This window comes from Littorina saxatilis, linkage group LG1 (assembly GCF_037325665.1).
Source record: "Littorina saxatilis isolate snail1 linkage group LG1, US_GU_Lsax_2.0, whole genome shotgun sequence".
NCBI lineage: Eukaryota > Metazoa > Mollusca > Gastropoda > Littorinimorpha > Littorinidae > Littorina > Littorina saxatilis.
Window position 1 is genome coordinate 91526200 of NC_090245.1, and position 118619 is coordinate 91644818.

General features: G+C 41.5%; 1 protein-coding gene and 1 long non-coding RNA gene across 10 annotated transcripts; both read left to right on the forward strand.

The window, feature by feature from the left end:
* Positions 1 to 1644: 1644 nt before the first annotated feature.
* Positions 1645 to 106737, forward strand: LOC138945299 (sodium/calcium exchanger 2-like). 9 transcript variants are annotated; one of them, XM_070316719.1, is made up of 23 exons: positions 1645 to 1915; positions 22049 to 23070; positions 27537 to 27626; positions 40141 to 40241; positions 50230 to 50373; positions 51442 to 51549; positions 65194 to 65333; positions 66607 to 66690; positions 68395 to 68494; positions 73383 to 73407; positions 73796 to 73954; positions 74094 to 74256; positions 74686 to 74809; positions 75251 to 75383; positions 77555 to 77645; positions 79509 to 79526; positions 83197 to 83275; positions 83529 to 83651; positions 84947 to 85022; positions 85358 to 85511; positions 90017 to 90192; positions 90945 to 91125; positions 102492 to 102571. In XM_070316719.1, exons 2-22 carry the CDS (start codon positions 22348 to 22350, stop codon positions 91077 to 91079), a joined length of 2946 nt encoding a protein of 981 aa, XP_070172820.1. In that variant the 5' UTR covers positions 1645 to 1915; positions 22049 to 22347; the 3' UTR covers positions 91080 to 91125; positions 102492 to 102571. The 9 variants fall into 9 exon arrangements, with proteins under 9 accessions (XP_070172820.1, XP_070172865.1, XP_070172843.1 ...); XM_070316764.1 differs by lacking the exon at positions 50230 to 50373 and adding an exon at positions 43428 to 43451 and having other exon boundaries at positions 1646 to 1915; XM_070316742.1 differs by having other exon boundaries at positions 1646 to 1915; positions 27537 to 27599.
* LOC138945479 (uncharacterized) lies at positions 52443 to 56492 on the forward strand. Its single transcript, XR_011449010.1, has 3 exons — positions 52443 to 54535; positions 55322 to 55412; positions 56392 to 56492. It is a non-coding gene; the product is annotated as an uncharacterized lncRNA (long non-coding RNA).
* Positions 106738 to 118619: the final 11882 nt, after the last annotated feature.

Consider the following 118619-nt stretch of genomic DNA (forward strand, 5'->3'; position numbering starts at 1 on the left):
ACTTGGTCTTGTGCTTGCGTGTACACACGGGGGGTGTTCGGACACCGAGGAGAGTCTGCACACAAAGTTGACTCTGAGAAATAAATCTCTCGCCGAACGTGGGGACGAACTCACGCTGACAGCGGCCAACTGGATACAAATCCAGCGCGCTACTGACTGAGGGGTCAGTGACACAGAAGATCTTATTTCCATTTTTGACTTCATTTGCGAACAAAACCGGTTATGTTGCGCTAAGGCGCGACCTTTGAAAGTTAATGCATACGACAACTTGGACCCCCCCCCCCCCCCTTACTTCCCTCACGCCTCACCACCCCCCCCCCCCTCCCAAAAAGAAAAAGAATAAAAAGACAGAGAGCTTTGCGAGGTTTGTGTGTGTGTGTGTGTGTGTGTGTGTGTGTGTTTATTCGTAAAGAATACAAAGCTAACTCCTGCAAAAACCATTACAAGTGCGACACATTGTATTTCTGTTCTGCTCTTCAACACGCGCGTACAAACACGCGCACAGAGATACTGACAACACGAAACCGCCTCTGAACACACGCGTTCAAACAACTGGCATTGTCCCTCTCCAACACGACGGACACTGAAGGAGCTGCTAGCAATGCGCTTGACATTTGAAGAAATTAAATGCACATGTGCTGTTCCGCAGAATCATTCGGTTTGTCAATTGACATCTAGATAGTAACAAATCCCATTAAAAAAAAGCATCAAAACAAATAAAAATACAGAAGAAAGGTACAGAAATAATAATAGTTCACTAATATTATCCGACTTTTTTTTTTTTTTACTGAAACATATCGTACGCTCCAAGTTAAACTGAAAGAACTATTTCACCCTACTCATGTTCATATCGCCACACTGTGAGTCATAGTTTGTGTATCACACCTACAGTTACATATTAACAGCGTTGGTATAGAACACCAGACGTTCTCAATCACATAAGTCAGCTAGTTCTTGCTACAAAAGCAAACTAATAATCAACCGTTGAAAAAGCTGTGAAACGCGTGTGTGCTAACCCGCCACAGAAAAGAACAGATGGAGATATTTTCATACTGTGAGGCCTTTGAATAACGGTATTCAATTAACAGGCAACCCGCTGAGGTTGTATTTTGGAGCGATTCCAAGTTCGGAGTGTAACACCTTTTTTTTTTTTTTAACTGAACATGCTTTTGACTCATTGACGTCACAATAACCGGTGTGTGTGTGCTAAGACCGTCAGAGACTCGCAGAGAAAAGAAGAAAGAAAAGAAAGAGAGAAAGAGAAGCCATGGACTAAGCTTAGTTGCCGCTTGCAGTTTTGACCTCACGGCAACAAAAGACTGACGGGTTTACTCTGGCACGGGGTGTATGCAAGGTCTAGAACCATAGTTGCTATAGGCCTATAGCCTACACACACAAGTTGTGCTGCCTGCAGGATAATAGCGGCGCGCAGGCTTTAATCTTTAGTTCCAAATCGCTGGAACCACACAGTGGGTTTTTTTCTACCTGACAAACAGACTTGGTGTCACCTGTCAGGATCTTTGATTCTCCGTCGCCTGAGTCGGAGACACCGCTTTAAAACGTCTTGTCAACTCTTCACTTCAAACCACAAGAACTTATTCTGGATCTCTATTGAAAGGTAGGCGTAATGCTTTTAAAAGCAATGGCAATTCTTTAAAACAAAAATGCAGCACTGCCTTGGAAGCGGCAACAGGTAAGCCAACCTGAGCTGCAGTGCACATCGCCGCAAGGAGAATCATTCTTTCTCGTCTCGACGCACGCGCGCGCGCCGCTCTTCGACTTGTGAAGCAGACGACACACAGCCACTTCCTGTCTGTTGCGCTGGTGAACGCCGAACAGCTAACGCGATCAAGAAATATGTACTTATCGTTGACTTGGATTTATTTCTGAAAGTATGAGTGATGTACCAAATAAGGTAGGTAAGATTCCATTTGGAACGTTTTACCATATTTCCTTGATTTTGCATGAAGATGATTGCCAGGAACTTGAGAAAACAGATTACAGATCAAGTCGTGCTTCTAAAACGTTTTCAAACCAAGATCAAGTGACTGAATGATAACTTGATAAGATCGGTTTTTTTCTGACTGTGCTGTTCAAGTTTTGTTTGAAAGATTTGTCCCGACTGTTTTATGTTTTATCATTCATATAAATATATATATATATTCTAATGAAAAGATTAGGCAATTGTGTCCGTTTCAGTCGTCGGAGCGACGATGTTGCCGAACCGTGATAGCGTCGGTGTTCGTGGCCATGCATAATTTTCGAGATTTGTAAGAACAATGTCAATGAAGTTGCCTTGCCGCTTACATTCCAGTCTTCTCTAATTTCTTGTAATATTTTATGACTCAGAAGTGTGCTCAACGATTAAAGGATATTTTAGTTCTGTTCTAGATAATGGAATAGGAATATATTGCACACCAGATCTTGTTTATTTTCTCAATCTGGCTCATTCCACCGTTCTGCAAGTCAGACTCAGAGAGTGTGTGTATGTATGTGTATATGTGCGATTGTGCGTGTGTGGGTGTGGGAGGGAGGGGAATGGTAAGAGTGTGTGTGTGTGTGTGTGTGTGTGTGTGTGTGTGTGTGTGTGTGTGTGTGTGTGTGTGTGTGTGTGTGTGTGTGTGTGTGTGTGTGTGTGTGAAATTTGACACTGTAAACGTGCTTGTGTCACACAAAGTGAGTATAGACATAGTACCATTAAAAACAGTGTGTTGTTCTCTATGATCATTACACTTCTGCGTTTGTTTTGTTGAAGATTCAGCTTTAATGACTGAAGAAAATAAATAATGAACAGAACTTATGTGTGGATTTTATAAGCAGTAGCCATTTAGACAAATTGAATCAATTACAGTATATTTCATCATTCTTGATATACCTGTGCCTTTTGTTTTAAAGGAAAGTCCCATTTATTGATCTAAACGTTGAAATGACGATGCAACGACCGTCCAAGTTGTAAAAAGGCTATGTTTATTCGCTGCATTAAAGGCACAGTAAGCCTCCCGTAAACCATCACAGATACTGTCAGGCTTTTACACACAGTACAAACACCCTTCCATTTGAACGCTCACCGAACTGGAACATCCTAGGTGCCCTACGTAAAGAGCGAGCAATTTTCAAAGAATTAATTCTGCGGAGAGAGTGTCAGAGACAATCGGACCGTGGTGTGTTTTGGCACTAGACCTAACTTTTAAAATCTAAATAATAAATTGACAGCTTGTTACACAAACATTCTTAAATCATAAGAATTCTTTTTTCATCAAGACAAGATCAGTACAATTCGAAGTTTTGAAAGTTTGAAAAAAGAAAAGCCCGGAAGCAGGGTCACGCAAGGTCGTGGTTCTCGTAGCAGACGACGGTTTATATCTATCGCCAGTTCCTCTGAACAGTCAAAAGCCATCTCTCTCTCTCTTGTGAACCACAGCCGTTTGTTTCGTGCATAGTCAGAGGTACTTAATAACGTGCTATTGCAGATAAGCTCACAGCGAGTCGCATTCAAATTACTAACTGACGACTACATTGTGAAAAAGGAAAACTTAATCACACGGGTTCACGATGGCTCAGGGGTATGCCGATAAACCACGCAAAAATAAATTCTTTGAAAATTGCTCTTTCTTTACGGAGGGCACCTAGGATGTTCCCGTTTGGTGAGCGTTCAAATGGAAGGGTGTTTGTACTGTGTGTAAAAGCCTGACAGTATCTGTGATAGTTTACGGGAGGCTTACTGTGCCTTTAAGATCTCTCGGCCAAAACGGAATCGTCATTGCTGGCTGTGGCATGTTAAACTTCTTTGGAGTAACAAGATAAATCAATCGATGAATCTTTCAGCCGCTCGCCAATTGAGCACTCAATCATTAGTTCCAGTGTGAACTTTTGTATAGGCACGTGTTGTAGATGTGTTGAAGAGAGAGAGAGAGAGAGAGAGAGAGAGAGACAGAGACAGAGACAGAGACAGAGACAGAGACAGACAGACAGACAGAGCGAGAGAGACAGAGACAGAGACAGACAGGCAGGCAGGCAGGCAGGCAGGCAGACAGACAGACAGACAGACACGAGAGAGAGAGACGTTAACAACTAACATCCAACTAACCACTGGCACCGGGGAAGAAGGTAGGGGACAACAAAGCGTAGGGTCATCGAATCGTTCACAGGGCCAAAACTGATCCCTCCGCTTCTCTGGGCCGCATACCATCAAAGAGGTGACAGACATTATCAGCACCGATAAATCGCGTTGACATACACCTCTGGTACCAGAAAAAAAGAAAGACATTATATATATCTATGTGGTTATTTAAGAGCTCTTCGAGGAACACACGGGGCCAGATAATTTGGCCTGTGATCTAGAATCTGTATTAGCTGCAGATCTATTTAGTTTGGCCCGCTTTAGCGCGTTAGTGCTAATCGTAGCCGTATTGGCGTCAGCGGGGAATGTGAGCGTGCAAGGACCTTGTAATTAGGTGGTTTATATATAGACCGAAGTGTTTCATGCTTTCAGTTACAACTGGAATAAGTGTCTTGACTCGAGAGCGAGAACCCTACGCCGGGAGCCTGAAACTGGCGCCAGCACAATTTCTTCATGCTCTTTGATTATATCGCCGTCCCTCTTTTTCACCAGAGAAGCTATATAAGCTGCCTGGGTTACTGACTGACACACCTGAGCACGTGTGTACTGTACTCAAGGAGTCCATACAGTTACGAAATGGAAGCTACCCTCGGCGTTTTAGTGCAAAATTCCAAGTAATGAAAATGATTGGGGAAAAAAAACGTGAATCAAAGAGATTAGGGCCCAGGTCCGGGCACAAGGAGGTCAGATAGTTTTAGGAGACGGGCGCAGTGGCGTCAGTGGTGGTAAGACGTCGGCCTCCTAACCGGGAGGTCGTGAGTTCGAATCCCGGTCGCTGCCGCCTGGTGGGTTAATGGTGGAGATTTTTCCGATCTCCCAGGTCAACTTATGTGCATACCTGCTAGTGACTTAACCCCCTTCGTGTGTACACGCAAGCAAAAGACCTAGACCAAGTGCGCACGGAAAAGATCCTGTAATCCATGTCAGAGTTCGATGGGTTATAGAAACACGAAAATACCCAGCATGCCTCCCCCGAAATCGGCGTATGCTGCCTGAATGGCGGGATAAAAACGGTCATACACGTAAAAATCCCCTCGTGCTAAAAACACGAGTGAACGTGGGAGTCTAAGCCCATGAACGAAGAAGAAGAAGAAGAAGAAGAAGAAGAAGAAGAAGAAGAAGAAGAAGATAGTTTTAGGGAAAGGCCAATGGGCCCAATGGGTGGGGTGTTACAGCAGACCGAACAATGGGGACACACATGCTCTCGTAGTCAGTTGTTATAAATTTGAGTATCACTTGAATTTATTGTACTTTTCTGTGACTTGTTATGTATATATATATAATATATATTAAGGAACTGGCATATTGAGAAGAGTGTGCTACATGAGAATAATTGTAACCTTTTTTTATCACTGACTGTAATTGATATTTCTGTCAAGTTTACGGCGAGCATTGCTCCAAAACAAAGAGTGTGTCAAACGCTTTTCTTATTAATCCGGATTCTGATGTCACTACATAAAACGAGAAATTCGATAAGTCAGTTATTGTCAGCTTCTCACTGAAACAAACTTATGAAAGATTCTAGGGAATTCGAATGTTACAACTGGAAATCTTTTTCATCTACATAAGTGCTCATGTCCTGTTGAGTTAATGCCGTGATGACTTAGTCTCCTCTAACCCCGACATCCGCCTATAAGGCTGTGACGATAAATAAAGGGGAATACAAAGCCAGCTTGAGACGAGCACAGACGTCATTGTTCTGGTCTCAAGTGTACAGAAGCACAATGCAGTTATCATTGTGCACACCAGATGGCAGACGTCTGCAGTAAAGCAGCGAGTGCAGAATTCAGTTGACCAGCGACGGAAGCGCTCAGACGAGATAAGCTGATCTTTGTGGTACCCCTTAGAAGATGTGTCGTGTCACCGACGAATGCAAAACTGTCCAAGAGTGTCCCTATTGATTTCCCTTCTCGTGCGTGGCCAAGAACGGTTATTCTCTGTACATGTTTTTTCCATACTGCACAATCTCATAAGTTTATTAATACCGACTGAAGGGCAGATGTTGAGGAGCTGATGAGTAGCACGGTTTGTGTGCAAGACGAAGCTTCAGAGTCTGACGCTTTCACATCACTTGTAAACTGCGGCGAACTGTTCCGATAATTATTTCGTTCAGCTGGCAGCGCATTTTTTGGATGGAAGTTGTGTGTGTGTGTATGTGTGTGTGTGTGTGTGTGTGTGTGTGTGTGTGTGTGTGTGTGTGTGTGTGTGTGTGTGTGTGCCGTTGTGTGTGTGTTTATGGGGGTATCATGAACGTGTGTTAGATACAGGACAAAGAGGATAAAGGGTGGATGAGTAAAACCTGGATTTTTTTACGTCGCTTTTCAGTTACGTTTTCTTGGTCTGTGTCAATAAGCACACAATCGGCCAGAGAAGAGCAGACTTACTACATTGCAAACAGCACAACAATCGTCCTCTTGTCCACTCGCTGCACCGGGTAATAATTGCACAGACGCGTGACATCGGATAATACAGCCCTTATTTTCTCTTCTCCTCACACACACGCACTTCATGCGGTACTAAACACCGACACACGTCTGGGGCACAACTCACTTTCTTTAACAAGGTAGTCTGAGGTCTGTAATCAGCTGACCGTCTTTCTCTCTGAGGTTTTTTGACACGGCGGAAGACTTCACAATCAGCAGAGATAGTGGTCATCGCGGGCTAGGTCAGTAGGTGCTTGCTGACCGCTGACTTCTGTCAATGTCTCTGCGTACTTCAGAACTTTTTTGTCTGATTTCTGCCCAATCAATTTGTGTCTATTGCTCTGCTGATTTCTGTTTATTGTTTTGCTGATTGTTCGTTCCATTTGATTTTTTTTCATTTCTGTGCTGATTTGTTCTCTGCTGATTTTCGTCTTTTGCCCTGCTTGTTTCTGTCCATTTCTCTGCAGTTTTCTGTCCAATTCTCGGCAGATTTCAGTTCATTGCTCTGCTGTCAGGTGAAGGCGACTTTCTTTGTCTAATGGATGTGTTTGGAAGCAGTATCAAAATTCGTTCTGTTGCTCATCTTTAAAAAAAAAAGCAGTAATTTTGCTTAGCTTTTGGAACGTTAGTCTAATAGATTAGTCCGAATCTGAAAACAGTACTTGCACCTATTTGTCATAAACTGATAAGCCCTTTAAATAAGCTGATGACTAGTATATTTTTTCAATCTTAAAAAAACCCAGTAACAAACAAACAAGCAAACAAACAAAACAAAACGAAAAAAAACGTGAGTGGGGTGGAAAACGTTATTGGTCCATGGAAAAATCCACAGTCCACTCTTACCAAGTCGGCCTCAGTATTTCCTCGGCATCTTACCTTTGGCCAAGTGGCAGACCCTAGCTTTTGTCTCTGTCTACTCAGGCTAAGTTCGCTGTGTGTTTCCATCTTTCGGCGTGTAACAGTGCGACCCGGTAAACTCATTATCAACGAGGTATTTACCCTTTTGTAGATAAGCATTGATTCTTACTGTTGGTAGGTATACTTTGTTTCTTTCTCCGGCCATTTTAGTTAGCACTGCCTCAGCCTCTTCAGTGAGAAATCACGTTCCTCGTATGGAGCTTATAAATGTAGCAGACTCAGCTTCCAAGTCGGGTGATTAAATCAGATGTCTATGTACTGCTAAGAGATCCACGCGCAGTGGTTTGAACACCTTGTTCAGAGAGATGTCGTCATTTAACACTGCCGCACGTGCAGGCGTAACAGATGCAGTGGATAAAATGTCACATTCTGTATTTCAAGTGGCACACCGCTCTCTGTGTTGATGGGGATGGAAAGAAAACAACCGCTGAGGGTGGAACTTGTGCAACATTGATTGTATCAGCATGACATCCTTCATTTGTGGAACGGCATGCCACGTTTCGAACTGTCTTGCACTCCATGGAATGCCTGGTTGTGACGTCCGCGTCAGACTTCGTGTGGAGGTACCGCTGAGAGGGGGTCTGGCTGGATTGCATGTCATGGTTATAATAACCGGTCTTTTTACCGAGCAACATGCACTTCCTATTCAGTCTCTGTCTGTCTGTCTGTCTGTCCGTTTGTCTGTCGGTAGGTCGGTCGGTCGGTCGGTCGGTCGGAGGGTCTCTCTCTCTCTCTCTCTCTCTCTCTCTCTCTCTCTCTCTCTCTCTCTCTCTCTCTCTCTCTCTCTCTCTCTCTCTCTCTCTCTCTCTCTCTCTCTCTCTCTCTCTCTCTCTCTGAGAGGTGGTCTCTCTCAATTTTATCAGTGTGTGTCTGTGCGTCCCAAGGACAGATTGTAAGAAAAGGCGTAGCCTTAAATCTTAATCCTTGTTAAATAAAATTCAATTCAATTCAATTCTCTCTCTCTCTCTCTCTCTCTCTCTCTCTCTCTCTCTCTCTCTCTCTCTCTCTCTCTCTCTCTCTCTCTCTCTCTCTCTCTCTCTCTTTGAATCACCATGCATTTTTGTATCGGAGAGGTGTTTTCTTTATCTAGGAAGATATCCATCTGTGGGAATCAGTCCCCAGCGCATTAATGTGTACACATTAATAGACAAACGAGGACGTTGAAGGAGTTTGACAGAGGGGGGGGGGGGGGGGGGGGATGGGGGGAGTAGGGGGAGAGAAACTTAAGGCAACGCCGGGCTGGGTTTTCTCAATTGGGCCATGCAGTTGAAATCCAGCACATCATAAACGGGTGAAAGTAGTTGCGGCGGCGGGCGATTAGCTTCCAGGCAGGTAAAAATGCTAATTATTTTACGATTATTGTTTGTTTGCCTGTGTAGTTTGCTCAGACTTTCCTACTTTCTAGTCCCGATTCTTGCAGAATATTTTATCAAAAAATATTCATTGAGGATTGCCAATGAGAAATGGAAGCATTATATCCTGGTCGTGTCTTCTCGATAAATTGTAGTGGGGCTAAGAGCAGAGTTTGTTTGTTGGAACTGACTGGAAATGCCAGTGTCTGCGATACTGTGGTATTTGAACAGTGCTTGGCAACGTAGGGCGGTCGGGGAGTAATAATCTCTCTCTCTCTCTCTCTCTCTCTCTCTCTCTCTCTCTCTCTCTCTCTCTCTCTCTCTCTCTCTCTCTCTCTCTCTCTCTCTGCGCGTTCATGTGTGTGTGTGTGTGTGTGTGTGGCCGGAGAGAGAGAGAGAGAGAGAGAGAGAGAGAGAGAGAGAGTGATTACTACTCTCTCTCTCACACACACATACATACCACACTGACACACACACACGGGTATGTGTATATATATGTATAAACAGTTGTGACACATTAGCTACCATACGTCTATACCTGAGGTCGTGAGGCGCGTTTTCATTGCCGCCTTAGCACCGTAACAATTTTTGGCAAGACGTTACTCGTGTGTCCTGGTTTGGTCGGTCAGTGTTGGGTGGGGGTAGGGGGTCGGAGTTCCAGCACCAGAAATAGAAAGCAGAATAATATTGTTGAAGCTTAATGTATTGTTTGGCTGCCAAAGAAACTTCCAAAGACGCTCTCTCTGCCGTGACGCCATTTGGTTATTATCAGACTGAAGCGCCATTGTGCACCCCTTCGCTCTCAAAACAGAGCGTTTTTCGGCGCCCAGAAATCATACAGGAGGTGGTTAATACACATGTACAGGAGTATAGGTTCAATGTACATTCATCATGTACAGCGGCGGCTTGCTGTTGAATCATACATGTATGTGATTTTCGCGGCCTGGCAACCGCCTCAGGCACGTAAAAGGTCAACCGTGACCATCGCCTTGCTGGTCTCAGGAAATTAATCTAATCACCTCTAATTCTCCATTTTCCCTTTTTAAAACAACTATACCAGAGCAGCAGGGGATCAGTCGGAAAATTAGACAGCTAAAGATTTTAAAGGGACAGTGCAGGGGTCACAGGAGTCACAGCATTGCTGAAGCAACGATTTTTCTTTTTGTCTCAAATTATGAAATAAACAGTCAAAAGCTTTACACGACTTTCTCACTGATGCCTTCGCATACCTTTGGTGTTACCAGCCAAACGAAACTGTATGCGGTTTGCCAGTTCGCATCTCCCGCCAAAATGTAATTAATATTTCCCGTGAACACGTTCTGGGGCTCAAGGCTGTGTTTGGTGTGCCAAATTGAACCCACATACCATCTTTTACAATATTCTTACGTCATCACACGCATTAATGTCGTAAAGTACCCAACACAGAAAGAATTCTCCCTGTCGCCGAGACTAATAGACTTCCATAGGCTTTTGACGTAATTAGTTAAAACCCCAGTATATATATGTCTCAAATGGTAGGGAGGCCCACAGAGAAAATCCAAAATGGCGGCCACAGCCGTGATTTTTTTTTACTTTTCTCTGAAGATTTAAAAGGCTAAATAAATATTTTAAAAACGTCAAACAACTTGCAAGGGTTTCTCCAGTTGTTGTTCTTTTGAATGATTGTTGGTATGTGAACGTGCTGCTTTTGGTTCATGAGTAAAACAAGTCCCGAACTTGCCCCAAAACGCTATCTCTCGCTTCGGACTTAGCCGCAGACGCGGTGTACAGGGAAAAAGCTATTTGACGTCGCGGCAAGCGGAACACTCGAAATCGTCACCCAAGTTCCAAGAGCGCGCGAAGAAAAACTGTTTAAAGTACAATACTGAAATTTAGTGTGGCATAAGATCAACCCTTTGTTATGATGTATGTGAAAGAGCGACTTATCAAAATGTTATTAACGTCTTGAAAAAGGGTGGGTTCTGAACACAGTGTTTTACTTTTTACACAGATGTTTCTGGAAATCGCTCTTTTCTGTCAATAATTTTAAAACGCCAATCTACCAGGACAATGTCTTATCTAATCAATGTGTGCATTACTTTAACCGGGCCAACCGATTGAAGTGAAGCAATATTTCAACTTTTGCGCCGTCCAAGGCCGAATCGCGTATGTTCTGAGATCTCGCAAGAAAAAAGTATTAGACGCAGTTTAATGACATTTTGCATACCATCAGATCAATCCTTTGTAATTATATATTCCGCAGAGCGACTCATAATTATTATTAATATGTTGTGAATATAGTTGATTCTGAACACAGTGTTTTTGTTTTGACACAGGCGTTTTTGGAAATCGCTCTTTTCTCTCATTAATCTTAAAAGGCTAATCTACAAGAAGAACATCATTTCTCATCAATACGGGCTATACTTTGACCGGGCCAATCGATTGAAGTGAAGCGATTATCCAACGGCTGCGCCGCCGAAGGCTGAATCTAGTCATTTACAGAGTGATACAACTATTTGCATGACGTCGCGGCAAGCTGAAACACTCCAAATTATCGCCCCAGTTCCAAAGACTCGCAAAGGAAAGATATATGCAAACCAGATTCATGAAATTTTGCGTGCGATACAATCAACTTTCTGTTATTATATGTTCAAAGGAGCAACTTACAAAATATATCATTACGTCGTTGAAAGGGTTTATTCTGAACACAGTGTTTTCTTTTAAACACATGCGTTTTAGGAAGTCGCTCAATCTTTCTTCTCAGTGATCTCAAGAGATAGATCTACCAGTAAGTTTAGTACATTTGTTCTCATCAGTATGTGCTTTGGCTTGACCTTGACAAGCGATTGAAGTGAAAAAAACCAAAGCTGATCAACTCTCGCAGTCATACAACAGGGACGTAGCACACCTAATAAAAGTGGTAGGGCGGAAAAAAATGGAAGACAAAATGCTGAGACAGCTAAGGAAATATGGGGCTTACACTACCGCCCCCCCCCCCCCCCCATCCCGTCCCCTTGTAATGGTCTAAAAAAGAAAGAAAACATGATGCGATTTCGTGCCTTCTGAGCTCAGTTCCATCTAATCATCTTTCCATCCTCCACCAAACAACGGGCTGGTGAATGTATCAGTGATTATCAATCGACTTGCATTTATATCTAAATTCCGATACGTTGAATGTGATGAGCACTTACTTCAAATGACTTTCGTCTTCATTATTGTCTAGTGTGTTAAAAAGCAAGGATTGACAAACTGGTTTACTTCTAAACAAGCAATTTATTGATCCGTCCAGCCATCAACATTGGCAGCCTGAGTGATGACTGAAAAATAGAGGGATTTGTCAGAATATTTTTAGCGCGTTTTCGATCCATCACAACCAGGATGCACACTTGTGTCCATTGTTCAATTCTCTCTCTACATGTTGTTTCATGTGACACTGTTAACCCCACAAGTTACTGTGTTACTCAATTGTTATGGCGTACTTACGGTTGACACACAATCACTCACCCCTCAGTCTGACCCCAGCTTCACACACAGAATATACAAAACATTTCTTACCTCCATTGTTTCTCATGGGAGCAGACGGACGAAGAAGCAATTTTCACTAAATTGGCGCCAATACTTTTATGGCCTGACGGAACTCGTCACGTGTGACGTTCTCGTCAAAATAAGACGTCATCCTATTCCAGCAGTTGACCAAGACTAACACACACAAAAAAAAACCCAAAAAAACCGACCTTATGCCATCGCGTGAATACTACGTGGGGTGTTCTGTTGGTAGATCTCTCTCTCTCTCTCTCTCTCTCTCTCTCTCTCTCTCTCTCTCTCTCTCTCTCTCTCTCTCTCTCACTCTCTCTCTCTCTCTCTCTCTCTCTCTCTCTCTCTCTCTCTCTCTCTCTCTTTTTTTTTTTTTTTACGGAAAAAGTGGTCGGGCGGTCGCCCTACATGCCCTACCGGGTGCTACGTCCCTGTACAAAAGCTGAATCAGTTACGCAGTGTTCAGTAGCGGGACGCACCGGTATCAGAGTATGCACAGTGAAAAACTTGACGTCGCGACAAGCCGAAATTCGAAATTATCGCCTATTTTCCACGAGCTCGCAAAGAAAACGTATTTTAAACAGAAAATATATTGTGCAGTGAAAGATCTCTGCAAAAGATCTATCCAGAAGTCTGTTCTCATCCTGATGTAGATTTGTTGGACTTCGCCTAGCGATTAAAATTAAAACGCTTTTCAACTGTTTCACCGCCGAAGGCTGAATCAAGGCATGCCGTGAAATGTCACAGGAAAATATGTTATAATTTTAGGTTTGTCAACTCCCCACCAAAGTTAGATCAACGAATTAGCAACATCTTTAAAAAGAATAACAGAGCCTTCCAGCTGTGGTAATGATTTTTTTTTCTCCGCGACGCGGCCTTGAATAGATCCATCAGTTATAGTGAACAGATCTAACAAGAACAGCAATGTTTCTTACATATGACTCGCCTTCGCCACAAGTATTATTATCAGAAACAGGCTATTCACGACACGCAGGACCCCGTGACCCAGCAAGATTAACAGACCCAAGGAGAAGGTTTGTTGGGGGACAATGAAATTCCGGTTTAAAACACGTTGACAAAACACGTAGCTACCTCACTGCAACATGGATTGCTTCACAGGACCGATCAGCACACAGAAGCCCTTTTCGCAGTAACCTAGCTGTAGATACTCGCTTTGCAAAGTAAATTCTCGGTAGAACGTTCTCTCACAAAACACACACACACACAAACACACACACACACAAACTCAAACACATACATTTTGATCCAGAATCACAAAGACAGACAGACACATACACACATGCATACATACTCACGCACACACGAACACAAACATACACACACACATGAATACAGACAGACACACGTGCACATGGACACATATATGTCTTCGCTCTCATTCCGTTAGTGCGAATTTGTTAATCGCTGTTGCTTCTGTGGCTGCAATATGTGGCTTCTTCCAAGTCAAGCGTGCATCTTGGGTTACTCCAACAAAAGGTAGCGTTTCAACCTTAATCGGAAGGTCGAGGGTTCGAATCCCGGTCGCGGCCGCCTGGTGGGTTAAGTGTGGAGATGTTTTCCATCTCCCAGGTCAACTTATGTGCAGACCTGCTAATGGCTTATTGTTTAAGACTTCAAAATATTATCAAAGATCACTTTGACAGTGTTACAAAGGGTTGTTTGGCAAAAGCTCATTCACACGGAATCGACGTGATGATTTCTTTGAAAAACAGGTGCTATTTGTGGCCAAATGTCTAAGTGATCTTTTCTAAAAAAATTTTAGTCTTTAACGCTTTGGCGAATAATTCTAATTAAATTTTGTTGTTGAGAAATGAATTTCCTCCAAAAATGTCTTTACCTTGTTAAAAAAAAAAAAATTATTTTTACGATTTGTGTAGCATGTTGAAGAGACACGTTTGCCTGCAATCACGACTCGCTTGACCCCTACCCTGTATAACACAATTTATGAACAAGTAAAAGATAAAAACGATTAAATACTATGCATTTGTCGTAGACCCAGTAAAATATCCTCTACGAATCTGTTTTTCGTTTTGATTTATCTTATCTGGTTCACATTTTACGACAATTTGAAAATGACGAAAAATCACTCGGAACAATGGGCGCGAATGCGTTGCGTTTCTTTTGCCGGGGATTGTACACGCAAGCACAAGACTAAGTGCGCACGGAAAAGATCCTGTAATCCATGTCAGAAGTTCGGTGGGTTATAGGAACACGAACATATCCAGCATGCTTCCTCCGAAAGTGGCGTATGGCTGCCTAAATGGCGGGGTAAAAACGGCCATACACGTAAAAACCCACTAGTGCAAAAACATGAGTGAACGTGGGAGTTTTAGCCCATGAACGCAGAAGAAGAAGAAGAGAAGTATGGCGCTGAAGTACTGTATAATTTAGTAATATCTCGATGTCTTTTAGACTATGATCCGCACTGGGTTTTGTAGCACGAATTACCTGATCTGTAGGTACATCTCATTGAATGTGTAATGTCTGTTTAACGATAGCTTTAATACACTTAGTCACCTGGTGTTCTTCTTTGATCGCGATATGTTTGCAGAATTCAATTCTGTGCTACAATTTCGGTCTGTTCTGTTTCATCTTCATGCTTGTGTGTTTATTGATGGTATTGTTATAATGCTGAATTCATTTCCCGACGATTTTTGAAATTCAGTAAAGTGTGACTGATGACTTCAAATGACTTTTATGGCGCTGAATTGTTTATTGTTCTTAATTGCTTCTCATAACTAATGATCTGACTTTTTGGCGCTAAATACCTGATGTTATATTTTAAATGTTTCTTTGTTCTGTTCTGCAATTGTATTTGTTACATTTCATTGATTAGACAATTTCTGTTTTGCTGTGAAAGTTTTTTTGTTGAAAATCTGTTGTTTGTGTCATTATTGCATTGCTGGGGATTTTGTCATGCTGGATACCTAACCTTAATTGCACCGCAACAAGGATAACAGATATTGTGTGTGTGGGGGTGTATGAGAGAGAGAGAGAGAGAGAGAGAGATAGATAGAAAGAGAGAGAGAGAGAGAGAGAGAGAGATAGAAAGAGAGAGATATTCACATACACACATAAGCATACATACATACATACATACACACATACATACCTGCATACATGGATATATACACACTTAAATACACATAATTTGCTATATAATCGCGGATATACAGGTTAAGGAAGAAATGCACACATTTTCAGTCAGGCAGATTAAAATATAACGCATAACTGCAAACTTTTGCTGTAGTTAGTGTTTTCTTGTTTGGAAGTAAAATTATTATCATTCAATGTGTGGAAATATGCTAAAATGTGAGGTTACAAATGTTTTTAAAGATTGACATTGCGGAACATTAATACATTTTATAGTTTTTATTTTAGATTTATTATTTTTGAAAATATTGATTTTCAAGCTTAAGTTGTAAAGTTTTGATTATACAGCATCAAACGTATGACAGCTAGATTGTACACAAAGAGATCTTCAATTTGATATATCGCATGACATATTTACCTGTAAAACCACTGAAGATTTGCTTGTTCGCGTTTTTTAAATTTCGTGTGATGACGTCAATATAGCCTAAAATTGCAATCGGCTATAAAACCCTTTTTATTGCATTTATTGGTTCAACTGTGATACATTTGTGGTTGCTGCAATCTGTTTTATAAAATAAAACCGAAAAGGTCATTTCTTTTTGCTTTTTTTAATTTGTCGCCCTGTACAGAACTTCCCAGTTGTGAAAAAATCGCATATTTGCCTGACTTTACAGTCCAATACCTCCAAATGTATAATTCTAACAGGCTTCAAAATTTGCACAGCAATTCTATAAGTACTTTTACATTTCAAACCCGAACTATAAGAACACTGCTTAATTTTGAAGCTGTTTACAGCACTCTAAAAAATGCCTTCTGTGCACTATTCACGCTTAGGACAGTGGGCCTCCCTACAAATGGTTTACAGAACGATTTAAATCTTCTCTTGTGAAAAAAAGCAGTTCTAACCTTATCGAACACACTTGCATTGGCATCTGATAGCATTACATGACACAGTTCGTTTGAATGGCTATTTAGCTCGCGCAAACCACACACCAGTTTTCGTGGTTTATCTAACCCCTGAGCCATCGTGAACCCGTGTGACCCACTTTTCTTTTTTCACAATTTAGTCGTCAGTTTGTGATTTCAATGCGACTCGCTGTATCTGCACTAGCACGTTATTGTGTACCTCTGAATCTAAAACGCAACAAACGGCTGCGAGTCACACGAACTTATCGGCGGCGGTTGGCTTCCGACAAGCAAGCGCTATGCAGAACATACGTCTGCTACAAGAAACACGACCTTGCGTGACACGCTTCCGGGCTGCCTTTTTCAAAACTGTCAAAACTTCGAATTGTACTGATCTTGTCTTGATGAAAAAAGAATTCTTTTATGATTTAAGAATGTTTGTGTTACAAGCTGTCAGGTTATTACTAAGATTTTAAATGTTAGTTCTAGCGCCAAATCGAGGCGGCCGATTGTGTTACTCAGACAATCCGGCTGGCCACGCAAAAATAAATTCTTTGAAAAATGCTCGCTCTTTGAGGAGGGCACCTAGGATGTTCTCAAGCGGTGAGTGTTTAAACGAAAGGGTGTTTGTCCTGAGGAGGGGGGGGGGGGGGGGGGAGTTACAAAAACGCCTGCACCCCATCACAGTCAACTTGTATTCATGGGTGCAACTCTTCCGGCTACACGCCGGCAGCCGGTTTTTGGTTTCATCGGCTGCCGATGTTTTTGTTCCAGGAGAGTTTTTTTGGGGGGCATTCTAAATACTAAACAAGTCGCGTAAGGCGAAATTACTACATTTAGTCAAGCTGTGGAACTCACAGAATGAAACTGAACGTAGTCCGCCGCTAGTGCAAAAGGCAGTGAAAGTGACGAGCCTGTTTGGCGCGGTAGCGATTGCGCTGTGCTTCATAGCACGCTTTACTGTACCTCTCTTCGTTTTAACTTTCTGAGCGTGTTTTTAATCCAAACATATCATATCTATATGTTTTTTGGAATCAGGAACCGACAAGGAATAAGATGAAATAGTTTTAAAAAAGATTTCGGAAATGTAATTTTGATCATGATTTTTATATTTTTAATTTTCAGAGCTTGTTTTTAATCCAAATATAACATATGTATATGTTTTTGGAATCAGAAAATGACGAAGAATAAGATGAAATTGTTTTTTGGATCGTTTAATAAAAAAATAATTTTAATTACAAGTTTCCGATTTTTAATGACCAAACTCACTCATTAGTTTTTAAGCCACCAAGCTGAATTGCAATACCAAACCCCGGGCTTCGTCGAAGATTGCTTTGCCAAACTTTCAATCAATTTGATTGAAAAATGAGGGTGTGACAGTGCCGCCTCAACTTTTACAAAAAGCCGGATATGACGTCATTAAAGGTATTTATCGAAAAAATGAAAAAAACTTCCGGGGATATCATATTCAGGAACTCTCATGTCAAATTTCATAAAGATCGGCCCAGTAGTTTAGTCTGAATCGCTCTACACAGACAGACAGACAGACACACAGACACACACACATACACCACGACCCTCGTCTCGATTCCCCCCTCTATGTTAAAACATTTAGTCAAAACTTGACTAAATGTAAAAAGCTTGGACCCCAACTTTTGCCGGTTTTTGGAATTTTCCAGGTTGCACCCATGTGACAGTATTCAATTGTGAACTTTACTTGAACAAGTTGAAGCCAGGGCTGAGGTGCACGAAGCGAAAGTGGGTGCAACCCAATTGGGAGGGAGCAAGCCGCGGAGTCTGATTGTTTGATTGATTGATATTTGTGGTGATTTCAACCAAGCAGTGTGTGTGGATGTGGGTGTGTGTTTGGGTGTGTCAGTGCGTGTGTGTGTGTGTGTGTGTGTGTGTGTGTGTGTGTGTGTGTGTGTGTGTGTGTGTGAGAGAGAGAGAGAGAGAGAGAGAGAGAGAGAGAGAGAGAGAGAGAGAGAGAGAGAGAGAGAGAGAGAGAGAGAGAGAGAGAGAGAGAGAGAGAGAGACAATGGCAATTCTTTATTCTTCGAGAGTAACAAGAATAAGCATAGATATCTGTTTTTTCATCTGGCCCTCGCCCTTAAGAGGGACTAATCTACTACTACAACTGCTACTAAAAACTCATTACATAAATACATTATTATTGTGAAAACAAAAACCAAATCTATCGCAGGTCAGTCAATTTGCTAAGAGATTCCGACTTGAAAGTAGGAGAAAAGCAGATCTATGAGGCTATGTCATCGAAAAGAAGTCATGTAACCCTATGCACGTTCCTAACAAATAAAAAAATTGTTCGTGATCCTACCTTTTTCAAAAAATCGCCTAAAATCCAGGGCCTCACATCCATGAGAGGTAGCATAGGACAAATGTCCTGGCCAATGTAAAAGTGATAGGACATTTGTCCTGAACAAAAGCAAATCAATAGGACATTTTTTTTCCCGTAACAAAACGTAAATATAATTAAACTTGACTAGTTTCTTGGCACGAGGGTAAAAGAACAAAAATACTTTTTTTGGCAAAAAGTTAGCAGCTTTGACTGCCACAGCTGCCCCCTTTTCTTGTTTTGTCAGCTGTCGGGTTTCAACTATCTCCTTGTCTCTCTGGAGAGATGGCACTTGCACACTAACAGCATGGTCTTTGGTTTCTTGATGATCGGTAAGGGCCGATTTGCGAAAGTTCGAACAGCCAACGGTAAAAGTGTTGGACTTCCCTGTGTGCTGACATGAGGTGCAAAACATAAGTTTCCTCTCTGGGTCATGAGACACCCACGGGAATGATGTCGCCCAGCTTGAGACGAAGTTACGCGTGGGAGTGAGGGAGGGGGTAGTGTCTTTCTTCGGTTCCGATGTTTGACCTCTAACTGCTCTGGGGCTGGAGGAATCTCAGTTTCCGTGCTACTGACAGATATGAGGGAAGGGACTTGAAGTGTAATTTCTTCTGTCCCTTTTCTGGGATCAGATTTCGTTTAGGCGGCATGTTTGTTATTTTCGGGGAAAGCGCGAAGGGAGGCAACTCTCAACTGGCTTCGAGCATTCCGAGTTGGGAGCCTTGGAAACTCTTTGGTACTAGAGGCACAAAGTGTCTAATTTCGTCTGCTACACATCGCTTCGCAATACATCGATAAAATAGCATTCAAACTACTGTAAATTGAGAAGTACTGACGATGTCCGGATCAAATTATAGAATAATCGGACATTGACCACTTTGTGACAAAAACAATAGGACATTTGTCCTCCTGCATGAAAAATGTATAGGACATTTGAAAAAAATATCCTCATATGTCCGATGTCCGACGTGGATGTGAGGCCCTGAAAATCCATTATAATTTATAGCTCAGATCCTTCCCAAGAAAATAGTTTCTTTCTTCTAAAAGACCTAGAACATAATTATCTGTGTTTGTACCATAAACATTTACTTAAAAAATAAAAATTGCATGGTCGGATGCTATCAGTGATTCATCATTGAATCATTCATTGACAGTGACGTAGAGGTTACATGCCGAGTCTCAGTGATTATTAAAAATAATGGTCGAAGTTAGCGGATCATGAAAAATGCGAGCTTCAGCGAGCTTTTTCATGACCGCGAACTGAAACCATTATTTTTAATAATCACTGAGACGAGGTATGTAACCTCTTTATTCCTCCTTTCTTCAGTTATTCAAAGAAAAGAGGAGTAAACGTGTAGGGCTAGTTATTTTTTCGGTAACTTACCCAACAACCAAAATAACTTACCCAACAACGGGCCTGAATCCTCGATAGCTCACAGGTTGATGAGCTAGACTTTGAGGGAACTACTTTAGCGATTGAAAAGTTCCGAACGCTCTAATGTACAAAATATACATCTCTAGACCAAATAATACAAACATACTGCATTTAAACTAGCAACTACAGGCTTGAACACATTCATCTCCATATAAAATCCATGAGTTTGGTTGTTTTCTAATTCCAAATCTAACGATCAGTGCAGAGAAACTCGCTTTAGATCTCTTATCTAAAGCAAACTTCCAAGGCAAGTAACTCTCGTACTCTGTCTAGCGATAAGAGTAGTTCCCCTTCCAAATGTTCTGAACCGAGTTGCTTGGACAAAAGAATGCAATCCGACGGTAGTTTTCGACAATATTTCATTTTATAAACAGCTAGATCACACGCAACCAAGTGCACACATCTCATCAATTTAAAGAACATACAGCGGTTTCATACATTATTTTGCCCCAGAAAACTGAACTTCATACAGTTTTTGAGTCACTTGAGAAAAAGTGACTCTATGTAATCGGTCAGTGTTAGTCTGTCCGTCCGGCCGGCCGGCCGTCCGTAGACACCTCCTTAACGTTGGACTTTTCTCGGAAACTATCAAAGCGATCCGGCTCATATTTTGTTTAGTCGTGACCTCCAATGACCTCTACACTTTAACGATGGTTTCGTTGACCTTTGACCTTTTTCAAGGTCACAGGTCAGCGTCAAAGGAAAAATTAGACATTTTATATCTTTGACAAAGTTCATCGGATGTGATTGAAACTTTGTAGGATTATTCTTTACATCAAAGTATTTACATCTGTAGCCTTTTACGAACGTTATCAGAAAAACAAGGGAGATAACTAGCCTTTTCTGTTCGGCAACACACAACTTAACGTTGGGCTTTTCTCGGAAACTATAAAAGTGACCGGGCTCAAATTTTATGTGAACGTGACTCCCAGTGACCTCTACACTTTGACGTCTGCTTTGGTGACCTTTGACCTTTTTCAAGGTCACAGGTATGTCTTGAAGGAAAAAATTTGAAATATCATATCTCTGAAACTATTCATCGGATTTGATTCAAACTTTATAGGATTATTCTTTACATCAAATTATTTACATCTGTATTGTGTTGTGAATAGCAATTTCTTCCTGTCCATCTGATGCCTCATATAATATTCAGAACTGCGAAAGTGACTCGATCGAGCGTTTGCTCTTCTTGTTAACGTTGGAACACGGGTGCAAAAGTTCGCCTGCTAGTCCCATTCGAAGAAAGAACATTTCCTAAGCGATACCAAAACATGGCCAGAACACACACTATCCGCCTTTACCGCCACAGCAGAATAACAACATAACTGTGTACTTGATTTTAGTCCAAAACAGGGAAACTGACAAGAAGTGTTGACAGAATTGAATTATTTTCCCTGAACTATACAACCGCGCATTATTCAATCGCCTGGGCAGGTAGACTGGTTGAGTGAATATGATTCGATCAAACTTTCGCACAAAAACTCCTCTTCTCTTTGAATAACTGAAGAAAGGAGGAATAAAGAGGTTACATACCTCGCTGAAGCTCCCATTTTTCATGATCCGCTAACTTCGACCATTATTTTTAATAATCACTGAGACTCGGCATGTAACCTCTACATCAGTGCTCGGGGTGTGTGTGTGTGTACGTATGTCATGTGTGTGTGTGAGTGACAGTGTGCGTAACAATTTTGCAACATTTGTGAAGGTGCGTCATATTTTCGAGGAAGAAAAATAATGACGTAGGGCGCGACATGACGTGCGCATGACAGTCGAACGCAGGGGATACAAATCTGCAAAAATGCCAGCAGCGACTTAGACATAACTACCAATGTTGCTCTCATGGTTATGACAACCACTTTTGCTGTTCAATGTATGCATAGCATAAAAATATGTTCACACGTTTGGTTTCAGGTGAGGGTTGGACAGGTGACAACAGAGAAACGGCAGCGAAACCGAGACGGCGGATTTACATGTCGAGAAGCTGTTTCTTTCTTTTCAATATGAAAACAACCCTCGACGGCAGCAACGGATTCTGATTTTAATGGATTCCTCATCAAAATGACATTGGCATACTCGCCTACGCGATATATCATCGGCGCAAAGAGGCCCTAAGTTGTTTTTACGACTACGACGAAATGAGCATTGATTTGTCAAGCCGACACAGTTTCACGGAACGAAAATATTAGCGGTCTCCAAAACCTTGTGGCAAGATGACGACGTCATATCGGACAAACTACAGCAATGGCTATGTGGTGGAGTACAAGGTCGATGGACCGCCCTGCTCTTCGTGGTTGCTGTTGCCGGCGGAGAACCTGTGGAGCGAGGGTATGCGCGGCTTTCTATATACCGTGGCGCTGGCCTACCTCTTCATGGGAATCGCCATCGCCTCCGACATGTTCATGTGCAGCATCGAGGTGATCACCAGCAAGAAGCGCAAGGTGGTGCTCTGGGACGAGGAGCGGCAGGAGAAGGTGGAGCGGGAGGTACTGTTATGGAACGAAACGGTAGCCAACCTGACCCTGATGGCGCTGGGCAGCTCCGCTCCGGAGATCCTGCTGGCCACGGGCGAGATGGTGGGCGATCTCGACGACCGTGAACCCAGGGACGCCCTGGGTACCTTCACCATCATCGGCTCGGCCGCCTTCAACCTGCTGATCATCACGGCGGTGTGCGTGATGAGCGTACCCACGGGGGAAGTGAAGACTATTAAGGAGTTGGGCGTGTTCATCGTCACCAGCATCTGGTCTATCTGGGCGTACGTTTGGATGCTAATAGTGGTCCAGTACATTTCGCCGGGGCAGATTGATCCATGGGAGGCCTGGGTCACGCTGGGCTACTTGCCGCTCTTCGTCTTCATGTCCTACCTCACAGACCGCGGCTGTTGCTGCGCCAAGAGGAAAGTTGAGGGCGTCGATTCTGAAGAAGATCAAGAGGTGAGTACTTCTGCTAACTACCCCTCACCAGCAATGATACGGGCTTTCTGTTTCTGCTACACTGAACCGAGTTTCATTTCTCGCCAAAGTAAATTAATCGTGTACTTTCCTGACAGCAGTCCTGCCACTGCCAGTCATAAACTACCTTAAAGTGCAGTTTGCTCGGATTTCTGCACATGCGATTGCCCGATTGTTTTTATCTGTCGTGGAAATAAATGTGCGCATATCAGAAGAAACTACAGCCGTAGTAGTTATTTCATCAGGGGTTTCAGTTTTGGTGGGGTTGAAGTGGGATGGGTTCGGTCGGAAGGGGGTTCAGTTTGAGGGTTGGTTGGTTTAGGATTAAGAGGTTGGGAATGTTTGGGGCTGTATTTGGGGCATGTGTGGTGGTTTAATAGAGGAGGGTTGAGTCGAAATGTGGGTGGGGAATGGTGGTGATGTAACGTTTGACTATTATATTAATATTTCAAACAGAATGAGGCAGAGCGATGTTAAGTTATCAAATAACCAAAGGGAGGTAATCGCTTTTAATGCATACGACATGTGTAATAGAGTAAGCGAGAGTTGTACGGAACCTTTTCTCCTGGCACCTGAGAGAATAACAAGCACTGAAATGAACAAGCGACTTTCATCCTCAAAAAAAGGATGATCACCGCAAGCTCATATGCTCATACGCTCTGCCTCATTCTGTTTGAAATTCTAACTGATACTTTCGAGGCGACCCTGTAACAATGTGTGTGTTTGTGTGTTAGTTCTGTTTAAAACCAGTCTTGATCTAAGGACTAAGTCCGGTCGAGAATAAAAGCTGGTTCTTGTATATATGACTGTGTACGTAGGTGTTAGTTGGAGTGCCTTGGAGAATGATGAGCATATGACTATGAGCTTGCGGTGATCATCCTTTTTGACTCACATGCGAAGCAAAAGTGAGTCTATGTACTCACCCGAGTCGTCCGTCCGTCCGTCCGTCCGGAAAACTTTAACGTTGGATATTTCTTGGACACTATTCAGTCTATCAGTACCAAATTTGGCAAGATGGTGTATGATGACAAGGCCCCAAAAAACATACATAGCATCTTGACCTTGCTTCAAGGTCAAGGTCGCAGGGGCCATAAATGTTGCCTAAAAAACAGCTATTTTTCACATTTTTCCCATTTTCTCTGAAGTTTTTGAGATTGAATACCTCACCTACATATGATATATAGGGCAAAGTAAGCCCCATCTTTTGATACCAGTTTGGTTTACCTTGCTTCAAGGTCAAGGTCACAGGAGCTCTCCAAAGTTGGATTGTATACGAGGTCAGACACAATACTGAGCAAAAAGTACAAAATGAATGGTAGCCACTTTCTGGATTTTTTTTGCAAAGAACTGTTTTCTTCTGGTTGTTAATGTTGTTGTATTGTGATTAAAGAGAGAATAAAGAATTAATATCATTTTACAGATTATTTTTTCTGTTGATGGTTATTTTGTTTTTGATTATTTTCCATTGAAAATACAACTTAAAATGGCCACTGAAACCTGACAAAAATGAGTGGTCTTGTTTGAGAAAGCACAATGGGAAGTGAAGCAGTTTGTAGTGTCATGTTTGTATTTATTTTGGTCAAACTAAGTGTATTTAACAATTAGATATGCTCATTTTCTTTCTTTACCGTAAAATGTGTCGTTAGCGTGGACGAAAAAATTGCATTCTGTAAGTAATGCTTCGTGTCTCACTTCACACGCTGATCTAAGTCCATACCATCATCATATCTTTCACATGCAACTCGATATTTCCACTGATAATTGAAAGTTACTGAATAAAATGACACAATCTAGCACACATAAAAGCAATAAAAAGACCTAGCGTTGTGAAAGAATGTGTGAAAGGCAATATCCGACGTTTTGCGTCACTGCGTTACTTACGTTTTTGCACTTCCAAATCTAACGCGAAGTCGACACAGGGCACACGAACGAATGTCAATCGACTCAATGCACTGCGGAAATTTCCACAGATTACGAATAAATGGCCTTCACCTTTCCCACAATGCATTGAGAGGAGGTATTTTGACCTGGAAGTTGTTCGTGTCTTTGGCGTTTCGCGCAAACTTACAACATGTCCACAGTTATTTAGACAGACGAACTTCGATAATCATCGATCCCTGATTGATGTTGCTGTATTCAGGTGAGTTACCCAACAGGCAACTACTTTTGTTCATGTTTTATGCAAAATCACCAGCATTTGTTTACATTGATGCTGAACTTAGTAGATTTCGTTCGTCATTCTCGCCACTCTGCCGACATTTCTTGGTGTCTTTCAATACGAACGTCAGGAAAATTTGACCTTTTCTTGAACCAAAGTTTATATTTTTGTGATTGACTTAAAGTTTCTTCGAGTTTGTATAAAGAAAGCTGTGAAGGGGAAATATTAGTTACATTTTCCTGCATTTTAATAGTGTGGCTTGTTTTAGATTACGTTCGTATTTCTGACACCATTTTCGTTTCGAATTCGTGTCACTCGAACCAACGCAATCAGCAATTCAGTTCATTGTGGTAGATGGCAGATACAATGTAAATCAAAACATGTTTACGTATGTTATCTGCTACAGAAAACAGAAAAAGAAAACAAGCGAATAAGAAAAATAATCAGTTGTGAAACGATGATAATTGATGATGTTGGTAATGTTGGACACAACAATTCAGGTGTCAAAAATAACTTACGTAATAATTTTCAGACTTTGCCTGTAACTGTGAATATTTGCCATTGTTGCAATGAATCGAATGAGTGAGATCATTTCAAACTGTATCAGGAACCTCTTACACACCAGACTAGATTTCAAGAGTACTAGAATTCAAGCATAACAGACTTCACAATTTTGGTGTCTTCATAACTTACGCTTGGTGTCTTCATAACTTACGCTACATCTGATTCACTTGCCATATTATTTTCAGGCCTTCACTTTTGTTTTCAGTTGTGTTGCATGGTCTACCAGAAAGGTGATCAATTAAATCAGCAGCATTACAATGCTGCCTAATCTTGTTCTTGTAAAAAAGTGATGGACTTGCCAAATGATGTAAGTAATGGTGTCTTCACAACAACTATTTCTTGCTCAATTGATTTACACAAAATGTAGGTGCTGTCTGGCTGGATTTTATGGATAAAATGTAACTCAAACACTTGACAAAATCAAAGATTCCAAAAGTTTTAACTTGATAGAAATATCTTGCAGTTGGTGTCCACCAAGTACTTACATCATTGTCCATGCATACCTATGATTGACGATCAATAAAGGAAAGAGACATGAAGGCAATTATGTTTTGACTTTTATTTCCGGTAAAGCTGTGTTTTAGCTCCCATTACAATCATAGACTTTTCCATCTGAGCATTTTTTATTTTTGATGCTCATGTCAGGATTTCATTGCTCAGTATTGTGTCTGTCCTGTATACATATTTTGAAGTGACCTTGACCCTGAACTATGGAAGATAACTGTTTCAAACTTAAAAATTATGTGGGGCACATGTTATGCTTTCATCATGAGACACATTTGGTCACATATGATCAAGGTCAAGGTCACTTTGACCCTTATGAAATGTGACCAAAATAAGGTAGTGAACCACTAAAAGTGACCATATCTCATGGTAGAAAGAGCCAATAAGCACCATTGTACTTCCTATGTCTTGAATTAACAGCTTTGTGTTGCATGACCTTGGATGACCTTGACCTTGGGTCAAGGTCACATGTATTTTGGTAGGAAAAATGTGTAAAGCAGTTCTTAGTGTATGATGTCATTGCTAGGTTTAGTTACCCTAAAGGTCGAGGTCAAGCATGTGAGTCGTATGGGCTTTGCCCTTCTTGTTTGAGGATGAAAGTCGCTTGTTCATTTCAATGCTTGTTATTCTCTCAGGTGCCAGGAGATAAGGTTCCGTACAACTCTCGCTTACTCTATTACACATGTCGTATGCATTAAGAGCGATTACTTCCCTTTGGTTATTTGATATATATCTTAACATCACTCTGCCTCATTCTGTTTGAAATTCTAACTGATACTTTCGAGGCGACCCTGTAACAATGTGTGTGTTTGTGTGTTTGTTCTGTTTAAAACCAGTCTTGATCTAAGGACTAAGTCCGGTCGAGAATAAAAGCTGGTTCTTGTATATGACTGTGTACGTGGTGTTAGTTGGAGTGCCTTGGAGAATGATGAGCATATGAGCTTGCGGTGATCATCCTTTTTTGAGGATGAAAGTCGCTTGTTCATTTCAATGCTTGTTATTCTCTCAGGTGCCAGGATAAACGGTTCCGTACAACTCTCGCTTACTCTATTACACATGTATGCATTAAGAGCGATTACTTCCCTTTGGTTATTTGATAACTTAACATCGCTCTGCCTCATTCTGTTTGAAATATTAATGTTATGTTTCACGATACACTGTGTATAGTTTCGACGTCAGTAATGACCTAACAGTATCTGTGGCATTGTTTTTCTCTCCATAGGCGTCTCTTGAACATAGTCTTCCTTATCACAGGCAACTTCTCAGATGCTTAGGATGCCTCTCCGTTCGTAGTCTCAACCAACGTTCTGCCGTGACTTTTTTTTCCCAAGATTTGGAATATTTATAGTTTTGTTCAAGTTGTCTTCTGGCGTTTGATTCTTCAGCATTTTGCTTTGGTGGCATTGTTACGAGATAATGAAATTGTGCTGTTAAATATGTACTAAATCCAACAATTTAAATTGTTATTTTATTGATGATTGTTTTTTAAGTGCTCCGTGTTCGTAGAGACACCCTTTCAAGATTGCCTAAATTATATATATGAGGCTTTGCCAAAAGGTGCTGGGGGGGTGCTTGGACATTTGTGACAAACTAAACCTTTTCAGTTGATTTTTTTTGGTGTTTTAAGTGATACATTAGTCTTTGATGAACATATTTGTGTAATAAAAGAATGGTTTGTGCATTTGGGAAATGTGTACGGTTTGATAATATGCCATAAAACGCCAATTTTGAGAAAAGCCACATGTGCAACAAAACTGACCACAGAAGCCATTAATATCATTTCATACAACTGGTAATGATTTATTTCTAGTAAACAGACCCTGCAGAAGCATTATCAGTCTTTAAAAGTACATTTGGAGCCAAATCTTGAATGCAGTGTCACGTAATGTCGCAAAACGCTCAAACATCATAAAAATCAAAACTGATACTTTCTGCTAAGTAACCACAAGAAGTATAAACCCTAAAATAAAATATAACACTTCAACAGAAACACTGACACATGTTAAAAATATCCCTAAAAGTTGTTACAGTTTGCTCAAACTAGTTAAACATGTTGTTGTAGGTGTCACGTGTTACAAAAATATTGATGGACATGAAAATATTCATAATATTTGAAATAACAACCAGAATGTTATACATACACTAACTTTTCATTTACAATCTAAAGATTAGATTATTTATGGAATATGAAAACAGAAACAATAGCAAAACATGTTAAAAGCAAGTCATAACAGCATTCTACGTGTCACATGTTACACTGTGTCAGTGGACATGAAATTATTCAAAATGTTATAAATGACAACTGTGATATTAAATAGACCTTTAGGATACATTCATATTTTGAAGATTAGGTAATTATGGAACATCAAAGCACCACAAAAAAAGTAACATCATGTTCAAAACAGGTCAAATCTGCGTTCTACCTGTCACGTGTTACATGGAGTCAGTGGACATGAAATCAATGAAAATGTCAAAAATAACTACAATATTCAAACAGACATTTAGAATACAGTTTTAACCTAATGTCTAGGTACATCTGGAACAAGGTTCTCAATCAAATCGAATTTTTTTTAATTAGTTGTACGTAAAATCCTAGCAAAATCCAAATTTAAAAAACAAAAAACTTTGATTTTTTTTTATGTTGGAGAGGGGGGGGGGGGGGGGGGGGAGTGGTGGTGTTAAAACAATCTCATGAAAATATTCCTTCCCCCTGCTAACCCAAAAGCATTTTTTCAGCTTTGGCTACAATATTTACAAGGACATAAATGTCTCCTCCTAAATCGTTACACGGACATGAACGTATCCTCCTGAATCGTAACACGGACATTAACAAAAACAGAGGATCGAATTTTTCTTCAATCAAATTTGCCTCCAAAAGTAGCAAGCAGTTGTATATAGGTTACACAATATGCAAGATAATCAGAACTCGGAGTGTGTACGCTATTTATCCCATTACTCCGACGTTTTCATTAAAAACACTTACTTTTTCCACTAAAACCTGCCCGTGCCTGTTTTCAGCTTGCCAAAAGCCTCCGCAGTCGAAATTCATGTCAATGAATTCATGCGCATAGCTAGTTCCCATTTGTCAGCATAATGGACGGCGTCATTCGACTTGTATGTAGACATTCAGTCATTCAAATTGCTTATAAAAAGGTCTGCTATCTGCTTTTACATTTTGAAAGTCATTTTAAAATATCCTTGTGTATATTATTTGACATCGACTTTCGTTATACTCAATTCGGCATACCGGGTTTATATTTTTACCAGAATTGCGCACGATAATGGCAGCGCAACAAATTCAGTTCGGGCCGTGCTGGTTTGATCGTTGACCCAAGTCAGTTTGCATGCAGTGTTACTGTTTGTCAGTCGGAGATAGAAATGTTGGCTGTCATCGCGCTGTTATGTTTTGGTTTTCACACGTGGATCGCTTACATATTCAGTCGTCGGGTTCTCTGTGTGTGTGTGTATGTGTGTGTGTGTGTGTGTGTGTGTGTGTGTGTGTGTGTGTGTGTGTGTGTGTGTGTGTGTGTGTGTGTGTGTGGCCCTTCGTGGTCGGCTGGGCGTTAAGCAAACAAACAAACAAACAAACTCTCTCTCTCTCTCATTCTCTCTCTCTCTAGATAAAAGTGTTTTTAAATTGATTTCGAAAATTTAATTTTGATAATAATTTTTATATTTTTAATTTTCTGAGCTTGTTTTTAATTCAAATATAACATATTTATATGTTTTTGGAATCAGAAAATAATGGAGAATAAGATGAACGTAAATTTGGATCGTTTTATAAATTTTTATTCTTTTTTACAATTTTCAGAGTTTTAATGACCAAAGTCATAAATTAATTTTTAAGCCACCAAGCTGAAATGCAATACCGAAGTCCGGGCTTCGTCGAATATTACTTGACCAAAATTTCAACCAATTTGGTTGAAAAATGAGAGCGTGACAGTGCCGCCTCAACTTTCACGAAAAGCCGGATATGACGTCATCAAAGACATTTATCAAAAAAATGAAGAAAATAAGTCTGGGGATATCATACCCAGGAACTATCAAGTCAAATTTCATAAAGATCGGTCCAGTAGTTTAGTCTGAATCGCTCCACACACACACACACACACACACACACACACACACACACACACACACACACACACCACGACCCTCGTCTCGATTCCCCCCTCTACGTTAAAACATTTAGTCAAAACTTGACTAAATGTAAAAAGTAGTCCATCTGTAAACTCTGAATATGCAGATGACCTCTATAAATTATTCAATTGTACTCTGAAATCAAAGACAATGACCAATGACAGTTGAGATCGAAACTCGGTTGTGATGGGATATATATCCATAGGATATCCATATGGTTGTGATGGAATATTCAGAATAATCACCTCCTCAGCTAACAGAGATAAAGAGGCAGGTCATGGGATAATATAAGCTAATTCAATTCGTTGGGAGAAGAATTATGGGCAAATTATATGTCAGTCAAACATTAGATCTACAAAGTGTCAAACGTTACGTATAGATCTACACCTTACCCTACAATATTTTCTCAACTTTACGGCTCGTCGTCTCCATGATTTCAATCGAATCGGTGACCGGAAACGCCAAAGAAGCAAAGCTAGTGGTTTCCACGCTTTTGTATCAAATACTCGCGAAACTTCTTTGTGAAAATTGCAAAAATAACAAAATGTGTCAAACGTTACTTTCGGACATTAACTCCATCGATTCTTTTTAGCTGCTAGATACAATAACTTCGCAAATTCTGACTCAAATGCAACACACTGCTTTTATTTCCTCGAACACGAAACTATCGTTTTCATCCAAAATGGCGGCCATTCAAAGCACCAAGACCGGCGAAAATCGAATCTGTAAACAAGTTGGTCTGCGGACATGAGCCCTTCGAAAAAAAACGGGTATTTACTGGGCGAGGTTTTCGGTAAATTCTGGTTCTAATTACGATTGTTGCACATTCTACAAAAAGTTGCATGCTTAGACTGTATGAAATACGCTGATCAAAACCGATGCAGTGATGCAGACCATGAAAAATCGAAAATTCCCCAAGGACACCAAAATGTCCAAAATTTTTCGGGGCCGTTTCTGGTGTATGTTTGAAACATTTTATTTTTTATTTAACATTCACAACAACAACAGGTTTCAAAACATTAAAAAAAAGCATTCATCAAACTCACTTTTTCAAAGCACAATACATGTAAACATGTTGGGGTAATCCAGTTAATTACACTTGCTTTCCAAAAATACATGGGTCCGAAATGGCACCTTTTGGCAAAGGCTCATATACTTTTGATATTTTATATAATGTATACATGTATTATATATATATATTAACATATACAATAATTGTATGCCACAGTAAATTCTCAAAACCAAGATTAAGAAATTGACAAAATCCCAGAAAATGTCAGTAAATTTGTGAATTTCCTGTTTCACTCGGCGATTTTGTAAATTTCCTAAAATGGCTAGGAAATTGTAAATTTGCTGGTTTGAAAATTGAAGGGCCAGAAAATTATTGAAATTGAAAACTTATTTCAAGGAAAACGAATGCTTTTTTGATGAATGAAATCCACTTATAAGTTTTTGGGTTTGGCAGCATCAAAGTCAACACACTGTTATACAATGCTAAACTTAGCACATAATAGGATCTCTCTCTCTCTCTTTCTCTCTCTCTCTCTCTCTCTCTCTCTCTCTCTCTCTCTCTCTCTCTCTCAATCTCTCTCTTTCTCTCTCCCTGTTTGTCAATCTCTCACACTGTATCGGTCTGTATCTGTCTGTCTGTCTGTCTCTCTGTCTGTCTGTCTGTCTGTCTGTCTCTCTCTCTCTCTCTCTCTCTCTCTCGCTCTCGCTCTTCTCTCTCTCGCCCTCCCTCTCTCTCTCTCTCTCTCTCTCTCTCTCTCTCTCTCTCTCTCTCTCTCTCTCTTTCTCTCTCTCTTACTTACTTACTGTTTGAGTTGTTTCTGTCAGTCTCTCTGTCTCTGTCTCTTTTTTTCTCTCTGCCTATATATATATATATGTATCTATATATATCTTTTTCTATCTCGCTGTCCCTGTATCGGTCTCTCTTTCTCTCAGTCTTTCTCTTCCTCTAATTCTGTCTCTGTCTCCCTCTGTCTCTGTCTATCTCTTTTGTGTCTCCCCCTACTATTCCTATCTGAGTCTCTGCCTCTCACTCTCCCTTTTTCTCTCTGTCTTCCTATAAATTTCTCTCTGTAACTCTCAGTCGCTGCTAAAGAACGTCGGTCAGGGGCGGATCAATTGCATTGTAAGGGGGGGTGCACTTTGAATCGAAAGTGAATGTGATGGGCGCGAAGCGCCCGAATTTTCTAGGAGGGGTCCGGGGGCATGCCCCCCCCCCCCCCCCCCCGGAAATTGTTTTGGCCCAAAGAAGCAAAATGGTGCCATCTGGTGCCATTTGAACTTAGAAATGGTCATAGAATCAGCTTTCCAAATATATATATTTTTTTTTTGGCTGGAGGGGGGGTGCACCTGCACCCTGTGCCCCCCCCCCTCGTCCGCCCCTGTCGGTACACATGTGGGACTTTTTCAAAAAATGCACAGATTTCAGACGGACAAAACGGAGATATCCAACATCAAAAATTTCAAAATTTTATCAGGCAAAGTTATTAAACATCCTTTCGTCTATACTAGCGGAAAAAAGTTAGGGACGGGCCACTGATTTCCCCGCTGACTTTCATTTGTTTAAAACACCCTGTTCTTTCGTCAGCAAAATCAAATGGCTGTCGCATGTTACACACCAATGGGTAGGTTATGCTGTGTTAGCAGGAAAACTGCACGGGACTCCCGGGCGCAGAGCTGCACCACGTGACTAAAATAGCAAAATCGCCAAAAAGTAGGCTGTTGTTTGGCGTGCGCACGGGTAGAATAAGGCAGGTAACATGGCAAAATTGTTGTGCACATGCAAGGACAATCCTTCGAGTGTGAATTGTGATCACGAACTCGGCTTTATAAGCCGCCGATTTTCTGCGAGCTGCCATCTCCTCACCATGCCTGCCAGACGGAAGCTGACAACATTCAACCGAGGAAGAGCAATTGCCTGGCTCCACGACGGCGTATCCATGTGCGAAGTGGCCAGGCAACTTGGGGTATCGCATTCAGTCATTGTAAGGCTGAATCAACGTTTCCAGACGACAAACAATGTCGAGGAGAGGCCCAGGTCGGGTCGCCCCAAAAAGACTACTCCTAGGGAAGATCGTTTCATCCAACGGCAGGCGCTGCAGCACCGGGCCACCACCTGCAAGGTCATCTGAGGGCAGTTACGGGAGGCCACTAACATCAACGTTAGTGAGAGGACCATCGGCAACCGCCTGCATGACGCCCGGCTGCGGAGTCGTCGTCCTGCTGTGCGTCCCCTGCTGACACAGGCTCATCGCCGGGCTCGTCTGGCCTGGAGTCGCCGCCACTTGAGATGGACGCGCCGGGACTGAGCTCAGGTCCTATTCAGTGACGAGTCCAGGTTCAACCTGTTCTGACGGCCGGCGCAAGGTCTGGAGGCGTGAGGGCGAGCGTTATGAAGACGACACAGTGCATGAGAGGGTGGCCTTCGGCGGGGGCTCTGTCATGGTTTGGGGGGGCTTCAGCCTTCATCAACGCACCCCCCTGTACCATGTGGTCAGGAATCTCACTGGTCAACGCTACAGGGACGAAATTCTCGCCCCTATTGTCTTGCCGACCCTGCAGCAGATTGGCCCAAACGCCGTGTTTCAGGATGACAATGCTACTCCTCACAGGGCCAGGCTTGTCAACGACTACATCCAGCAAACCGGGGTCGTCAGGATGGATTTCCCTGCCTGTTCGCCAGACATGAACCCCATAGAGTATGTATGGGACGAACTGGACAGGCAGGTGAGGGCCAACCACCAGCCTCCCAGAAACCTGCAGCAGCTGCTGCAGATGCTCCAACAGGAGTGGCAGGCCATTCCACAGGCCTTTTTCACGAAGCTTATGAACTCTATGCGGTCAAGGTGTGGTGAACTTGAGCGCAAACGTGGCGGACACACCCATTATTGACCTCATGAAAGACTTGTTATGTTTATTTGTGACCCCTCTGCTGTTTGTGGACATGAATAACCGAATCGGCTCGATGAAATAAACCCAAATTTTGCAGTTGCGTTGAACATTGACTGAAATAAACGTGTTCCAAATTTCCGTACGATATGTTCATTCGTTCTTTTGCTGTGATTGCGTGTGTGAACCGTCCTTAACTTTTTTCCGCTAGTATATCTTGTGCCAAAATTTGCGAGCTTAATAACAACTGCAAATGTATCTAAAAAGTTTTATTTTTCCTTCATCAGGCAAAGTTATTAAACATCCTTTCGTCTATCTTGTGCCAAAATTTGCGAGCTTAATAACAACTGCAAATGTATCTAAAAAGTTTTATTTTTCCTTCATAATTGTTTTCCAATTGGCAAGTTTTCATATAGCAAATGCTATGCAAACCCAGTGCTAAAGAATGGATACCAAAATGTATGATTATGATTATGAATGCAATTATTTAATCCAAATTAAAACAAAATTGTAATAGTGCAAAATTGTCATTATCAAATGCATGTAAATGAAGTAATGTCCAAACTGATCTGTTTGCTGCCAAAATATACATTATGATCATTTGAAAGTTGTTGAAACCTTTCAACTTATACCACAATTGACTGAATTTGATAAATTACTTTAAATATATAGCTTTACTTTTATGCTTGGTAACAACAGGGACATTCGGTAACTACACGGACCCTTTGTTTTCGCATCAACCCCATTCGAGCAAAAAACACAGACATACGTTTAAAACTATCATTTTATATGTCTTAACTATATTTGTTGCTGTTTTCAAAGCATATATTGTTTTGTGGTCTTGACTTAATAGATTGTTTTTTAAATTGCATTTTCTTCAATCATAGGTAACTGCATGGACATCTGGTAACAGCACAGACATTTTCTAGTAAAAGACACTGTGTTACTAGAAAACAAATGGTTATTTTTGTTATGGAAATGAATTTTATATATCAGTAAAATGTTTTCGATAATGGCCTGGTATGTAAAACGATTTTTTATATTGTTGTGCTTGTGTGAAACAGAACCAATAGCATACCATATATTATGCATAATTTCTTCCACATGAAGATAAACATACGAGTCAACAGTTAACGCTCAATCGACAAGATTTTATTGAACCAAATTGGAGTTGAGGAGAATGGTGGTGGCAGGGAGGGGAGGGGAAGGCTGTGGCAGGATAATGGGGAAACAGAACAAAAAAGTATAGGCTCTTTCTTTGGCCCATTATGTCTAGCGTATTTAATTAACTGAGTCAGTTGTAAAAAAAACATGAAATGGAACAACTGATTCTTTAACATTAAATCAAGTGTCTTTTCACTTAGAACATAAAATAATTAACCACTCTATTTAGAAACCTTCATTGGAACATAAACTGAGTCATCCCTGTCTTTGAAAATCTTCATTGCCACTGTCTTTGTAAAACCTTTATTGAAAAATATGATTCACCACTGTGACCGGCACGGTTGGCCTAGTGGTAAGGCGTCCGAACCCCGGCCAGGTCATACCTAAGACTTTAAAATTGGCAATCTAGTGGCTGCTCCGCCTGGCGTCTGGCATTATGGGGTTAGTGCTAGGACTGGTTGGTCCGGTGTCAGAATAATGTGACTGGGTGAGACATGAAGCCTCTGCTGCGACTTCTGTCTTGTGTGTGGCGCACGTTATATGTCAAAGCAGCACCGCCCTGACCCTTCGTGGTCGGCTGGGCGTTAAGCAAACAAACAAACAAACAAAAAATTCACCACTGTCTTTTCACTTGGAACATCACCACTGTCTTTGTAAAACCTGGATTGGAACATAAAAGGATTCACGACTGTCTTTTCATTTGGAACATAAAATGATTCACCACTGTGAAAAATGTGATAAGAACATAAAGTCATTCACTTCTGTCTTTGGAAAGCTTGACTGGAATATGAACAAATTCACCACTGTCTTTGAAAAACTTGATGACTGAAAATTGAGAAAAAAATACTACAGTATAGCCATAACTGTCCTTCTTGTTCTCGAATAGTGCCTTTTTTCTGAAGTAGCAAAATAAATGGTTAATTCAACAAAGCTAAAACAGAAAACATTTGAATCTATTTGAAAATATTTGAAAGCTTTGAAACTGTTTACATCTGCAAATAACACATTATTTGAAGTTTTGTCTTAGACTAACAAGTAGCAAAGTTACTGAATACTCAAACGTAAAGTTACCTTTCCTATTTTCAGCATCATTATGACTTTGGTCATGTCAACGGTATCTAAAACAATTCGACCATTTATTTTTTCTTGAATGACATCCCATGCGTCCCCATTTATTACAAAACGATTTTTTTGTGCCAGGTTTTAAGTGTGGATCCGGGATTATTTACTGCAAGAATGTCATCACACTTAATGACTTATGCCTTTCTCCTTGTCTTTCTTGTATCTCTCTTTTTGCTGCTTTAGGAACTTTGCTCTTGCAGCAGGGTCAGCATCTCTCCTCTCCCTGTAACGTCTTTGCTTTTCTGCTGCCGAAAGCGCCATCTTCAGCTGAACAATAATAAAGGCTTTTGTAATTCCCAATGCACTATACCAGTATATAGTTGCAAAAAATTATAGTCTGCTGCCTTATGAAGTTAAATCAACGAAAATCGTTTTACACTGCTGCATTATATTTTTTGTCAGTACAGTTACCAGTCTGTCTGTGCAGTTACCAGCAGACTACTTAGTGATCTTCTTCTTGTATATATATATATACGGTACAAAATCTCAGAAAATAAGATAATAATGTGGCACCGTATCCTTACAACAACAAGGGTGTATTTTTTTACTTGAAAAATAAATGGTAAAATAAATAAATAATATATTTTGAAAACTTCTCTGCAGTTACTTATATAGATCTGTGCAGTTACCTGACTGGTTTGTGCAGTTACCAGTAAACTACTAACTGCTCTTCTTCTTGTATTATTGTTAGAAGATCTCAGAAAACAAGATAATAATCTGGCACCTCATTCTTACAACAAACAGTGTGTATTTTTTGTCACTTAAAAAAAAAAGTAAAATAAATAAATAACATATTTTGACAAATTCTCTGCAGTTACTAAAATAGATCTGTACAGTTGCCTGACTCGTCAGTGCAGTTTCCAGGAAACTTCTAGCAGTTCCTGAGTAAAGTAAATTACTTTATTTTGAATAAGACTCTATATATAATACCTATATTTATGCTGGTTGGTTTTCCATCCCTTTTGTATAATTGGCTGTCCATAATACAGAATATAGAATAAAAATGGTATGCAATCTACAAGCATTTCAGTGCAGTTACCATGATGTCTCAGTGCAGTTACTAAATAGGTCCATGCAGTTACTTCTCTGGCAGGTAACTGCACAGAAAGTAACTGCACAGACGAATTCGTTATTTTCAAATAATAATCACTCCCTGTCATCAAAAAAACATGGCGTTCTTGACGCCATGTGAAAGGAAATCTATGGGCGATTAAAATGCAAATTATTCAAAATGTTTTTGTTAATTAGTGTAATGGAAAACCCCAGTAACTGCACATAACTAAGCTGTTAAGCTAAACATCCTTCACCTTGACCTGATGAAAATCATATTTCATTGCCTAAAAGTGATCCAATGTACCCACCTGATTGCACACAGCTTTCCGCGTCTTGGAACTCTTTTGTAAAGAAAACCACATTTGAAAATCAGGGAGCATTCCGTTTTTATTGCGTATTTTGGTTCCTGGTAACTGCAAGGACCAAAACCTCTTGGACATGCAATTTTTACTGTTCAAAACTTGGGAGAACAAAACTACTGATTGTGTAGATATTTTGTTTTTGTTATCTTGAGATAATGACAGGATAAACATAAACCAACAAACAAAATGATAAAAAAAATTGTCTGTGCGTTTTAAAGAGGTGTGAAATTTTGCTAATGTCGATGGGACATGCATTTTGACCCCCCCTTACACATGATAACTTACTATAATTAACAGAAAAATACAATAAAACGGGCAAATGAGTATACTTTAAGGTCCGGAGGACATTGAACTTAAGCACTTCCAATTTTCAGATAAGTAGGATGAAAAGTTTTGAATTTATTACATTTTAAAGTCAAAAGACAGGTTTTTATGCATTTTTTGAAAAAGTCTCATGTGACAATGCACTTCAGCCAACCTGCACGCTCACTGTAAGACATGCGGTGTTTGCCAATCGAATAGGTATACCGTATACACCAACGACCCTGCACACATTGCGTCAAAGGATATTTGTAAACATTGTGCGAGCTAATAATAAAACACCCTGACGAAGACCTCGAGGCCGAAATATTGGTGAAAACGAGGAGGCTTGTTTGGTTATTTTTTTCGTTATTTGTTTATATTTATGTGTATGCGTGGATCGCACAACTAAAATACTTCGATGTTTCTTCTAAATATAACAAGGAATAACTCAATAAGTGAAGCAATAAGAAACTCAAGAAAAAGGGCAAGGCCTTAAATTCCGAGCACTCTGACTGCTTTTGTGGCTATTGGTGCACTGTACACATTTTCAAATGTGTAGGATTGGTATTCTCGAAAGCACTGCAGATGTGAAAGTAACTTAAAAAAAAAAAAATACAGAAAAAGATGTCTGAGTGACACCGTTATACTATAGCTAGCAAAGCGCATTGAAGTGTGAGTCTTGAAAACGTACTCCTACAATACCTCCAGGAGAGAGTTCTTCAGTAGTCTGGAACCAGTGTAATAAATTATGGAACTACGTGGCTGAAAGCATTGCCTGTCAATGCAGTGTCAGGTAGGTCAGTGCAGATGCATTGACAGACTGGAAAGATCACCCGGCTCAATTGTTATCCCATAGTGTTGCTCCCGTTGCGTGTTGAATAAGTTCTTTCAGATCGTTCATGCAGGCCGGTCTTTCGGTTGCTCTCGCTTGAATCACCGGCTGTGTGGGCCGAGATTTTCTACCCTTTCTGGTGTGGCTTATTATAAAAACCTACTTGTGACTGGGTCTTTTTATTATGCTCTCTTTTGATATGAATGTCTTATTTCGCATTGCATGACAGTCGTTCGTTCGTCCGTAAGAACCTTCTTTTTATTTGATGGTCTTTTTAACATGGTAAATAAATAAATGCTTTATTTTCCATTGCACGACATGTTCACACTGTTTGCTTGGTGTTTTATTGCGTTAATATAACGTTTTTTTCTGGGTTATCTTTCGCTACAGTTTCCAATCTTATTGCACATAGTTGTTCGCTCTGGTTACGGGGACACTAGACAGCACGCCGTTAAGAATAAGTTAATATCAAAGTTGCTATTGCTTCAGTTGGCATTACATACCTGTATGAGTAACTGTAAGCCCTGCTCCAGTGCACTTTTCCCCATTGATTACACCAGATTTCTATTTAATACCCCTCCTAATTTTTTGCCAAGTCCTTCCTTTTAAGATGTTCTCTTCGTCGTCGTCTCTTTACATCAGTATTCATGTGTCCTCCTCGTCATTTTAGTTCAGTTCTTCTCCGGCTTCTCCCTTTTATCATCTTATTCTATTCTTGTTGCTTCTTTCACCTCGTCCTCCTAGTTTACCTTATCACTGTCCTCGTTTTCCTCCTCTTTTCGTCGTTTTGTTAACGTTCCTTCTGCAGTTCTAGTAGAAGTGTATACTTTATGATTATGAGGCTCCTCATTATATCTTCACTTTCAGTCGCTATCGTTTATAAAGTACATATGCTATGTGTTATAAGGTGCATATTATGAACACATATGACCTTTGGTGTGTGTCACGTGCAGTCTGTGCCGGTTCGTGTGGTGGGGCATCAGCATCAACACTTCACGCGTACTGTCCCCAAGGAACTCCGCGTGCTAGAGGCAGAGAAAGCACACAGAATGAGGTAAGGCACCATCTATGCACATGCAGACACGAATTGGATTTTTCTTGTCCCAATTTCGATTGACAAGAAATGAAAAATTCTCCGTACAACGAACTATGTCCATCTTCTACCGTTAGACTTGGATCTAATAGTGTCATTATATTCTAAGCAGTGAGGCAGTAGCCTTGAATGTTGTTTTTTTCAATTTCAAATTAAACTTAAAGGGGGGGGGGGGAAATTTCTTCTATCTTTCTTTTGTTAACTTGATCTTGAAGCAGTTTTAAATTTTTTGGGGGGAAAACAAAAAAGGTTTGAACTTGGTGATCCAGAGAGGGCATAAATGCCAAAATTGATAATGTGATCACCAACGGAAATACATAGTTTCGTATTACCACACAGAAACGACATCGGAGTGCAAAGGTAGGCTTGGGGTCTTTCTAAACTTTGATTAGGTCAGTGTTTGATTGTTACAAGATTCTGCCCAGAGGACAAGAACGTTTTGGAGCTTTGATTGTTTGAGATGTGCAAATCTGAGAGCATTTCTTTTTAATTCACGGGTGCTGAAAGCATGAAAGTCATTTTGAAGCGACAGAGTTGATACACAGTATGTAATTAGTCAAACAGTGGTTCATACATCTGTTTGATTTACTGTAAAAGCACAAATTAATCGCCTTTTACTAATCGCAAAAATCAGTGTTTCCACTTCTCGTCATGATGTTGAGTGCGCCCCTGCCTCTGTGGTACAGTTCAAAAGAAACCCCTTTGAGTAACGTGCACAGTTTCTCATTCCGACAGTTATGTTTAGTATTAGATTTGTAGGGTTAATGACAGTCAAAGCTTTATAAGAAGTTGTATTCATTACACTTTGATTACAGTACACTGACGAGACACAAACAAAAACGTTCTTGACTTCTGATCAGGGATCTATTCTCACTATTCTCAGTTTCGAACGAAGGTATTTGTGGGAGATTTTATTTCCTGACACAATTTGTGCTTTTACAGTAATGTCGATCAGATCTTGTGAGTACTGTTTGCACCGGTGACGTGTAAACTCGAAACTGACCAGACCACAGTAATCTGCATTTTTGCCGTATTCTCAATTGTTGCCGCCGTGTGCATTTTGTTGTCATAACATTAACAGCACGATTTTCAATCCCTGTAACATTGGCACTAATGAACCCCAAACACACGTCTGTCAAAGGTTTCACTAATCTAACAGAATCAGGTGTTTTAAAAAGCCACTGCTTCGACATTTGGACAATGGGATAACGCCAAACGTGCCCAGCTTGGTCAGCAGGTATTTTTGCAGCCCTGCCAGGTGGATCCACTGACCGCATGGTTTTTATAACTTTCTGATCTCCCTTTGGCTGTAACAGCCGACAGTTATGCCCTTGGTTGCAAAATAAGGGTCTACTGAAACAAACTTGTGATTTTTGACAGCTTCAAATGGAGCAATTATAAATTAAAAGGTTGCAATTGCAGCCGAAGACATCCTTCTCCGCAGGGAAGCAAACTTTTTGAGCTGGTTTTCTTTTTTTACACTAGCGGATGATACAAAACAAGAGCAAGCTGATCCAGATTTTCGACAACAATGATCACGGGTGACTGTACTTTGTGTTGCGTCCAGACAAAACTAGGAAATTGAGTCGATTGCCAGTGGATTGAGTATGTTCAGCAAGTGTAGCAGTATGCACGATCATAAAAGCGTCAACGCGGGGGAAGACCTGGGAACCCATACGATTTCGCTGTATTTTGTACGCATGACTGTCTGGAATACGATCAGTGCAGTCATTGGAAAAAATACGACGAGAAAAATTACTAGACTACTTTTCTTCACAAGCGCATCCCGAAAAAGATCCAGTGTTTTGACATGTGATTACATCAGTTATTGTCAGTAAACATTGAAATAAGCAATTGTTTTTAATGTTATGGTAAACGTAATTAACGGAAGCATGTTTGAATCATGGATGTTCAAACGCTGTGTAGAGTACGCTCATTTTTCTGAAAATACACCAAGTTTGTTTGAGAATACTCCAAGTTCAAGACAGGGGTTCCCAGGTCTGGGGGGGGGGGGGGGGGGGGGGAGGGATAAACTATTTCGTCAAATTCACTTGGTGCGATTACTGGTATACAGAATGCTAATTTGGTCGTCAACTATACTCTCCAGTATGAGTAGTTTATTTGTGCAAAAATATGGTTTCAAAAAAAAAGTTCCCGTTTGGTTTTCCGTGATGTTGTCAGTATTACCACCAACTATACTGTCGGACCTGTCAGTTTTGTGATCAAATTCAAAATAGCGTCCTCCAGTAGGGGTACGGGTGTCACCAATAAGAAGCAAATTACATCATCGTCCCTGGCAAAATGTAAACATACAACTTAATCTTATAAAGTCCTGATACACCGGCCTTTCTCATCGTATAAATCGAGTGTGAAAATTACCCGGATTCCTTGTAGCACAATAAGCCAAAATAGATCTTAACACTAAAATGTCAGCACATTTTTTGGGGGAAAAGCCCATTACAAATTTGTTATACATGTAATAGCACAAACAAAATTACATTCTCTGCAAAGTTGTTCGCTTAAATTGTACTCGACCACTAGAACTAACAGTAACAACACATAATCATCAATTAATAAATATGTGGCGATGCTGTCTTTACGTCAGTTGGTGTGACACTGAATTTCCCACGTATTTTTGAAGCCCCGATATCTCATGAGTACATTATCAAACTGAGAATAGGGAAGACGAGACACAGCTATACAATTATTATTTGATTGTGTAAGTAGAGAAAGTACTCTTCTTTCAAAACATATCAGAAACATCTCTTTGCTGGTAATTTGTCCGTTCTAAATTATTATGACAACCTGTATATATATCTGGTCCCGTCGCTGTCTATATATATATATATATCGTTTAGAGCTCAGTTAAGCGTTGATTTCTTAAGTTCCAAGAGAAATGCTGATAATAAAACTTACGTCTCAGTTAGGAGTTGGACTGATTGTCTTTGACATATATTCTAATTAAAAGGAACGCGAAAGACTAGGAGTAGCGGAAGAGCGGAACCCTTTTCGTCGTATACTCCTACGCACACGCGGCAAAAAATATTAAGTTATTATAAGAAGCACTCGTAGTTACTTAGTTAGACACGTGAGGTTAAATAAAAATGGACTGTTATACTGATGACGTGATGTGATGCCAAATTGCAGCGTTATAAGTTTGGGTACTGGCGGGTAAGTACATTTTGAGGTAGAAGCTTTGGCGCATGGTCTCTGCTGCGTTGTGCACAAAGCTGATTGCAAAATCGTAGCTCGTGTGTTTTGTAGCGCTTTTGGCTGAGAGTTTTCCTTCATCTTTTTGTCAGCATGATAAAGTAATAAGCTTTCGTCCTGCTTACGACATGTATAAATTGTAGACATTCGTAGATCAGCCCAGTGTGATTATCCGTTACTGATTGATAGTGCCTGATGTTCAGGAAAAAAAACCAACACGACGACAAAACCAAGACAAAGCGTTTGCCTTGAGGCACATGGCAGCTGTCTCCGTACTTGCAGGAAAGACACCTGTGGTAGCTGTGTTGTAGGCTGTTGGTGTATTCATCTCCAGACGACATGGGAAGGGGGGGGGTGCATTTTGTCTCTTTTTTCTCCCTACATTTATAGCTTATGTCGATGTTATCCATAAGAGTCACGCACCTATTGCCCTTTTCTTAGCTTTTGTTTAATCTAGCTTTGTAACTGACTTAATGCGAATTTCATCGTCTGCAAGCACTGTATACGTAGTTCTCTTGGCTCAAGAACACATCTGTACACTGTTTTGAACTGATTAAAAGTAAGATGTAATGCTTGCTCCATGTGACTGGGTGGCCGAGTGGTAACGCACTTGCGCTCGGAAGCGAGAGGTTGCGAGTTCGACCCTGGGTCAGGGCGTTAGCAATTTTCTCCCCCCTTTCCTAACCTTGGTGGTGGGTTCAAGTGCTAGTCTTTCGGATGAGTCGAAAAATCGAGGTCCCTTCGTGTACACTACATTGGGGTGTGCACGTTAAAGATCCCACGACGATTGACAAAGGGGTCTTTCCTGGCAAAATTGTATAGGCATAGATAAAAATGTCCACCAAAATACCCGTGTGACTTGGAATAATAGGCCGTGAAAAGTAGGATATGCGCCGAAATGGCTGCGATCTGCTGGCCGATGTGAATGCGTGATGTATTGTGTAAAAAAAAATCCATCTCACACGGCATTGAATATGTTTGTTTTTTTAAATCCCTGCGCTTAGAACTGTACCCACGGAATACGCGCGATATAAGCCTCATATTGATTGATTGATTGATTGATGTCCCTATGAGCTTTAACTGTGAATGGCACGAGAAGGTATAGCTTTGGTGTTGGCCTCTGCATGTGGCTGCATTTGCCTTTTAGACAACTTTCAAATGTTTGTAGTGGTAGCGTCATTTGACATGTCAATAGGGGGAGGTTTCTTGGTTGCTTTGTAGAGCAGTAGAGAGTGGAGGATTTGTACCTTATTTGTGTGGACGGATGAGACATGAAAAGTTACTTCTGGTTTTATTTTTATGGAGGGGGGTGGGGGGGGGAGCGGCTGATTGTAGTACGTACGTGTCTTGCCGTTTAGCTTCCCCTGAGGTAGAACATATTTCTCTGGGACTGACAACATTGCACATACTTCCATCTTTTTTGTTTTACACGCCTCGATAGGAGTGTTGTTGTTGTTGTTGTTGTTGTTGTTGTTGTTGTTGTTGTTGTTGTTGTTGTTGTTGTTGTTGTTGTACCGGTATTAAGTTCCCAAATGGCCATGTCGGGTGGAGTTTGGGCAATTTTTAGAGTGCGGTGTGTCACTGTACGCTTTCCTTAGATGATGAAACTGGGATAAGCATCTGATTTTTGTGTGGAACATCACATGATTATTGTACCAATTTTTATTTTATTTTATTTTATAAAAACAGAAAGAAAGAAATGTGGAAGGGACAGGAAAAAGAGAAGATGAATCCTACGTATCATCGTGAAAACAAAACCAAAAATCTTCTTGAATAATAAAAGAAACGTGCTTTTGATAAAGATGATTGAGTAACATCAAATGAAACAGAAAAGAGAAAAAGAGTGAATAATTGGAAAGAAAGAAAGCCCAGTGCAACAGAGTAACGTCACATCCTGTCAAAAGTCTCAAACACAGGGGCGGATCCGGGGGGGGGGGGGGGTGCCGGGGTTCCGGACCCCCCCCCCCCCTCTCCCCTAGCTTAAAAAAAATAGAAGAAAAAAAATCAAACAGAATAAGTAAATTTGAAAAATAAAGAAAATCTGATTGCACCAGATTGCTCCATTTTCATCGATTTTTATCAAATTTTTCCGGGGGGGGGGGGGGAGGGGGGCATGCCCCCGGACCTTTGTCTTCTAAATGACGGGTTTGGAAGGTAGTTTTGTAATTCGCTGGCTCAGGTTGCACCAGAACGGTAAATTTTCCTTGTTTTGTTCCAAATTAATTCGTTTTCTTAAATTTCATTTTTGAAGGTGTATTACTATTAGGGGAAGTTTCTTGGTTAAGATTGCACCAGATTGCTCCATTTTTGCGCCCTAAAATAAACGCTTCGCGTGTTCGAATTTTTCTCTGAAAGAAATTTGGAAAACCCCCCCTTAAAAATTATGTGATCCGCCCCTGAAACAGCATGGTTAAGAGTTACCGTCGACAATACCGCGGTTATGGATAAGCATGTCGGTCGTTATAGCCAGCCAGCGCGGTTACCAGCACTTTAATGGTGCCCTCATTCTTGAGTGGAGTGTGGAGAACCATCCTGTTAAACCACCTACATCTTCCCAGGCCTCGGCGGAGGGTAAGGGCATGCTCTCATTTCATTGTCGATACTGACGATAAGTCGTCAACCTCGCTTCTTTCCGCACTGACTTTTTTCTTCTTCTCTGAATTAATTTTGCAGATTTGCGTGGGTTTCACCTGTGATATATATATAATGTAATCAGATGGGTTTTTTAATCCCATTCTGTACAAATATTAGGCTGCACATTTTTGGTTATCATGTATCCAAGTAGGGACGCAGTTTGTCCATGTGCAAGCCTGAAAGAATCTATGGTGATGTAATTACCAGCTGGCCTACACGGGAACGAATGTATCTTTTTAACGCACACTCCTCGCTAAAACAGTTCGGCAAACCGTCCAAGATCTGTCCAGGCGTTTACATGGGCTAAATCATTTCGTCACGTGGTCACACACACACACACACACACACACACACACAAAACAGCCTCATTGCTGTCTGTGCACAGAGGGAATTTTTGACTCACATGCGAAGCAAAAGTGAGTCTATGTACTCACCCGAGTCGTCCGTCCGTCCGTCCGTCCGTCCGTCCGGAAAACTTTAACGTTGGATATTTCTTGGACACTATTCAGTCTATCAGTACCAAATTTGGCAAGATGGTGTATGATGACAAGGCCCCAAAAAACATACATAGCATCTTGACCTTGCTTCAAGGTCAAGGTCGCAGGGGCCATAAATGTTGTCTAAAAAACAGCTATTTTTCCCATTTTTCCCATTTTCTCTGAAGTTTTTGAGATTGAATACCTCACCTATATATGATATATAGGGCAAAGTAAGCCCCATCTTTTGATACCAGTTTGGTTTACCTTGCTTCAAGGTCAAGGTCACAGGAGCTCTTCAAAGTTGGATTGTATACATATTTTGAAGTGACCTTGACCCTTAACTATGGAAGATAACTGTTTCAAACTTAAAAATTATGTGGGGCACATGTTATGCTTTCATCATGAGACACATTTGGTCACATATGATCAAGGTCAAGGTCACTTTGACCCTTATGAAATGTGACCAAAATAAGGTAGTGAACCACTAAAAGTGACCATATCTCATGGTAGAAAGAGCCAATAAGCACCATTGTACTTCCTATGTCTTGAATTAACAGCTTTGTGTTGCATGACCTTGGATGACCTTGACCTTGGGTCAAGGTCACATGTATTATTTTGGTAGGAAAAATGTGTAAAGCAGTTCTTAGTGTATGATGTCATTGCTAGGTTTAGTTATTTGACCTTGATCCTGAAGGTCAAGGTCATGTAAAGGTCAAGGTCAAGCATGTGAGTCGTATGGGCTTTGCCCTTCTTGTTAAAGAATTAATTTCATAAAAGCTACGGGGAGCGGTGGTCTTAAGGGGAGGTGGGCCAGTGCACTACCTTTTTTTTTATTTTGAATGTTTTATTGTGTCTAAATGTTATTTTATGAAAGAAATGAACAAATGATGACAAACAATAGTCATGTTTTGTATTTTCGGTTGCTGGTTTTTGTTTTACGCGACAAAAACAGTCAAAATACAGACAAAAGTGGAGTACAGGAGATACACGGATTTTCATCAGATGTGATTGTCACACTTCTAATTATTGTTTTATTTTATCCTTCTGGGTATGCTCTAGGGGATTACGAAGCAGATCTTGTTTATTATATTTATATTTGGAGTTAGGAACACTTCTTTGTTACAACTGTCAAACTTTAGGGTAACGCTTGCGAAATTATTTTTTGAAATCATCTGGATATGACTATAATAAAATTTCAGCAAAATCCCTTCGTAATCCCCTAGAATGTTATATTCTGCACAAACTACAAAAGAAAATATTGCTCTAGCTAAATTACAGCCAGAGAAATCGCGTAACTCAAGACGTAACCGTAGGCAAAATGGCTGAACTGAGAAAAACGACATTGAAGATTGAACACCACAGAAACACTATTGAAACAGACATACAAGGACAAAACTGTGTTATGAATGAACAGCTTAGTTTATTTGAATTGCAAACTACTTAGCCTTTAGCACGCCAGCAGCGAATTTATGCGTCCATCCCTTCTTTCCCTCTGTCAACCAGCATGGGGATACTGCCCCAGCGCTAAACGTGTATCAATGACCCGATTCTCGTTTGTATTTGCATGCGAATAACGGTATTTTTAACGGTAACTTACTTGAGCCAGAACGAGGCTTCTTTCCTTCCGTTATCTCGTCGTGTCTTATGCGCTGAATTTGTTGGTCGAAGTTTTCTGCTTTTGTTTTTACATCGATACAGTACTTTAGTGCTTCGACAAGCAAGATGGAGGATGATGAGTTTGAAACTTTTGTTTGAGTTGTTTTTTGACAACAAATCGTACGTGGAATCTGAACGATTTACTGAGGAAGCTCTTCGCAATGAACTGTGTATCGCGGTGAAGAAAATGACAGTGACAGTGACGGAATTTACGAAAGTGCAGATTGATACAAACAGTTGCTGATCCAGTTTCGTTCGTGAAATGGCAGACCCAGCAAACATTACCGATAATCTGACTGATGTTGGATACTTTCTCCTGTTTTTGTTTTTTTGCGTAGCAAATGCTCGACTTGCTTGTCGAGGAGATACTGCTCAGAAACTGACTCAAATTCAGCGCAAAGCAAGCCAGTTGCAAGACGTAAAAAGTCTGCGCCATGCATGGCGTGTTCGGAAATGGCGACCTGTGGATCTGCGTGGAGATCAAAGCTTTCCTCTGTATCGGAAACACCGGCAGAATCCAAACTTTGGCCTAGTACCAGCGGAAATACTTGTTGTTGCTTACCGAACTAATAAAGACATTGTCCTCTTTCTTATTTCGAACCATTGTTATCGTATCAAAGGTTGTTTCTCAAAGAAAAATTCGCTTTCGGTTGTCACTGATCGTTTGATGTGTAACCAGGATGTTGTAAAACCGAGTGAACTTCGGGTGTTCCCGTCATGGCCGAGAGTCTCTTCGGTAGTTTCCGTATGCAAAATTCGTAAGCTGAGCATGCGCACTCACAAAGTAAACTGGTTCCCGATTTCGGTTTATGAAACGAACCAATGGATGTCGAGTACCTTCCAAATAAGGACATTTCCGTTCGATTCCGTTCGATTACGATTGCTGCTTTTGCAACGGACTAGTGGCTGAGTGAATGGAACATTCATCAAAACACTGATGTCATGTTATAGGTCAAGAGCTGCTGCGCAGTTTCGTATGTCGTGAATGCACTGTTTTGCTGAGGACAAAGCCGTAACTAGCCTTTGAAATGAGACATTTTTTGGCGGGGGAATATCGACTACAGAAGACAATCAATGCCACACATGTTCACATTTTGTCTTTATTGACAGATAAATAGGACACTTTAGACAAAAACACTGACACACATGGATGATAGGTATGTTATGGAAACATAATCTGCTAAAATACCCAAAACAGTGTTTTGAACGATTTGGTCAATTTTGCACTGGCCCACCTGCCCTTAAGGCAGTCCTTAATTGAGCCCAAAGTCGACTTCTGACGGGCGCAGTGGCCTAGTGGATAAAACATCGGTCTCCTAATCGGAAGGTCGTGAGTTCAAATTCCGGCCGCGGCCGCCTGGTGGGTTAACTCCCATCATATAACCCCATTCCTGTCCTTAAGAGGCCAAACATATGCCTGTAGGACATACATATATCCTGTCTTGGTCTGGTGGGTAAAGGGTGGAGATTTTTCCGATTTCCCAGGTCAACCTACTTATGTGCAGACCTGCTAGTGTCTTATCCCCCTCTGTGTGTACACGCAAGCACAAGACCAAGTACGTACGGAAAAAATCATGTAATCCATGTCAGAGTTTGGTGGGTTATAGAAACACGAAAATGCCCAGCATGCTTCCCCCGAAAGTGGCGTATGGCTGTCTGAATGTGTGGTAAAAACGGTCATGCACGTAAAGACCCACTCGTGCGAAAACATGAGTGAATGTGGGAGTTTCAGCCCATGAACGAAGAAGAAGAAGGAAAAGACTTCAGCAGAATTCCCGCACTAGTTTGATCGTGTGTGTGTGTGTGTGTGTGTGTGCGCGCGCGTGTGTGTCTGTGTTTGTGTGCGTGCGTGCGTGTGTGCACATGTGCGTATGTCTATGTCCATCGACGCGAGTGTGGATGTGTGCGCGTATGCGTTCCATTTATGTGTGTGTGTGTGTGTGTGTGGTTGTTATTTGCGACCCTTTCAGCACAGCTGCTAGCGATAGCCAGGAGTTCCTCCCTCCCGGGCAAAGTCGGCCAAGTATCCAGACACCTCATGCAGCGGGGTTGGGAGGTTTTGCTTCGATGCGACGAAGAAGAACTCAGGCTTCATTCTGCAAACACATATCATTGTAAAAACCGCAGATGTTCTCGGATCAACATTCTCTTGATGCTGTTGTTTTTGTTTTTGGTTTTTTGGGGAGTGGGGGGGGGGGGGGGTAGATTGTTTGTTGTTTCACAGCGTGTTTGTTGTTTTAGAACGTTGAATTTTTCGAGACTGTTCTGTTGTCGTTTTGATTACTGATGTTGTGTGCTAATTTTCTTAACTTGCTATAGTTATATCAATTGTTTTGCTTGTTGACATGTGTTTGCTTTGGAAGCGTGTTTTTCCCCAGAGTTGAATGTTCAATGATTTTGTTCTGTTGTTATTTCTCGTTAATGAAATACTTGCTCTAGATTGCTACATTTAACTCCCTATGACTGTGTTCCATGGGTCACGAGATTTCTTCGATCACTACAAGCAAAAAAAGCTGTTGATGTAGTTTGCATTACGTTCCTTTGCTTTAGCATGACACTTTGAAATGTAAATTGTTGCCTTAATCCGCGTGGCATTGGGTTTAGTTCCTCATGTATACTATCTGAATTGTGGCGCGTGTTTCCATCTAATCGCCCACTCTGACGTTCTAACAAACACATTAGTCAGTAAATTAGTGTGATGGAACTAGGGGCTGCGTGTGTGTGTGTGTGTGGGGGGGGGGGGGGGGGGCGGGGGGCTGCGTCTTTAAAATCATCAAACTCTGCGTGTTTTTTTGTTTGTGTGTGTGTGTGTGTCGAGTTTTCCTCACCATTGCTATGCAGTATATTAAAAAAAAAAAAGACATCTCTCTCTCCCCCCCCTCTCTCTCTCTCTCTCTCTCTCTCTCTCTCTCTCTCTCTCTCTCTCTTTGTCTCTCTCTCTCTCTCTTTGTCTCTCTCTCTCTCTCTTTGTCTCTCTCTCGCGCGCTCTCTCTCTCTCGCGCGCTCTCTCTCTCTCTCGCGCTCTCTCTCTCTCGCGCTCTCTCTCTCTCTCTCTCTCTCTCTCTCTCTCTCTCTCTCTCTCTCTCTCTCTCTCTCTCTCTCTCTCTCTCTCTCTCTCTCTCTCTCTTCTACGTTGTTTCACAATATATATATACCGACAAAATGCTGGCATTTTTCCACAGTGACAAAATTCAGGAAGAAGCCCAGCAGGCGGCCACCAACAATGAAATGAGCATCGGTGTGAAAAAGACGTTGAAGGAACCCGAGACAACAGTTGTTGCAAGAGCTAGGTGAGTTGCTTTCTTCACTCACTGAGGGGTTTTTCGTTGTCGTAGTAATGGTTTTTTTCTTTAGTAGGAAGCTATTATTATAACAAAATCCCAGTTTATGTACGCGACGCTTCTTATGTTTTGTTTTATTGCGAACGAACTCACAATCTCAGTAAACACTTCAAACGCCCCAGCACAGTTGCAGCTGCAACCGCAACGAGGTTATAGTTATTTCTTTAAACTGTACAAACTATTAAGGATTGATGACCTCCAGAATGACCCGAGTCTGGTTGACCCGAGTCTGGTTGACCCTCATCGGATTTCGAGGTCACATAGGGCTTGAGTTCTGGTTAAACAAAAAGGGAATTGTCATTTTCTTAAACCTTTTTGGGAGCGAGATCTTTGTAACGTCACACTCTTCCACTGTTTGAGTCCCTTCTCATACACTGGGTCCAGCTCTGCAGTGGGATCGAGTTCGGGTCAATGAGTAGTAACTTATCATTTTCTTGAGTGTTCATAGAGCTATAGCAGCAGCATATTTGTTTCTCATTTATATTTACACAATACGAGGGTGAGTAGCATTTGCTTTTCTTGTTCACTGGATGAATTTAGTCGCGATGACCGCTCACCAGGGCTGCATCATATCAAATCCAGGGTTGACACCTTTCCGGTTGTAGCCGGAAATCCGGTTTTTGAAAACTTTAAAAACCGGAAAATCCGGTTTCTTAACAACAACAACAAAATAATTTATTTTTTATTTTTTATTTTATAGTTTATTAACATACAATTTGGTACCAGGAGAGGCTGTTCTTTGCCTCCACAAGTTACAAAAAAGCGTCAGCCTCAGCCCTACACAGACCCCCAAGCACCCAACCAGGGGCCCGGTGGCCCCTGGACCCTGGCCTTTCAGGTTTTTGACTTTCTCTGTGTGGCACTGGCAGCCCTGCAAATCTGAAAGTTTAAAGACGGCGAATCGGCTGTTCGGCTCACACAGGGTTTATATGGAATTTTTCTGGTTGAATAATGTCTGATGTTTTCACTTGTACACAGGCAATCCAACTCTCTGTCGGCTCTCGACCCACAGATTCTCTCCGTCAGGTTCTGCTGTCTTTCTTCTTTCGTACTGAGTCACTGACCTCTTAGTCTCGTGTTCACTGTTGCTAACTGTTGTCGAAGTCTTGTTCTGATATGCAATGTCTCGTTTGGTTTTGTGATAACTGACGATACCAAGCCTGCAACCTCGCGCAGCCATTGAGCCTTAGAACTAAAACTAAAAGTAACAAAATAAACTCCTCCATCAGTTTTTTGTTTGTTGATATGACCCTGAAGTGAAAAAAGCAAGGCGTTTGAGGACCAAAAAGATGAGACATGGAGACATTTTATTTGCAGGAGGAGGAGGAGGTTTGAATTGAAAAAATGAACCATTTCTTCAGAAGTCTTTTCTTTTAAATGTCCAGCACATAGATACAATCATAGCTCCGTATTTGCTTCATACCAGCAGTTCATTAGTAATTCCATTCCTATTGTACTCTGTTGCCTTGGTGACGAAATGTCTTGCATTATTCAGGTGATAATGATGCAACTGCATGACTAGACTAAGAACAATTAAAGGTGTTTTTTGTCTTCCTGTTTTCCATCTGTCCAAGTTTTGTTTGATATAAGCTGAACGTTAGGTATGAGAGAGAAACACTAGTTTTAGCATTTTAGCTTTCAACATAGTTGTATGTTGTTTTGTTTGTGACACAAGTAGTTGTTTCAAAACGTGAATTAACATGTTATCCTCCGATTTTTGTTTTTCAGAGACATAAATAAGTCATAAAAGCTGTTCCTTACTTTACATGCTTCAGTTTGGGGTTTTCCCCGAATGTTGGTGACATTATAACTAAATTGTTTGCCATTGCCTCGGTCCCATGTGCAAGGTGAAACTATTCAAAAGCAAATGCATGTGCTTATATATATACACAAGTATAAATGTGTGCGTGTGTGTGTGTGTGTGTGTGTGTGTGTGTGTGTGTGCGTGTGTGTGTGTGTGCGTGTGCGTGTGTGGGTGTGAGAAATGTATATATAGGCAAACACTGTACATAAGGAAGACGTGGAACTTGCGAAGAAAATGCGAAAAAGTGTTTGTGGGTTATCGTCCCTAGTTACATGCTGACGGCGAAAACAAAATGGCGGATCGCGTAGGTACCGATCGCGTGCGAGGTGGTGGTAAATTGTGCTCGGCTTTTTGTTGCAAGAACGCCCGTTACAAACAGAGCTGCTTCGGGAAAACTTTCCACAAGTTCCCTAAAGAAGAAAAAAGGTGGGTTGTGCAGTGATTATTTCATCAGGTTTACCTTCTTCAGAATGAGAATGCAATGGCTCGAGTCAACTCACTCAGATAAGCCAACTGTCTCTGGGCATTTTTGTCTGCTATGAATCATGATACTACAGTATTTATAGAACTAATATGCAAATGAAATATTACAAACATAGCATGGATCGGTTCATCCTGAGATTTCTGTACTAGCTGTACTATGTACGCGTGTGTCTGCGTGTGTACCTGTGTGTGCATGTGTACACTGTACTTACGACTGTGAGTGTGAGTCAGCAGTCAGTACAAAACAACAGTTTACACTTGATGACAAACTACCCGTGGGCATATTTGCCGAAACCTTTATCAAACCTTGCTTACGGGAAAACTACAGTACAAAGGTACATCACTCATCCGTTTTGCGTTCAGGCAGAGCGTTAGATTTAGACTGAAGATCTGATTTAGCTTTTTTTGTCTTTCCTTTTTGCTTAGTTTAACAATAACATTGTTGTTTTTATTGTCAAACTAGGTGCAGAATATGGATGCAATTCACAAGGCGAGAGGACTTTGAAAAGCTGCAGCCAGCTGATGTTCAAGGTCTCAAGCTTTGTACTGATCACTTTGAGGCCAACCAGTAAAACAATCCTGCAGAGAGGATCACTTGTGTGGAATGCTGTCCCGACATTGTTTGCAGTGCCCAATCCACCACCGAAGGTTATTTATTTATTGGTTTTAGGTTTTTGCAAACCAATGAAGCACACTATTAAATGCAGGCTGAGTAATGACAAGTTTGAGGCTGATGTAAGAATTGAAAAAAAACAGCATTGTTCCCATCAAATAATGCCTGTTTGCATTTAGCGCAAAAAAATGATAAGGCCAAAAAAAAAAAGTTACTTATTTTGGATCGACGTCTTGATTATGATGATATGATGAACTTATTTTGCCAAAAAACAGCCCCAAATGGCAAAAAAAGTATAGGGTCGGCGTCAACAACAAAAAAGTTGTATGTTTCTGGTCACCTGACCCTACCTATGTTTTCCTGACGACCCTAGACTTTTATTTTGCATTTTCAAAAATAAAAGGGGTATTCGAAAATCAATTGTTTTCCTGCTTTTCAACAAAATAAGTTAAAAAGATGGTTTAAAAAAAAAAGTTTAGAAAAAAATCTCCACCTTTAGTCATGTTAGGCCACAAAAAAAGTCTGTTTAAGGTAACATAGGCCCCCCAAAAATAGCGTCGGTAGGTCGGCTTTTTATTTTTGTATTTTAGCCATCTGAATATTTTAATTTCATTTTTTAATGCCCCAAAAAAGTCTAGGGCCGGTGGGAAAAAAATAGGGTTGGTCCGGATACTGTAAACAGATTATTTTTTGTTTTGCCTTACGAGAAACATACACTTTTTTGTGTGGCCTAAGACCAATGCCATGAAATTGGGAGAATTGTTTCATTGTGACTGGGTGTTGGTTGTGAGTTTGTCAGTTAAAGAGCTGTGCATTTGCAGGTTGCTAGTGGGAGGAAGCCACCATCGCAAAGGGTAGCTACAAATGAAGCCAGCACCGACCTGTCGCCTGATGCACAAATTGTTCAACCAGGTAAGAGATTTTTAACCATGAAGAACACCCTGACATCAAAAAATGTTTAAACCCATCCATTACATAGTTGATAATTGCTGTATAGGGTGACGGGCGGGGTGGTAAGACGTCGGTCTATTAACTCGGAAGGTCGAGGGTTCGAATCCCGGTCGCGGCCGCCTGGTGGGTTAAGTGTGGAGATGTTTCCGATCTCCCAGGTCAACTTATGTGCAGACCTGCTAGTGACTTATCCCCCTTCATGTGTACACGCAAGCACAAGACCAAGTACGCACGAAAAAGATCCTGTAATCCATGTCAGAGTTCGGTGGGTTTTAGAAACACAAAAATACCCCGCACGCTTCCTCCGAAAGCGGCGTATGGCTGCCTAAATACGATCATACACGTAAAATTCCACTTGTGCAAAAAAAATGAGTGCACGTGGGAGTTTCAGCCCACGAGCGCAGAAGAAGAAGAAGAAGCTGTATAGGGCGGATGCATGGATGGATGAAATTGTACCTGTAGTTCCAACACGTAAAGATGGGAAACATATCCTGTTAGAGGCATGGTGTAACAAGAAACAATTAAGTGGCTCTATTCCCATCTCCCCCCCCCCCCTCCCCTTTCCCCGTAGCGATATAAGCTTCGTGGTTGAAAACGACGTTAAACACCAAATAAAGAAAGAAAGAAAGAGGCATGGTGTGTGAGGAGTTTACCTGGTACTGTTGTCCTAATCAATCAATCAATCAATCAATCAATATGAAGCTTATATAGGGCGTATTCCGTGGGTACAGTTCTAATGGCCTCACCCATTCAGTACCAAACAAGGTCAATTCCATCATTGTTCCACATCGTATCCATAGTTGCTAACACACTTCATTTCTGGCCTGCCTTCCTACGCTATTGTTTATTTTCATTTTGTGATTTAATTACACATGTTTTAATTTCTTCCAGGTTGTAACTTGTTATGGTTATGTTATTTTATGTGTGTTTTCTTTTTTAGATGACATTCAGGCGATCCTGGAGGACATAGGATGTAAAGCATCAAAGTCGTCATCCTCCCCATCCCCTCATGAAGCGGAACTTCGGCAGAAGGTCAACAAACTGAGGAGCAAGGTTTTCCGATTAGAAAAGAAAACGATGGAACCCCGTGTAAAACGAGCGAGTAAATTAGCCAAGCCTCCCAAGAAAGACTTTGTAGTAGAACAGTTGTCTCATATATTATCAGGCGAGGCGAGCTATTTTGCCATTTATGCCTGTTACATATTTACCGGTTATCTGCTGCTGTGTCCAATCCTGGCAGAGACGGGAACGCATGTTACCAAGGAGCTGAAGGAGAGTCAATGAGATGAGAGAATGTGATTAACAATTGCCAACTCTCTCCGTACAAAGAGGGTCCAAAATTGTATAAAAAAAAATTGATGGTAGGCAATTCAAAATTAAAAAAAGGACTCTCGGAGCATGGACTTAATGAGTCAAAAATTAAAGAAGGCTCTATGAGCCGAAGTACATGTTTTGTCTATTGTCTTTTTTATTTTGAATTCCCTACCATCTATATTTTGATACAATTTTGGACCCTCCCTGGTGTGTTGTTTCTGATGTACCTTTTAGTCTGTTTACAGTAACATAGGCACACAAAAAGAGGGTCGGTAAATCGGCTTTTCTTAATTTTTTTTTATAACCATCTTTTTAAATTATTTTGCAAAAAAAACAGGAACAAAATTGATTTTTTTTTCTTTTTCTTTTTCTCCAAATGCCCAAAAAAAAAGTCTAGGGTTGGTCTAGAAAAATAGGGTTGGTCGGGATACCGTAAACAGGCTATTTTGCTTTGTTTTGCCTAAGCAATGACTAACAAACTTTCTTTAGGGTCTGACATTGTATATACTATACAATTTTTGGGGTATTAACTAAATACATGTATACAGTTTTCGATTCCTTTTATACTTTTTCACAAATTAGCCCCCCCCCCTTTTTTTTGTGTAGTCTGCCCTGGGGGCGGGAGGTCTCCTAATTTCGGTTTCTAGGGTCACCTTATGCTTCCCCATGAGCTGAGAACTTAATTTAAAATGAGCCTCGATTTTTTTATTTGTATTTTGTAATTGTGCCTTTGTCCAGTCACAGGATTTCACTTTGTACTTAAAAACTTGGCGCTGTCATCATTTATTGCTATTTATTGTTCAGTTGTTCAGTATTTATTGCTATTGGGCATCAGTTGTTCAGTTGCCCTCTTTCGAATGAGCCATGCATGCATTATGGATGTGTTTAGCGAATTGGGATACCTCAAGCAATGTAAAAGAAGAAACAATGTGAAGCAAACATATAGCACCAAATAAAATAACCGAATCAGAATGGAAACTTCTTCAGTGTATGTGTGTGTGTGTGTGTGTGTTTGCTGTTTTAAATACCGAAAATGTGAAAATAAAGCAAGTCACAACATGAGAAAGATCGACTGTACTAGTCATAACAAAGCAGGAGACAGCCTGATCAGCATGCAGCAAAGGGGAATAACTCGTATTTAGCCATTCTCATTTCTAAGCATGCCCAATGAGGAAGTTATCCTTCTTCCCATTGTAGTTTCTTTGATATAGGTTACTCACCTCCGAGTTTTGGATAGCTGGCGTATTTTTCCGAGGGTCGATTTTCAGGTATTCCCGAGCCGCTTACTTATCTTTGAGCCACTTCGCTGTTTATCCCAGCTAAGCTGGAGGTATCCCACGAACGCTATACTAAATCGACTTGAGAAATTTTCATACCGATAATATATGATAAAGAAGGATTCTTTGTGCCCGGCTACGGGCTACAGTTGAAGATGGAAGTTCACCAACAATTGGGACCATACTAACAAAAAAACGGTGGGTGCAATAGGCGCCCCAATTTTTTGAGCAAACGCCACCCAAGGCCGCTTTGGACGGGTAGAAATTCTGTAGTTTCCAAGTCTATTTGTGTGTGGTTATCCAAGACTATGGATAAAGCTCGCGTAAGAAGATTACGTCACGGTCAAAAGTCTTTGACGTCAATAATGCATCATGACGTCATGCCTCCCTGTAGTCTTTTTCTCTCGTGTGGTGTGTGTGTGTGTGTGTGTGTTCATTTTGTGCACATGTGTTAGTGTTTGTGTGTGTGTGTGTGTGTGTGTGTGTGTGTGTGTATGTATGTGTGTGTGTGTGTGCGCGTGCATGAGTCTGTACTCGTGTGTGTGTGTGTGTGTGTGTGTGTGTGTGTGTGTGTGTGTGTGTGTGTGTGTGTGTAAGAAAGACTGAGAGAGAGGGAGAAAGAGTGTGAATGTGTGTGTGCATGAGTTTGTGTGTATGTTTGTGTGTGTATGAGTGTGTATATGTGTTTGTTTGTAAAGGTGTGTGTGTTCGTCTGTCTATGTGCGTATTTGTTTGTTTGCTTAACGCCCAGCCGACCACGAAGGGCCATAATTATCAGGGCGGTGCTGCTTTGAGATATAACGTGCGCCACACACAAGGCAGAATTCGCACCCGGCCTGGGTTTTAACCCACGACCTCCCGATCACGGGGCGGACGCCTTACCACTAGGCCAACCGTGTATGTGCGTATGAGTGTGTGTTTTGTGTGTATGAGATTTGTGTGAGTCAATGTGTGTGTGTGTGTATGTGTGTGTGTGTGTGTCTGTGGGTGTGTGCGTGCGTACATGCGTGCGTATGTATGTGTGTGTGTGTGTGTGTGTGTGTGTGTGTGTGTGTGTGTGTGTGTGTTTGTATAAGAGAGAAAGAGAGAGAGAAAGAGAGAGAGAGAGAGTGGGTGTGTGTGTGTGCGTGTGCGTAAGTGTATGTGTGTGTGTATGTGTGTTTGTTTGTAAAGGTGTGTATGTCCGTCTGTCTATATGTGCGTATGGGGGTGTGTTTTGTGTGTATGAAGTGTGTGTGAGAGAGTGAGTGAGTGCGTGTGAGTGAGTGTGTATGTGTGTACGTGTGTAACTTGGGGTATGTGTGTGTGTGTGTGTGTGTGTGTGTGTGTGTGTCACGTTTCAATATATCACTTAAGGTGATTATGAAACGGTTAGTTACTACTAACTAACTAACCACACCACGATCCACTCTCGCAGTCATACAATTTAATAGAGACAACAAAAGTATAAGTTTCAGACGCCTGTTTATGTAAAAACTCGCCACCTCCCTCGAGACTTCACTCAAAATATGTTCTTTTACGTTCACAAAACGTAAAAACCAATGGTCACTGACAAAATGCCAGTTAGAATATAGAAAATTATAGTAACACGCTGATCCCGTGTAAAGATAAGAAAATACGACTGTTCTGCTCCAAAAGTGCTAGTTCATGCAGGGGTCACACACCCCACGTCGTCACTACTCGAATATAATCACAGATAGCATAAATGACAACGGGGTGCATAAGACATGGTGCACTTAGCTTTCTTTGGCCACTGGGTGGACGACCTGTAATTAGTCTTTTTAGCCTCCACAACTGCTCCGTCGAATGAAGTGCTGGTTAGCGTGGTGACGAAGCAGGGAACTGTGGAGGCATCAGGCGCCGCACCCAGTCGCTGGTTAGCTGGTTAGCCGGTTCGCTGGTTAGCTGGTTAGCCGGTTCGCTGGTTAGCCGGTTTGCTGGTTATGTCCGGTCCCGGTTACCACGTCTGCAGCTAGCAGTGTCCCGCGAAAGGCAGCCGAACAGAAGTTAGGAAAAGGCTGCAAACAGAAAGCATCGGTGCACTAAACATGTCAGCTACCCCTCACCCTCCACCTTTAAACATGTCATCTTTACATATATCTCATCGAGCACGTGGGCCTGCACAAATGGACTTTTCACAACAACAAAACAGCCGTTTTCCGTCCTTCTCTCCCTATCTGCAAAAACCATATACAGATTAGTATTTTAGCGTCACAGAGAGCAAATTATGCGCTAACCTGGAAAGAACAACAGAGAGTATTTCATTCCACAAACACAGACTCGTCAACAGCGTTAAATAATGATTTATTACCTCAAACAGCCTATGAATGTAGCACTCTCATGGAAGCAAAACCCGCTTCCTCCCTGGAATGGCCTCTGTTCGTCAACAGTGACAACAACATCCAAACAACCCTTGCCGAATACTTATGCGAAGACCATCGCACGGCGAAGGAAAATTGACGACTCGTCCTCAGCGAACATGTGGCGGTGAGAAGGTGATATCTCGTTGAAGTTCCTCTAGAGTGCCCGAATATTCTATTCGGTGAAGACCCTCATACTCTAGAAACCGCTGTATCGATCCTTCTTCTTCTGCCGCTGAGTGTCAAGTGCCAAGTTACCGTGTCTCAGACAGACAACCTTGACAAAAACACGTGACTAACCTTGTCACATATCAAGTTCAGCTATCGACAATTCTGCCTCGCAAAGCAGAATCACCCCCGAAAAATCCGTGCGCCACAAAACATCCGTGCTCTGCGCTGTCAGCAAAACTCTGCCGTATAGCCCCGACTCACGCACAGGCGCTTTCTGTCGCAATTGACCAAGAGAAGGCACCCCACTGAGTGACACTTTCTTGGTCTATGTCACTAGATTGTGACAGTGTGTGTGTGTGTGTGTGTGTGTGTGTTTGAGAGAGAGGAAGAGAGAGAGAGAGAGAGAGAGAGAGAGAGAGAGAGAGAGAGAGAGAGAGAGAGAGAGAGAGAGAGAGAGGTTTGTCTTTCGCTGGGGTATGCAGTGCCTTGGCGTTGCACATCAACTTAATTTCTTTGATTGTTTTTGAGTCACTTGAGAAAAAGTGACTCTATGTAATCGGTCAGTGTTAGTCTGTCCGGCCGGCCGGCTGTCCGGCCGGCCGGCCGTCCGGCCGGCCGGCCGTCCGGCCGGCCGTCCGTAGACACCACCTTAACGTTGGACTTTTCTCGGAAACTATCAAAGCGATCCGGCTCATATTTTGTTTAGTCGTGACCTCCAATGACCTCTACACTTTAACGATGGTTTCGTTGACCTTTGACCTTTTTCAAGGTCACAGGTCAGCGTCAAAGGAAAAATTAGACATTTTATATCTTTGACAAAGTTCATCGGATGTGATTGAAACTTTGTAGGATTATTCTTTACATCAAAGTATTTACATCTGTAGCCTTTTACGAACGTTATCAGAAAAACAAGGGAGATAACTAGCCTTTTCTGTTCGGCAACACACAACTTAACGTTGGGCTTTTCTCGGAAACTATAAAAGTGACCGGGCTCAAATTTTATGTGAACGTGACTCCCAGTGACCTCTACACTTTGACGTCTGCTTTGGTGACCTTTGACCTTTTTCAAGGTCACAGGTATGTCTTGAAGGAAAAAAATTGAAATATCATATCTCTGAAACTATTCATCGGATTTGATTCAAACTTTATAGGATTATTCTTTACATCAAATTATTTACATCTGTATTGTGTTGTGAATAGCAATTTCTTCCTGTCCATCTGATGCCTCATATAATATTCAGAACTGCGAAAGTGACTCGATCGAGCGTTTGCTCTTCTTGTTGGTCATACTAATCAGTACATGAAGCAGAATCGTTACATTTCTCATGCTAACACAATACCTTATATATCTCCTTTTTCATACATCGCTATTTATTCTTCAATCCTGCAATCAACGATCAGCTTCAGGTAAAAGTAAAATTATATACCAATGTGTAGACAAAACTCCAAGAAGGTAGATCTGTTTCTGTGCTGTGCAAATGTGATTTCTCTTGTATCCCCTTCAATCGTATATATGTAGGTTGGTGTGTCCATGCGTGCGTGCGTGTGTGTGTGTGTGTGTGTGTGTGTGTGTGTGTGTCTGTTCTCCTCTTGTTCTTTGAGATTTTGTTTGTTTGTTTGCTTAACGCCCAGCCGACCACGAAGGGCCATATCAGGGCGGTGCTGCTTTGACATTTAACGTGCGCCACACACAAGACAGAAGTCGCAGCACAGGCTTCATGTCTCACCCAGTCACATTATTCTGACACCGGACCAACCAGTCCTAGCACTAACCCCATAATGCCAGACGCCAGGCGGGGCAGCCACTAGATTGCCAATTTTAAAGTCTTAGGTATGACCCGGCCTGGATTCGAACCCACGACCTCCCGATCACGAGGCGGACGCCTTACCACTAGGCCAACCGTGCCGGTGTTCTTTGAGAAATCAAGCAGATTATGAAACATTCATCTGACTAATCAACAGATGTTTTGGTGAATACTTCTTGACACCCACTGACCCAGACAGTTTTTGCGGAGAAGTTCACAAAATGTAGAGCACCTGCGCGCGCTCTCTCTCTCTCTCTCTCTCTCTCTCTCTCTCTCTCTCTCTCCCTCTCTCTCTCTCTCTCTCTCTCTCTCTCTCTCTCTCTCTCTCTCTCTCTCTCTCTCTCTCTCTCTCTCTCTCTCTCTCTCTCTCTTCCACATTGACAACGGCTACACCTTATTGAGCTTTGTATGGAGCATTTAACTGAGTATACGGGCCAAGGCTATCACATTCAAAGCTAAACTTATATAGCCTATGATTACAGCCCGTATAGCTCTAAGCAGAGATCTGCTACAGTGACGGAAAGAATGCTATCACACCATTGAAATGACATTCTTTCCGTCCCCTATAGGCGACGAAATAGGTCACACTTTTGAGTGGAAAATGCTTCGACGCCGGAGCGGGTACTGCACCCAGTGCGGTTCTAGTGCAAGTGCACTACAAAGTGCGCTTGCACTACAACGGCACTGGGTCCAGTACCCGCTCCGGCGTCGAAGCATTTTCCACTAAAAAGTGCACAAAATTTGACCTATTTCGTCGCCTATAGGGGACGGAAAGAATGTCATTTCAATGGTGTGATAGCATTCTTTCCGTCACGTGACGTCTGAGCTATACCAGCTGTTTAGCTTTGAATGTGATAGCCTTGGCCCGTATACTCAGTTAAATGCTCCATACTAAAGCTCAATAAGGTGACGGCTATGGGTTTATGGATTGCCACACAAACGCACATCCGCACACACACTTCTCTCTCTCTCTCTCTCTCTCTCTCTCTCTCTCTCTCTCTCTCTCTCTCTCTCTCTCTCTCTCTCTCTCTCTCTCTCTCTCTCTCTCTATGCTGTGCCCAGTCACACTTATTGTAATGTTTTGTATCCATTGGTACCTTTTATGTTCCTCCATGCTTGTTCGTTTCTTTCCAACAACCTATGCCTTAAATGACCCAATATTGCTGTTTGACCTTTGTCGCACAAATATGTGTTAATTGCCTAATGTATACAACGATATACGCAACTTTAGTAGCAAATTACGGAACTAAGACACGAAGGCTCTGTGTTTGAAATTGGTGATGCTTTCATGCTAGAAGCACTTGAATCCGTGAGTGCGAAGGAAAGAGGTTTTTAGTTGCTCGAGTTGTAAGCAAAAATCAATGTTCAGTTCCCATTGAGCAGGTCTGTAAGGGAGGATACTATAAGATGTTTGGTTGCTTGTTGATACACCAGGATTTGTGTTGGTCCGACGGGAGCATATCGTCTTCGGTTTCATTTCCATCAACCAAGGCCAAAGGCCGAGGTTGGTAAAGATAAAAGCCGAAGGCGATATGCTCCCCGAGGACCAACAAAATAAGTTAGTCTGACAACAAGCCACCAAACATAATTTTTGTCATCATTTTGGATGAGCAAAAAGTACGCATAATAATACACGTGATCCCTATTCTAAACGTAATTTTAAGAATGCAATTCAGTGCCCCGAATTAGCGCGTCAGAAGTTCAAGATAACACGTCATATTTGTTTGCGACGTCATTGGCTTTTACTTTGACAATCCATGTTTCACCAGAAAGCTCAGACCCATCCAACACCTCGATTTGTTACGTGGGGAACAGTGTTTTTTGTTACCCAGCTGGTTATGAATGAAAACTCGTGAAAATGATGACAAAGGCCTTTCACAAGGTAAGAAAATATGTCATCGACAGATGTGGATTGCGCGCGCCTGAATATTTGTCTAACGCTACGTTTATAACAATTGCTGCAGTGTTTAGCCTAGAAACACCAACGTGGTTCACCCACATTGCCAAAACTAGCATGAATCCTATGCTTTGTCATGTTGTAATGCGTTGAAAGGATGTCGTTATAACAGTGATGTGGTTGTCATGACAAAGCCTTGAAAATGTAATCACCTTCACACAGATATATGCAAACATGAGTATAATATCAGGAAAGAAGAGATATCAGGTGATTTATTCAATAGACAATTTAGTTATGTAAAGTTTTTTATTTTTTAAATTAAACGAATCTCAAAGGTTTACACAAAACGTAATTAATACATACGTTCCGCATGTGGCTTTTGTGGGAGGAATAAATATCAATGGGCTCTGTTGTGATAAACATTCATCTCAATTAAAAAGTAGGGGGCAAACTTTTGGATTGTATATTTTTAAATGTTGTATTCAGTGATATGATATTGATATGCATATTTTAACAAGGCAGACTATATAGTATCCTATGTAGTGTAACTGGTTTACATTACAAGGAAGACTGAGCACGCCGACAGAGACAAAATCATTGCTCATTGAAAAGATTCAACGTCAGACAGTGTGGCTGCATATAGTTGACGGATATTGACAGGTTATTTAATAGGTACGAGACTCGATGGAAGGATGTGGCAATGTCTGTGATCTTGAATGGCGGCGTGTGTGGATAGATTGGAGACTACATGGACCTTTTCTCGGAGAGCAAGGTTCACATAGTATCATAGTACAATAAGAAACTATACAGGTGAATGACTCGATGGATAGCTACCTGCCCGACCTAGCAGATCCCAGTTTCTCTCACACTCACAGCGGTCATTGTTGTGATTGTTGTTGTCGTTGTTGCTGTGCACAGATTCCGCCACGCCGCGGTCAGCGCTCTGATGGGCAGCGCCGGCCTCAGCCGTAAGCATGAAAGACGCAACAGAATGGCTGACGTCGTCGCCAAGGTCCAGAAAATCAATGACGCCATCAAACAGGGCAAAGCCCCAGAAGGTAAGGTGACCCTCTGCACTCTGAGCGTCTAACGCCGTTGTATGTTCTTGTAGTGGTAGTATTGATCGTGTTTGATGATTGTTGTATAGTTGTTGTTTTTGCTTGGCAGATAATTGTTGTGATGTCATCATTTGTCTTGGAGGAGGATTGCTGCGACACCATTGTTTTATCTTGGAGAATGATTATTGTGGCATCATTATTTCTCTTGGGGGATAAATTATTTGTCCTTGAGGATGATTGTTATGGCATCAGTATTTGTCTTGGGGGATGAATTATTAATTTTGTTCTTGAGGCTGATTATTGTGGCATCATTATTTGTTTTGGGGTATGAATTATGTGTCTTGGAGGCTGATTGTTGTGGCATCATTATTTGTCTTGGGGGATGAATTATTTGTTTTGGAGGCCAAATATTGTGGCATCATTATTTGTTTTGGGGTATGAATTATGTGTCTTGGAGGCTGATTGTTGTGGCATCATTATTTGTCTTGGGGGATGAATTATGTGTCTTGGAGGCTGATTGTTGTGGCATCATTATTTGTCTTGGGGGATGAATTATGTGTCTTGGAGGCTGATTGTTGTGGCATCATTATTTGTCTTGGGGGATGAATTATTTGTTTTGGAGGCCGAATATTGTGGCATCATTATTTGTCTTCGAGGTTGAATATTGTGACGTCATTGTTTGTCTTGGAGGCTGATTGTTGTGGCACCATTGTGTGACTGAAGTGCAGAAAAGTTGTTGTGATGTCATAATTGATATCAGAGAATAGCTGCTGTGACGTCATGCTTTGACTCAGAGGATGATTGTTGTATCATCATTTATTGTGGAATGAAAGTTGTTGCGGCATTATTTATCTAACGAGATGAATGTTGTGATATCCTTATTTGTCTTTCAGAACGATTCCTTTGACATTATTATTTGTCTGGAGAATCATTGTGACATTCTTTTTCTTACAGGATGACTTTTATGACATCGTGATGTTTCAAAGAGGACGAATGTTGTGACGTCTCTTTCAGGATTAGGGTGAACTTGTGATATGTTTCTTAGTTTTGGGATTATTTGTCCGTGGGGCAATCTGGGATTGGGAGTATTTTGGGAATTAGGGACATACATTTTAGCGCATGGATCAATACTAGTTCTTTCCTGAAACAGATCTCTCCATTTGCATTTGTGACGTTTCCCTCGTAATGTAATCAACACGTATGTGCATTTTGCTTATCTGTTCTGCGAGTTACATTATTATCAATCCTTTCTTCCTGTTTGCCTCATTCACAGTTGTGAGAAAAATGTTGAGAAAACCGAGCCTTACACCATCTCATTGCTTTGAAGTATACAGCACCTGGTCTCCCACTTTAACAGGTTGAATGATGTCTGTCAGTTGTTGATGTTATCTTTCCCCATTTGTTGAACATTTGGATTCCTTTGGATGTCGTTTTGCTGTTGATGTTTAATGTTGGTATTGTTTGCATCGTTATTTTTTCTTTGTTGACGACTTGATTGATTTGAGGTGGTTTTTGTTGTTGTTTTTGGGGTGTTTTTTTCTCTCTCATTTGTTCGTATGTTTGAACCTGTACGCATCACCATGGTTTCAAGCCTAAGTTACGTCCATATTTTAACGTCTCTTAATACATTTTGCGTGTTATTGATTTTGGACTTAGGTTTGGCATCTCCGATGAGCGAACCAAGTCAAATCACAAAATGTACCACATTCCCCAAAGATGAAAATTTCAAGAATAGCAGTACGATAAGAGGCGAAGGAATTTTTTTCTTTGCATGAACGCTGCGAACTTTGATTTGACTGAAATGGAATATAACTTAAAGTCCGGACAGAGAGGGCTATTATTTCACGAATCGCTATCTTCAACAATGAACGTCAGTCGGCAATAACAGAGAGACAGGTAGGACATCTTCTGCTTATGATTAACTAGAGGAATACCCGCTTCGCCGGGTAGCCGGCTTCGCCGGGATGAAATACTTAGAGCCGTACGCCGGCTTTGCCGGGTCCGAACAATGGACCCGCCAAGCTTAGGTCCCTCCCAAATTCGTGGAATGGGAACAGCACGAAAATGATTCAGTGGCCATAATGCCATTCCTGACCATATCGAGTCCCATCCTTGTCGACGAATGTAACCGTGTTAATCACCTTTGGAGGCGAACTCCACTCAAACAGGATTGAGCAATTTAGAGCTTATCTCTAAGCCCTTTTGAACTCAAAGGAAGGCCAGTACATACAAATACACAAAAGCCGCCAGACCACATCACAAACAGAACTGAACAATCCACAGGTGTTGCCCACATAGAGAGAGAGACACACACACACACACAAACACAGAGAAGCCGTATATATAGAGAGATAGATGACAGTGTATTTTTCGCGTGGCTATAAATTGATTCGACCTTTGCACTTTTACAGTGAGGATAATTTACGGGTCCAATTTACGTTCTGGACACTGCGGTGACCTTCTAAAAATAGTAACAGAACGCCGGGAATATCCGAAGATGCCCCCCTCATACTATAGTGCACCATACGAAGGAAGGGAGGTAAACGCTGAAAACATGGAGAAGATAAGGAAGAGTTACTGGGAATGGTGAAATGAACAGAAAACCCAAAATCGGTTCAGCGCTGCGCGCTGAGAGCACGTGTTGAAATATCTCATCGATGATATTGTGTCCGGGGTGTAGCTGAATACGGTGTCCAAATTTGAAAAAGATCCACCGAGAACTTTGGCGTTGTGATGTGGTGTAGCGGCTTTGGTGTGTCGGTATGGGGGCCCGGGTAGCTGAGGTGGAACCAAATTCGGTTCAGCGCTGCGCGCTGAGAGCACGTGTTGAAATATCTCATCGATCAGGTTGTGTCCGGGGTCTCTGTGAATAAGCCCACCAAATTTGAAGCAGATCCATCGAGAACTTTGGCCGTGCATCGCGAAGACACAGACACACAGACACAAGTCGTATATATATATATAGATAGACTATACTTCTATGTATACAGCCTTTTTCTGCAAACGATGGCTAAGAGTTCATATTGGGGGCTTCTTGTAATTCATGGGTTTCTTCCGACAGGCGATTTGCTAGGCAAGTTCACGTTCGCCTCAGACCGATACGCTGTGTTGGAGAGTGCGGGGACTCTGGAGATTGATGTGCTCTTCCACAGACAGCTTCAGTGAGTTCACCTTTATTTTGTTTTATGCTTGTCTTGTCCTCTTTAGCATGTGTTCTTTCCATTTGTTATTTTATGCCCGTTTTGCTGCTGTTGTTGTCTATCTTAATCTATTTGACCCCCCCCCCCCCCCCCCCAAAAAAAAAAACCAAAAAAAAACCATTGCCACATTGTGATGAGCTTCGCAGTCGTAAGCATGTACATAACAAAGATGAGTTTTTGCTGCCCAAGTAATGGGGTTAAGGTTCACGTTTATTATCTTGATTTTGTTTCTTAATTCATGCATTTATTTGAAACGTTCAGGGCACTCTAGATCTTATGCTTTTGTGTGGCTATCGTTGATGAAGAGTAGAGTTAGCATGTGTCAAATGTGTTGCACATCTTGCATCACTCGTTGAGCTTCAGAATTCTATGAATTTAACGGGAAATACCCGAATCCCAAAAAACGAATCCCAAAACGGAAACATATATATCCAGAGCTTAAACCTCAATTTCAGGTCTCGAATAAAGAGAACCTTTTCCCCTTTCCCTTTGACTGTTGAATCGTAATACTGAGTCCATTCATTCATTTGTAATTTTGCAACATTCGTATTGAATGTGTTTGATTTCACGGCAACTTCCAAACAAGATGAAGTCTTAATCGTGATGCCTTTTTGTGCAACATGTTGCTTATAACCAGCTTGCAGACATGTATAGTGTGCTTTGCGTTGTGCTTGCTTTACGAGACACAGACTGATACAAACACGCATTCAAACGTGCCTGCCCCTCATACACAAACACGAGCGCGTACTTCTAATGCCATTCACACGATCACAGGCGTGAGCATGCACCTTCGAAACACATTTTGTTCTGAGCCTTATAATCCTTCGTTAGTGCAGATGAATTTCATGTTCAAAATACCCTCCTTCTTGTGTAAGCGACCACCTACAGCAAGACGGATCTGTCCAAGATTTTACATGGGATCAGGGCATCCTTCCACTTGAGCAAATACTAAACAAACAAAACGGCCTAGATTCTTCCTGTGCAGGATGGGCATTTTGTTAATGATTTTGTTCGCGCCACCGATGTCAATGTGCGTACTTAATTCAACTATAAAAATGCCGCTCTACATAGGAAGCAGCCTGGCTGAAAATATTAGTGTATGTTAAAATGGAAGAATGCTCCGATCTCATTTAAAAGCCTGGACTGTGTGTGTACCTGACAGTTTACAAGCGAAGGAACGTTTCTTTAAAGTGATACAGGCCTAGGTTTGCATAGTATTTTGAAGCATGGTATTGTTAACCTGTTGAACTTGGTGGTGACTTTTAGGGACAAGAAGACGAGCAAGGATGGCAGAGGGTAAATGATGGGTTGTACCGCACATGATTCATACTCAGTATATGTGTAGCGCTAGCTTTTTCTGTATACACATAACTGTTCCTTTAATGTAGAAACTCTTCGGTATATAAGGCGATTTATAGCACATGTCATACTCATAGTTTAAGAAAATGTAAATAGGAAAAAAGTTTTTCAAAGCAGCGTTTTTAACACATACAATAGTCCATACTCAGTAAATGTGTAGCGCTAGCTTTTTCTGTATACACATAACTTTTCCTTTAGGCCTAAAAAAAAAATAGGTGTGGTTACGGTAACCCGACCTACCCTATTTTTAGGGGCCGATCCTATAACTTTTTATTACATTTGTCAACAAAACAACAACAACAACAAAAAAACGAGTGCAAAAAACGCAATGAAAGCGAAAGCGCCCGAGTCGCACACTTATTTCCCTGTCAAGTAGGTTTAATTTGTACACAATAGAAAAACAAGTTAAAAAAAAAAAAGTGATTGCCTACCTACCTACCCTATTTTTTTTGGCTATGTTACCGTAACCACACCTTTTTTTTTTTTTGGCCTTACTGTAGAAACTCTTCGGTATATAAGGCGATTTATAGCCCATTTCATACTTATAGTTTAAGAAAATGTAAAGGGGAGAACAGTTTTCCAAAGCAGCGTTTTTAACACATAAAATAGTCCACTGTGAAAGCGATTTTCATGCAGGTCTTGTAGTTTGGAGATTATACTTAGAAAATAAAGCGTATTTGGTAAGGCGGATGATTGTCAGTTCTTTAGGTTTTAGAAGACTCAAGACTCAAAGAATTTACTGTCCTTATAAAAACAAGGAAAATTGCCTCGCAGTGTCAGGCGGTTTAAAACACAAAATACATCTCAGTTACAAATAGAAGGAAGAGGTGGGGGTGTATTACATTATGACATTTTTTGGGTTGCTTTGTGAGTCTGATTTCAATTGTCTGCGGACCTAGATTTCAAAAGAGGCAGTGAACTTTTGTTCTGTTATTAACAGGGATTGTCTCCGCCGCTCTAAAGAAACTCGAGAGCATTTCTCACTGAAATGACGTTATCGAGCGTACTGATACTTCTTAACAAAAAATAAAACCTCCATCTGCACTAATGTTCATGTCTTCTTCTTCTTCTTCTGCGTTCGTGGGCTGAAACTCCCACGTACACTCGTGTTTTTTGCACGAGTGGAATTTTACGTGTATGACCGTTTTTTACCCCGCCATTTAGGCAGCCATACGCCGTTTTCGGAGGAAGCATGCTGGGTATTTTCGTGTTTCTATAACCCACCGAACTCTGACATGGATTACAGGATCTTTTTCGTGCGCACTTGGTCTTGTGCTTGCGTGTACACACGGGGGTGTTCGGACACCGAGGAGAGTCTGCACACAAAGTTGACTCTGAGAAATTATAAATCTCTCGCCGAACGTGGGGGACGAACTCACGCTGACAGCGGCCAACTGGATACAAATTCAGCGCGCTTCCGACTGAGCTACATCCCCGCCCTAATGTTCATGTGATACCATTATCGTAAAATCTCCATAATCCCTAGGATGGAATGGCATGTGGTATAAATTGCCAATGAGTGTCTTGTGCTTGTGGTTTGTCACTCAGTGCTGTTGTTTGAAAGTGCACTCAGCTTATATCTCCGGCTTGTGTGGAGTGTTCACGTGCTTTTTTCATAACCATTCATCGCGCTTCCGATTGGCTGTGCTTACAGTTGCACAAGCGATTGACGAGCGAACCCACAAATTCTTTGTTTTCTGCGTGAAGAATGCAGTTTTCCTCAAAAAAATGTTCTTTGACATTGTCCAGTGACATTTAGTTATCACTCTGCGGTTCAAGAACAACGTTAATTTGACACAGTGAGAGAGGGTAGGGAGTTGCCAAATGTGTGTGTATGTCCCATATGCATTCAATGTTGTAAATTTCAGTACTAACTATTCATTTAATATTTTCTGTACTTCTGCTTTTGTTCTCTTCATTCCCCCCCCCCCCCTCTCTCTCTGTCTCTGTCTCTGTCTCTGTCTCTCTCTTTCTGTCTCTCTCTCTCTCTCTCTCTCTCTCTCTCTCTCTCTCTCTCTCTCTCTCTCTCTCTCTCTCTCTCTCTCTCTCTCTCTCTCTCTCTCTGTGCTTTACGCAGTGTAAATATCTCTAGTTCTCGAATGTGAAATCATATTGCCATCCAGCCCCTGTAAGAAAGGTCCTTTGGAACTGAACTGCTATGATTCTTAGCAAATATATTTTTGCCCAAGATCTAAGCCATCCCTCCTAAACCACCCCCCCCCCCTTCCACTCACCCATCCACATCACTCTCTCTCGATATCTCGCTCTTACTCTCTCTGACGCTCATACGCTTTCTTGTAAACTAGTGTATCCACGTAACATAAACATATTTACGCGCACAGAACTCAATCAATCAATCAATAGGAAGCTTATATAGCGCGTATTCCGTGGGTACAGTTCTAAGCGCTTGTCGAGAACTGTATTTACACCCCCGGTATAGGGGTGTGTATAGGATTCGGTCGATGTGTTTGTGCCGGTGTTTGTGTGTTTGTGTTCGCATATAGATCTCAAGAATGAACGGACCGATCGTCACCAAACTTGGTGAACAGGTTCTATACATTCCTGAGACAGTCCTTACAAAAATTGGGACCCGTCAAACACACGGTTAGGGAGTTATTGGTGGATTAAAATTATACAAGGACTTATAGAGGGACATATTCATGGTCAAAGGGAAATAACCAATCACTGCCACCAACTGAGAAGGTTATTTCCCTTTGACGGGGAGTGTTTTTCCTACCTCGGAGGTATTTCTTGTTATTTATGTATTTAAACTATCATCTGTATACTTTCCTCTCTTGCAACAATGAGAACTCAAGCTTTATCTTCCCAGGTGTACCCGATATATGTATCGGGATCGGGGAGACACGAAGTGCTAGAGAGGCTGCTGCTCTTACGTTTCAATCCTCGTCTTTGCGGATACAGTAGTCCATTAGTTTGCTTCAACTTGCCCTTACTTTAGCAGGTTTGGGGCTATGTTTTGTGCGTTTGTTTTCTGTTTTTTGTTTAACTCCCTAGATCTGTGGTCACCATTGGACATCCCGTTTGCCCTTTTCGTTTCTTCGTTTTTTTCTAACCATTCTCTGTTGGTCTGTTTGTTTTCAAGTCTGTTTCTTCTAGTATGTATGTCTACTAGTATGTTTGTTTTCTAGTATTTCTTCTAGTCATGTTAATTTGTCGTTAGCTATGGTGTAATTAAAGCTTGAAAATAAATACGATGTGTCTGATAACTCAGTGATCAAAATGCAAACGATTGGTCAGTGGATAATATATCTTACCTATCACTGCATGTACATGTGCGTTAAAAAGCAGCATCTTTTGTTCTGTCTAGTCTTATATTAATTATTTAGATCTCAGTCCTTTGTGTTTCGGAAGCGTTTCGTTCCAGCGAGGAGGATATGTGCATAAAAGAAGTAAATAGAATTTGTTATGGGTACTTGCACTTGTGTGTCGTTCAACTGTTTTCCTCTAACTTTGTTCTGTACCGTTTCAGGTCTGTCCATCTCATGAAAAGCATGGTAAGAATATGAGATATTTGAATTGTGTCCAGGTTGGTTTGTGAGTATGCGTTTGCAGGTTTGCGTGCGCGTGTGTGTGTATAGAGGAGGGGGGGGGGGGGGGGGGGGGGGGGCGTGGATATATAGAAGAGTGGAGGCTGGGTGCTGTTTGTTTCTGTGTTCAAATTATTCCGTATGTTGCTTTTGCTTTCATGTATGCATCGATGCACGAGTACGTATGTTAGGACGTAAAATGCCACCTCCGTTGCGCACACTCACAACAGAAGCAGCATTCAGTATCATAGACTCACCATGGTCCATGGAAGTAACGCCCGTCATAGTAGCAGTCTGGACTTCAGCTATACCACTCTCAGTCTAATCACACTTATGACTGAAACTGTTTCGACAGACGTCGGACAAAGGCAGTCCAACGAAGAACGGTCAAGCCACTCCGGTCAGCACGAGCGGCGTGACGCCCAAGGTGGTCGGAGCGGTCAGTGTTGACTATGAGACCAGAGAGGGCTCGGCCAAGTCGGGCAAGGACTTCAAGAACACGCAAGGCACGCTGGTAAGTACTCAGACAACGCTCTCTCATAGTGAACCAAGAAAACTGCAGCCAAAAGCAATGGGATAATAAAGGATGACACGAAATGAAAAGAAAAGAATTAAAGTAATGATATCTGCGAATGCCTTGTGTTCTCAAACAGACGTTCGACGAGAACGAGTACCGCAAGGTGATCACGGTCCCCATCATCAACGACAACCAGTACGAGGCCGACGTGGATTTCTACATCCTCTTGAAGAACCCCGCGGGCGGCGGTGGCTTAGGCGACCCTAGCATCGCGCGTGTCACCATCGTGGATGACGACGGTCAGTCTCAGGACCATCCGATTCACCTTCTGTCTTTGTCTTTCATATCGCGCGTGGTTGTGTGTGTGTGTGGTTGTTGGCATGTATTCAGATAGGGGAGGGGTGTAGGAGGAAAGGATCGATGGAGGTGAGCGGGAGAAAAGAGATAGAGAGAGGTAGAGATAGGTGGGGTGGGGGTGGGGTGCTGGTTTAGGGGAGACTCAAGAGAGGGAGAAAGATAGAAAGGGACATAGTCTGTGTGTGTGTGTGTGTGTGTGTGTGTGTGTGTGTGTGTGTGTGTGTGTGTGTGTGTGTGTGTGTGTGTAGGGGGGGTAATGTGTGCGTACCAACGTGCGTGTGCGGGTGTCATTCAGGAGAACTTCCATGCACCTGAAGTCTTTTCTGACCCAACAGTGTACTGAATGTCTCCACATTTGTACATTTGCGCAGATCCTGGAGAGTTCCTGTTCGAAGAACCCCACTACCACGCCGACATGAAGAGCGGCAAGGTCACCGTGAGGGTCATCAGAGAGCACGGCTTTGACGGCAAGGTCACCCTCGAGTACTCCACAATGTAAGTCACGCCACGCATTATATACAAACGTTCCCTTTGTGAGTGTGTGTGTGTGTGTGTGTGTGTGTGTGTGTGTGTGTGTGTGTGTGTGTGTGTGTGTGTGTGTGTGTGTGTGTGTGTGTGTGTGTGTTTGTCTGGATTTCGGTGTATGCGTGCCTCTGTATATCTGTGTTTATGTCTGCAGTTGGACAAATTCAACAATGGTTCTGACGTGGTGTGAAATTGATGATTCCTGTACATACTATGATAGAAAGGGTTTTGGCCAAGCTATATATTTGATGAAACACAAAACACTAGCAATGGCTGAAGTGTTGATAATGATAGGCGCTAGTAATACAATACATTACTATACAATAGACTATACTTTATTATCCCAATTTGAGACATTCATGTTGTGACTGAACTCAAGTAAAATGATAGTGATAATGATGACGGTTACAGAGACGGCACTGCAGTCGGTGGCAACTCATTGGGGACAGCAGTGGACTACATCGAGTGTCACGGCGAGCTCGTCTTCGAGCACGGCGAGACCACCAAAACCATCACCGTGGACATCCACAAGAATTCCGCTCAGGTACAGTAAGCATGCTGGCGCGCTTTGCTTAGTCCGCACACAGCGCTCAGAACTGTGGTGTTATTTTTATATTTAGTTAAGTTTTGACTAAATATTTTAACATCGAGGGGGAATCGAAACGAGGGTCGTGGTGTGTGTGTGTGTGTGTGTGTGTGTCTGTGTCTGTGTGTGTGTGTAGAGCGATTCAGACTAAACTACTGGACCGATCTTTATGAAATTTGACATGAGAGTTCCTGGGTATGAAATCCCCGAACGTTTTTTTCATTTTTTTGATAAATGTCTTTGATGACGTCATATCCGGCTTTTCGTGAAAGTTGAGGCGGCACTGTCACGCCCTCATTTTTCAACCAAATTGGTTGAAATTTTGGTCAAGTAATCTTCGACGAAGCCCGGACTTCGGTATTGCATTTCAGCTTGGTGGCTTAACAATTAATTAATGACTTTGGTCATTAAAAATCTGAAAATTGTAAAAAAAAATAAAAATTTATAAAACGATCCAAATTTACGTTTATCTTATTCTCCATCATTTGCTGATTCCAAAAACATATAAATATGTTATATTTGGATTAAAAACAAGCTCTGAAAATTAAATATATAAAAATTATTATCAAAATTAAATTGTCCAAATCAATTTAAAAACACTTTCATCTTATTCCTTGTCGGTTCCTGATTCCAAAAACATATAGATATGATATGTTTGGATTAAAAACACGCTCAGAAAGTTAAAACAAAGAGAGGTACAGAAACGCGTGCTACCCTTCTTAGCGCAACTACTACCCCGCTCTTCTTGTCAATTTCACTGCCTTTGCCATGAGCGGTGGACTGACGATGCTACGAGTATACGGTCTTGCTCAAAAATGGCATTGCGTTCAGTTTCATTCTGTGAGTTCGACAGCTACTTGACTAAATATTGTATTTTCGCCTTACGCGACTTGTTTGTTTCTCCTATCAAAGTTAAAGCAATATGTCGATATCGCAACACTAAAACTATTTTATCATGCCCACATCTTATCCCATATTAAATACGCATCAACTCTTTGGGATGGCGTCTCTGATATTCACATGAAAAAGTTAAACTCTCTACATCGTCGGGCAGCTAAAATCATGTTAAATGGTCCACAATTATCAGCTGATTTGAAGTTAAAGAATCTAAACTACCTGCCGCTAGTTCAACAGTTACAGTTTAATAAGACTGTAATGATGTATAAAGTATATCATGGCGAAGTGCCCAACTATATTCAGGACCTATTTCACAGAGTCACCGAAAGGTACGGGTCTATCAATTTTCTACCACCAATACCCAGGATTGTTTTGTTTCAAAACTAGTCAAGCCTTCTCTGGCGCTATGGTGTGGAACTCCATTCCGTCTGTAATAAGATCATTAACCTCACTAAAGAGTTTTAAACAAGCTCTGCATAAACATTATATGTCTACCTAGATGGCTATATCTAGTCTTAACATGTGCAAGTAGCTGTCAACAATTGGCAATGCATTATGAATTACAAAAATATGTTCTTTATTACATGTATTATGTGGAATTTATGTTGCGATTTTCCATCATCATCAACATCATCATCATCATTATCATCATCAAATCTTCATCTTCATCTTCATCTTCATCTTCATCATCATCATTTACACCATATAATCATTGTAAGCATTAGTGTAAACGTTGGTATTGTGTGAATTTTACCGTCGATTACTTTACATGTCTAACCTCAATTAACATGTTGCATGTTTTTCTTTCGATTTGTATGTTGCTTACTTTGTCATTTTGTGCTTACTTGTCGATTGTTTGCTGGTTCGTTCGTTTAATTTGTTTATTTGTCATGTTGCTTTACTTGTTTATCATTTATTAGACATTTCTATTAGAAGTAAGGACCGGTTGTAAGAAAAGGCGTCGCCTTAAACCTCTATCCTTGAAAAATAAAGTTCCATCATCATCATCTCTCTCTCTCTCTCTCTCTCTCTCTCTCTCTCTCTCTCTCTCTCTCTCTCTCTCTCTCTCTCTCTCTCTCTCTCTCTCTCTCTCTCTCTTTTTCTCTCTCTCTCCCTCTCTCTCTCTCTCTCTCTTTCTCTCTCTCCCTCTCTCCCCCTCTCCCTCCCCCCTCCCTCCCCCTCCAACCAATGTCATCGTTTGGTTTTTGGCATTTTTTTTCCTCTTCCAACAGGGACCAAAGAACTTCATCATCACCATTCGCAACCCGAGTACTGGAGCAAAGATTGGAATACGCAGTGCTGTTGTGGTGCATTTAAACAAAGGTGAGACACACTAATGATTTCCTGTTGATCGCAGCCTACTGCATTAGCGTAAACCGCTCCCCGAGAAATTGGGGGGTACGAACTTCTGGTTTGCCCTTGTACAACGAGAGTTCATCTGCCGCATTGTGCTTCAGTCGGATAAGTTATTCATATGTGGGTCAATCAATCAATTAATCAATCTGCCAATCAATAGGGTAAAAATTTGGTAAGAGTAATCTGACTTCTTAATATAAGATCACAACCCAAACTCTCTCTCTCTCTCTCTCTCTCTCTCTCTCTCTCTCTCTCTCTCTCTCTCTCTCTCTCTCTCTCTCTCTCTCTCTCTCTCAGTCTAGTCTGAATGAAGTCAACAGTTGGTGTAACCAGAATTGTATGATAGTGCACCCAGGAAAGACAAAAAGCATGATTATTACAACAAGACAAAAACACCAGTCACGACCTCTTGAAATCTTTCTCTGGAATCATAACCTGTTCAGCAGGTAACGGAACATCGTGTTTTGGGTGTGATAGTCGATCAAGAATTAAAATGGCAATCTCATGTACATTATATTTGTCAAAAAGTATCCAAGAATTTGTTTCTGCTATCAAAGTTAAAGCAATATGTCGATATCGCAACACTAAAACTATTTTATCATGCCCACATCTTATCCCATATTAATTACGCATCAACTCTTTGGGATGGCGTCTCTGATATTCACATGAAAAAATTAAACTCTCTACATCGTCGGGCAGCTAAAATCATGTTAAATGGTCCACAATTATCAGCTGATTTGAAGTTAAAGAATCTAAACTACCTGCCGCTAGTTAAACAGTTACAGTTTAATAAGACCGTAATGATGTATAAAGTTTATCATGGCGAAGTGCCCATCTATATTCAGGACCTATTTCACAGTCACCGAAAGGTACTATCAATTTTCTACCACCAATACCCAGGATTGATTTGTTCAAAACTAGTCAAGCCTTCTCTGGCGCTATGGTGTGGAACTCCATTCCGTCTGTAATAAGATCATTAACCTCACTAAAGAGTTTTAAACAAGCTCTGCATAATCATTTTATGTCTACCTAGATGGCTATACTTGTCTTAACACGTGCAAGTAGCTGTCAACAATTGGCAAAGCTTTATGAAATACACAAATATGTTCTTTATTATATGTATTATGTGGAATTTATGTTGCGAATTTCCATCATCACTTCATCATCATCATCATCATCATCATCATCATCATCATCATCATCATCATCATTATCATTTACACCATATAATCATTATTAGCATTAGTGTAAACGTTGGTATCGTGTGAATTTTACCGTCGATCACTTTACATGTGTTAACATGTTGCATGTTTCGCTTTCGATTTGTATGTTGCTTACTTTGCCATTTTATTGTTTATGTTTATTTGCTTGTTTGCTTACTTGTCGATTGTTTGCTGGTTCGTTCGTTTACTTTGTTTATTTGTCATGTTGCTTTACTTGTTTATCATTTATTAGATATTTGTATTAGAAGTAAGGACCGGTTGTAAGAAAAGGCGTCGCCTTAAACCTCTATCCTTGAAAAATAAAGTTCCATCATCTCTCTCTCTCTCTCTCTCTCTCTCTCTCTCTCTCTCTCTCTCTCTCTTTCTCCTCTCTGTATCTCCCTCTCTCTCTCTCTCTCTCTCTCTCCCCGTTCTCTCTCTCTCTCTCTCTCTCTCTCTCTCTCTCTCTCTCTCTCTCTCTCTCTCTCTCTCTCTCTCTCTCTCTCTCTCTCTCTCTCCAAAATTGTAGTAAGTTTGGTCGAAGAGATAGATATATAGATCTGCAGGTAAAGTGGACTTTGTGTTGTAAAAATTGGAAAACGATTTCATTTTGCTGAAATGTCTAAAGCTGGGAACTACAATCTGGGTAAATACGAAAGTTTCTTGTTTTCGTTTATGGTTTGTTTGGATTTTGTTTGTGTTGTTGTTGTGCATTAACTCTTACGTTTTTTTCATTTGTTGGCTTCAATGTTTTTGTTTTTGTTCTGTTTTGATTGCGTACGTCTGCTGATATCCAGAGGGTATGACAATTTTAAGCGGCAATTTTTCCGGATTTGTTTTTTTTTTCTTAGTCAATATTTGAATATTATAAGCCACTTTTTTCCTCAACTTTCCTTTCTGTAGATGTGAGCCCGAGTGCATTTGGACACTTTGGGCGCCTCTTTAGCTTTCCCTCTCCGCTCTCTTCCTCTCCTCAGTATCCCTTGATGAAATCATCTGTATTTTGCTTATACGCTGACATGAATTCAACACTAGAGGGAGGAGTTTTTGATATTTACAAAACGTTGGTGGTCTCCATGCTTAATAGCTTTGGCAGACTGTTGTTTATTAGTCATATTAGCCCCGAGATTGAAGACACTGCCATTCAGTTAAAAAAAAAGAGAAGATTTATATTGGAATACCTACTTTTATTGAGTTTCTAAGCGACCGAAATTGTTAGCTTTTTCTTTCTTTTGTATTTATCTTTGAAGGTGAGTCGTTTCAGCATCAACCCTTCTTACTTTGCTACTCTGAGGACGGGACACACTTTACGTTAACGCAGTCGTCTGTCATCAGCCTTGATCTTTTTCAATCCAACATTCCTCCTAGCTGCTACCATTAGAATTGAGAAAACAATGCTGCCAGCAATACACTACGGATTGCTTGGTTAATGTAGGGGTTTTACCTTCAGGGCAACAATGAAATGCATGTGTGCATACCGTATACCTGTCTTCTTTTCGTGTGTATTCCTGGTATGGGGGGGAGGGGGGGAGAGAGAGAGAGAGTATTTACTTCTCTTTTCTTCTGTATGTTGACTGTCTTTATTGTAAACACAAATCTGTGTGTAAATTCAGACGGACTCAGTCTATAGATTGTTTTCACATTGCCGCATACTTTTTGCAGGTGAACTGATCATATACACACGCACGCTCGCTTGCACGCTCGCACGCACGCACACACACACACACGCACACACACACTGACACACACACACACACACACACACACACACACACACACACACACACACACACACACACACACACATTTAACACGTTATGGTGTATGCCAGCTACTAATCGATCGTTGAAACTGTCAAGGTGTATACTTTGATTTCTTTTAATAAGGCATTGCCATTTTACTATTGTAGTGTAGTGTATTTTGCTTTGATTGACGTCATCTGCATCCACCGGTTGTAATCTTTGAAGTAGAGAATTGAAGCAACAGAGACATCTTCATTTACTTTGTGAACACGGTTCTGTTTCATTGATGTTTTTGACTCACATGCGAAGCAAAAGTGAGTCTATGTACTCACCCGAGTCGTCCGTCCGTCCGTCCGTCCGGACGTCCGGACGTCCGGACGTCCGGACGTCCGTCCGTCCGTCCGTCCGGAAAACTTTAACGTTGGATATTTCTTGGACACTATTCAGTCTATCAGTACCAAATTTGGCAAGATGGTGTTTGATGACAAGGCCCCAAAAAACATACATAGCATCTTGACCTTGCTTCAAGGTCAAGGTCGCAGGGGCCATAAATGTTGCCTAAAAAACAGCTATTTTTCATATTTTTCCCATTTTCTCTGAAGTTTTTGAGATTCAATACCTCACCTATATATGATATATAGGGCAAAGTAAGCCCCATCTTTTGATACCAGTTTGGTTTACCTTGCTTCAAGGTCAAGGTCACAGGAGCTCTTCAAAGTTGGATTGTATACATATTTTGAAGTGACCTTGACCCTGAACTATGGAAGATAACTGTTTCAAACTTAAAAATTATGTGGGGCACATGTTATGCTTTCATCATGAGACACATTTGGTCACATATGATCAAGGTCAAGGTCACTTTGACCCTTATGAAATGTGACCAAAATAAGGTAGTGAACCACTAAAAGTGACCATATCTCATGGTAGAAAGAGCCAATAAGCACCATTGTACTTCCTATGTCTTGAATTAACAGCTTTGTGTTGCATGACCATGGATGACCTTGACCTTGGGTCAAGGTCACTTGTATTTTGGTAGGAAAAATGTGTAAAGCATGTGAGTCGTATGGGCTTTGCCCTTCTTGTTTGTTTGTTTGTTTATTTCTTTATTTTTTGTTTGTTGTTTGACAATGAATTCACATACAGCACTTCTATGTGCGTGCGTGCGTGTGTGTTTGTTTGCAAGAGATGTCTACTCTTGTTTAAAGGCACAGTAAGCCTCCCGTAAACCATCACAGATACTGTCAGGCTTTTACACACAGTACAAACACCTTCCATTTGAACGCTCACCAAACGGGAACATCCTACGTAAAGAGCGAGCAATTTTCAAAGAATTTATTTTTGCGTGGTTTATCTTACCCCTGAGTCATCGTGAACCCGTGTGATCCAGTTTCCCTTTTTCACAATGCAGTCGTCAGTTTGTAATTTGAATTCGGCTCGCTGTGAGCTTATCTGCAACAGCACGTGATTATGTACCTCTGACTTTTCACGAAACAAACGAATGTGGTTCATAAGAACTCTAGCGATGGCTTTTGACTGCCTATAAACCGCCGTCTGCTACGAAAACCACGACCTTGCGTGACCCTGCTTCCGGGCTTTTCTTTTTTCAAACTTTCAAAACTTCGAATTGTACTGATCTTGTCTTGATGAAAAAAGAATTCTTTTATAATTAAAGAATGTTTGTGTAACAAGCTGTCAATTTATTATTTAGATTTTAAAAGTTAGGTCTAGCGCCAAAACGCACCACGGTCCGATTCATTCTGATAATCATCGCTCCACGGCTATCGCCAGTTGAAGGGAAGTAACTCATTTTTGATCTGAGTTCAGGATGGGTCCGATTGAGATGGAGACAATCCGAAAAATTAATTCTTTGAAAATTGCTCGCTCTTTACGTAGGGCACCTAGGATGTTCCCGTTCGGTGAGTGTTCAAATGGAAGGGTGTTTGTACTGTGTGTAAAAGCCTGACAGTATCTGTGATGGTTTACGGGAGGCTTACTGTGCCTTTAAGTTCTGTTATGTGTTTCGTCAACGTAATGTTTTTCTTTGTTTTTATTTTTCTTTACTTTTATGTTCCCTTTCATTCTTCCTTATTTTTTTCTGCTTTTTCTACCCTCTTCGTTCTTCTTTTTTTTCCCCCTTCCTTTTTGTCTTTCTTTGTTTTTTTCTTCTTTTCCACAAGCTTTCATCAAACCAAACCTCTCACTCCTTCCTCATTCGGTAAGTGAGGGGTTTGCTGTCGTACCTTCTGCTCTGTAGCGTAGAAAATTAAGTGAGTTCGGTATTACATGGCTGTGCGCTAAATCATTTGAAGGGCTGACTTTATTTTCAATGGGGTAATTTAATGGTTTGACACTGTCCGCGATAAGGAACCGATAACTCGATAAAGCTTGGTAGGCTGGTGCTTTTCTTACTTCATATACGCTGTGGCGGTATTTACCTCCTCTGGCAGTAATGGCTCTTCTCATTCGAAGATGTATTTAGATTTTTTGTAGAACTAATTAAAATATCAGATTTTTTCTGAATATTTTGATTGATGTGTTAGATCTCTAGTTAACTCAATTATTTCATTTTGACAGACGAGTTGATGGAGAGAGTTGGTGAAGTTCTGGAGGACGATGGTGAAGAGGAAATCACATGGGGTGGCCAGTTTGCCCAGTAAGAACTTTTGCTTCATCATATTTATCTACTTTGAGCCCTCAAACATCTTTTGGGGTTTTGACGATATCCAAGAATGTAAGATAAGGAAAGTAGCTTTAACTATCTTTTATTTATATCTGTATGACGAGCCTGAAGACACGTTTCGGTATGCAATATATTTAGATATTAAAAGTTGTCAGATATTTTGTTTAACTGAATTAGTATGTCACACAAGATACGCATGCATACTACAGTTGCTATGTGTTTTCAGGGCGATGACAGTGGCACCAGAAAAGGACGAAGAAGGCAACGAAGTGTTACCAAAGTGGCACCACTACCTTATGCATTTCATCTCCTTCTTCTGGAAAGTCTTCTGTGCCTTAATTCCACCCACGTATGATCAATCTTTATGCAACACATTTTAGTTTTGTAGTTTCAGACTTTCTTCATGACGAGTGAGACAAAAAGATGTATCAGGAACTGAGGAGTCATTCGATAGACAACTTTGCGAATAAAACCACCGGAGAGCACAGTACACTCAACAACTGCAATATTGAAGATATTTAACTTGAAGTGCTGTTTGTGTACGTGAGTGCATGGGACCGGCGCTAGTTTAGGACTTCTGGCGTCCGATAGTCTCCAAGGACGGAGCATACTGAATATCCTCAAATGACAGTGTCTTTTATGCTACAATTGTATACATTGTAAATCTATCTGTTTATGATTTCTTGACTCATCTTAAAGCAAAGAAACAATACTAGTGATCAAGGCGTGTGTTTACATCGATCGGTAAACATATTAGTACTTATTACCTTTTTACATTTAGTCAAGTTTTGACTAAATGTTTTAACATAGAGGGGGAATCGAGACGAGGGTCGTGGTGTGTGTGTGTGTGTGTGTGTGTGTGTGTGTGTGTGTGTGTGTGTGTGTGTGTGTGTAGAGCGATTCAGACTAAACTACTGGACCGATCTTTATGACATTTTACATGAGAGTTCATGGGAATGATATCCCCGGACGTTTTTTTCATTTTTTCGATAAATGTCTTTCGTGACGTCATATCCGGCTTTTTGTAAAAGTCACACCCTCATTTTTCAATCAAATTGATTGAAATTTTGGCCAAGCAATCTTCGACGAAGGCCGGACTTCGGTATTGCATTTCAGCTTGGTGGCTTAAAAATTAATTAATGACTTTGGTCATTAAAAATCTGAAAATTGTAAAAAAAATATTTTTTATAAAACTATCCAAATTTTTCGTTCATCTTATTCTTCATCATTTCCTGATTCCAAAAACATATAAATATGTTATATTTGGATTAAAAACAAGCTCTGAAAATTAAAAATGTAAAAATTATGATCAAAATTAAATTTTCGAAATCAATTTAAAAACACTTTCATCTTATTCCTTGTCGGTTCCTGATTCCAAAAACATATATATGTGATATGTTTGGATTAAAAACACGCTCAGAAAGTTAAAACGAAGAGAGGTACAGAAAAGCGTGCTATCCTTCTCAGCGCAACTACTACCCCGCTCTTCTTGTCAATTTCACTGCCTTGGTGGACTGACGATGCTACGAGTATACGGTCTTGCTGAAAAATTGCATTGCGTTCAGTTTCATTCTGTGAGTTCGACAGCTTGACTAAATGTTGTATTTTCGCCTTACGCGACTTGTTGTTTCTCTGTGTCCTCAGGTCTATAGGGGGAGCGTGGCCATCCTTTTTCGTTTCTCTTGTGTTCATTGGAGCTATGACAACACTTGTGGAGCAGGTTAGAAGAATTCATCTTCTGTAGAATTCGTGACAGTGTTTTAAGATATTGAATGGGCTTTTATTTTATTTTTACAAAGATGTGTTGCTTATTTGTCAGTCTGAGGGCCGTCCTGTATTTCATCAATTTGCTCACGACTGGCGACCTAGCATGATTAGTATGAAAGAGGAAGACATGGAACAGAACATAATAGGATTCACAAGTGAGGAGAAAGAGACTTACCTAACAAAGCATGTTGCGTCCTCGTGTTTGGGCGTGCTTGCATGCGTGTGTAAGCTATGTTGATGACGAATTACAGGATCACTAACGGTTGGAACTGTCAACTGTTTGTCCAGGTGGGCAAGCTGCTGGGGTGCGTGGTTGGGCTAGAGAACAGTGTGACGGGCATCACCATCATCGCGCTGGGCACCAGTCTGCCAGACACCTTCGCTTCCCGCACCGCCGCCCTCCAGGACGAGCACGCTGACGCCGCTATCGGCAACATCACGGGTACGTAGGAATGAAATTTGACGCCTTTTGAAAAAATGTTTTAAAAGAATAACTAATAAAAAAAATAAGCACAAAATGAATTTGTTTTGGGCCCTTTTAAAAATAATGAAAAAAGATGGGATTTGTTCAAAAGCCTAACGCTCTCACTGCAGGGCCATTGGGGCCATGTGGTGCTGGAGAAAACCCCGGCTGGGTAAGGTGATGATACTGAAGAAAAGAGTTAAAAATAGAAGCTGATGAAGGGGTAAAAAAAAAAGTAAAGGTAGTCCCATAAACATTTTATGTCGTGGGGGAGATGTTACAGATCTCAACAACTCTGGGGCCATCTTTATGAGGGCGGTGCCCATTCCTCTCCCTTGCTGCCTTTGCCTTCCCCGTCCCCGTCCCTGAATAGGGTCAGGTACCCATTTCCAGCTGGGTGGACTGGAGAGCGCTCGGAAAATTCGGTTTTTGTATTCCCGGGGTAGGGATTGAACCCACGACCTCCAGCGTGAGAGGCAAGCGCTCTAACCACTGTGCCACTCCGGCTCTCTTACTTACTTAAAATACCAAGTGTTGACCTTAACGGGGTCAAGAAAGATGCCCCGTGGTGACACGCGGGTGGGGCATGGATACCGTCTCTGGGTCTGCTCAAACAGTTGACCCGTCTCCAACCCGGGCCGGATTCCAGGAGAGAGAGAGAGTAGTCACCGACAGAGAGAAGAATATAAAAAAAATAAAACTTGATAGTTCCTACCTACTGCCCTTTGATGGGACATCAATACATTGGTCATTGACTGCGTTATAAAAAAAACCTCATTGGTTGCATATTGTTCATATGACGTAGATAAATGTTATTCCAAATAATTTGATATTTTTTTGCATTAAAACGAGATCTTTGTTTATAAAGCCATGATATACATTGTATACTATTTGTCCAATTTTTTTGAAAATGATGAGTTTTGCATGAGTATTTTGTTCGAGCAAGACATAATCTGTGGCCAACGCATTTTCGGAAATTCCCGTTCGCGCTTCCCCTATTAGTTAAGATATTTCAAAACCCAGACGTACGCGTTGACGTCGTAGTTCACCTTAAATTGAAGACGTCTTTAAAAACAACTGAACCGAATTAAAAAATATATTATCTGACTAGTGTACACACCCATGCTTTGTAAAAGCACCAATGCTTTGTAAAAACAGTTGAAAACGACGTTAAACACCAAATAAAGAAAGAAAGAAAGTTGTAAAAACACCAATGCTTTGTAAAAACACCAATGCTTCGTGAATAAAGGTCCCAGGTCTCATAGCTGGTGGCCTTCTTTGAATCCTTCCCTTATTTTAGGATGGGGATCATGATCGCTTCTCCCCAGAGTTGTGTTAGCGATCCTTCTTGCCAGCTGCTGTTGAAGACCTCGAGTAGCTTGTTCTCTGCTGCACTACCAAGGTGGGTTAGCATCTCGTTGGTGATGCCGTCTGGGCCAGGGGACTTCTTCGCCTTTAACTTTTTCAGAGCTGAGTCAGCTCGTGGAGTGTGAGTGGTTGACTCATGGCGTCCACTGTCGACTGTCTGGCAGGTCTCTCTCTTTTCTCTCTTCTTGCTTCTCTCTGTTTCTCGGGGCTAACATGGAGGTTGCTCTCAGCTGCATAGCTTTCAGCAAATTGGTTGGCAGCATGCTTTCCAGTTAGCACCTTCCCGTTCTCTTCTAATGTGATCTTTCCTCTGCTGGTGTTCTCATCATTCAACTGCTTGGTAAGCCTCCAGAGCTTTCTGCCATCCTTCTCAAGGTTCAGAGAGCTTGTTTTCTCTTGCCAGCTTCTCCGTCTTGCCTGTAGCTTCTTCTTGAGAAATTTGGATTTGGCTTCCTGGAGGCGGATGTTGTTGTTTTGTGACGGGTTGACTTCTGCTTCCCTTCTGGCGTCTGCCAGATCATCATCCAGTTCCTGCAATTCATTGCTCCAGTAGGGCTTATAGTCTCTCCTGGCACCCCTGGGAATGGACTCACGCGCTGCTCTGAGGATGCTCATGTTGAAGTCCTTCGCCACCATGTTGATGTCTTGACCCTCGACTCTGATGTCTTTGGTGAGTTCGCTAGTGCGGTGTCTAAAGAGGAACCAGTTCGCTCTTTTGTAGTTCCACCGTGGGAAGGAAGCTTCAGTGCAGGACTCCATGCCCAGGGTCAAAAAGACTGGCCGATGGTCACTTCCACCTAGTTGTTCTCTGACCTCTCTGCTGGTTAGCTGGTGCATGTCTTCTGTGCAGAAGGCTAGGTCAGGAGTTGATGTAGTGTGCCATCTTCTGGAGTAGAATGTAGGGCAGTCAAAGGGACTGTTCAAAAGGATGAGACCTTTGTCGTCCTGCCAGTTCTCCACCTCTTCTCCTCTCCGATCCAAGTGGTCATATCCCCAACTCTGTGAATGACTGTTGAAGTCACCCACCACGATGAAGTTGGAGGCCTTTGCGGGGATCGTGTCAAGGGCGAGGTGTCTATCGTTGGGGCAGTAGAAGTTGACAAGATGGAATTCTGCTGTCTTCATCTGGATTCGAATCACCTGATATTCGGAGTCCTCCATGTGCGTTTCTATCAAACAGGCATTGATGTTGTTCCTGTGTATGTGTGTGTGTGTGTGTGTGTGTGTGTGTGTGTGTGTGTGTGTGTGTGTGTGTGTGTGTGTGTGTGTGTGTGTGTGTGTGACAGTGTTTGTATGTGTGTGTGTGTGACAGTGTTTGTATGTGTGTGTGTGTGTGTGTGTAGAGCGATTCAGAGTAAACTACTGGACCGATCTGTATGAAATTTGACATGAGAGTTCCTGGGTATGATATCCCGAGAAAAAAATTCGTTTTTTGGATAAATGTCTCTTTTTTGTTTTGTTTTGTTTGTTTGCTTAACGCCCAGCCGACCACGAAGGGCCATATCGCTGCTTTGACATATAACGTGCGCCACACACAAGACAGAAGTCGCAGCACAGGCTTCGTGTCTCACCCAGTCACATTATTCTGACACCGGACCAACCAGTCCTAGCACTTACCCCATAATGCCAGACGCCAGGCGCAGCAGCCACCAGATTGCCAATTTTAAAGTCTTAGGTATGACCCGGCCGGGGTTCGAACCCACGACCTCCCGATCACGGGGCGGACGCCTTACCACTAGGCCAACCGTGCCGGTGATAAATGTCTCTGATGACGTCATATCCGGCTTTTTGTAAAAGTTGAGGCGGCACTGTCACACCCTCATTTTCCATTAAAATTGATTGAAATTTTGGCCAAGCATTCTTCGACAAAGGCCGGACTTTGGTATTGCATTTGGAGGCTTAAAAATTAATTAATGACTTTGGTCATTAAAAATCCGAAAATTGTAATTAAAATTATTTTTGTATAAAACGATCCAAAATTACGTTCATCTTATTTTTCATCATTTTCCGATTCCAAAAACATATAAATATGTTATATTCGGATTAAAAACAAGCTCTTAAAATTAAAAATTAAAAAATTATGATTAAAATTAAATTTCCGAAATCGATATAAAAACAATTTCATCTTATTCCTTGTCGGTTCTAGATTAAAAAACATATAGATATGATATGTTCGGATTAAAAACACGCTCAAAAAGTTAAAACGAAGAGAGGTACAGAAAATCGTGCGATGCAGCACAGCGCAACCACTACCGCGCTAAACAGGCTCGTTAATTTCATTGCCTTTTGCACGAGCGGCGGACTACGGTCATTGACATTGTGAAAAAAACCAGTGCGTTCAGTTTCATTCTGTGAGTTCCACAGCTTGACTAAATGTAGCAATTTCGCCTTACGCGACTTGTTTTATTGTAATTTATTCATTTAATTTTTATTGTTTCCCTCCCTCTGTCTGTCTGTCTCTCTGTCTTTGTGTCCCACCCCCATATTACCAAGGGCGGCTTCTTACCTACGCCTTCCCACATAAGCGCCCTAAACAATTGAGCTATTGTGCGCGGCTCGTCGAAATCAAGCCTCTCTTAGAGTATATCAACCCCTCCACACATCGAGAGTGCCGCGGGACGATGTTTCAAACCCAGACATACGCAATGACAGTACCACTACCACATTCAATTTAAGTTGAAAACGTCTTTGACAACGGCTGAAACGAATTAAAAAAAACATGTTATCTGACTAGTGTACACGCCCATGCTTTGTAAAAGCTTCCATGCTTCGTGTATAAAGGTTTTAGGTCTCACTTAGCACATGTCTTCGACGTCGAAAATTTGAAACGCGCGTCCTCATGCGAAATCTTTAGCACCCGCTTTACAGGGAATTTTGTTTTCCTGGCCGGGTGCCAAAAGCGTGTAAAGCTAATATCTTCCGTTTGCCTACCGTTAGGAACGTAATTTTTTGCACAAACCCTTGGCACCACAATTCCAAGCTACTCGCCATATTTGAGCTCAAGTTACCCCAGAGTACCAGAGATACAGTCCCCAAGCTTCACTGGACAATCAACTAGACATTCAAACTTTCATCCTCTCTTTGACATCAAGAGTGTTTACTTATTTTCACCACAGGCAGCAACAGCGTGAACGTCTTCCTGGGACTGGGTCTACCCTGGGTGATCAAAACGATTCACGCGCTCATTTATGGGTACACCTTCAAGGTCAAAACGGACAACTTGGCCCAGAGCGTCACCATCTTTGGCACGGCAGGCACCATTTGCATCGTTTGCCTTCTGCTTCGCAGAAAGGTGAGAGAGAGAGAGAGAAAAAGAGAGAGAGAGAGAGAGAGAGAGAGAGAGAGAGAGAGAGAGAGAGAGAGAGAGAGAGAGAGAGAGCCGTCGCGATATAACCTTGAACGGTTGAAAACGACGTTAAACACCAAATTAAAAAAAAGAAAGAAAAGAGAGAGAGAGAGAGAGAGAGAGAGAGAGAGAGAGAGAGAGAGAGAGAGAGAGAGAGAGAGAGAGTACGAACGAACGAACTATATTTTACAAGGATAAAGTTTTAAGGTAGAGAGAAAGAGAGAGAGAGTAAGTATGTGGGTGTGCGTGAGTGTGTACATGCGTGTGTGTGTGTGTGTGTGTGAGTGGAGCAGTTTCACGGGAGCATGTGTTGCTACTGAAGGTTTGCGGCAACATGTTGGGGAAGGACGGGCAAGGGGAATAATTATTGATCACAGTTTGAAATAGGGAGTAGCAAGACAGATGTTCATCCATGCATATCATTTACTATTTGATAAAACTAATTCAAGAAACGCTCTTCTGCTATATATAAAAAAAAAAATTTTAATCTGTCACCATGATGTCAACAACGCTGTGGAATACTGTTAAAAGTGTGTTTACCTTGAGTGGCGTATGACTCCCGTGTCTACCCGACGGTATGTCGTATGACTCGTGTCATGCTCTCCATGTGCATTTCATTTATACATAGGATTTTTCGTGCATACACTTCTTCGTATGGAGGTTGTAACCTTGAATGAATAATCTATCCATCAATACAGTTTGTCGGTGGAGAGCTGGGAGGCAGCGCCTTAGGCAAATACTCCATGGCTATCTTCGTCGTTTCCTTATGGTCTGTATACGTCGTTGTCATCTCCCTCCACGCATCCAAGCTTTTGCACCTCCCTGAGTTTTGAGCACAGGGAAGATGTATGCGCAATGATCCTTTTGCCGTACTAGCTCGTAAGTGCAGCCGACGGTTTCTGCATGCTTCATTTGTTTAAACAAGCATTGACCTTAACGGGCAAAGTAGCCGCCCGTGGTGACACGGGGGTAGGACATGGATACCGTCTCTGCACAAACAGTTGACGTGTGACCTAATCCGCGACCTTAAGTCACGCTTAACAGTTTTAAACCATACTGAGAGAGAGCGAGAGAAAGAGAGAGAGAGGGAGAGAGACAGAGAGCGAGAGAGGAGGGGGGGGGGGGGGAGAGAGAGAGACAGAATGACAGACAGACAGAGCTGTCGGCATCAAAGTAACAGATTAACAACAGTCGTCGCCGAGACCTTATTTTAGATAGTCTCGACTAACCACTGAGACGCCTGTCCACAACACTGCTTTCCTTACCCGAAGCCGTGACAACTGAACTTTGGAAGAGTAAGGGAAAGTCCCCAAATACGGAACACTTAAGAAAATCTGCCATCATCTCAAAAACAACAGAAGACAGGCCGTTTTTAAATGTGAATTTTAATAAAGTAATTGATCAGCAACATTCATACCACTTTTTGTGGAAAGAAATCAACATAAAAGAAAGTTATCTTAATTTCATTTTTTTTAGAATATGTTCGGAATTACAGCACCTGGTCCCTAACTCCGAACACAGAGGTTCAAAATCCGAACAGCAAAAACCAATGTTATTTTGACTGACAAACATCGCAAAGGTACTCTCTTTGGCTTTCTGTTGTTCCAGCGCAATCCACATGTACCCATTCTGAGCACATCAAACACTGAATCATGTCCTCACAGCATCCTGAACTCAGGTCAAAATGAGTTCGGCTCATTCTCTCCCTGACCGGACGCTACAGTCCTACGCGAATCTATCAAAACAAAAATACAGAGTTATCTCCCATATGGTTTTCGCGAGCACTGATCTAAATTTGAGATCAGTGTTCGCGAGACGAAAATGATTGCAGATTGGCCGACTTCGACAGTGATCTCCGTTCTGTTCTTCACAGTTATGATAAAGACATCGTTCTAAGGTCAAAACAAGTCGAAATGTTGGGACTGCTGCCGGAAGGAGATCGTAATATATGGTTTCATCACTGTCAACTGGTTACAGAAAAAATCGTCTGCTCCAGTTAGCGCCGAAACCAAACGGTTGATTATCACGTGACACTTTTGCCATATTTAGAGTTGTTTGCACAGTAAATACAGCCGCGAAAAATAGCTCGCTTGAAACTGTCTTACATATCAATTCCTTAGTAATTTAAAAATTACAAAACACCATGAAAAATCATTATCGACGATCGCGAATCTGCTTATATCAATAATACATTACAAAAAGGTCTAAATATTTTTTAAAAAAATCGGTTTCCTTGCCAGACAAGGAAACTCAAGGCATCCTGTCAGGGGGAGAATGAGCCGAACTCATTTTGACCTGAGTTCAGGATGGTCCTCACAGGTGCATTCTCGGCACAAAAAACAGAACCAGCTAGCTTCCTGCTGATGACTGACGCTTGTTTTCTTGTTTCTAGCTTTCTGTTTCTCTGTGTTCTCTGTGTTTGGCTTTGATTTGCTTGTTTTCTTTGTTGGTTTTTGTTTTGCCTGCCACTCTTCAAGTTTACGTTTGTATGGACTTGACGTGATAAGTTCAGCTTCTGTTTTTCTGGATTTTCGTTTCGCCGCTAATTTCTGTTGTGAAACACTGGGATTGTGAGAAATCAGCGCCACGGAGACAGCTGACTCAAGGACGCAGTCATAGTGTCCTGCATTGTCCCCATGAGGTGAGTAAAAGAGAGTCACTGGTTGAGCCAAAGAGTTATCGTTGTATTTGAGAACGTTCCCAGACTCTGCATTGATAATGTGGATGGGCTGCTGCAACACCTCACTTGTAGCAGAAATGTCCATGTCTACCACTGAAGCAGTTGAATGAGCCATGTGAAGAATCCTTTCTTCTAGGGAGAAAAAAGCGAAAGATGATGGCATATCAAAGTTTATTGCAGCTGACACTTCGCGGAAGCCTTCAATGTTGCTGAGCATGTGACTGGTCATCTTTTGTCTTGGAGCATCAGCTTGGATCTGTTCTTGTATTTTCGTGTGACACTCTGAAGGTAACCCATTACCGTCCCTTTCTGCAGTTCGGAACGCAGGAGTGTTGCCGATGACAACAAGTCACGTAAGGCGAAATTACTACATTTAGTCAAGCTGTGGAACTCACAGAATGAAACTGAACGCACTGCATTTTTTCACAATGACCGTAGTCCGCCGCTTGTGCAAAACGGAGTGAAACTGACGAGCCTGTTCAGCGCGGTAGTCGTTTCGCTGTGCTGCATAGCACGCTTTTCTGTACCTGTCTTCGTTTGAACTTTCTGAGCGTGTTTTTAATCCAAACATATCATTTCATATGTTTTTGGAATCAGGAACCGACAAGGAATAAGATGAAATTGGTTTTTAAATCGATTTCGGAAATTTGATTTTGACAATAATTTTTATATTTTTAATTTTCAGAGCTTGTTTTTAATCCGAATATAACATATTTATATGTTTTTGGAATCAGAAAATGATGAAAAATAAGATGAACGTAAATTTGGATCGTTTTATAAAAAAAAATTTAATTACAATTTTCAGATTTTTAATGACCAAAGTCATCAATTAATTTTTAAGCCACCAAGCTGAAATGCAATACCGAAGTACGGCCTTCGTTAAAGATTGCTTGGCCAAAATTTCAATCAATTTGATTGAAAAATGAGGGTGTGACAGTGCCGCCTCAACTTTTACAAAAAGCCGGATATGACGTCATCAAAGACATTTATCGAAAAAATGAAAAAAACATCCGGGGATATCATACCCAGGAACTCTCATGTCAAATTTCATGCAGATCGGTCCAGTAGTTTACTCTCAATCGCTCTACACACACACACACACACACAGACACACATACACCACGACCCTCGTCTCGATTCCCACTCTGTTAAAACATTTAGTCAAAACTTGACTAAATGTAACAAGTCGCGTAAGGCGAAATTACTACATTTAGTCAAGCTGTGGAACTCACAGAATGAAACTGAACGTAGTCCGCCGCTAGTTCTGCAGTGAAAGTGACGAGCCTGTTTGGCGCGGCAGCGGTTGCGCTGTGCTTCATAGCACGCTTTACTGCACCTCTCTTCGTTTTAACTTTCTGAGCGTGTTTTTAATCCAAACATATCATATCTATATGTTTTTGGAATCAGGAACCGACAAGGAATAAGATGAAATAGTTTTTGAAACGATTTTGGAAATTTAATTTTGATCATAATTTTTAATTATTTTAATTTTTGACTCACATGCGTAGCAAAAGTGAGTCTATGTACTCACCCGAGTCGTCCGTCCGTCCGTCCGGACGTCCGGACGTCCGTCCGTCCGTCCGTCCGTCCGTCCGGAAAACTTTAACGTTGGATATTTCTTGGACACTATTCAGTCTATCAGTACCAAATTTGGCAAGATGGTGTATGATGACAAGGCCCCAAAAAACATACATAGCATCTTGACCTTGCTTCAAGGTCAAGGTCGCAGGGGCCATAAATGTTGCCTAAAAAACAGCTATTTTTCACATTTTTCCCATTTTCTCTGAAGTTTTTGAGATTGAATACCTCACCTATATATGATATATAGGGCAAAGTAAGCCCCATCTTTTGATACCAGTTTGGTTTACCTTGCTTCAAGGTCAAGGTCACAGGAGCTCTTCAAAGTTGGATTGTATACATATTTTGAAGTGACCTTGACCCTGAACTATGGAAGATAACTGTTTCAAACTTAAAAATTATGTGGGGCACATGTTATGCTTTCATCATGAGACACATTTGGTCACATATGATCAAGGTCAAGGTCACTTTGACCCTTATGAAATGTGACCAAAATAAGGTAGTGAACCACTAAAAGTGACCATATCTCATGGTAGAAAGAGCCAATAAGCACCATTGTACTTCCTATGTCTTGAATTAACAGCTTTGTGTTGCATGACCTTGGATGACCTTGACCTTATGTCAAGGTCACATGTATTTTGGTAGGAAAAATGTGTAAAGCATGTGAGTCGTATGGGCTTTGCCCTTCTTGTTAGAGCTTGTTTTTAATCCAAATTAACATATTTATATGTTTTTGGAATTAGAAAATGATGAAGAATATGATGAACGTAAATTTGGATCGTTTTATGAAGAAAAAAAAATTGCTTGGCTAAAATTTCAATCAATTTGATTGAAAAATGAGGGTGTGACAGTGCCGCCTCAACTGTTACAAAAAGCCGGATATGACGTCATCAAAGACATTTATCGCAAAAAAGGAAAAAACTGTCCGGGGATATCATTCCCAGGAACTCTCATGTCAAATTTCAGAAAGATCGGTCCAGTAGTTTAGTCTGAATCGCTCTACACACACACACACGCACACACACACACACACATACACACACATAGACCACGACCCTCGTCTCGATTCCCCGCTCTATGTTAAAACATTTAGTCAAAACTTGACTAAATGTAAAAAGCAGCGTCCATCGGGATTGGTTTGGATAACTGTTTTGTTTGGAAGTGCCAAAAATAGGCCTATGTCTTGCTCAGAGCATGGGCGAGGTGGCTCAGAAAGTGGGTCTACTGGATGTCCAGTTCGCCCAGAGAGGGGTCTTGCTGGTTCAGAGGGGGGGTCCTGTTCAGATGGGGGTCCTATTGGTTCCGAGGGGGGTTCTACAGGCTCAGCAGAGGGTCTCGTGGTTCAGAGGGGGGTCCTGCTTCTTCAGAGGGGGGTCCTATTGGTTCCGAGGGGAGGTTCTACAGGCTCAGCGGAGGGTCTTAGTGGTTCAGAGGGGGGTCCTGCCTCTTCATATGAGGAACCTGCTGGCTCAGAGGAGGGTCTTGGTGGTTGAGAGGAGGGTCCTGCTTGTTCAGATGGGGAACCTGCTGGTTCAGAGGAGGGTCTTGTTGGTTCAGAGGGGGGTCCTGATGGTTGGGGGTGTGGTCTTGCTGGCTGAGAAGAGGGTCTTGCTTGCTGGAAAGGTGTGTGGCATGAATTTGAGGGACTGGACCTTGGGCCTGGATGGCCAAACGAAATGTTGAAGGCGTCAACATCGTCAATCAAAGGGAGAAAGTCCACCTCGCCGAACACATGCCGGTTGCAGGGCCATATGCCTGTTGTTTCAAAGCCCTTGGCGGCTGTTGCCATCGAGGCTGCGCGAACGTAGGCTTTGTTAAAGATACCAGCAATCTGGAAAGCAGTTATCTTTCTCCACGGATTTGTTCGCATCCATGTTTCTTGCTCCTGGATGAAGAAGGTCTGCAATGGCTTGAAGGCCACGTCCAGAGGCTGGAGCCTGGCTGTTGCATGAGGAGGTAGTGACAGCATCACTATCCCGTTTTCTCTGGCAAAGTCGATGGCTGAAAGAGATCTTGTATGAGATGCGTGTCCATCCATGATGAGGAGAACTGGTCTGTCAGGTGACGGCTTCACATGAGTGGCAAAATGACGTATCCAAGTCAGGAACATGTCTTTGTCCATCCAGCCAGATTCATTGTTTGTGACAAGGCTCCCAGTAGGTGCACCGTCAGCAAGTTCACGGCAATGCCTCTTTCTTTTGAACAGAATCAAGGGAGGCACATAGTGTCCAACACCATTCACACAACAAACAACGGTTGTATTTGTCCCCCTCTCCCCACTGGTGATAGCGCCGATCTGATGTTTGCCCTTTTGCCCGAGAATCTTCTGGCAGCGTTTCTGCACAGTTGAAACACCAGTTTCGTCGACATTGTAGATCGTTGTGCCATTGAATCCTTTGGTCTGTATTTGCTCTTCCAGCAGGTCATAGAATCTGTTTACGCAGACAGCATTGAAGCCTTGTGCTCTGGCAATTGATGTTGATTCCGGCTGCCTCAGGGATAGTTGAGGGTGTCGCTGTAAAAAGAGCTTCAACCATCTTTTTCCAGATGATTTTTTGTCTTCATTGAAAATATGTTGAATTCCATTTCTGCTCGCTATTTCGTATGCAAGTGACATAACGTCTTTTCTGGTCAGGCCAAAAATCATCCTCTCACATTTAATGATATGGTCAACCAATTCTTTTTCTATTGCTGGGGTAAGAATGGACGGCCTCCCCAAATGTTTTGTATCACCCATGGCATGTTCGTATTTTCCATTAAGATGATATTTAAGTGTTGTGGGGGGGGGGGGGGGGGGATTCCATACGCTCTTGCAGGTGCTCGAAGTCCAAGCCTCTTGTCTATGACAGCTGCCATGGCTGTTGCCAGTGACTGCGTTGACCATGTAGCCCTGCACAATATACCAGTACACCAAGTATTAACAACGCTCATCACTCTGTACTAACTAGATCTACTTCTGGCATACATATGCACAGACAATAAAAAGAGAAGAGAAGAGAGAGAGAGAGAGATAGATAGATAGATAGATAGATAGATAGATAGATCGATAGATAGATAGATAGATAGAGGGAGAGAGAGAGAGAGAGAGAGAGAGAGAGAGAGAGAGAGAGAGAGAGAAAAAGAGAGAGAGAGAGAGAGAGTCAAAATCCGAACACACTAGTTCAAATACCGAACACTGTTCGGTATTTGAAACATGGAGTGTTCGGTAATTGAAATCTACCTAACTGTTTTAAAACCACGTGGCGCTCAGGCAACATCTAAGACGAAGATCTGCTTGCAAACAGACATATTTGGCAAGGAGATATATCACACTGTTAATTTCAACCCAAACTTTTCACAAAAAGCAACTTAAATTCATACTATGATCCTAGTCTTCTGTGGGTCGAAATAGCATTGAGAGTCATAAAATCATAAAATCACACCGTTTTCTTTTGCCGCCTTTATCCGCCATAATTTTTGGTGTAGGATAATCAGGGACGGTACTCTATCACCTCGTGCAGTTCAATTTGAGTAGTCACCTCTTCTTTTCGAGAAATCAGCTGTTCGGTATTAGGCACCTGTTCGGTATTTGGGGTCTTTCCCCAACACCCTGTCACGATATAACCTTCGTGGTTGAAAACGACGTTAAACACCAAATAAAGAAAGAAAGAAATTCCCCTACACCTCTTCATTACCTCCAGAGATATTTCACTTCTAGCTGACTACTGACTACCATCCCACCCCCCACCCCCTGTCTCCCCCCCCCCCCCCCCCCCCCCCCCCCCCCCCCCCCCCCCCCCCCCCCGCCTCCCCAGCCCCTCTGTGGGCAGAGAGGTGTCACCGTCAGCTAATTGAGGTCACCTGCACTCACTCAGAGCAAAACCAGTTGACCGTGTCTAACTTTTGACACTGATAAAAAAATTAAAAGAATTTTTTTACAAAATAAATAATAATTGAAAAAAAATTAAAATTACAAAAATGTAAATAAAATGAAAGAGAGACCTAGAAAGGAGTGCAGAAGAAACAAGTCGCGTAAGGCGAAATTACTACATTTAGTCAAGCTGTGGAACTCACAGAATGAAACTGAACGTAGTCCGCAGCTAGTGCAAAAGGCAGTGAAAGTTACGAGCCTGTTTGGCGCGGTAGCGGTTGCGCTGTGCTTCATAGCACGCTTTACTGTACCTCTCTTCGTTTTAACTTTCTGAGCGTGTTTTTAATCCAAACATATCATATCTATATGTTTTTGAGTCACTTGAGAAAAAGTGACTCTATGTAATCGGTCAGTGTTAGTCTGTCCGGCCGGCCGGCCGTCCGGCCGGCCGTCCGTAGACACCACCTTAACGTTGGACTTTTCTCGGAAACTATCAAAGCGATCGGGCTCATATTTTGTTTAGTCGTGACCTCCAATGACCTCTACACTTTAACGATGGTTTCGTTGACCTTTGACCTTTTTCAAGGTCACAGGTCAGCGTCAAAGGAAAAATTAGACATTTTATATCTTTGACAAAGTTCATCGGATGTGATTGAAACTTTGTAGGATTATTCTTTACATCAAAGTATTTACATCTGTAGCCTTTTACGAACGTTATCAGAAAAACAAGGTAGATAACTAGCCTTTTCTGTTCGGCAACACACAACTTAACGTTGGGCTTTTCTCGGAAACTATAAAAGTGACCGGGCTCAAATTTTATGTGAACGTGACTCATTGTGTTGTGAATAGCAATTTCTTCCTGTCCATCTGATGCCTCATATAATATTCAGAACTGCGAAAGTGACTCGATCGAGCGTTTGCTCTTCTTGTTAGAATCAGGAACCGACAAGGAATAAGATAAAATTGTTTTTAAATCGATTTCGGAAAGTTAATTTTGATCATAATTTTTATATTTTTAATTTTCAGAGCTTGTTTTTAATCCAAATATAACATATTTATATGTTTTTTGAATCAGAACATGATAAAGAATAAGATGAACGTAAATTTGGATCGTTTTATAAAAAAAATTTTGTTTTACAATTTTCAGATCTTTAATGACCAAAGTCATCAATTAATTTTTAAGCCACCAAGCTGAAATGCAATACCGAAGTCCGGCATTCGTCGAAGATTGCTTGGCCAAAATTTCAATCAATTTGATTGAAAAATGAGGGTGTGACAGTGCCGCCTCAACTTTTACAAAAAGCCGGATATGACGTCATCAAAGACATTTATCGAAAAAAAGAAAAAACTGTCCGGGGATATCATTCCCAGGAACTCTCATGTACAATTTCATAAAGATTGGTCCTGTAGTTTAGTCTGAATCGCTCTACACACACACACGCACAGACACACACACACACACATACACCACACCCTCGTCTCGATTCCCCCCTACGTTAAAACATTTAGTCAAAACTTGACTAAATGTAAAAAGAAGAAAAAATGTATACAAAAATTATAAAATTTAAATTAAAAAAATAAATTCAAAAAAATATTAAAATAAAATGAAAGAGAGAGCCAGAAAGGAGTGCAGGAAAAAAAGTGAAAGCTGCATGCTCGGATGAAAATAACAAACAAAACATATTCGGTCGCACCTACGCCTTGCCACAGAAGCGCCCTAAACGATTGAGCTATTGTGCGCTCGTCGAAATCAAGCCTCTCTTAGAGTATATCAACCCCTCCACACATCGAGAGCGCCGCGGGACGATGTTTCAAACCCAGACATACGCAATGATAGTACCCCATTCAATTTAAGTTGAAAACATCTTTGACAACAGCTGAAACGAATTAAAAAAAACATGTTATCTGACTAGTGTACACGCCTATGCTTTGTAAAAGCTTCCATGCTTCGTGTATAAAGGTTTTAGGTCTCACTTAGCACATGATTGTCTTCGACGTCAAGTGTTAGGTTGAAACGCGCGTCCTCATGCGAAATCTTTAGCACCCGTTTTACAGGGAATTTTTTTTTCCTGGCCGTGTGCCGAAAAACGTGTAAAGCTAATATCTTCCGTTTGCCTACCGTTAGGAACGTAATTTTTTGCACAAACCCTTGGCCCCACAATTCCAAGCTACTCGCCATAGTTTGAGCTCAAGTGACACCAGAGTACCAGAGATACAGTCCCCAGTCCCCAGTCGACAATCAACTAGACTTTCCAACAACCACAAGAGCGAAACCTAAGTAGCCCGGCGGCTACAAATAATCTGTGTCGAATCTTTAAAAAAAAAATTCTAAAGGTTGTTTCAGTGGCTTATTTCACAACGTTAGTGTTTATTTGCATTTGTTCCACTTCTTCCTTCTTTTCATGTTTGAGCTATAACGGCTGTTTGTTCAGATAATTCACCTAGCAACCGAAAGTTATTCACATGCAAACCACCTCGAAACCTGGATAGCTCAAAGGATGCAGTCTTGGCGCGTAAGCTCGCATTTTTCATGATCCTCAAACTTCGACCATTATTTTTAATATTCACTGAGACTCGGCATGTAACCAATTCATTCCCCCTTTCTTCAGTTTTTTTGTTAAAGAAGAAACGTGTTTGATCGAGTCCAAATCACTCTGCCAGTCTACCTGCACAAGTGATTAATGCGCGGTTGAAGAGTTCCGTGAAAATCATTCAGTTCTGCTAACACTTCACAGCAGTTTATTTGGTTTTATTTGTAGTTCTTAGTTTAAAATAATGCGGTCTGTTTGTGTTGTCTGCGCCAGGTATGTATATTTTGTATATTTGAGCGTTCGGAACTTACAGTCTCTAAAAGTAGTGCCCACAAAGTGTAGCTTCTCAACCCATGAGCTATCGGTGGTTATTTTTTGGTTGTTGTGTGTCGACCGAAAAATAAACAGCCCTTCCAGTTTACAGAGGGAAATAGGCCGGGGGGGGGGGGGGAATAACTACTTATTCACGAGTGAATTCAAGTTACTAAGTTCCCATGCTTTCTGCCGTCTTTTTCTGGGGGGGGGGGGGGGAATATAACTACTTATTCACGAGTGAATACAAGTGAATTCAATTTACTTCCCCTGCTTTCTGACGTCTTTTTCTTCATTTATTCAAGGTGTTTCTTCCCTCATTACATTTAGTCAAGTTTTGACTAAATGTTATAACATACAGGGGGAATCGAGACGAGGGTCGTGGTGTATATGTGTGTGTGTGTGTGTGTGTGTGTGTGTGTGTGTGTGTGTGTGTGTGTGTGTGTGTGTGTGTGTGTGCAGTCTGTCTGTCTGTGCGTGTGTGTGTGTAGAGCGATTCAGACTAAACTACTTGACCGATCTTTATGAAATTTTAAGTTGAGAGTTCCTGGGAATGATATCCCCGGACAGTTTTTTCCTTTTTTCGATAAATGTCTTTGATGACGTCATATCCGGCTTTTTGTAAAAGTTGAGGCGGCACTGTCACACCCTCATTTTTCAATCAAATTGATTGAAATTTTGGCCAAGCAATCTTTGACGAAGGCCGTACTTTGGTATTGCATTTCAGCTTGGTGGCTTAAAAATTAATTGATGACTTTGGTCATTAAAAATCTGAAAATTGTAATCAAAATAAAAATTTTTATAAAACGATCCAAATTTACGTTCATCTTATTCTTATTTGTTGCGAGGTATTGACGATTAAAGAAGTATTCAAACAAGATTTTATGTTGAAGCTATATAGAGGAAAGAGAGGTTTGTACAAGCGGTGTGAGTTTGTGTCCCATCAGCTCTCTCTCTCTCTCTCGCTCTCTCTCTCTCTCTCTCTCTCTCTCTCTCTCTCTCTCTCTCTCTCTCTCTCTCTCTCTCTCTCTCTCTCTCTCTCTCTCTCGCTCGCTCGCTCGCTCGCTCGTTCGGGGAGGGATGTCTCACAAACTAACTATCCACTCCAAAAAATATATTAGTAACATTGTACATTGAAACAATATTCACTTGCAACGTGGCGTGTTTCTGTCGGACACTCTCTAAAATGAAATGCTTGCCAGCGGAAACTGCTGTGAATGGTGACCGACTACGTGCACCAACAACCTTTGCCGGCTTCGTGTGTAACTTACCCAGTGCGTGTGTCTGCTTGCAGATTATTGGCGGTGAGCTGGGAGGGAAGACCTTGAGCTCGAAGCTCGTCTTCGCTGTTTTCCTGTTTGTGTTGTGGCTGCTCTACATCATCCTGTCCAGCCTCAAGGCCTACAACAAGATCGACTTGTAGAGCCAAGGTGTACGTCAGCACTGGTTCTTGCTTCTGATTGTCCTCAGTGCCCTGCTTCTGTTGGCTATCTTTGTGATAAGTGACCCACTATCTGTCTCTCTCGCCCTGACGTCCTGTGTGGGGGTCACAGAGTTTATGGTGGAGACCAAGTTGATAAGACTATTTTGGACAGCTTTCCATGACTGCTGCCTAGCCTGCGCCTTGTACAACTTGAGATCTCGACCTACTTGTGTAGATTACTGTGGCTGCTTTTATGATCGTGATCAAGATGTGGACCAAAAGACGCAACTTGCTTTTATGTCTGGGAACACACCAAAAAAGAACCTGGAACTATTCTACTGTGTCAGTGATGTGACTTCGAATATTCGACAAACGCTCGGAAGAATCGGTAGACGATTGAATATTAATTTTCAGCAGTTTGAATTTGAGGATTCTTGCGTGTTCCTTTGAGACTTCAAGGGAAATATTCAAGGAATGACTCTTTTGAAAAACCTTTGATTCGTCTTGCTTCTTCGGCGCTTGGTCCAAAATGAAGCAACGCATCATGAAGAGGACATTTTTTACTGTGCATGGGTGGCAGTTTGAAAACTTTAAAGGTACAGTAAGCCTCCCATAAACCATCACAGATACTGTTAGGCTTTTACACACAGTACAAACACGCTTCCATTTAAACACTCACCGCTTGAGAACATCCTAGGTGCCCTCCGTAAAGAGCGAGCAATTTTCAAAGAATTTATTTTTGTGTGATTTATCTTACCCCTGAACCATTGTGAACCCGTGTGATCCAGTTTCCCCTTTTCACAATGATTGTAGTCGTCAGTTAGTAATTTGAATGCGACTCGATGTGAGCTTATCTGTAATAGCAGGTTATTATGTACCTCTGACTATGCACGAAACAAACGGCTGTGGTTCACAAGAACTCTAGCGGTGGCTTTTGACTGTTCAGAGGAACTGGCGATAGACATAAACCGTCGTCTTCTACGAGAACCACGACCTTGCGTGACCCTGCTTCCGGGCTTTTTTTTTTCAAACTTTCAAAACTTCGAATTGTACTGATCTTGTCTTGATAAAAAAAGAATTCTTTTATGATTTAAGAATGTTTGTGTAACAAGCTGTCAATTTATTATTTCGATTTTAAAAGTTAGGTCTAGCACCAAAACGCACCACGGTCCGATTGTCTGACAGACAATCCGCAAAATTAATTCTTTAAAAATTGCTCGCTCTTTACGTAGGGCACCTAGGATGTTCCAGTTCGGTGAGTGTTTAAATGAAAAGGTGTTTGTACTGTGTGTAAAAGCCTGACAATATTTGTGATGGTTTACGGGAGGCTTACTGTGCCTTTAAGTTTGCTGCGGATTTCTGTGATCGTGAACAACATACTACAGCCTAACTCAGAATGACGGGATCATTTCAATGAACATGCGCGATAGCTTTACCGCGGAAAACTCAATGAGCTCGCCACGGTTGACGTGGTTATGCATCTTTGTAGATAGCCGAAGTTTATCTTATTTCTAATTGCTTTAACTTTAGTTCTGGAGGAAGCAGTGTTGCAATTGTAAATGTTGAATGTATCACGAACCTGATCATATTTTAGCGAAAGGTGTTTGGATCTTTGCAATACAAATTGACGAGAGATGAGCTTTTGTTTAATTGGTTCATTGATTCCCGCGAATTTGACCCAGCTTTTATATTTCGATGGAATGACGAAGATGTGTCTCACCCTTTTATGCTTCAGCATCAGTAAATCATTTCATCAGTATTTTAGCACAGTCTTGAAAAAATGATTTTGATGCACATGCAATTTGTGAAAGAGAGTGTTTTGTTTTTTGTATCTTTCGTCACGTTTTTGTTCTTGTATTTTGTGATTTGTTGTTGTTGTTGTTGTTACATTATCCTTTCTTCTGTCAAAGCAGTTTATTTCTGTGCCATTCGTAATTTAAAGAAAAGTCCCCTGGTCTCTCTTCCAGAGTGTCAATTTTGTGTGTGTGTGTGTGTGTTTTTTTAAATCCAAACATCGCACTATATAGATGTATACGTGTCTACTTACAGTAAAGATCTCAGATTATTCAAGTAAAATGAACGATCATTTTTGTGTATGGAGCTTAGTATTGGAGCCCTGCGTGCAGAACGCGCGTGTGGTTCATTTCATCACAACTGATCGTGATCGTGATGATCTCATCACAACTGATCTTACAACTCATCACGTTTGAAAAATATAGCTGGGGTGAGCAAGTGACATCTGTCCCTGAAATCTGTCTTTGCGTATCAGGTTCCTGTTGGTGACATCATTGAGGAAGCACATCTCTGGTGATTAATTCCCATGAGGAATGCTCGTGTGAGGTCGTCACAACAGAATAACCTACCAAAACAAATACATGAAAGTATGCGGGTGTCATAAGTTACATTCTGTACTACAGTCACCAGAAATGCACAGTATATAATCCTTTTGTCTGTAACTGTTTGGGAGAAATGCATTGAGGTTTTTTATGGTGTGGTCTTCCAGCGACACAAAGATCCACACAGATCACATCTGAACTGATGTTGTGAAAGGTGGAGTAAAGACGTTAAACATACAAGGACTGTGCTGGACTGGGACACATGTGACGTCAGTATACAGGACGTGCATATTAATTACCCCAAGAGACGATGACAAGATCCCCTGCTGACGTCACATGGAACGGGAAATAAATTAGCAGACTCCAGATGTGTTTTCTGTGTATTACTCGAGTGTGGGTTTTTTCTCGGGTATTTCTCAAAGTTATCTTTGATCGTAACTGCTAAACGTATGTGATAGATTGTGTGACGCATGTTTTTTTTAACTTGATCATATCCCCTCGTCATTTCCAGAACGTAGGTTCTTGTTGCCCTCGAAGTAGACGCTTCCTTTTTATTGCTGTGTAGTTCTGTAAATCTATAGACCCCTTAATTAAAATGGGCGAGTGTGTCAGATTTTACGATCTGTGAGACCATATTGCGGAAACGATTCATTGTTATTAATGTATTTTTACAGCAACTGAGTGCAGTTCCGGTTTTTGATTTGCAGACTGTAGCCCATGTGAAGAAAAAACAATACATTATTTTAAGTTTAGTAATTACATATTTCATGTATCTCATAAACCGCTGTGTATAGGCTGCGTGTAGCTGCTCTACACTGTCGATAAAATGGGACGTAAGCTGTGAAAAAAAAGAAGGAAAGAAAAACGATGTTTGCAGTTGCGCATAATGGAACTGAGGACGAAACATAGTTTTTTTTGCAGCTATACGTACACGGTCTTTAAAAGACACAGGGAAAAATAAATATGACTGTAAGATGTGGTACGAAGGGCTTACACAGATTGAACGTACCTAAATATGCTGATGAAGTTTGAAAAAAATGTCAACTCAAACATATTTCAACTTTTTCCTTGAAGTCAGGCCATCCTACTTGAGGCGGACTTTAATGTCTCCTACTGTTGCTTTATTTATTTATTTTTCAAATCAAGATGTGACTTTTCACGGTAGTTTTGGTAAAGATGGGTTAATTAGTATGTGTGATACAGCTGTGCCAAAACCATTATTTTGTTTGTGTCTGTAGTAATCGTCTGGTGAATTGGGCCAGTGTTGATACATGTATTTATTTGTCCTTTGCTTTTTAGCTAAAACATGTGCGCTGTACGCTGAACTTGTACTGGCACTGGTGTGTTGTTTTTGTGTGTTGTTTTTTGGAGGGAACTTCGTAAACTTGAATCGTCTTGTCTTCAAACTTTCTGTTCTTAGTTTGTCTTTATCCCTGTTCTCTGTTCTTGAGTTTTTGTTTTCTTAGTTGATAGTGTTTAACATACAAGACTTTGGGATTGTGTCAGAACTTTTGTTTACACTGGGTTAGTCTGTAAATGCCTCTTCTTCTGTGCGATACTTAAAAGTTGGACCATCTATTCATGGAAAGAGAGAGAGCCGTGTTTGCATGCATGGTTGGGTGATGTGTGTGGTGGATGTGTGTTTGAGTGGATGTGTGTGTGAGTGCTTTTGGAAACGTGTGTTTCTATTGGATTTTTTTCATTTTGCATTTTTGTACTACCAGCAAGTTACTTCTTTTTTTTCTGTTTGGTTGGCTTCTGAATTAAACAGTAATGGCTGATGTCGTTTGGAATGTCTGTCAATTTTCCTGTAGATGTAAGTCATTTATGTTGTTTTTTGCAAGGTCAGTCAGTGTTTATATTTAGACTTTAAACAAAGATCGATGTTATACTCAATATGTTAATAGAAACACGGTTGTGGTATTTTTTACATTGTATGAATCTGAAATGTTACGTCAGTAGAACAGTATAATAATTTATATTCGTAGTTCTTTTCACCTTTTCCAAAAGACACCCTCACACAGACATCTCATACATTCACCATATCTTACATTATATATCAAACGCGTGCATTTTTTGTTCTACTTAATATAGGATGAATTTCTCTTGTGATTGATTCCAAGTAGGGAGGAGGGGGGGGGGGGGGGGGGGGTGGGGGCATTGCGCCGAGATGAAGGGTGGGGCTGAGGAGGGGTCAAGGAAAGAATGTTTACTTATACTATTTGTATCCTAAAACGTGGAATAAGGTCAAAGCGCCTATTTGTGAGTACAGAAAAAAGAAACAACATTTGATTTAAACACAAACCAAGAAAATTACCAGAAAAAAAAACAAGTCGCGTAAGGCGAAATTACTACATTTGGTCAAGCTGTGGAACTCACAGAATGAAACGGAACGCACTGCATTTTTTCACAATGACCGTAGTCCGCCGCTCGTGCAAAACGCAGTGAAACTGACGAGTCTGTTTCGCGCGGTAGTGGTTTCGCTGTGCTGCATAGCACGCTGTTCTGTACCTCTCTTCGTTTTAACTTTCTGAGCGTGTTTTTAATCCAAACATATCATATCTATATGTTTTTGGAATCAGGAACCGACAAAAAATAAGATGAAATTGTTTTTAAATCGATTTCGGAAATTTGATTTTGATCATAATTTTTATATTTTTAATTTTCAGAGCTTGTTTTTAATCCAAATAATTATAACATATTTATATGTTTTTGGAATCAAAAAATGATGAAGAATAAATTTGGATCGTTTTATTAAAAAATAATTTTAATTACAATTTTCAGATTTTTAATGACCAAAGTCATGAATTAATTTTTAAGCCACCCAGCTGAATTGCAATACCTAAGTCCGGCCTTCGTCGAAGATTGCTTTACAAAAATGTCAATCAATTTGATTGAAAAATGAGAGTGTGACAGTGCCGCCTCAACTTTTACAAAAAGCCGGATATGACGTCATCAAAGACATTTATCGAAAAAAATTATGATATCATACCCAGGAACTCTCATGTCAAATTTCATAAAGATCGGTCCAGTAGTTTACTCTGAATCGCTCTACACACACACACAGACACACACACACACACATACACCACGACCCTTGTCTCGATTCCCCCTCTATGTTAAAACATTTTAGTCAAAACTTGACTAAATCTAAAAACAAGAACAGATTAGCGGACACACATACTAGATGAAAATAACTCATTATTGGCGAGTTGGCGTTTGATCTATAAGCAGAGGCACTTGATAATATTTTAGGGGTTAAATATACCATGATCATTGATAGATTGAACACAAAACAACGTTTGTTTGTAATTTAATTCGGGGCTGTCATCTGTGATATGTACATAATGACTTTTTAATGTATTTGTTGCGAGGTATTGACGATTAAAGAAGTATTCAAACAAGATTGTATGTTGAAGATATATAGAGGAAAGAGAGGTTTGTACACGCGGTGTGTGTGAGTTTGTGTCCCATCAGCTCTCTCTCTCTCTCTCTCTCTCTCTCTCTCTCTCTCTCTCTCTCTCTCTCTCTCTCTCTCTCTCAGTCAGTCTCTCTCTCTCTCTCTCTCTCTCTCTCTCTCTCTCTCTCTCTCTCTCTCTCTCTCTCTCTCTCTCTCTCCACTCGTTATGGCCCACCCTATACATAAAGCGATACAGACATAGTTGGGCGATACGTAAAGCGAGCCGGCACACACTGACACACATACACACACACTCACGATCACACACGTACGCGTGTTAACACACGCACACACGTACGCGCGCACACACACACACACATCCGTTCGGGGAGGGTGTCTCGCAATCTCACTATCCACTCCACAAAATACAATAGTGTACACTGAAACTATATTCACTCTCACGAAAAATAATCATTATGAAAAAAAGAAAGTGCGTGGCACAGCACAAGAAGAATCAAAATATTTTTTGGAGGGGACTAGAGACACGGACCCGTGGATATAGCCACAACCTTACTCTTAGTCTTATTAACAGAATACAAAGTGGACCCATCAGCGTGAAACGTCTAAGGTCTTCGGGGTTTGTTTATCTCTGAGGCTTTGTGGGATTGCGTCTCATCTCATGTAATATTCCTCCACTACGTCAAGGCAACAGCGACATGCTCCGGACCTTCTCAGTACAGAGCCACAGTGGAGAGCGTGCTCACCTACAGCAGTCTTTGTCAGTTACTTCATGACTGAACCTCCGCAGCATGGACCGTGACAGCCTAGCCAAACTGACCAAGACCGCATGCAGTGTTGTGGGCGATACAGTCACTGACCTTCAAGTCATCAACAAGAAAAAGGCATTGAAGAAGGTCAAGGCGATTGTAATTGCCCCCCAGGCCTGTATCCCCTGCATGCCGAGAAGGCGGTTCTCATGACAGGCTACAAGAGACTCATCAAAGAGCCTGTAGACCGCTACGATGTTTCAAACTGGACAAACCGGTGTCACAGGCAATATTGACCGCTAGTCAGTTTTGACCGCAAGGTCATTCTGGGCTAGCCTATTTTTACCGGGCGGTCATTCTGGGCTAACCCAGAATGACCCCACCCTTAAAACCTGTAGACTGGATACATAGATCTATGCATACCTATGACCTCGAGGTCAAAATGGGCAGAGGTCAAAATAGGGTGGTACCCCGTTTCACGGAGTCCTTCCTGCCTACTCCGCCAACCGGCTGTACTGATTATCAGCGACTCAGTGAGAGAGAGAGAGAGAGAGAGAGAGAGAGAGAGAGAGAGAGAGAGAGAGAGAGAGAGAGAGAGAGATCAATTCAAATCTGATCAAAGTTTGTTTTCCGAGGGTTGTGGCATAATATTACAAACGAGCTTTTTTTCAACAAGCCCCAGAGAAGGAAGGACTATTCTAATCTCATGATATACACGGACATTCACATAAAAAAGAGAGGGAAAAAAGCAGAAAAGAAGAACAAGTGTCGTAAAGCAAAATAATTACATTTAGTCAATCTGTCGAACTCACATTATGAAACTGAACGCACTGCAAGTTTTTTCACCAAGACAATATAGCTTTCTCGATACCCCGCGGCCAAGGCACATATACTGCTGACACGTTTACGAGAAAAACGTACAGAGTGACAAACCAGTATAGCGTATAGTAGCAATTACGCTTTACAAGAAAGCACGCTTTTATCTATTTTCAATTTTCTGAGCTTGTTCATCCAAACATAAGATATGTATAAGATAAGATATGTAATCAAGAAATGTTAAAGAATAAGATGAAATCCTTTTTGGATTGATTACTAAAATTTTAATTTTGATTCGAATTTTCAGATCAATTGATTTTTTAGCTTCCAACTGAAATGCAATCCCATAGACCGGGCTTCGTCGAAGATTGCTCACCAAAAAGTCAATCAATTTGATCGATAAATGACAAATTTCACACAAGTGGTAAGGCGTCCGCCCCGTGATCGGGAGGTCGTGGGTTCGAACCCCGGCCGGGTCATACCAAAGACTTTATAAAATTGGCAATCTAGTGGCTGCTCCGCCTGGCGTCTGGCATTATGGGGTTAGTGCTAGGACTGGTTGGTCCGGTGTCAGAATAATGTGACTGGGTGAGACATGAAGCCTGTGCTGCGACTTCTGTCTTGTGTGTGGCGCACGTTATATGTCAAAGCAGCACCGCCCTGATATGGCCCTTCGTGGTCGGCTGGGCGTTAAGCAAACAAACAAACAAACAAACACAAAGCCGGATATGACGTCATCAAAGACATTTATCGAAAGAAATAAAAAGATGTCTGGGGATATCATTTGCATGAACTTTCATGTAAAGTTTAATGATGATCGGTCCAGTAGTTTTCTCTGAATCGCTCTACACACACACACACACACACACACACACACACACACACACACACACCGGCACACACACAGTGAAACACACACACACACATACAAATCACCCTAGTCTCGATTCCCCGTCTATGTTAAAACGTTGAGTCAAAACTTGGCTAACATTTTTTTTTTTTTAACACGTTTTTATTTCTTTTTGGTACACGACATCAACATCAGACAGCAACATCAAATAACATGAACCATACAAAACTATGCATCTTAAAAAAACATAAAAACAAACAAAAAAACGAAAACAATGGGAAAACACACTAAAGCATACAATCAATCAATCAATGAGTCTTATATCGCGCATATTCCGTGGGTACAGTTCTAGGCGCTCTGCAGTGATGCCGTGTGAGATGAAATTTTATACGGCCAGTAGATTGCAGCCATTTCGGCGCATATTTACCTTTCACGGCCTATTATTCCAAGTCACACGGGTATAGGTAGAAAATTATTAACTGTGCGTAAGCAATTTTCCCAGGAAAGACCCTTTTGTCAATCGTGGGATCTTTAACGTGCACACCCAATGTAGTGTACACGGGGGGAGGTTCGGACACCGAAGAGAGTCTGCACACAAAGTTGACTCTGTGAAATAAATTTCCGCCGAACCTGGGATCGAACTCACGCTGACAGCGGCCAACTGAATACAAATCCAGCGCGCTACCAACTGAGCTATATCCCCGCACAGCCCATATTCAATACATTTCTAAATTATGTAAACAGGCTCTTCGTCTCCTTTTTACATTTAGTCAAGTTTTGACTAAATGTTTTAACATAGAGGGGGGAATCGAGACGAGGGTCGTGGTGTATGTGTGTGTGTGTGTGTGTGTGTGTGTGTGTGTGTGTCTGTCTGTCTGTCTGTCTGTCTGTGTGTGTAGAGTGATTCAGACTAAACTACTGGACCGATCTTTATGAAATTTGACATGAGAGTTCCTGGGTATGATATCCCCGGACGTTTTTTTCATTTTTTCGATAAATACCTTTGATGACGTCATATCCGGCTTTTTGTAAAAGTTGAGGCGGCACTGTCACACCCTCATTTTTCAATTAAATTAATTGAAATTTTGGCAAAGCAATCTTCGACAAAGGCCGGGGTTTGGTATTGCATTTCAGCTTGGTGGCTTAAAAACTAATGAGTGAGTTTGGTCATTAAAAATCGGAAACTTGTAGTTAAAATTATTTTTTTATTAAACGATCCAAAAACAATTTCATCTTATTCTTCGTCATTTTCTGATTCCAAAAACATATACATATGTTATATTTGGATTAAAAACAAGCTCTGAAAATTAAAAATATAAAAATTATGATCAAAATTAAATTTCCGAAATCGATTCAAAAACTATTTCATCTTATTTCTTGTCGGTTCCTGATTCCAAAAACATATAGATATGATATGTTTGGATTAAAAACACGCTCAGAAAGTTCAAACGAAGAGAGGTACAGTAAAGCGTGCTATGAAGCACAGCGCAATCGCTACCGCGCCAAACAGGCTCGTCACTTTCACTGCCTTTTGCACTAGCGGCGGACTACGTTCAGTTTCATTCCGTGAGTTCCACAGCTTGACTAAATGTAGTAATTTCGCCTTAAGCGACTTGATTATTTTGTAAAACTACTCATACCACCAAGTCATGTTCTCCGTTAAGCTGCTGCAAAATATACAGACAATGTTTATGTTCAAGTCTAAAATGAAAAACATATTTAACCTCCTATTAACGCCAAACCCAAATTTCATCCTTACAAGCTCAATCAGAAAGACAATCAATCATTAGACAATATCAGAGGTTTAAATGGGTACCACTCCAGGAGAAATTTATTATATGTAAAATTAATTTTACTTAAATATTCTTCTACCAAATACCTTTTTCTCAGATCTCTTTTAAATGCAGCCATTGTAGGAACAGCTTTTGCATACTTACACTTGTAAATAAAAAATTTGGCATTTAATATTATAAAATCAAAAACTGTACTACTTTTGAAATATTTATCAATACCAAACAAAATAAACTTTTCACTAAAAAATTATTATGTTCTCAACATTGTGACATTCATTTTTAACATAGTTAAACAAATCATTCCAAAATGACTGTACATATTGACATGCCCACAAACAATGTTGAATACTATCCCTCTCGTCTTGGCATAAATGGCACATCACGTCTTCTACTACTCCCATTTGTTTTAATATCACATTTGTTGCCAAAATCCTATGTAATACTCGAATTTGAAACCATTTAAGTTTCACTTGGCTAACATTTATGGTAATCATAGGAATAGCGGTGTACACAACAATGCCGGCTTTATACGACATAATTATATACCAAGCGTTAGATATGTACAGTCACTGTAGAAAATTACTGAATATATATGTTGAGCAAATGTGTTATTAAAACTTCAGGGGTGGGACTTTTCCGCGAATTCCGATGACACAACTTACTAATTCCGCTGGAGTAATCTTTTTTTCCGCGTCCCATTTCATCACAGTATCTATAACTTGTTGACTGAATGATATGGAGAGAAGTGAAGATGGAACAGAACACTGGAGGCTTGAGAGTTAAATTGTGCTGACTGAAAACTCATGATAACTAATAGTCATGTTGAGCCTCAATGCATTGGGGCGTCACTTGGATCATACTATTGCCAGTATTGGATTATGGATACATGGTTCATTACGTAAATATGGACCATTACAATGTTACAATGATCAGTTTATTCTGAATTCGTCCATTGAGAATCCAGACGATGAACCTCCCGAAATCCAAATTTCTGATTGTTCTATGAATAATTTAGTCTTGTCAGTTAATGAAGTAAAAGATGTTATTATAAATTTGAAGAAGACGAAAGCTGCAGGTCCCGATTTAATACATAACCGATTATTAATTGCGTCTGTGGATGTTGTATCAGAACCCCTTTTAAAAATATTTAATAGAAGTTTAGTTGAAGGAAAATTTCCCGCCTCGTGGAAACTAGCCCATGTTACTCCAGTATATAAAAAAGGTCCAGCAGAAATGTGTAATAATTACCGTCCTATATCATTACTGAGTTGTGTTGGTAAGGTGTTAGAAAGATGTGTTTATGTACATGTTTTTGATTTCTTAAAGGCAAATCACATACTCATTCCACAGCAGTCTGGTTTTTTGCCAGACGATTCATGTGTATTCCAATTGATTTCGATTTACAATGAATTTTGTTCCTGTCATGACAGATGCATTACGACCCAAGCTGTATTTTTTTTTATGTGTCGAAAGCGTTTGATAGAGTGTGGCACAAGGGTCTTTTGGCCAAGTTAGAAGCAGTGGGCATTAGAGGTCGGTTATTATTATGGTTTTGTGATTATTTAACAGACCGCAAGCAAGTTGTTGTAATTAAGGGAACACAGTCTAATGTTAAAAAGATTCCTGCCGGTGTTCCACAAGGATCCGTGCTAGGCCCGCTCCTATTTTTGGTTTACATTAATGATATTGTAAAGAATATTGAATCCGGAATTAAGTTGTTTGCTGATGACACAAGCATGTATCTTGCATTAGAAGATGTAGACAGACGAACCAATATATTAAATCAAGATCTTGATAAAATTAGTGCATGGGCCAATAAATGGAAAGTTAAATTTAACGAGACTAAGACTGAATTGCTAAATATTAACGTGATTTAATCCCCCCTCAACCCTTGTTTTTCAACAATGTCTTTTTACAAAAAATAGATCAACACAAACACCTTGGAGTGATTTTACAGAGCACCTGCAAGTGGGATGCCCACATCCAAAGTATAGTTAAAAAAAGTGAATTTACTGATTAATTGTTTACGATTTTATAAATATAGATTAAGTCGAAAAAGTTTGGAAATAATGTATTTAAGTCTTTTATTTTACCCCATTTCGACTACGCAGATGTTGTTTGGGATAATTGCACTAAGATAATGGCACCACCACATGGCCCATTCCTTAACGTGGTGTGGTGGTTTGCATGTCTCGGTGACCCTAAGAGCTATGCCAGCGGGAGTGTAAACTCCTGGCAGGGCTTCCCAAGCTGGACAGGCCGAAGGGTAGAGGCCAGACTAATATGGACCAACCTTGTGCTCACAGGGCAGGTCCTTGGGCCATGAGCTAAGGGTGAGGTAACCCTGACAGAAACCTCGAGTGCTGAAGACGTATGTGTTGGGCCGCACGGCGCACTCCAACAAACCACAACACTACGCATCAACTGCCATTATGACACTTGGAAACAGAATTGACAGTAATGGTGCTCGCCCTGTGAGGATCCACCAGGCAGGTGCAGCGCCGGGCTCCGCGCCTCAAAGGAGTCCACCCTCAGCTACTGGAGGTCCCTTCATCTCGTCTTGTGGAGCCAGGGGACGAGAAAGGAAAGCGACTGGCCGGAAAAACAGCAGAGCCAAGGACAACCCCACTATTAACATCATGCATTGGAATGCAGAGGGGGTATCCAATAAGAAGGAAGAATTAGAGCACTTCCTCTATGAAAACAGCATCTTCTTCTTCTTCTTCTTCTGCGTTCGTGGGCTGAAACTCCCTCGTACACTCGTGTTTTTGCACGAGTGGAATTTTACGTGTATGACCGTTTTTACCCCGCCATTTAGGCAGCCATACGCCGCTTTCGGAGGAAGCATGCTGGGTATTTTCGTGTTTCTATAACCCACCGAACTCTGACATGGATTACAGGATCTTTTCCGTGCGCACTTGGTCTTGTGCTTGCGTGTACACACGAAGGGGGTTAAGTCACTAGCAGGTCTGCACATAAGTTGACCTGGGAGATCGGAAAAATCTCCACTCTTAACCCACCAGGCGGCAGCGACCGGGATTCGAACTCACGACCTCCCGATTAGGAGGCCGACGTCTTACCACCGCGCCACCGCGCCCGTCGAACAGCATCAACATCTGCTGCATTCAGGAAACACACCTGCAAGAAGGGAAGCCCTTTAAGATCCGAGGGTACCAGGTGTTCAGGAGTGACCGACAAGGGAGGAAGAAAGGAGGAGTGATGACTCTGGTCAGGAACAACATAAATGCCAGTGAAACCAACAGATACATGGAAGAAGCAGAGTACATAGAAGTCAAGATAACGACCAATGACAGCAAGATGAACATCGTCAACTACTACTGCCCCAACGACAAGATGCTGTCGCTTGACACAATCCAGGTCCCTGACAGCGGCTTCCTCATCGCTGGAGACTTTAACAGCCAGTCCCAGAGTTGGGGATATAAAACACTAGACAGGCGAGGAGAAGACATTGAATCTTGGCAGGACGACAACCACCTGATCCTTGTCAACGACCCCAGAGATCCATCTACCTTCTACTCGCGCCGCTGGCACTCAACAACAACACCAGACCTGGCATTGTGCACGGATGACATCCACAAAAACATCTCAAGAAAAGTGGATGAACAGCTGGGTGGAAGCGACCATCGCCCAGTTCTCCTTACCATCAGTAGAGACTCAGCATCTGAGCATCCACAACACCCGAGATGGAACTACAAAAAGGCAAAGTGGGGACTGTTCAACATACGAACAAATGAGCTGACCAGAGCCATAGAAACAGAGGGGAGAAACATCAACAACGTGATAAAGGAATTCAGCATAATCCAGGCAGCCAAGGACAGCATCCCACGTGGAGTGAGGAAGGACTACATCCCGTACTGGTCCGATGAGCTGCAGAAGACGCACGATGCACTCACAAGAATGAGAGAAGAGGCAGAGACGAACCCTAGCCAGGAGAACAACATCAAACTCCAAGAAAGCAAAGCAAAACATCTGAAGACAAAGCTAGAGTGCAAGAGAAGAGGCTGGAGAGAAAAGACGGCAGGGCTGAATATGGAAAAAGACACAACAAAGCTCTGGAAACTTACAAGAGCACTGAATGAAGAGAGCAACAAGGGACAGAAGATCACCCTGGAGGAGGAAGGAAGAACACTCACTGGAAAAGCCGCTGCCAATGCTTTCGCCCAAGCATATCGGGGAGAAAGCGACACCACCATACCCCTGCCTCTACAAAAGGAAGTCAGAACAGAAATTAGAGAAAGAACAGAAAGAAACGTCCAGGATGCCATGCAACAAAACATCACCATGGCCGAGCTGAAGAATGCCATCAAGAAGCTCAAAAAGAAGAAGTCTCCAGGTCCAGACAACATTACGAATGAGATGTTGCAACACATAGGCAACTCGGCCCTCCAGAAACTACTGGGCATCTTCAACCTCAGCTGGAGACAGGGGCAGGTACCTCAGTGCTGGAAGGAAGCCAGGATGATCCCAGTTTTAAAGAAAGGGAAAAACAAGACCAAAACCCTGAGCTACCGACCCATCAGCCTGACAAGCTGCGTATGCAAAACCATGGAGCGCATTGTCAACCAGCGCCTGCAGCTGTACCTGGAATCAGAAAGCATCATCGTCCCAGAACAAGCCGGCTTCCGACAGCACAGAAGTACGGAGGACCAGACAACACACCTTAGCCAGGTCATAGAGGATGCTTACCAGGCCCAGAAGGTCACCCTGGCCACTTTCATTGACCTGCAGAAGGCCTTCGACAAGGTCTGGAAAGATGGACTCCTTGTGAAGCTCCTACGTTCCGGCGTCAAAGGCAACATGTACCAGTGGACCAAGTCGTACCTGCACAACCGAAAGGCCAGAGTGCTGGTGGACGGTCACTGTGGCCGAAAGGTGCTACTACGCCAAGGAGTTCCACAGGGAGGAGTACTCTCCCCCACGCTATTCATACTCTTCATTAACGACCTGGTACCAGAGTTGCCCAAGGGAGTCCAAGCGGCACTGTATGCTGATGACCTTGTTCTCTGGTGCTCGGAAGAGTATGCAACCACAGCAACCTACAGGATGCAACGTGCCCTAGAAAAGGTTGCAGCGTGGGCGGAAGACTGGTGTGTGACCATCAACATGGAGAAGACCACTGCCACTCTCTTCACACTCTCTGCCAAAGCGACACCTGGCAAACTGACCTTGGGTGACACACCCCTGAAATTTGAAGACCAGCAAACATACCTGGGGGTCACCTATGACAAGCGCATGGCCTGGAAACAACACATCATGAATGCAGAGGGAAAGGCCAGGAGAAAACTAAACATCATGCGGAAGCTGGCAGGATCACACTGGGGTGCAAACGAGAAGATCTTGAAATCAGTCTACCAGGGGACTGTACGACCGCACCTTGAGTACGGATCAAGCTCTTGGGCAACAGCAGCCAAGACACACCAGCAGGCCCTAGACAAAGTACAGAACCAAGCGCTGAGAATCATCACGGGCGCAATGAAATCAACACCCATACAGAAGATGGAACAGGTGACTGGCATTCCTCCACTGAGCAAAAGGCGAGACTGCAAAACAATGGTACAAGCCACCAAGTACCAGTGCACTCATGACCATCCAATGAATGACAGACTCAAGAAGATGTCCTCAGGCAGGCTGAAAAGATCAAGCTTCGCTCTTGAGGCAAGGGCTTTGCAGAAGAAACATCAGACAGAGATGCCAGAGCTAGTGGAGCCACCATCTTTCTCCCTTGACGCCCCACCCTGGGAAGACAGACAAGGAAACCTGGACATACAGACCAGTGTCCCCTACCTCACAACAAAGGACGAGCAGAGCAATGTGACGAAAAAAGCCCTGACTCTTGCCATGCTTGAAGAAAGGTACCCCCAAGAAGCATGGATACGGGTGTATACTGATGGGTCAGCCACAGAGGCCGTCAAAAATGGAGGAGCGGGGGTGTATGTCCAGTACCCCAGTGGAGAGAGGCAAGCAGAAGCTATACCAACAGGCCTCCACTGTACAAACTACAGAGCTGAGGTACAGG

Excerpts from the sequence above, each read along its gene's own strand:
- LOC138945299 (XM_070316719.1), top strand. The coding sequence starts at position 22,348 with ATGACGACGTCATATCGGACAAACTACAGCAATGGCTATGTGGTGGAG. Across the intron at positions 73,955-74,093 it reads AGAACACGCAAGGCACGCTG|ACGTTCGACGAGAACGAGTA; the intron begins GTAAGTACTCAG and ends GTTCTCAAACAG. Across the intron at positions 74,810-75,250 it reads ACCCTCGAGTACTCCACAAT|AGACGGCACTGCAGTCGGTG; the intron begins GTAAGTCACGCC and ends TGACGGTTACAG.